Below are 144179 nucleotides of genomic sequence, written 5' to 3'. Positions count from 1 at the left end.
ATTGCCTACAGCCCAATTTTTTTATGTTAGGCCTTCGAAGCCTGTCTGTGTTCCCTCCTTCCACTAGGCCTCCACTGACCAGACCACTGCTGCCCGTGTACCCCTGGAACCAATTTTAAATTGCCTACAGTCCAATTTTTTTATGTTAGGCCTTCGAAGCCTGTCTGCGGTCCCTCCTTCCACAAGGCCTCCACTGACCATTCTACTGCTGCCCGTGTACCCCTGGAACCAATTTTAAATTGCCAACAGCCCTATTTTGTTATGTTAGGCCTTCGAAGCCTGTCTGCGGTCCCTTCTTTCTACTACTACTACACTGACCAGACCATTGCTGCCCGTGTACCCCTGGAACCAATTTTAAATTGCCTACAGCCCAATTTTTTTATGTTAGGCCTTCGAAGACTGTCTGCGGTCCCTCCTTCCACTAGGCCTCCACTGACCAGACCACTGCTGCCCGTGTACCCCTGGAACCAATTATAAAGTGCCTACAGCCTTCCAATTTTATTATGTTAGGCCTTTGAAGCCTGTCTGCGGTCCCTTCTTTCTACTACTCCTACACTGACCAGACCACTGCTGCCCGTGTACCCCTGGAACCTATTTTTTATTGCATAGAGCATCCTTTTTTTAATAGTAGGCGTACAAAGTCTGTCTGCGGTCCACTATTGAAATTGTCCTCCACTGCCCAGAGCAATGCTGCCTGTGTACCCCTGTAACCTTTTTTAAGCTGCAGTGAGCCACATTTTTGGTTTAAGGCCTACTACCTGTGTCTGTCTGCGCCACTCAATTCAGCTGTGTTCCTTTGAAAAAAGCTGAGTGTCAATAGTCTTGTTTTCAGCCTCTAGGAATTTTAAAACTGCATTGGGGCTACAACTTTGGTAGGGACTACTAACGGTGTCTGCCGCCCCAAGGTGTGCCCCAGGTTTCGTCCACATTGCTTTGGTCTTCCGACTCTCGTTTAGTAGTTGTAGAAAACTACACTGCATTAGGCCTACAAAATGGGTATGGGGTGTAGAGAGATGGTGTGTTCCACTCCAAGGTGTTCCCCAGGTCTCCTCGCCATTGCTTCGATCTTAATGCTCTCGTTTAGTAGTTGTTGGAAACTACACTGCATTAGGCCTACAAATTGTGTATGGGGTGTAGAGACGGTGTGTTCCACTCCAAATTGTTCTCCAGGTTGCCTTTCCTGAGCTTCTATCTTCAGGCTCTCGTTTAGTAGTTGTTGGAAACAACACTGCATTAGGCCTACAAAATGGGTATGGGGTGTAGAGAGATGGTGTGTTCCACTCCAAGGTGTTCCCCAGGTTTCCTCGCCATTGCTTCGATCTTAATGCTCTCGTTTAGTAGTTGTTGGAAACTACACTGCATTAGGCCTACAAAATGGGTATGGGGTGTAGAGAGATGGTGTGTTCCACTCCAAGGTGTTCCCCAGGTTTCGTCCACATTGCTTCGGTCTTCCGACTCTCGTTTAGTAGTTGTAGAAAACTACACTGCATTAGGCCTACAAATTGGGTATGGGGTGTAGAGAGATGGTGTGTTCCACTCCAAGGTGTTCCCCAGGTTTCCTCGCCATTGCTTCGATCTTAATGCTCTTGTTTAGTAGTTGTTGGAAACTACACTGCATTAGGCCTACAAAATGGGTATGGGGTGTAGAGAGATGGTGTGTTCCACTCGAAGGTGTTCCCCAGGTTTCCTCGCCATTGCTTCGATCTTAATGCTCTCGTTTAGTAGTTGTTGGAAACTACACTGCATTAGGCCTACAAAATGGGTATGGGGTGTAGAGAGATGGTGTGTTCCACTCGAAGGTGTTCCCCAGGTTTCCTCGCCATTGCTTCGATCTTAATGCTCTCGTTTAGTAGTTGTTGGAAACTACACTGCATTAGGCCTACAAATTGGGTATGGGGTGTAGAGAGATGGTGTGTTCCACTCCAAGGTGTTCCCCAGGTTTCCTCGCCATTGCTTCGATCTTAATGCTCTCGTTTAGTAGTTGTTGGAAACTACACTGCATTAGGCCTACAAATTGGGTATGGGGTGTAGAGACGGTGTGTTCCACTCCAAGGTGTTCTCCAGGTTGCCTTTCCTGAGCTTCTATCTTCAGGCTCTCGTTTAGTAGTTGTTGGAAACTACACTGCATTAGGCCTACAAAATGGGTATGGGGTGTAGAGAGATGGTGTGTTCCACTCCAAGGTGTTCCCCAGGTTTCCTCGCCATTGATTCGATCTTAATGCTCTCGTTTAGTAGTTGTTGGAAAGTACGCTGCATTAGGCCTACAAATTGGGTATGGGGTGTAGAGAGATGGTGTGTTCTACTCCAAGGTGTAACCCAGGTTTCCTCGCCATTGCTTCGATCTTAATGCTCTCGTTTAGTAGTTGTTGGAAACTACACTGCATTAGGCCTACAAATTGGGTATGGGGTGTAGAGAGATGGTGTGTTCCACTCCAAGGTGTTCCCCAGGTTTCCTCGCCATTGCTTCGATCTTAAAGGGAACCTGTCACCTGAATTTGGCGGGACTGGTTTTGGGTCATATGGGCGGAGTTTTCGGGTATTTGATTCACCCTTTCCTTACCCGCTGGCTGCATGCTGGCTGCAATATTGGATTGAAGTTCATTCTCTGTCCTCCATAGTACACGCCTGCACAAGGCAAGATTGCTTTGCGCAGGTGTGTACTATGGAGGACAGAGAATGAACTTCAATCCAATATTGCAGCCAGCATGCAGCCAACGGGTAAGGAAAGGGTGAATCAAACACCCGAAAACTCCGCCCATATGACCCAAAAACAGTCCCGCCAAATTCAGGTGACAGAGTCCCTTTAATGCTCTAGTTTAGTAGTTGTTGGAAACTACGCTGCATTAGGCCTACAAATTGGGTATGGGGTGTAGAGAGATGGTGTGTTCCACTCCAAGGTGTTCCCCAGGTTTCGTCCACATTGCTTCGGTCTTCCGACTTTCGCTTAGTAGTTGTAGAAACCTACACTGCATTAGGCCTACAAATTGGGTATGGGGTGTAGAGAGATGGTGTGTTCCACTCCAAGGTGTTCCCCAGGTTTCGTCCACATTGCTTCGGTCTTCCGACTCTCGCTTAGTAGTTGTAGAAAACTATACTGCATTAGGCCTACAAATTGGGTATGGGGTGTAGAGAGATGGTGTGTTCCACTCCAAGGTGTTCCCCAGGTTTCGTCCACATTGCTTCGGTCTTCCGACTCTCGCTTAGTAGTTGTAGAAAACTACACTGCATTAGGCCTACAAATTGGGTATGGGGTGTAGAGAGATGGTGTGTTCCACTCCAAGGTGTTCCCCAGGTTTCCTCGCCATTGCTTCGATCTTAAAGGGAACCTGTCACCTGAATTTGGCGGGACTGGTTTTGGGTCATATGGGCGGAGTTTTCGGGTGTTTGATTCACCCTTTCCTTACCCACTGGCTGCATGCTGGCTGCAATATTGGATTGAAGTTCATTCTCTGTCCTCCATAGTACACGCCTGCACAAGGCAAGATTGCTTTGCGCAGGTGTGTACTATGGAGGACAGAGAATGAACTTCAATCCAATATTGCAGCCAGCATGCAGCCAGCGGGTAAGGAAAGGGTGAATCAAACACCCGAAAACTCCGCCCATATGACCCAAAACCAGTCCCGCCAAATTCAGGTGACAGAGTCCCTTTAATGCTCTAGTTTAGTAGTTGTTGGAAACTACGCTGCATTAGGCCTACAAATTGGGTATGGGGTGTAGAGAGATGGTGTGTTCCACTCCAAGGTGTTCCCCAGGTTTTGTCCACATTGCTTCGGTCTTCCGACTCTCGCTTAGTAGTTGTAGAAAACTACACTGCATTAGGCCTACAAATTGGGTATGGGGTGTAGAGAGATGGTGTGTTACACTCCAAGGTGTTCCCCAGGTTTCCTCTCCATTGCTTCGATCTTCTGGCTCTTGTTTAGTAGCTGTTGGAAACTACACTGCATTAGGCCTACAAATTGGGTATGGGGTGTATAGACGGTGTGGTCCACTCCAAGGTGTTCTCCAGGTTGCCTTTCCTGAGCTTCTATCTTCAGGCTCTCGTTTAGTAGTTGTTGGAAACTACACTGCATTAGGCCTACAAAATGGGTATGGGGTGTAGAGAGATGGTGTGTTCCACTCCAAGGTGTTCCCCAGGTTTCCTCGCCATTGCTTCAAACTTAATGCTCTCGTTTAGTAGTTGTTGGAAAGTATGCTGCATTAGGCCTACAAATTGGGTATGGGGTGTAGAGAGATGGTGTGTTCCACTCCAAGGTGTTCCCCAGGTTTCCTCGCCATTGCTTCGATCTTAATGCTCTCGTTTAGTAGTTGTTGGAAACTACACTGCATTAGGCCTACAAAATGGGTATGGGGTGTAGAGAGATTGTGTGTTCCACTCCAAGGTGTTCCCCAGGTTTCCTCGCCATTGCTTCGATCTTAATGCTCTCGTTTAGTAGTTGTTGGAAACTACGCTGCATTAGGCCTACAAATTGGGTATGGGGTGTAGAGAGATGGTGTGTTCCACTCCAAGGTGTTCCCCAGGTTTTGTCCACATTGCTTCGGTCTTCCGACTCTCGTTTAGTAGTTGTAGAAAACTACACTGCATTAGGCCTACAAATTGGGTATGGGGTGTAGAGAGATGGTGTGTTACACTCCAAGGTGTTCCCCAGGTTTCCTCTCCATTGCTTCGATCTTCTGGCTCTCGTTTAGTAGTTGTTGGAAACTACACTGCATTAGGCCTACAAATTGGGTATGGGGTGTAGAGAGATGGTGTGTTCCACTCCAAGGTGTTCCAAAGGTTTCCTCGCCATTGCTTCGATCTTAATGCTCTCGTTTAGTAGTTGTTGGAAACTACACTGCATTAGGCCTACAAATTGGGTATGGGGTGTAGAGACGGTGTGTTCCACTCCAAGGTGTTCTCTAGGTTGCCTTTCCTGAGCTTCTATCTTCAGGCTCTCGTTTAGTAGTTGTTGGAAACTACACTGCATTAGGCCTACAAAATGGGTATGGGGTGTAGAGAGATGGTGTGTTCCACTCCAAGGTGTTCCCCAGGTTTCGTCCACATTGCTTCAGTCTTCCGACTCTCATTTAGTAGTTGTAGAAAACTACACTGCATTAGGCCTACAAATTGGGTATGGGGTGTAGAGAGCTGGTGTGTTACACTCCAAGGTGTTCCCCAGGTTTCCTCTCCATTGCTTCGATCTTCTGGCTCTCGTTTAGTAGTTGTTGGAAACTAAACTGCATTAGGCCTACAAATTGGGTATGGGGTGTAGAGAGATGGTGTGTTCCACTCCAAGGTGTTCCCCAGGTTTCCTCGCCATTGCTTCAATCTTAATGCTCTCGTTTAGTAGTTGTTGGAAAGTACGCTGCATTAGGCCTACAAATTGGGTATGGGGTGTAGAGAGATGGTGTGTTCCACTCCAAGGTGTTCCCCAGGTTTCCTCGCCATTGCTTCGATCTTAATGCTCTCGTTTAGTAGTTGTTTGAAACTACACTGCATTAGGCCTACAAATTGGGTATGGGGTGTAAAGACGGTGTGTTCCACTCCAAGATGTTCTCCAGGTTGCCTTTCCTGAGCTTCTATCTTCAGGCTCTCGTTTAGTAGTTGTTGGAAACTACACTGCATTAGGCCTACAAAATGGGTATGGGGTGTAGAGAGATGGTGTGTTCCACTCCAAGGTGTTCCCCAGGTCTCCTCCCCATTGCTTCAATCTTAATGCTCTCGTTTAGTAGTTGTTGGAAAGTACGCTGCATTAGGCCTACAAATTGGGTATGGGGTGTAGAGAGATGGTGTGTTCCACTACAAGGTGTTCCCCAGGTTTCCTCGCCATTGCTTCGATCTTAATGCTCTCGTTTAGTAGTTGTTGGAAACTACACTGCATTAGGCCTACAAAATTGGTATGGGGTGTAGAGAGATGGTGTATTCCACTCCAAGGTGTTCCCCAGGTTTCCTCGCCATTGCTTCGATCTTAATGCTCTCGTTTAGTAGTTGTTGGAAACTACGCTGCATTAGGCCTACAAATTGGGTATGGGGTGTAGAGAGATGGTGTGTTCCACTCCAAGGTGTTCTCCAGGTTTCGTCCACATTGCTTCGGTCTTCCAACTCTCGTTTAGTAGATGTAGAAAACTACACTGCATTAGGCCTACAAATTGGGTATGGGGTGTAGAGAGATGGAGTGTTACACTCCAAGGTGTTCCCCAGGTTTCCTCTCCATTGCTTCGATCTTCTGGCTCTCGTTTAGTAGTTGTTGGAAACTACACTGCATTAGGCCTACAAATTGGGTATGGGGTGTAGAGAGATGGTGTGTTCCACTCCTAGGTGTTCCCCAGGTTTCCTCGCCATTGCTTCGATCTTAATGCTCTCGTTTAGTAGTTGTTGGAAACTACACTGCATTAGGCCTACAAATTGGGTATGGGGTGTAGAGACGGTGTGTTCCACTCCAAGGTGTTCTCCAGGTTGCCTTTCTCGAGCTTCTATCTTCAGGCTCTCCTTTAGTAGTTGTTGGAGAGTATGCTGCATTAGGCCTACAAATTGGGTATGGGGTGTAGAGAGATGGTGTGTTCCACTCCAAGGTGTTCCCCAGGTTTCGTCCACATTGCTTCGGTCTTCCGACTCTCGTTTAGTAGTTGTAGAAAACTACACTGCATTAGGCCTACAAATTGGGTATGGGGTGTAGAGAGATGGTGTGTTACACTCCAAGGTGTTCCCCAGGTTTCCTCTCCATTGCTTCGATCTTCTGGCTCTCGTTTAGTAGTTGTTGGAAACTACACTGCATTAGGCCTACAAATTGGGTATGGGGTGTAGAGAGATGGTGTGTTCCACTCCAAGGTGTTCCCCAGGTTTCCTCGCCATTGCTTCGATCTTAATGCTCTCGTTTAGTAGTTGTTGGAAACTATACTGCATTAGGCCTACAAATTGGGTATGGGGTGTAGAGACGGTGTGTTCCACTCCAAGGTGTTCTCCAGGTTGCCTTTCCTGAGCTTCTATCTTCAGGCTCTCGTTTAGTAGTTGTTGGAAACTACACTGCATTAGGCCTACAAAATGGGTATGGGGTGTAGAGAGATGGTGTGTTCCACTCCAAGGTGTTCCCCAGGTTTCCTCTCCATTGCTTCGATCTTAATGCTCTCGTTTAGTAGTTGTTGGAAACTACACTGCATTAGGCCTACAAATTGGGTATGGGGTGTAGAGATGGTGTGTTCCACTCCAAGGTGTTCTCCAGGTTGCATTTCCTGAGCTTCTATCTTCAGGCTCTTGTTAAATAGTGGTTAAATGGAACAACTGCATTTGGCGTACTAGTTGGTTTGGGGCCTACTAACAGCGTCTGCCGCTCCCTGCTGTTCTCCTGGTTTCATGTCCTGAAATTCCATTTTCAGGCTCTCGTTAAGTAGTTGTTAATGTTAGACTGCATTTGGCCTACTAGTTGGGTTGGGGCCTACTATCGGTGTCTGCCACTCCTTGCTGTTCTCCTCCACTGAACAAAGCTGTGCCGCCTGTTTACTACGGTTGCCAATTTTGAACTGCATTTCAACTACTTACTGATTTGGGCCAACTCTCTGTGTCAGCCTCTCATTCCAGTTGTCCTCCACTGCAATGCCCCCTGGTTAGTCCTGTGTTACCAATTTTGAACTGCATTTAGCCAACTTTTTTCTTTGGGCCTATATCTGTGTTTCCTCCTCATCCTGCCCATTGCCCAGCCAGTGATAGATGAGTCTGCTGGTACATTGACCCATAACGCAAAATTCCCCGTGCACGCTACACAGCAAGATTGTGACCCTGCTGAAAGTCAGGTTCCTCTTCCCGCATACCATACCACCTTACACGGGGACAAAGAGGAAGGTGCAGATGAAAGTGCAGGTTCCTTCATCAGGTGGGGGGAGGAATACTAGTTGGCGACGTCACTGGCACAGGGCCTCTCATAGTACGCAAAAGTGTTGCTGCTGGTGGGAGGCGCCCCCGCCGTGCACACACACTGCTGTACTTTGAGGGGCCCTGTGCCAGTGCCAATGCCAACGAGTGGGCCCCCCCTGCTTGCTCAGGATCACAGCACTTGCAAAGTTGAAATACTTACCTCTCCCTGCTCCACAGATTTACTGGGCCCACTAATTACTTGAACTAGCCCTACCCCCCACAACTTTAGCCAAAAGACCCCCAATTTCAAATGCCTTCCAATTATTATAAGGTAAATTATGATTGACAAGCTTCTGTAACAAGAATGGATGTTTTTGCCATTAAAATGGGCAGTGTAGGTGTTTTCCTGGCCTCCACTCACTATGCTCCCCCATTGACTTGCATTGGGTTTCGTGTTTCGGGCGATACCCGACTTTTCGCGATAATCGGCCGATTCCACTCGACTCGACTTCTAAGATAGTCGGGTTTCGCGAAACACGACTCGACTCTAAAAAGGTCAAGGTCGCTCAACCCTACCTGCAGGACCTTCCATGAGAAGGACCAATGGGAGTCGCTGCAGTACCTGAGCATGTAACCCTAGACCTCCACTGAGAGATCTTGCCCTGGGCATGCTCAGTGTGTGTAAATAAGGACTTAGTCCCAGAGAAGCCTGCTCGCCGCAGATCAGTGCAGGGTACAATAGGAGAGCCAGAAAAGGCAGTAGTAACCCTATGCACAGAATCAGCCTCAGCGAGACGCTGGGAGCGACGTCTCCGCTGAGCAGACCCCACTGCGGCCGATGCAGAATGGGAGATCGCAGCAGACACGGATCGAGATTCCCCCTGTGCAGCAGAGGAAACTCGACTCCTAACATTACCCCCCCCTCCTAGGGCCCCCCCTCCTTGAGCCTCACTACGCTCAAAAGCTGCAATAAGCAGCGGAGCCCGAATGTGCTCCACAGGCTCCCAGGTTCTATCCTCTGGGCCGTGACCCTTCCAGTCCACCAGATAAAATTTCTTGCCACGTACCACCTTGTACTCCACAATAGCATTCACCTCAATCTCATCCGTGGATGAACCCGATGTCCCAGCAGATGACTCAGAAAACCGGGACAAATGAACGGGCTTTAAGAGGGAAACGTGAAAAGTATCGGTGATACCAAGGCGTGGAGGAATAGCCAAACGGTAGACCACAGGGTTGACCTGTTCCAGAACCTTAATTGGGCCAATGTAGCGAGGAGCAAACTTAGTGGACTCAACTCGCAGCCTGATGTTACGGGGGGAAAGCCACACTAAGTCACCAGGAGCAAAGATCGGAGCGGGACGCCGGTGTGTATAAGCCGAAACCCTCATTCTCTCCTTGGAGGCCCGGATGGCATCCTGTGTGCGGTCCCAGATGTCACATGCCTCCACCGCCCAGTCTGCCACCCTAGAATAGGTGGATGACACGGGCATGGGCACAGGGACACGCGGATGCTGGCCGTAATTAAGGAGAAAAGGAGTCTGACCAGTGGAATCGGCTACGGCGTTGTTCAAGGCAAATTCCGCCCAAGGTAGCAAAGATGCCCAGTCATCCTGCCTAGCAGAGACGAAATGTTGCAAATATGTCACCAGAGTCTGGTTGGTTCTCTCCACCAACCCATTCGTCTCGGTATGGTATACAGAGGAGAGGTTCAACTCTATGCTGAGTAAACGGCAGAGCTCTCTCCAAAACCGAGACGCGAACTGGGGACCCCGATCGCTGACAATTTTATCAGGCATACCATGTAAACGGAAAATGTGCTTAATGAACAACACCGCCAAGGCCCGTGCAGAAGGTAACCGTGGAAGCGGCACCAAATGCACCATTTTAGAGAAATGGTCGGTGACAACCTAAATAACGGAGCAGCCACGTGACTTGGGTAAGCCCACCACAAAGTCCATCCCGACCATCTCCCAGGGCCTGTCTGCCACCGGTAGAGGGTAAAGCAACCCAGCAGGCCGTTGCCGAGGAGACCGATTCTGGGCGCAAGAAACGCATGCCTGAATATAGTCCCTGACATCTCGGACCATATGCGGCCACCAGTATGTTCTCGCCAGAAGCTCAGATGTCCTCTTGGTCCCAAAATGCCCACCCACTCTGGAGGAATGAGCCCAAGAGAGAACCTCCGGTCGCAAATTTGCTGGCACGAAAGTCTTGCCCGGGGGCACAGACTCTAGCGAAACCGGAGCTACAGTTCTCAGGCTCTCAGAAGGGACAATAAGCCGAGGCTCCTCCTCCTCCTCCTCAGACGACACTACGGAGTGGGAGAGAGCGTCGGCACGAACGTTCTTCTCCCCGGAGAGAAAATGGAGGGTAAAATGGAACCGGGAGAAGAACAGAGACCATCTAGCCTGGCGAGAATTCAGCCGCTGGGCCGTCTGTATATACACCAAGTTCTTGTGGTCAGTGAAGACTTGGAAGGGAAAGCGATTTCCCTCCAAGAGGTGTCTCCACTCTGAAAAAGCCAACTTCATGGCTAGCAACTCCCTGTCCCCGATGGAATAATTCCTCTCCGCTGGTGTGAAGGTCTTGGAGAAGAAGAAGCAAGGATGCTTCCGACCTTGAGCATCCTTTTGGAAAAGGACTGCTCCAGCACCAACGGATGAGGCATCCACCTCCAAGATAAATGGTTTATCTACATCGGGGCGATGTAGGATGGGAGCGCTAGCGAAGTGTGACTTAATCGAGAGAAAGGCTTTGGAGACCTCCTCTGACCACAACTTGGGATTTGCTCCCTTCTTGGTGAGGGCAACCAAGGGAGCTACCAAAGTTGAGAAGTGTGGAATGAACTGGCGATAATAATTAATGAACCCCATAAAGCGCTGCACCGCTTTAAGAGAATGGGGTTACTGCCAGTCCATTACAGCCTGTAGCTTGGCAGGATCCATAGCCAAACCCTGAGCAGAGATGATATAACCAAGGAAAGGCAAGGACTCCTGCTCAAACACACACTTCTCCAACTTGGCGTAGAGGGAGTTTGCCCGTAAGAGGTCGAAGACTTTGCGAACATCTATCCGATGGGTGTCAATATCTGGAGAGTAGATGAGGATATCATCCAGATAGACTACGACCGAGGTGGTGAGCATATCTCGGAAGATGTCGTTCACAATGTCTTGGAAAACGGCTGGGGCATTACAGTGCCCAAAGGGCATCACCAGATATTCATCGTGCCCATCCCTGGTGTTAAAAGCCGTCTTCCATTCATCCCCCTCACGGATGCGAATCAGGTTGTAAGCACCCCGCAGATCTAACTTTGTAAATACCCTTGCTCCCCGTAGCCTATCAAAAAGCTCAGATATCAGGGGTAATGGGTAGGGTTGAGCGAAACGGGTCGAACATTTTCAAAAGTCGCCGACTTTTGGCTAAGTCGGGGTTTCATGAAACCCGATCCGACCCCTGTGCGGGGTCGGCCATGCGGTACGCGACTTTCGCGCCAAAGTCGCGTTTCAATGATGCGAAAAGCGCCATTTCTCAGCCAATGAAGGTAAACGCAGAGTGTGGGCAGCGTGATGACATAGGTCCTGGTCCCCACCATCTTAGAGAAGGGCATTGCAGTGATTGGCTTGCTGTCTGCGACGTCACAGGGGCTATAAAGAGGCGTTCCCGCCGACCGCCATCTTACTGCTGCTGATCTGAGCTTAGGGAGAGGTTGCTGCCGCTTTGTCAGAAGCAGGGATAGCGTTAGGCAGGGTCCATTAACCACAAAACCGCTTGTGCTGCAGCGATTTGCACTGTCCAACACCACCCTCGGTGTGCAGGGACAGTGGAAGTTTTTTTTTTTTTTTTTTTCCCCTCAGCGCTGTAGCTCATTGGGCTGCCCTAGAAGGCTCCCTGATAGCTGCATTGCTGTGTGTACGCCGCTGTGCAAACCAACTGCTTTTTTCAAAGCACAAATCCTCTTGTTCCTTCCTTTCTGCACAGCTATCTTTTTTGTTTGTCCACACTTTTTATTTCATTTGTGCATCAGTCCACTCCTTATTGCTGCCTGCCATACCTGGCTGAGATTACTGCAGGCAGGGAGATAGTAGCTGCCTGCCATACCTGGCTGAGATTACTGCAGGCAGGGAGATAGTAATTGTAGGACATTCCCTGTTTTTTTTTTTTTTTTTTTTTTTGGTGGGAGATTAAGATTGGCAATTTGGCATTTCTGCTAGAGTGCCATCCCTGTGTGTGCCATCTCTCTCACATAGTGGGCCATAGAAAGCCTTTTCATTTTTCTGTATTTTTTTTTGTGGGGTGTATAAATTCTCCCTGATAAAAATACAGTGGGAGATTAATATTGGCCTTTGGGCTTGTGTGCCAGTCCTGAGTGTGCCATCTCTCTCACAAATAGTGGGCCATAGAAAGCCTATTTATTTTTTTTTTTGGTTTTATAAATTCTCCCTGAAAAAAAGGGAGATTAATATTGGCCTCTGGGCTTGTGTGCCAGTCCTGAGCGTGCCATCTGTGCCAGCCCTGAGCGTGCCATCTCTCTCACAAATAGTGGGCCATAGAAAGCCTATTTAATTTTTTTTTTTGTTTTATAAATTTTCCCTGAAAAAAGGGAGATTAATATTGGCCTCTGGGCTTGTGTGCCAGTTGTGAGCGTGCCATCTGTGCCAGTCCTGAGCGTGCCATCTCTCTCACAAATAGTGGGCCATAGAAAGCCTATTTAAATATTTTTTTGGTTTTATAAATTCTCCCAGAAAAAAAGGGAGATTAATATTGGCCTCTGGGCTTGTGTGCCAGTCCTGAGCGTGCCATCTGTGCCAGCCAGCCCTGAGCGTGCCATCTCTCTCACAAATAGTGGGCCATAGAAAGCCTATTTAATTTTTTTTTTGTTTTATCAATTTTCCCTGAAAAAAGGGAGATTAATATTGGCCTCTGGGCTTGTGTGCCAGTTGTGAGCGTGCCATCTGTGCCAGTCCTGAGCGTGCCATCTCTCTCACAAATAGTGGGCCATAGAAAGCCTATTTAAATATTTTTTTGGTTTTATAAATTCTCCCAGAAAAAAAGGGAGATTAATATTGGCCTCTGGGCTTGTGTGCCAGTCCTGAGCGTGCCATCTGTGCCAGCCAGCCCTGAGCGTGCCATCTCTCTCACAAATAGTGGGCCATAGAAAGCCTATTTAATTTTTTTTTTTGTTTTATCAATTTTCCCTGAAAAAAGGGAGATTAATATTGGCCTCTGGGCTTGTGTGCCAGTTGTGAGCGTGCCATCTGTGCCAGTCCTGAGCGTGCCATCTCTCTCACAAATAGTGGGCCATAGAAAGCCTATTTAAATATTTTTTTGGTTTTATAAATTCTCCCAGAAAAAAAGGGAGATTAATATTGGCCTCTGGGCTTCTGTGCCAGTCCTGAGCGTGCCATCTGTGCCAGTCCTGAGCGTCCCATCTCTCTCACAAATAGTGGGCCATAGAAAGCCTATTTTATTTTTTTTTTGGGTTTTAGAAATTCTCCCTGAAAAAAGGGAGATTAATATTGGCCTCTGGGCTTGTGTGCCAGTTGTGAGCGTGCCATCTGTGCCAGTCCTGAGCGTGCCATCTCTCTCACAAATAGTGGGCCATAGAAAGCCTATTTAAATATTTTTTTGGTTTTATAAATTCTCCCAGAAAAAAAGGGAGATTAATATTGGCCTCTGGGCTTCTGTGCCAGTCCTGAGCGTGCCATCTGTGCCAGTCCTGAGCGTCCCATCTCTCTCACAAATAGTGGGCCATAGAAAGCCTATTTTATTTTTTTTTTGGGTTTCAGAAATTCTCCCTGGAAAAAAAAAGGGAGATTAATATTGCCCTTTGGGCTTGTGTGCCAGTACTAAGCGTTCCATCTCTCTCTCTCTCTCAGTCAGTGGGCCATAGAACGCATATTTTTGGTTTTATTTGTTTTCTAAATTCTCCCTGAAAAAATCATTTTATTTTATTTGGTTTCTAAATTCTTCCTGATAAAATCATATTTTTTTTATTATTTTTATTTCTAAAGTCTCCCTGAAAAAAAAAAAAAAAAAACAACCAAAAAAACAGTGGGAGATTAATATTGGCCTTTCTGCTTGTGTGCCAGTCTTGACTCCTGGGTGTGCCATCTCTCTCTCTCTCTCTCTCTCTCTCTCTCTCTCTCCAATTGTGGTCCATAGAAAGCCTATATTTTTTTTCCTTGATTTGGGTTCTAAAATCTACCAGAGAAAATAACTACATCAATCATTGGTAGAAAAATATTGGCCTCTGGGTTTGTGTGCCACTCCTGACTCCTGTGTGCGTCATCTCTCAGTCAGTGGGCCATAGAACGCCTATTTTTGGTTTTATTTGTTTTCTAAATTCTCCCTGAAAAAATCATTTTATTTTATTTGGTTTCTAAATTCTTCCTGATAAAATCATATTTTTTTTATTATTTTTTTTTCTAAAGTCTCCCTGAAAAAAAAACAAAAAAAAAAAAACAAAAAAAAAACAGTGGGAGATTAATATTGGCCTTTCTGCTTGTGTGCCAGTCTTGACTCCTGGGTGTGCCATCTCTCTCTCTCTCTCTCTCCAATTGTGGTCCATAGAAAGCCTACATTTTTTTTCCTTGATTTGGGTTCCAAAATCTACCAGAGAAAATAACTACATCAATCATTGGTAGAAAAATATTGGCCTCTGGGTTTGTGTGCCACTCCTGACTCCTGTGTGCGTCATCTCTCAGTCAGTGGGCCATAGAACGCCTATTTTTGGTTTTATTTGTTTTCTAAATTCTCCCTGAAAAAATCATTTTATTTTATTTGGTTTCTAAATTCTTCCTGATAAAATCATATTTTTTTTATTATTTTTTTTTCTAAAGTCTCCCTGAAAAAAAAAAAAAAAAAAAAAAAAAAAAAAAAAAACAGTGGGAGATTAATATTGGCCTTTCTGCTTGTGTGCCAGTCTTGACTCCTGGGTGTGCCATCTCTCTCTCTCTCTCTCTCCAATTGTGGTCCATAGAAAGCCTACATTTTTTTTCCTTGATTTGGGTTCCAAAATCTACCAGAGAAAATAACTCCATCAATCATTGGTAGAAAAATATTGGCCTCTGGGCTTGTGTGCCACTCCTGATTCCTGTGTGCGTCATCTCTCACTCAGTGGCCCATAGAAAGCATATAGTTTGTTACATTTGTTTTCTAAATTCTCCCTGCAAAAATCTATTTTTTTTTTTTTGGGGGGTTTCTAAAGTGTTCCTGAAAAAAATAAAAATAAAAAAAAAATAATAGTGTGACATTAATATTAACATTTGTGCTTCAGTGACAGTCCTGCGTGTGGGGCATCTCTCTAATTTGCAGCCACCAAAAAAAGAGTGTGTAACATTGGGCCTGATTTTCGCTGTGGTCTCACCAACCTGTAAAGGGGTAGCTAAATCATACTGAAGTTATAGCTCACCGTGTAAGTTGTGTGACTGCAACAAATAACGTTAGTTTGGTTACGTTTTTAAAACAATGAGGAAGTCTAGTGGAAGAGGTCGTGGCCGGGGGCGTTCATTGTCAGCTGGTAATGAGGGTAGTGGTAGTGGTGGAGCATCAGGTGGTCGTGGGGGAAAAAATATTGCACCTAAGTCTGGAGCTGTGGAGCCAGGTTCGTCGTCCGGCTACACAAGGCCTCGAACGCTCCCTTTTCTGGGATTAGGAAAACCGCTTTTAAAGCCGGAGCAGCAAGAGCAAGTTTTGGCTTATCTTGCTGACTCAGCCTCTAGCTCTTTTGCCTCATCTCGTGAAACTGGTAAAAGTAAAAGCAGCGCGTCGTTAGTGGATGTTCACGGTCAGGGACAAGTCACTTCCTTGTCCTCTTCAGCAAAAACAACAACAGAGAAGAATGCAGCAGGCGACACAACGGGTTACTCCATGGAGCTCTTTACACATACCGTCCCTGGCTTAGAAAGTGAAGCAGTTAACAGTCCATGCCCATTACAAATTGAATCTGACATGGAGTGCACTGACGCACAGCCACAGCCAGACTACTATGCTGGTCCTTTGACTCAGACCACAACATTGCCCTCGCAGGGTGCTGATCAAGAATCAGACCCTGATGAGACTATGTTGCCCCATCACGAACGCTATACCACCGAACGACACGGTGACACAGACGAAGTTGCGCAGGAGGTACAAGAAGAGTTATTAGATGACCCAGTTCTTGACCCCGATTGGCAGCCATTGGGGGAACAGGGTGCAGGCGGCAGCAGTTCTGAAGCAGAGGAGGAGGAGGGGCCGCAGCAGGCATCAACATCGCCACAGGTTCCATCTGCCGGGCCCGTATCTTGCCCAAAACGCGTGGCAAAGCCAAAACCTGGTGGAGGACAGCGTGGCCATCCGGTTAAAGCTCAGTCTGCAATGCCTGAAAAGGTATCCGATGCTAGAAAGAGTGCAGTCTGGCATTTTTTTAAACAACATCCAATTGATCAGCGCAAAGTCATCTGTCAAAAATGTTCTACTTCCTTAAGCAGAGGTCAGAATCTGAAAAGTCTCAATACTAGTTGCATGCATAGACATTTAACCACCATGCATTTGAAAGCTTGGACTAACTACCAAACGTCCCTTAAGGTTGTTGCACCCTCGGCCAATGAAGCTAGTCATCAACGCAACATCCCTTCCGGCAGTGTAGGACCACCATTTAGCGCACCACCTGCTGTATCTGTGCAGGTATCTTTGCCAGGCCAAAGCAGTCAGGGTCAGGGAATCACCAGTTTCGTAGTAGGAAACACTGCATCTAGGGCACCGGCGGCAACAATACCATCTCCCACCGTCTCTCAGTCTGCCATGTCCACCGGCACCCCCGCTAGTTCCACGATCTCCAGCTCTCCAGTCCAGCTCACCCTACATGAGACTATGGTTAGAAAAAGGAAATACTTAGCCTCGCATCCGCGTACACAGGGTTTGAACGCCCACATAGCTAGACTAATCTCGTTAGAGATGATGCCCTACCGGTTAGTTGAAAGCGAAGCTTTCAAAGACCTGATGGACTACGCTGTACCACGCTACGAGCTACCCAGTCGACACTTTTTTTCCAGAAAAGCCATCCCAGCCCTCCACCAGCATGTTAAAGAGCGCATCGTCCATGCACTCAGGCAATCTGTGAGCACAAAGGTGCACCTGACAACAGATGCATGGACCAGTAGGCATGGCCAGGGACGTTACGTGTCCATCACGGCACACTGGGTAAATGTGGTGGATTCAGGGTCCACAGGGGACAGCAAGTTTGGGACAGTTCTGCCTAGCCCACGGTCTAGTAAACAGTTGTCTGTAGCCGTTCGCACCCCCTCCTCCTCCTCCTCCTCGTCCTCCTGCAGAAGCAAGAGCTCGTCCACAGACCGCAGTCGCACAAACACTCCATCCGCACCTGCCACTGTTGCACACCAGGTCTCCCATTATGGGGCAGCTACTGGCATACGTCAGCAGGCTGTATTGGCTATGAAGTGTTTGGGCGACAATAGACACACCGCGGAAGTTCTGTCCGAGTTCTTGCAGCAAGAAACGCAGTCGTGGCTGGGCACTGTAGATCTTGAGGCAGGCAAGGTAGTGAGTGATAACGGAAGGAATTTCATGGCTGCCATCTCCCTTTCCCAACTGAAACACATTCCTTGCCTGGCTCACACCTTAAACCTGGGGGTGCAGTGCTTCCTGAAAAGTTATCCGGGTTTATCCGACCTGCTCCTCAAAGTGCGTGGACTTTGCGCACATATCCGCCGTTCGCCTGTACACTCCAGCCGTATGCAGACCTATCAGCGTTCTTTGAACCTTCCCCAGCATCGCCTAATCATAGACGTTGCAACAAGGTGGAACTCAACACTGCACATGCTTCAGAGACTGTGCGAACAGAGGCGGGCTGTTATGTTTTTGTGGGAGGATACACATACACGGGCAGGCAGTAGGATGGCAGACATGGAGTTGTCAGGTGTGCAGTGGTCGAAGATTCAAGACATGTGTCAAGTCCTTCAGTGTTTTGAGGAATGCACACGGCTGGTTAGTGCAGACAACGCCATAATAAGCATGAGCATCCCCCTAATGCGTCTGCTGATGCAAAGTTTGACGCACATAAAGGATCAGGCGTCTGCACCAGAGGAAGAGGAAAGCCTTGATGACAGTCAGCGATTGTCTGGTCAGGGCAGTGTACATGACGAGGTACCGGGCGAAGAGGAGGTGGAGGATGAGGAGGATGATGGGGATGAGTATATTTTTAATGAGGAAGCTTTCCCGGGGGCACGGGAAATTGGTGGCGTGGCAAGGCCGGGTTCTGGTTTTTTGAGGGACACAAGTGACGTAGATTTGCCTGCAACTGCCCCTCAACCAAGCACAACCGCAGATTTGACAACGGGAACTTTGGCCCACATGGCGGATTATGCCTTGCGTATCCTCAAAAGGGACACACGCATTACAAAAATGATGAACGATGACGATTACTGGTTGGCCTGCCTCCTTGATCCTCGCTATAAAGGCAAATTGCAAAATATTATGCCACATGAGAACTTGGAACTAATATTAGCAACAAAACAATCAACTCTTGTTGACCGTTTGCTTCTGGCATTCCCTGCACACAGCGCCCGTGATCGTTCTCACACGAGCTCCAGGGGCCAGCAGACCAGAGGTGTTAGAGGGGCAGAAATCAGAAGTGGCGTTGGACAGAGGGGTTTTCTGACCAGGTTGTGGAGTGATTTTTCTATGACCGCAGACAGGACAGGTACTGCAGCATCAATTCAAAGTGACAGGAGACAACATTTGTCCAGTATGGTTACAAACTATTTTTCATCCCTTATCGACGTTCTCCCTCAACCGTCATTCCCATTTGATTACTGGGCATCCAAATTAGACACCTGGCCAGAATTGGCAGAATATGCATTGCAGGAGCTTGCTTGCCCGGCAGCTAGTGTCCTATCAGAAAGAGTATTCAGTGCTGCAGGTTCAATACTAACAGAAAAAAGGACTCGTCTGGCTACCCAAAATGTAGATGATCTAACCTTCATTAAAATGAACCACAACTGGATTTCAAAATCTTTTGCCCCACCCTGCCCGGCTGACACCTAGCTTTCCTATGAAAAGGTCTTGCCTGTGGACTATTCTGAATGACTTTTCCAATCTCGTAATTTTCTTCACCTGATTGTCCAGCATACGACATGTTTCCACCTCACGAAATGGCCAAACTCCCCACACGGGGCCGTGCTATCGCCACTTTGCGCTTGGACCCTTGAGAGTGCTGTTTGTCTGAAGAGGTGGGTGTGGCCGCTTTTGGTCGACGGCACTGCCACTGGGTCCCTCATAGTACAATAAAGTGTCTCTGGCGGTGGTGGTGCGCACCCAACGTCAGACACACCGTTGTAATATGAGGGGCCCTGTGCCTGTACCGCCGGCCACAAGACAGTTCCCCCCCCCAGCTCAAACAGTGCTCTACCACTAGCAAAATTATCTCTCACAGCTTCACCAATGTGTAGTCTAGCCGCTGACATCCTTCAATGCCTGGCACTGACAATACCATTGTTTTGACATTTTTGTTATGTTAGGCCTTCGAAGCCTGTCTGCGGTCCCTTCTTTCTACAACTACTACACTGACCAGGCCACTGCTGGCCGTGTTACCCTGGAACCAATTTAAAAGTGCCTACAGTCAGCCCAATTTTGTTATGTTAGGCCTTCGAAGACTGTCTGCCGTCACTCCTTCCACTAGACTTCCACTGACCATACACTGCTGCCCATGTACCCCTGGAACCAATTTAAAGTGCCTACAGCCAGCCCAATTTTGTTATGTTAGGCCTTCGAAGCCTGTCTGCGGTCACTCCTTCCACTAGACTTCCACTGACCAGACCACTGCTGCCCGTGTACCCCTGGAACCAATTTAAAAGTGCCTACAGCCAGCCCAAGTTTGTTATGTTAGGCCTTGGAAGCCTGTCTGCGGTCACTCCTTCCACTAGACTTCCACTGACCAGACCACTGCTGCCCGTGTACCCCTGGAACCAATTTAAAAGTGCCTACAGCCAGCCCAAGTTTGTTATGTTAGGCCTTGGAAGCCTGTCTGCGGTCACTCCTTCCACTAGACTTCCACTGACCAGACCACTGCTGCCCGTGTACCCCTGGAACCAATTTAAAAGTGCCTACAGCCAGCCCAAGTTTGTTATGTTAGGCCTTGGAAGCCTGTCTGCGGTCACTCCTTCCACTAGACTTCCACTGACCAGACCACTGCTGCCCGTGTACCCCTGGAACCAATTTAAAAGTGCCTACAGCCAGCCCAAGTTTGTTATGTTAGGCCTTGGAAGCCTGTCTGCGGTCACTCCTTCCACTAGACTTCCACTGACCAGACCACTGCTGCCCGTGTACCCCTGGAACCAATTTAAAATTGCCTACAGCCAGCCCAATTTTTTTATTTTAGGCCTTCGATGCCTGTCTGCGGTCCATTCTTTCAACTACTACTACACTGACCAGGTCACTGCTGTCCGTGTACCCCTGTAACCAATTTAAAATTGCCTACAGCCATGTGTTATTATTTTAGGCATTCGATGCCTGTCTGCGGTCCATTTTTTCAACTACTACTACACTGACCAGGTCACTGCTGCCCGTGTACCCCTGGAACCAATTTAAAATTGCCTACAGCCATGTGTTATTATTTTAGGCCTTCGATGCCTGTCTGCGGTCACTCCTTCCACTAGGCCTCCACTGACCACACCACTGCTGCCCGTGTACCCCTGGAACCAATTTAAAATTGCCTACAGCCAGCCCAATTTTTTTATTTTAAGCCTTCGATGCCTGTCTGCGGTCCATTCTTTCAACTACTACTACACTGACCAGGTCACTGCTGCCCGTGTACCCCTGGAACCAATTTAAAATTGCCTACAGCCATGTGTTATTATTTTAGGCCTTCGATGCCTGTCTGCGGTCACTCCTTCCACTAGGCCTCCACTGACCACACCACTGCTGTCCGTGTACCCCTGGAACCAATTTAAAATTGCCTACAGCCATGTGTTATTATTTTAGGCCTTCGATGCCTGTCTGCGGTCACTCCTTCCACTAGGCCTCCACTGACCACACCACTGCTGTCCGTGTACCCCTGGAACCAATTTAAAATTGCCTACAGCCATGTGTTATTATTTTAGGCCTTCGATGCCTGTCTGCGGTCACTCCTTCCACTAGGCCTCCACTGACCACACCACTGCTGTCCGTGTACCCCTGGAACCAATTTAAAATTGCCTACAGCCAGCCCAATTTTTTTATTTTAGGCCTTCGATGCCTGTCTGCGGTCCATTCTTTCAACTACTACTACACTGACCAGGTCACTGCTGCCCGTGTACCCCTGGAACCAATTTAAAATTGCCTACAGCCATGTGTTATTATTTTAGGCATTCGATGCCTGTCTGCGGTCCATTTTTTCAACTACTACTACACTGACCAGGTCACTGCTGCCCGTGTACCCCTGGAACCAATTTAAAATTGCCTACAGCCATGTGTTATTATTTTAGGCCTTCGATGCCTGTCTGCGGTCACTCCTTCCACTAGGCCTCCACTGACCACACCACTGCTGTCCGTGTACCCCTGGAACCAATTTAAAATTGCCTACAGCCATGTGTTATTATTTTAGGCCTTCGATGCCTGTCTGCGGTCACTCCTTCCACTAGGCCTCCACTGACCACACCACTGCTGCCCGTGTACCCCTGGAACCAATTTAAAATTGCCTACAGCCAGCCCAATTTTTTTATTTTAGGCCTTCGATGCCTGTCTGCGGTCCATTCTTTCAACTACTACTACACTGACCAGGTCACTGCTGTCCGTGTACCCCTGGAACCAATTTAAAATTGCCTACAGCCATGTGTTATTATTTTAGGCCTTCGATGCCTGTCTGCGGTCACTCCTTCCACTAGGCCTCCACTGACCACACCACTGCTGTCCGTGTACCCCTGGAACCAATTTAAAATTGCCTACAGCCAGCCCAATTTTTTTATTTTAGGCCTTCGATGCCTGTCTGCGGTCCATTCTTTCAACTACTACTACACTGACCAGGTCACTGCTGTCCGTGTACCCCTGGAACCAATTTAAAATTGCCTACAGCCATGTGTTATTATTTTAGGCCTTCGATGCCTGTCTGCGGTCACTCCTTCCACTAGGCCTCCACTGACCACACCACTGCTGTCCGTGTACCCCTGGAACCAATTTAAAATTGCCTACAGCCATGTGTTATTATTTTAGGCCTTCGATGCCTGTCTGCGGTCACTCCTTCCACTAGGCCTCCACTGACCACACCACTGCTGCCCGTGTACCCCTGGAACCAATTTAAAATTGCCTACAGCCAGCCCAATTTTTTTATTTTAGGCCTTCGATGCCTGTCTGCGGTCCATTCTTTCAACTACTACTACACTGACCAGGTCACTGCTGTCCGTGTACCCCTGGAACCAATTTAAAATTGCCTACAGCCATGTGTTATTATTTTAGGCCTTCGATGCCTGTCTGCGGTCACTCCTTCCACTAGGCCTCCACTGACCACACCACTGCTGTCCGTGTACCCCTGGAACCAATTTAAAATTGCCTACAGCCATGTGTTATTATTTTAGGCCTTCGATGCCTGTCTGCGGTCACTCCTTCCACTAGGCCTCCACTGACCACACCACTGCTGTCCGTGTACCCCTGGAACCAATTTAAAATTGCCTACAGCCAGCCCAATTTTTTTATTTTAGGCCTTCGATGCCTGTCTGCGGTCCATTCTTTCAACTACTACTACACTGACCAGGTCACTGCTGTCCGTGTACCCCTGTAACCAATTTAAAATTGCCTACAGCCATGTGTTATTATTTTAGGCATTCGATGCCTGTCTGCGGTCCATTTTTTCAACTACTACTACACTGACCAGGTCACTGCTGCCCGTGTACCCCTGGAACCAATTTAAAATTGCCTACAGCCATGTGTTATTATTTTAGGCCTTCGATGCCTGTCTGCGGTCACTCCTTCCACTAGGCCTCCACTGACCACACCACTGCTGCCCGTGTACCCCTGGAACCAATTTAAAATTGCCTACAGCCAGCCCAATTTTTTTATTTTAGGCCTTCGATGCCTGTCTGCGGTCCATTCTTTCAACTACTACTACACTGACCAGGTCACTGCTGCCCGTGTACCCCTGGAACCAATTTAAAATTGCCTACAGCCATGTGTTATTATTTTAGGCCTTCGATGCCTGTCTGCGGTCACTCCTTCCACTAGGCCTCCACTGACCACACCACTGCTGTCCGTGTACCCCTGGAACCAATTTAAAATTGCCTACAGCCATGTGTTATTATTTTAGGCCTTCGATGCCTGTCTGCGGTCCATTCTTTCAACTACTACTACACTGACCAGGGCACTGCTGGCCGTGTACCCCTGGAACCAACATCAGAAAATATAAAAATAAGTATTTTGCTTATAAAAAAGAAAATACTGGTGAGATATCAAATGCAGACATTTTAACATTAAAAACAAACACACAACTCTAATCTGGTACAGTACTAAAAATGGCCACCAGCTACAATTACTTTCTCCTGCAAGTAGTTAACTGAAAGTTTTTTTAAATTGAAAACACACATATGGCATCCACCGAGTGTTGTCCTGTCGCGTCTTCTTTATATTATTGCCGAGAAGATGCAAAATAATGAAAATAATAAAATCATTAATTACCAAAATAATAGAGAAAGTCAACACCACATTGCAAATAAACATTCATTCCAAATAAAGAAGCAGGGCGCGTCCGAGGGTGAGTATATACCTAATAAGAATATAATCACCCTCGGACGCGCAATGCTTATTTCCAACAGCCTTCCTTCCTAAGAATCAGCCCTTCCGTCGTGTAGAGAGACGTTGTGTTACACTCCAAGGTGTTCCCCAGGTTGCCTTTCCTGAGCTTCGATCTTCCGGCTCTCGTTTAGTAGTTCTTGGAAACTACTCTGCATTAGGCCTTCAAATTGGGTATGGGGTGTAGAGAGATGGTGTGTTCCACTCCAAGGTGTTCCCCAGGTTGCCTTTCCTGAGCTTCGATCTTCCGGCTCTCGTTTAGTAGTTGTTGGAAACTACGCTGCATTAGGCCTTCAAATTGGGTATGGGGTGTAGCGAGAGGGTGTGTTACACTCCAAGGTGTTCCCCAGGTTGCCTTTCCTGAGCTTCGATCTTCCGGCTCTCGTTTAGTAGTTCTTGGAAACTACACTGCATTAGGCCTTCAAATTGGGTATGGGGTGTAGAGAGAGGGTGTGTTACACTCCAAGGTGTTCCCCAGGTTGCCTTTCCTGAGCTTCGATATTCCGGCTCTCGTTTAGTAGTTGTCGGAAACTACGCTGCATTAGGCCTACAAATTGGGTATGGGGCGTAGAGAGAGGGTGTGTTACACTCCAAGGTGTTCCCCAGGTTGCCTTTCCTGAGCTTCGATATTCCGGCTCTCGTTTAGTAGTTGTCGGAAACTACGCTGCATTAGGCCTACAAATTGGGTATGGGGTGTAGAGAGAGGGTGTGTTACACTCCAAGGTGTTCCCCAGGTTGCCTTTCCTGAGCTTCGATCTTCATGCTCTCGTTTAGTAGTTGTCGGAAACTACGCTGCATTAGGCCTACAAATTGGGTATGGGGTGTAGAGAGAGGGTTTGTTACACTCCAAGGTGTTCCCCAGGTTGCCTTTCCTGAGCTTCGATCTTCCGGCTCTCGTTTAGTAGTTGTTGGAAACTACGCTGCATTAGGCCTTCAAATTGGGTATGGGGTGTAGCGAGAGGGTGTGTTACACTCCAAGGTGTTCCCCAGGTTGCCTTTCCTGAGCTTCGATCTTCCGGCTCTCGTTTAGTAGTTCTTGGAAACTACACTGCATTAGGCCTTCAAATTGGGTATGGGGTGTAGAGAGAGGGTGTGTTACACTCTAAGGTGTTCCCCAGGTTTCCTTGCCATTGCTTCGGTCTTCCGACTCTCGTTTAGTAGTTGTAGAAAAGTACACTGCATTAGGCCATACAAAATGGGTATGGGGTGGAGAGAGATGGTGTGTTACACTCCAAGGTGTTCCCCAGGTTGCCTTTCCTGAGCTTCTATCTTCAGGCTCTCATTAAATTGTGGTTAAATGGAACAACTGCATTTGGCGTACTAGTTGGTTTGGGGCCTACTATCGGTGTCTGCCACTCCTTGCTGTTCTCCTCCACTGAACAAAGCTGTGCCGCCTGTTTACTACGGTTGCCAATTTTGAACTGCATTTCGACTACTTACTGATTTGGCCCTACTCTCTGTGTCAGCCTCTCATTCCAGTTGTCCTCCACTGCAATGCCCCCTGGTTATTCCTGTGTTACCAATTTTGAACTGCATTTAGCCCACTTTCTTCTTTGGGCCTATATCTGTGTTTCCACTTCATCGTGCCCATTGCCCAGCCAGTGATAGATGAGTCTGCTGGTACATTGACCCATAACGCAACATTCCCCGTGCACGCTACACAACAACATTGTGACCCTGCTGAAAGTCAGGTTGCTCTTCCCGCATACCATACCACCTTACACGGGGACAAAGAGGAAGGTGCAGATGAAAGTGCAGGTTCCTTCATCAGGTGGGGGGAGGAATACTAGTTGGCGACGTCACTGGCACAGGGCCTCTCATAGTACGCAAAAGTGTTGCTGCCGGTGGGAGGCGCCCCCGCCGTGCAAACACACCGCTGTACTTTGAGGGGCCCTGTGCCAGTGCCAATGCCAACGAGTGGGCCCCCCCTGCTTGCTCAGGTTCACAGCACTTGCAAAGTTGAAATACTTACCTCTCCCTGCTCCACTGCCGTGACGTGGTCCAGATTTCCTGGGCCCACTAATTACTTGAACCAGCCCTACCCCCCACAACTTTAGCCAAATGACCCCCAATTTCAAATGCCTTCCAATTATTATAAGGTAAATTACGCTTGACAAGCTTCATTAAGAAGAATGGATGGTTTTGACATTAAAATGGCCACTCTAGGTGTTTTCCTGGCCCCCACTCACTGCCGACTATGCTGCCCCATTGACTTGCATTGGGTTTCGTGTTTCGGTCGATCCCGACTTTACGTCATAATCGGCCGATTTCACTCGACCCGACTTTGGACATAGTCGGGTTTCGCAAAACCCGGCTCGACTCTAAAAAGGTCAAGGTCGCTCAACTCTAGTAATGGGTACTTGTTCTTAACGGTGATGGCGTTAAGACCCCTGTAGTCTATGCATGGACGTAAGTCTCCAGTCTTCTTCTGTACGAAGAAGAAACCAGCCCCTGCCGGTGACACTGACTTCCTAATGAATCCTCTTGCCAGATTCTCTTGGATGTACTGAGACATTGCCTCAGTCTCCGGGAGAGATAACGGATAGACTCAACCCCGGGGAGGCTCAGCACCAGGCAAGAGGTCAATAGGACAGTCATAGGGGCGGTGAGGAGGAAAGATCTGCGGGTACCTGTGTAGTAGCAACCTGAACGCACTCCCTCTGACATCTACCCTCGCAGGATTTACTCCATCCCAAAATTCTCCCTGAGGACCACTCAATATGAGGAGAATGGTAGCGAAGCCATGGTATCCCCAACAGGACCTCATCAATTCCCTCAGGAATGACTAATAGGGAGATTATCTCCTGATGTGATGGAGACACAGAAAGCGTGAAAGGAATGGTTTGGTGGGTAATCTGTGAGGGTAGTGTCGACCCATTTACCACTTGAACGGTTACTGGCTTGGCGAGCATCACCAAGGGTATTGCGTGACGCTGGGCAAAAGCGGAAGACATAAAGTTACCCTCTGCCCCAGAATCCACGCATAGCTCGACCATAAGAGTGGATGGGCCTATGGTAATTGTCCCTTTGAAGGACAACTTTGAGGCAAACGTCACCGTGTCTAGTGTACCTCCTCCAACTGCCACTTGACGCTAACGTTTCCCCGACCGCTGAGGACCCTTGGAGGCAAGATGTCCTGACTGCCGGCAAACATGACGAACCTTATGTGCACGAGCGGACTGAGACTTGATCCCGCTCGTGTCACCTCTAAGGCCTCATGTGACTCGGACGCCTGGACTGGAGATTCCAAAGGTTTGGCGAAGGTGGGAGCCAGCCGAAACCTCTGCCTACACTGGACTCGCTCCAACCTTCGCTCGTGAAAACGAAGGTCTATGCGAGTGGATACGGCTATGAGCTCCTCCAGTGTGGCGGGAATCTCCCTAGTGGCCAAAGCGTCCTTCACATGGTCAGCCAGCCCCCTCCAAAATACGGGAATGAGGGTTTTATCTGGCCATTCCAACTCAGACGCTAACGTCCGGAAGTGAACAGCAAAATGGCTGACCATGGTTGAACCCTGAGTCAAAGCCAGCAGTTGGAGCGCTGTATCAAGGGTGACCTGAGGTCCTAAAAAGACCTGTTTCAGTGTCCAGAAACAGAGGAACACTCCGCACCACATGATCGTTGCGCTCCCACAGCGGCGTAGCCCACTCCAACGCTCTGTCCGACAAGAGAGAGATTATGAATTTCACCTTTGCCCGCTCAGTAGGGAAACGTGCAGCCAGGAGCTCGAGGTGTATACCACATTGGCTCACGAAACCCCTACAGGACTTACTGTCCCCAAAGTATCTCTCAGGCAAAGGAAGGTGAGATAGGGTCGGAACAGAGGTGGCAGTGGGTAAAGCTGCTGCAGCCACGCTAGCAGCCTGAACAGCTATTGCGGTAACATCCACCGCCGAGGTTGCACGCTCAAGAGACGCCAACCGGCCCTCCAGCAGCTGGATGTACCCCTTCAATCACTGTTTATCCGCCATTACTTAGCCAGATCCTGGCGCTAGTATACTGTTAGGGTTGGCGGAACGCACCAAATATATTATTTATTGAATGGAATTGGTGCGTTCGCAACCCGGGATCCACCGTGCAGGAAAATACCTGCTGCTAAATAATGGCGGCTCTATATGGCGGTATATACCAACTCTGTTAGCTTCACAGAGTAACCGCGAGAGGAAAGCTCTGTGCCCTGTTAGACTTTCACAGAGGCACAGGCCAACTACCCAGATGTGAGCAGTGAGTGGTCATGCATGCATACAAAACTCCTCGCCGGAGATGCCAGCATTCTAGGGGCTTATTTCAGCCGGGTCCCTGAACACACTTAAACACAATCTCCTCGCCGGAGGTGCCAGCATTCTAGGGGCTTATTTCAGCCGAGTCCCTGAACACATTCAAACGCATGACCACATTGGCGCAAAGCATATAACATAAGACGATACTAGCGCATGGCCGTGCGGCCATGCGAGCCTTAAATAGCTGCAGCACATATAGGACCTGTGAAAGAAGGACCAATGGAATTGCTGCAGCACCTGAGCACGTGACCCCAGACCTCCACTGAGAGATCCTGCCCTGGGCATGCTCAGTGTGCAAAGCAGAACTAGTCCTAGTACCTGCAGGACCTTCCATGAGAAGGACCAATGGGAGTCGCTGCAGTACCTGAGCATATGACCCTAGACCTCCACTGAGAGATCTTGCCCTGGGCATGCTCAGTGTGTGTAAATAAGGACTTAGTCCCAGAGAAGCCTGCTCGCCGCAGATCAGTGCAGGGTACAATAGGAGAGCCAGAAAAGGCAGTAGTAACCCTATGCACAGAATCAGCCTCAGCGAGACGCTAGGAGCGACGTCTCCGCTGAGCAGACCCCACTGCGGCCGATGCAGAATGGGAGACCGCAGCAGACACGAATCGAGATTCCCCCTGTGCAGCAGAGGAAACTCGACTCCTAACAGCTGGCGGAAACATTTCCTTGATGATGCATTTTGGATAAATAAAGTAATTTAGTTATCTCCTTGAGTGAAGCTCATCAGCAACTGACCTTAAGTATACAAATTATACACATGGAGTCATGTAAATTGGCTGGACTTACAATTTAGGCCAATTGGAGCTGTAATCCTTTTTTATTTATACAGTACAAGTATATTTGGAAAACCTTTCCTAGTCAGATGTATCAAGATAAAAAGCATTGGGGGAGAAGGTCTGACTCGCCTTAAAAGGGTTGCCTGGCCTTGGGGTACAAGTTTCCAGTTACTCTATGTGACTGTAGACTTGTCAATTTTCACTACACATTGTGACACTGTGGGAATTCTCCAGTTCCGGCACCAGGAGTTGGCAGTCAAGTGACTGGAAGTATGGGATTTACATACTTCTGACCATATTCCAACTAAATGTGTCTTGCCTAACTACGAACACTTGCATTGAGCAAGGTTGTGCAGGTATGGTCGGCACGTGACCAAACGTATGTAAATCATATAGTTGTTGTCACACTTGCACCAGAAAATCCTCACAACACACAGAGTGCACACTGACACCATATTTGCACCTCTTGGCCGGACAACCTCCTAAGCTAACCAGATCAGTATGGTGTCTTATTGGAAATTTTTTACTGAAAAATGCATGCATATTAGATGTCCCATTGTCCATTATGCAGTGCCAAAATAAACCCTGTTGGGGCCCCTATGCAGTCGAAATCCTGGGACCTCTCCAGTAATTTTTTTCCTAATAAGTTTTTAAATTTTGTAATAATTTTCATACTCCAATTATATTTTATTAAACAGACCAAAAATTAAGCTAATACAATTTAATTAGAACCAAGAAAAGGTAATTAACTAACATCCAACCATCGTTGTAAGCTCATACATAGTCATCTGTGGTTCCGAAGCTTCGCCTCATAAATGTTCTGTTATGATTTAGAGTTGGTGAAAACTCACGTCCACTTAGCTGTCCTCCACTCCAACTCCCCATTCTGGCGAATCACACAGTTGCCATGACTGATAACATAGATGCTTCTCCTGTACTATGAGTGAATTCTTGAATGTATCCAACAACAGCAGAAATACCATTTCATTGCCGCACAATGTTGCTCCAGTTGGCCTCCATTGTCAGCTGGGCTGGCATGATGATTGTAAATTTGTTTGAATGTCAAATTAATTTTACTTTTCATCCATTATGTGGAGCCCATAGACCAGTCTCTACTATACCTAGTTGGTAATCCGGCACAGCCAAAGTGCTCAGAATCATGATGTTATTTTTGCTATCCTCATTACTATATTTAATTCTGGCCCACTGAGATATCTACAGTAGTATGTCAATAACTTAAAGGGGTTGACACAAACAAGATGTTCTCTTATATATAGGATAAAGACATAGGATATACATGTCTGGCAATGACTTCTCCCCGGGAGACAACATGGCCAACAGTCCGAAACCGGACATGCCGGATTAATGTTTCCTCCGACTATCAATTGTTCAGGGCTCCTATACACCACTAGAGTGTTGGACCAAAACTTTGATATTGGGGTTCGGCTGACATTAGTCTAAAGTGTATGGGGGGCATGAGGCAAATGTTGTTAACTAACCAACCCTCATGCTGCTTTACCAAAATTATACTCATGCAAATTGCCACTCTTCTTCCCCCTTTCATATCATTTTACTGGGAAAGATAATTCATAGTTACCGGAAAAATAGAATACCCTGGGGCAGAAAGAATTTGGGAATTTTTTTATCCATTTGTAAGAAATAATAGTGGGCCAAATTGTTTTTTGGCCCCTATTATGTGCACATTTTTCTTAACTGGAAGGCAAATAAACAAAGTTGTGAAGATAATGTCAAACTTGGCTTTTTATGAAACATTCTTTGGAATCTGGATAAACATGAGATAACTCTCCGGGTTCCCCAAGGTCAAATTTACAATAGAGAGACAGAAAAAAAAAACAAAGAAAAAACAAGAAGTCTATTGTTTTGCTCATCTGCTTTGTCTTACTTGCCCCTGGGTATCTTTGAAGCATAACTTAATTATCCAAGCATTTTCTAGGGTTTACTTAAACAATTACAGACTTGTCAACTATAAGGACACATTGTCTAGACACAACATCTTGTTTTATGCACAATACCCACTACATTCGGTGGTTATTATACCACCACATACATTTACATTAAGCCATTATATATTTCAGATGTTCTCTTGATTTTCCTCTGTAGTTTTGGTGTTTCCTGTCACCCTACAGCAGATCCAGTAACAGTAAAAATTACTTTGACTACTGAAAGAGGATGAGAATGTAGGAAACGTGGAAAAACTTTTCTAAGCACATATTGCAAAATTGTCATTCAAATCCAAAATAGCAGCCCTCTACAACACCTAAATAATACCATCATAAAGTTACCAAATACGAATATATATTTTCTACAAATTAATGCCATTTAATGCTCAAATATTACTTGAAGGGGTTCTATGAAAATAGAAAAAAAAATAAGTAAAGGAAGTGTCATTACAAATACATTCTTATATACATTTAAATAAGAAAATTTCAATAATTTTGTCTAAGGAGGTAATCTGCATAGAATTAAGATGGCCACCGCCTTGTTTCACTGAAAGAAACATTTTCTAGACTGTCAGGATAGGAGCCTGTGAGCACGTGCAGTAGGGACTTCCGCCCTCCTTCATATGTAGGAAGATGTGCTCCATTAATACTACTGGAGATACTACCGGTGCTAATATTGGAAGAGGTTGCTCACAGTGCTGTCCGTCCTATCTGATCTGATGCTGGAGATACCAGGGGTGCTGTGGTAAGAAGAGGCTGCTCACACTGCTGTCCATCCTGTCTATCTTATCAATGTGATCTAATACTGGTGATACCAGGGGCGATGAGGTAAGATGAGGCTGCTCATACTGCTATCCACCCTTTTTGTCTGATCTAATTCTGGGGATTACAGGGTGCTGAGGTAAGAGGAGGCTGTTCACACTGCTACCCACACTGTCTTTTTGATCTAATATTAAAGATACCTAAAGTGCTAAGGTAAAAAGAGTATTTTCACACTACTGCCTATCCTGTCTATCTGATCTAATACTGGAATACCAGGAAAGCTGAGGTAAGAAGAGGCTGCTCACACTGCTGTTCTTCCTGTCTATCTGATCTAAAACTAGAGCTAATAGGGGTTCTTAGTTAAGAAGAGTCTACTCATACTACTGTCCATCCTGTCTATCTGATCTAAAACTAGAGATACTAGAGGTTCTGAGGTAAGAAGAGGCTGCTCACACTGCTGTCCATTCTGTTTATCTGATCTAATACTGGAATATCAGGAAAGCTGAGGTAAGACGAGGCTGCTCACACTACTGGTCATCCTTTCTATTTGATCTAAAATTAGAGATACTAGGGGTTCTGATGTAAGAAGAGTCTACTCACACTACTGTCCATCCTGTCTATCTGATCTAAAACTAGAGATACTAGAGGTTCTGAGGTAAGAAGAGGCTGCTCGCACTGCTTTCCACTTTGTCCATCCGATCTACAGTCATGGCCAAAAGTTTTGAGAATGACACCAAAATTATATTTTCACATGATCTGCTGGCCTCTGGTTTTTATTAGTGTTTGTCTGATGTTTATATCACATACAGAAATATAATTGCAATCATATTATGAGTACCAATAGGTTATATTGACAGTTAGAATGAGTTAATGCAGCAAGTCAATATTTGCAGTGTTGCCCCTTCTTCTTCAAGACCTCTGTAATTCTCCCTGGCATACTCTCAATCAACTTCTGGACCAAATCCTGACTGATAGCCATCCATTCTTGCATAATCAATGCTTGCATTTTGCCAGAATTTGTTGGTTTTTGTTTGTCCACCCGTCTCTTGATGACTGACCACAAGTTCTCAATGGGATTAAGATCTGTGGAGTTTCAAGGCCATGGACCCAAAATCTCTATGTTTTGTTCCATAAGCCATTTAGTTATCACCTTTGCTTTATGGCAAGGTGCTCCATCATGCTGGAAAAGGCATTGTTGGGTGCCAAACTGCTCTTGGACGGTTGGGAGAAGTTGCTCCTTGAGGACATTCTGGTACCATTCTTTATTCATGGCTGTGTTTTTAGGCAAGACTGTGAGTGAGCCGATTCCCTTGGCTGAGAAGCAACCCCACACATGAATGGTTTCAGGATGCTTTACAGTTGGCATGAGACAAGACTGGTGGTAGCACTCACCTCTTCTTCTCCGAATAAGCTGTTTTCCAGATGTCCCAAAGAATCGAAAAGGGGATTCATCAGAGAAAATGACTTTGCCCCAGTCCTCAGCAGTCCACTCCCTGTACCTTTTGCAGAATATCAGTCGGTCCCTGATGTTTTTTCTGGAGAGAAGTGGCTTCTTTGCTGCCCTCCTTGAAACCAGGCCTTGGTCAAAGAGTCTCCGCCTCACAGTGCGTGCAGAAGCACTCACACCAGCCTGCTGCCATTCCTGAGCAAGCTCGGCACTGCTGGTAGTCCGATCCCGCAGCTGAAACAGTTTTAAGATACGGTCCTGGCGCTTGCTGGTCTTTCTTGGGCGCCCTGGAGCCTTTTTGACAACAATGGAAGGTCTCTCCTTGAAGTTCTTGATGATGCAATAGATTGTTGACTGAGGTGCAATCTTTGTAGCTACGATACTCTTCCCTGTTAGGCCATTTTTGTGCAGTGCAATGATGGCTGCACGTGTTTCTTTAGAGATAACCATGGTTAACTGAAGAGAAACAATGATACCAAGAACCAGCCTCCTTTTAAAGTGTCCAGTGATGTCATTCTTACTTTATCATGACTGATTGATCGCCAGCCCTGTCCTCATCAACACCCACACCTGTGTTAATGGATCAAGCACTAAAACGATGTTAGCTGCTCCTTTTAAGGCAGGACTGCAATGATGTTGAAATGTGTTTTGGGGGTTAAAGTTCATTTTTTGGGCAAATATTGACTTTGCAAGTACAGTAATTGCTGTTAAGCTGATCACTCTTTGACATTCAGGAGTATATGCAAATTGCCATTACAAAAATGAAGCAGTAAACTTTGGAAAAATTACTATTTGTCTCATTCTCAATAGTTTTGGCCATGACTGTAGTACTGGAGATAGCAGGAGTACTGCGGTAAGAAGAGGCTGCTCACACTGCTGTCCATTCTGTCTATCTGATCTATCTGATTTAATACTGAAGATACTAGGGGTGCTGAGGTAAGAAGAGGCCACTCACACCGCTGTCCACCCTTTGTATCTGATATAATACTGGAGATACCAGGAGTGCTGAGGAAAGAAGAGACTGCTCACACTGCTGTCCACCCTATGTATCTGATCTAATACTGGAGATACTAGGGGTGTTGAGGTGAGAAGAAGCTGCTTACACTGCTTTCCAGCCTGTCTTTCTGAATAACACCATAAGTATTTCCAGGTCACAGCAGCGGAGCATCCTACGGCAAATGCTCACAGGTTTCTGTCTTAACATTCTAGGACAGGTTTCTGTCAGTGTAAGAAGGTGATGGCCATTTTAATTTTATATTTATTTCCTCCCTAGACAAGACATTTGTTAATTTCTAATTAAGTATAGCTAAGAATTTATTTATGATTTCCTTTAGTTGCTCATTTTTTTCTATTCCCGGAGAACCCCTTTAGATTTTTTTCAATATTGTTATACAATGTGTAAACAAACATAGTTATTGGTAAGTCCTAGATGGTACAGGTCATAGAAGGGTTACATGATTCATTCGCAGTCTTTGAAAAGCCTGCTAAGAAGTAGACGTCCAAGGAAATTGCCCAATTTGCATCCTAGTTCATTAATCCAGGTCTGTTTTCCAACAAATTTTTATTGGTGTCATTAACAAACTGATTTTACATTGTTTTTGTTTCCAGATGTTTAGTAATGGCGATAAATAAGCTTAAATGTAGTATATTTTATTCACTCTTTTCATATTTTTATTCTGCTTTTGTAGATGTTCTTGTGCATTTCTGTAACAAATAAAAGGGATCAGGCGTAAGGTGTCTCAGACAGCACATAATAGATATCCATGGAGTACCTTGAACTCTAATCTTTATGATAGAAAATTTGACAAAAGTGATTCCTGCTTGTAAAGATCTTTGATTCAAAATGTGTTCTTGGAACTTTGTTTCTTGGAATGTCATGACCGCATTTGTCTTGTAGTTTCTTAAGCCTTAAGTATCCAACTTTTATAAAAAGTAAAATCTTTAGTTCACATCAGCTCACATATTGGTTTAAGGTTTAAAGCAGTATTCCTATCCAAAAAGGTGATGCGGTATTGCTAAGATATGTTGTCATTGCATGGTTAAAGAGGTTTGACCAGAGGCCTACATTGAAATCATAGGGCCCCATAGCATTAGTTCTAATTGGGCACCCACACAAAAAATTATACATATTTGGCGGAGTCACAACTTTGCAACCATTACAAATTGTCTCTTCAGAGAGGAAGAGGACTAGAACTCTAGTGCCACCTATTGGAAGTAGCAATCCTAACAGTCAATGTCGACCCTGTAACGAGCCTTGTCACATGACTTAGGATAATAGCGCAACTAGAATCTCAATTTTCAGACACTGTGTTTCGGGGTACTGCCCCTCGTCAGTGCAAAGTGGAGATCTGGTTTGGCTGATTGAGAGGCATCTGACCGGGATCCAAGAAGTATAGTTTCTCCTTGCGGAGAGTGACATGATAAGCATGTCGAGATGAGGAGACTTAAAGCCGCAATGCTCCTCTGGGACATATGCAAATTGTCTCTTCAGAGAGGAAGAGGACTAGAACTCTAGTGCCACCTATTGGAAGTAGCAATCCTAACAGTCAATGTCGACCCTGTAACGAGCCTTGTCACATGACTTAGGATAATAGCCAAACCAGAATCTCAATTTGCAGACACTGTGTTTCAGGGTCAGTGCAAAGTGGAGATCTGGTTTGGCTGATTGAGAGGCGTCTGACCGGGATCCAAGAAGTATTGTTTCTCCTTGCGGAGAGTGACATGATAAGCACATTAAAGAGTCGACATTGACTGTTAGGATTGCTACTTCAAATTGTCACACAATTTCAGCTGAACATGTAAATGCCCCATATGTGGCTGTACAGTACTGCTTAGTCATAGTGCGAGGGACAAAGCACGATTTGCCTCCTGGAGCACCCATTTTCCTTGAATAGCTTGCATACTCCATATATATAAGGTGCCTATGTGTCAGAAAAGCAGAATGCCACTCAAGTGACCCTTTTTGGAAAATTACACTCCTTTGGAAATGTATCTACAGGTGTAGTGATGATTTTGTCTCAATGTTTTTTTTCCAGAAATGAGCAGCAGTGAAGCTGCACATTTGCTATTGTAATGACCAGTACATTGTAATGCCCAGTACCTTGTAGTGCCCGGTACATTATGCCCAGCTTGTTCTTCTGGGGATATGCACCGGTAAATTAAACGGGCTACCATCACTACAGAAATGCCACAGTTTTGGATGCTAAATGTGGTTTAAGCACATTGTGGGGTCAGAAGGGAGGGGCAATAAGATTTGGGAGTGGAAAATTTGATAGATTTCTTTTCGAGGGTGAGGAGTCATAGCACTTTTCCAGAGCCCTTGTTCTACTAGTATTGTGGAAGCCCGCTGCATTTTCATGGAAAGATAGCAGACTTGAGTGGTGACTTGCTTTTTTTGTTGATTGTATTGAGGCTTTTATTTAGAACATGATACATCTTACATAATATTTTGAATCACATTAATCCTGCTCTCTATTATGAGCATTAACATTGGGGTTTCCATCTAAATCTTGCAGTGATGTGATTGAAATGAATGCTCCGATGGATCCAATCACTATAATGAAGCAGAAGAGTTACTCTGAACTCCATCTCATCTCTGTTCAGCAGCATCCTTCTTTTCAGATATGCGTAAAACTTTGGCCCAACCACGCTTTTATGCACACTTTAAAAGACGGACACTACCGGATCATAGGCCAGATGGTGACCACAGTGTCTCCATCTGCCTCATTATAGTGAATCTTCACTTGGGGGTCCATCTGAACCTCGTATTTCAGAGATTTACATGTAAACCTTGGTGTAAGCGCTCAATGTAGAGCGCAGGATAAATGTGAGCTGAGCCTTACTGCGATCTTTGTTTAGGAGGCAGAATAACAAATCATCGTCAGGTCAAGAATTGTTTCAATAATTTTTTTACACCATTCCTTGTGTGGTATGAGTGATTAGACAGCTTTATTCTTCTGGATGATGCGATTGTAGAGATACCAGATTTACAGTGGGTTTGGAAAGTATTCAGACCCCTTTAAATTTTTCACTCTTTGTTTCATTGCAGCCATATGGTAAATTCAAAAAAGTACATTTTTTCTCATTAATGTACACTCTGCACCCCTTCTTGACTGAAAAAAAAACAGAAATGTAGTAATTGTTGCAAACTTAAAAAAGAAAAACTGAAATATCACACGGTCATAAGTATTCAGACCCTTTGCTCAGTATTGAGGAGAAGCACCCTTTTGAGCTAGTACAGTCATGAGTCTTCTTGGGAATGATGCAACAAGTTTTTCACACCTGGATTTGGGGATCCTCTGCCATTCTTCCTTGCAGATCCTCTCCAGTTCCGTCAGGTTGGATGATGAACGTTGGTGGACAGCCATTTTCACATCTCTCCAGAGATGCTCAATTGGATTTAGGTCAGGGCTCTGGCTGGGCCAGTCAAGAATGGTCACAAAGTTGTTCTAAAGCCACTCCTTTGTTATTTTAGCTGTGTGCTTAGGGTCATTGTCTTGTTGGAAGGTGAACCTTCGGCCAAGTCTGAGGTCCAGAGCACTATGGAAGAGGTTTTCATCCAGGATATCTCTGTACTTGGACGCATTCATGTTTCCTTCAATAACAACTAGTCATCCTGTCCCTGCAGCTGAAAAACACCCCCATAGCATGATGCTGCCACCAACATGTTTCACTGTTGTGATTGTATTGGACAGGTGATGAGCAGTGCCTGGTTTCCTCCACACATACCACTTAGAATTATCACCAAAAATGTCTATCTTTGTCTCATCGGACCAGGGAATTTTATTTTTCATAGTCTGGGAGTCCTTCATGTGTTTTTGATCAAACTCTATGCAGGCTTTCATATGTCTTGCACTGAGGAGAGGCTTCTGTCGGGCCACTCTGCCATAAAGGCCCAACTGGTGGAGTGACTTTGTGGAACTTTCTCCCATCTCCCTACTGCATCTCTGGAGCTCAGCCACAGCGATCTTGGGGTTCTTCTTTACCTCTGTCACCAAGGCTCTTCTCCCATGATTGCTCAGTTTGGCTGGACGGCCAGGTCTAGGAAGACTTCTCGTGGTCCCAAACTTCTTCCATTTAAGGATTTTGGAGGCCACTGTACTCTTAGGAACCTTGAGTACTGCAAAAATTCTGTTGTAATCTTGGCCAGATCTGTGCCTTGCAACAATTCTGTCTCAGAGCTCCTTAGCCAGTTCCTTTGATCTCATGATTCTCATTTGGTCTGACATGCACTGTGAGCTGTGAGGTCTTATATAGACAGGTGTGTGCCTTTCCAAATCAAGTCCTATCAGTTTAGTTAAACACAGCTGGACTCCAATAAGGAAGTAGAACCATCTCAAGGAGGATCACAAGGAAATGGACATCATGTGACTTAAATATGAGTGTCTGAGCAAAGGGTCTGAATACTTATGACCATGTGATATTTCAGTCTTTCTTTTTTTATTAAATTTGAAAAAAAATTATATTTCTTTTTTTTTTTAAGTCAAGATATGGCGCAGAGTGTACATTAATGTGAATTTTTTATTTTTTATTTAAGTTACCAAATGGCTGCAATGCAACAAAGAGTGAAAAATTTAAAGGGGTCTGAATACTTTACCTACTCACTGTAGATTTCTGATGGTCATGTATAGTTACCTTTTTTTCTAGCTACATTCAAATCTTGTTAATTTTTTTTGTTTAATTTACATTTTTTTAATTTCAAATTCAAACTTGTAATACTATTATAATCTACCGCAAAATTTGAAGATGCAAAGTCTAAAGAATGAGGAATGTAGATAGATAAAGAACTGCCTGGGGCAGGAGTCATAGATTATCTTCTATCTCTTGTTGTTTGTTTAGATGACAGATGTTATATAGAATTACAAAATTGTAAATGACGAGAACGTATTAGACGAAGACCTTACCAAAATGGAAGATGAACATTTAAATGGTATTTGACATTTATTGATGATAAATGTAATTTTGTGGTAACAACATTATTTCGTATACATTGGATATCATTTGAGAAAATAGAGGTGGATAAAAACTTGGAAATGATAATGCTGCAGCTAGAGAGGACCATGCAGAATTTGTTTCAATATTAATAAAAATATACTGAATATCTGAATTTAAACAAGGTGAACATTTAAAATCATATTATTAAGTGCTCTATAGAAGGGTGGTCTTCTAGAGATGATGGGCATCAGGGGCATTGCTAGGATTTAAAAAATCAGGGGTCCAAATCCCAAGTGATATGTCTCCCTTTATGTTTCGCTATACACTACAGTATATACATACATCAATATTATTATTATTATCACAATTTTACACCTTTATATTCACTGATTTGCACCAACTTTTGCTAATTAAAAAACAGCAATAAAGACTTGCACCAAACAGTATCGTGTCCTGAAAACGACATAGATGTATAATGTTGCACATAATTGCATAGTGATGTATATCACGGATTGGTCATCTTTGGTTCAGTAGTATTGCCCCTCTCTGTGCCTCCATTTAGTAATAGCTTCCCCCATTTGTTCCTACATATAGTAATAGTGCATTCTTTCTGCCTCCATATAATTAAAATGCGCTCATTGCACCACTGTTTAAAAAAAAGTCACCCTTTTCCCTTCTCCTGTTGTGCTTCCACATAGTAATAATTAACTCCATTGATCCTCGATGTAATAGTAGTGCCCTCTTTGTACCTCCATTAAATTATAATGGCTTTTTTATGCCTTTATATAATAACATTGCTCCCCTGTATATCAACATAATAATAACATTCCCTCTGGCTCCATATAATAATAATAATGACCTCTGGGCCTCCATATAATAATAATGATCTCTGTGCCTCCATTTAATAATAATGACCTCTATGCCTCCATATAATATTAATGGCCTCTGTGTCTCCATTTAATAATAATGACCTATGTGCCTCCATATAATAATAATGACCACTGTTCCTCCATTTAATAATAATGACCTCTGTTCCTCCATTTAGTAACAATGACCTCTGTGCCTCCATACAATAATAATGACCTCTGTGCCTCCATTTAATAATAATGACCTATTGTTAGGACTGGCGGAACACACCAAATAATAATAGAGAATATGAAGTGCGTTCTCAGTCTGGGGTCCACTGTGCAGAGATGACACCTGGTGCTGAGTAATAGCGGATGGACGCTTGCTCACACGTGGGTTTAGACCTCACCCAGTGTAAATGGAAGCGAACTCTGTTGCTTCACAGAGTCACCAATATACGCTGCGCCCTGTTAGCAGTCACAGAATACAGCTGAAAAACACTAGTGGGATCCCTATGAATCACCCCCACTAAACTGGTGATTGGACTCGCTCTGACCCTCGGTGGCTTTTGAGCCCGCGCCTGAGGACGCCCTGAGTCAGATGCTGAGTCCAAGCGGGAATTGCCACCCTACACTGACCGGTAGTCAGGAAAGTGCACTGATAGTGCATGGCGCTGCACTGGTGGGCACTGCTAAGAGACGCTGTAACGTGTGCTGAGTGTGCAGATTAGCACTGTCAGGCACTAGGTAGCTTCCACCATTCGCGAGCAGTCATCAACACAAGGAATGGGAATGATTAAGGAGCTTTCATCCATCAACAGACATTCATCTACACACACACGTTAGTAAGTATACACGAGCGCATGGCCGAGCGGCCAAGCAAAGCTTTTATAGCAGTAGGACACCGGGTCCTTTCAGATAGTCCAATAGAGCTGAACATGTGACCCCTGACCTCCAATGGGAGGTCATCCCGTGGGCATGCTCAGTATGAGAAAAGCTGCACTTAGTCCCAGAAAGGCCTGCTCGCTGCTGATCAGTACTGGCTACAAAGGTAGAGCCTGGAAAGGCAGCAGTAACCAGTAGCACAGTATCACCTTGAGCCAGACGCTGGGACCGATGTCTCCACTGAGCAGGTTCCACTGAGGATGGAGAAGAATGGGAGACCGCAGTGGACAAGGTTCGAGACTCCACCTGTGCAACAGCGGGAACTCGACACCTAATATTACCCCCCTCCTAGGGCACCCCTCCCTGGCCCTCGCTATGCTCAAAGGCTGCAATGAGCAGTGGAGCCCGAATGTGCTCCACAGGCTCCCAGGTTCTGTCCTCTGGGCCGTGACCCTTCCAGTCCACCAGATAGAACTGTTTGCCACGTGCCACCTTGCACCCCAAGATAGCGTTCTCCTCATAATCGTCCGTGGATGAACCCGATGTCCCGACAGATGACTCAGAAAACTGGGACATGTGAACGGGCTTTAAGAGGGACACATGAAAGGTCTCGGTGATCCCTAGGCGTGGAGGATGAGAAAGACGATAGACGACAGGGTTAACCTGTCCAAGAACCTTGAAAAGCCCTAAGTAGCGATGCGCAAACTTAGTGGACTCAACTCGCAGCCTGATATTGCGGGTTGAGAGCCACACTAAGTTGCCAGGAGCAAAGGTCAGAGCAAGGCACCGATGTGCATTGGCAGAGACCCTCATTCTCTCTTTGGAAGCCCGGATAGCATCCTGTGTATGGTCCCAGATGATCTGTGCTTCCACTGCCCAGTCTTCCACCCTAGAAGTGGCAGAAGAAACAGGCATGGGCACAGGATCCCGCGCATGCTGGCCGTAATTAAGGAGGAATGGGGTCTGCTCAGTGGAGTCAGCTACGGCGTTGTTCAAGGCAAACTCTGCCCAAGGTAGCAGGGATGCCCAGTCATCCTGCCTGGCTGAGACAAAATGTCGTAGATATGTGACCAGGGTCTGGTTGGCCCTCTCTACCAAAACATTTGTCTCGGGATGGTACACTGAAGAGAGATTCAGCTCAAAACTAAGTAGGCAACAAAGCTCTCTCCAGAACCGAGACGCAAACTGGGGACCCCGGTCACTGACAATCTTGTCAGGCATACCGTGTAAATGGAAGACATGTTTGACAAACAACGTCACCAAGGCTCAAGCAGAAGGTAACCATGGAAGAGGCACCAAATGCACCATTTTAGATAAATGGTCGGTAACTACCCTAATAACGGTGCAGCCACGGGACTTGGGTAAGTCTACCACAAAGTCCATCCCGGCCATCTCCCAGGGCCTATCAGCCACCCGTAGGGGGTAGAGTAACCCAACAGGCCATTGTTGAGGAGACGTATTCTTGGCTCAGGAGACGCATGCCTGAATGAAGTCTCTAACGTGAGGGGCCATATGCGGCCACAAGTACGTCCTCGCCAGAAGCTCAGATGTGCTTTTGATTCCAAATTGTCCACCCACCCTGAACGAGTGAGCCCAAGAGAGAACCAAATTGGATGGCACAAAAGTTTTGCCCGGGGTCACAGACTCTAGCGACACTGGAGCCACAGTTCTCAGACTCTCAGAGGGAACAATTAGCCAAGGATCCTTCTCCTCCTACCCTGAGGACACCACGGAGCAGGAGAGAGCATCAGCACAAATCTTCTCCCCAGATAGGAAATGAAGGGTGAAGTGGAACCGGGAGAAGAACAGGGTCCATCTGGCCTGGCGAGAATTCAGCCGCTGGGCTGTCTGCAAGTATACCAAATTCTTGTGGTCAGTGTAGACTTGGAAGGGAAAGCGGGCCTCTTCCAGGAGGTGTCTCCATTCTAAAAAAGCCAACTTCATTGCTAGCAACTCCCTGTGCCCGATGGAATAATTCCTCTCCACTGGAGTGAAGGTCTTGGAGAAAAAGAAGCAAGGATGCTTCCGACCTTGAGCATCCTTTTGGAAGAGGACCGCTCTAGCTCTGACAGATGAGGCATCCACCTCAATAATAAAAGGCTTATCTACATCGGGACGATGTAGAATAGGAGCGCTAGCAAAGTGGGACTTAACAGGTAAGAAGGCTTTGGAGACATCATCTGACCACAATTTGGGATTTGCACCCTTTTTGGTGAGGGCTACCAAAGGAGCTACCAAAGTTGAGAAGTGGGGAATGAACTGGCGATAATAATTAATAAAGCCCATGAAGCGTTTTACCGCTTTGAGATAATGAGGTTCCTGCCAGTCCATCACTGCTTGTAGCTTGGCAGAATCTATAGCTAATCCCTGGGCTGAGATGATATAGCCCAGGAAAAGCAAGGACTCCTGCTCAAACACACACTTCTCCAACGTGGCATAGAGGGAGTTTGCCCGTAGGAGGTCAAAGACTCTGCAAACATCTCTCCGGTGGGAATCAATATCTGGAGAGAAGATGAGAATATTATCCAGATAGACAACCACTGAGGTGGAGAGCATATCCCGGAAGATATTGTTCACAAAGTCTTGGAAGACTGCTGGGGCATTACAGAGCCCGAAGGGCATCACCAGATATTCATAGTGCTCATCTGTGGTATTAAAAGCCGTCTTCCACTGGTCCCCCTCATGGATGCGAATCAGGTTGTAAGCACCCTGCAGATCTAGCTTAGTAAATACCCTTGCTCCCTGGAGCCTATCGAATAGCTCAGATATCAGGGTAATAGGGTACTTGTTCTTAATGGTAATGGTGTTAAGACCCCAGTAGTCTATGCATGGATGTAATTCTCCGCTCTTCTTCTGCACAAAGAAGAACCCCGACCCCAGAGGTGTCACTGATTTCCTAATGAATCCTCTTGCCAGATTCTCTTGGATGTACTGTGACATTGCCTCCATCTCCGGGAGAGACAGGGGATAGACACGTCCCTGAGGAGGCTCTGCCCCTGGCAAGAGGTAAATAGGACAGTCATAGGGGCGGTGAGATGGAAGAGTCTCTGCAGCTTTCTTGGAGAAAACATCCGCATAAGATCAGTAGTGTTTCAGTAGAGGGCTAAGATCTGCGCGTATCTCCGTAGTGGCAACCTGAACGCACTCCTTCTGACATCTACCTTCACAAGATTTACTCCATCCCTGAATTCTCCCAGAGGACCACTCAATATGTGGGGAGTGGTAACGCAGCCAAGGAATCCCGAGAAGAATCTCGTCTATTCCCTCAGGAATGATGAGAAGGGAAATGATCTCCTGATTGGATGGAGACATGGATAGTGTAATGGGAATAGTCTGATGTGTAATCTGTGAAGGTAGTGCTGACCCCTTCACCACTCTTATGGTCACTGGTTTAGCTAGCATAACCAGGGGTATTGCGTGCCATTGGGCGAAGGAAGAAGACATGAAATTTCCCTCCGCCCCGGAATCCACACAAAGCTCAACCGTAAAAGTGGAAGGGCCAAAAGTAGTTGTCCCCTTGAAGGACAATTTGGAGGAAAACGCCAAGTATCTAGTGAACCTCCTCCTAAAGTTGCTAGACGCGGTCGTTTCCCTGCCGCTGTGGACAATTCTTGGAATAATGTTCTGACTGCTGGCAGACATTACAGACCATGGGTGTTCGAGCAGCCCGAGACTTAGGATCTGCTTGAGAAACATTCATGGCCTTATAGTGCTCGGACGCCTGGACAGGTGACTCCAGAGGTTTGGCGAAGGTAGGCGCTAACTGAAACCTCTGTCTACACTGGGCTCGCTCCAACCTTTGCTCGTTAAAATGGAGGTCTATGCGAGTGGATAAAGCTATTAACTCCTCCAGTGTAGCGGGAATCTTCCAAGTGGCCAAGGCGTCCTTTACATGGTCAGCCAGTCCTCTCCAAAACATTGGAATCAGGACTTTATCCGGCCACTCCAGCTCAGATGCTATTGTCCGAAAGTGGACGGCAAAATGGCTGACCAAGGACGAACCCTGTATCAATGCCAACAGTTGAAGCACCGAATCATGGGTGACGCGAGGTCCCATAAAGACCTGTTTCAGATTGTCCAGGAACCTTGGAGCACTCTGCACCACATGATCGTCGTGCTCCCACAGCGGTGTTGCCCACTAAAACGCCCTGCCCGACAGAAGGGATTTAATAAATCCTGCTCTAGCCCCTTCCGTGGGAAAACGTGCAGCCACGAGCTCAAGATGTATAGCACACTGGCTCACAAATCCTCGACACAGCTTACTGTCTCCAGCAAACTTGCCTGGAAACGGGAGACGAGATAATGTCGGAGCAGGGGTGGCAGTGGACAAACTGGCTGCAGGCACGCTAGCAGCCTGAACATCGACTGCGGTAACATCTACAGCTGAGGTTGTGTGCTCAAGAACCACCAACCTACCCTCCAACTGCTGGATGTACCATTGTAATCGCTGTTTGTCCACCAATACTAGCCAGACGCTGGCGCTAGTGTAATGTTAGGACTGGCGGAACGCACCAAATAATGATAATAGATAATATGAGGTGCGTTCGCAGTCTTGGGTCCACCGTGCAGAGATGACACCTGCTGCTGAGTAATGGTGGATGGACGCTTGCTCACACATGGGTTTAAACCTCACCCAGTGTGAATGGAAGCGAACTCTGTTGCATCACAGAGTCGCCAATATACGCTGCGCCCTGTTAGCAGTCACAGGGTGCAGCTGAAAGACACTCGTGGGATCCCTATGAATCACCCCCACTAAACTGGTGATTGGACTCGCTCTGACCCTCGGTGGCTTTTGAGCCCGCGCCTGAGGATGCCCTGAGTCAGATGCTGAGTCCAAGCTGGAATTCCCACTCTACACTGACCGGTAGTCAGGAAAGTCCACTGATAGTGCACGGCGCCGCACTGCCAGGCACTGCGAAAAGACACTGTAACGTATGCTGAGTGTGCAGGTTAGCACTCTCGGGCGCTAGGTAGCTTCCACCATTCGCGAGCAGTCATCAACACAAGGAATGGGAAAGATTAAGGAGCTTTCATCCATCGACAGACATTCATCTACACACACATTAGTAAGTATACACTAGCGCATGGCTGAGCGGCCATTCCAGATGGTCAAATAGGAGCCGTAACAGGACCTGAACATGTGACCCCCGACTTCCAATGGGAGGTCATCATGTGGGAATTCTCAGTATGAGAAAAGCTGCACTTAGTCCCAGAAAGGCCTGCTCGTTGCAGATCAGTACTGGCTACAAAGGTAGAGCCTGGAAAGGCAACAGTAACCAGTCACACAGTATCAGCTTGAGCCAGACACTGGGACAGAGGTCTCCGCTGAGCAGGTTCCACTGCGGCTGGAAAAGAATGGGAGACTGCAGTGGACATGGTTCGAGATTCTCCCTGTGCAGCAGCGGGAACTCGACATCTATGTGCCTCCATTTAATAAAAATGATCTCTGTGCCTCCATTTAATAATAATAATGACCTCTATTCCTCCATTTAATAATAATGACCTCTGTGCCTCTATATAATAATAATGACCTATGTGCATCCATTTAATAATAATGATCTCTGTGCCTCCATTTAATAATGACTTCTGTGCCTCCATTTAATAATAATGACCTCTGTGCCTCCATATGATAATAATGACCTCTGTGCTGCTATGTAATAATAGTGGTCCACTTTTTATCCATCATTTAGTAATAGTTCACACATTTGTGCCTGGATAAAATAATAGTGCCTTTCTTTGTGTCTCCCTACAAAAATAGTGTTCACTGCACATCTTTACAATATTTGTGCCCCCTTTGGCCTCCATATAATATTAATGCCTTATTTATGCCATCATATAGTACTATGGCCCCACTTTATGCTTTTATAAATAATAGTGCCTCCTTTGCATTTATATAATAATTGTGTCCAGCCCTGACTGTATATAAAACAATACCCCCCTGTTCCTCAATGTAATAATAACGACCTTTGTGCCTCCTTATAATCGTGCCCCTTATGTCTGTACATAATAATAATGCCCCTTGTACCTCCATATAATATTAGTGTCACTTTGGTGAAGGTCCAGGGCTGGCGAGTGTCATACATTATTTCATTTTTAGGCTCTTCACTTAGTTCTGTTTGCTATGCTCTGGTGTCTAAATGGCAATTGGAAAGAAAAAGAGGAAAGGTGCTCCAAGTGCATAATCCTCTATATAAGACACAGCAAATGATTGTATATGCTCACCTGCCTGGGTTGTGACCTAGCACAACTCCGTATTTACAATAATGAAGGGCTGCTGTTCCGACCATTGACCCACACTCCGGTGGGAAAACATGTATTCAAGCCAAATAGGAAAAAGAGAAGCGATTCCCGCCACTTTGTCGTAGAATAAATAAACATAGATACAATATCAAAAATGGGGTTTTGAGACATAATTTTTCTACACTTTTTAGTTAGAACACAAGAAAGACAGCACAAGACTAAGGCTTACTATGTTAGAACAAATTGCAAGCTTTCAAAATTACTCAGGTCTTCATCAGGCATAGACTAAAGGTACCGTCACACTCAGCAACTTTCCAACGATCACGACCAGCGATACGACCTGGCCGTGATCGTTGGAAAGTCCTTGTGTGGTCACTGGAGAGCTGTCACACAGACAGCTCTCCAGCGACCAACAATGCCGAAGTCCCCAGGTAACCAGGGTTAACATGGGGTCACTAAGTGCAGGGCTGCTCTTAGTAACTTGATGTTTACCCTGGTTACCATTGTAAATGTAAAAAAAAAAAAAAACACTACATACTTACATTCCGGTGCCTGTCACGTCCCCGGCATCCGCTTCCCTGCACTCCTCCTGCATCCTGAGTAAGCGCCGGCCGCAAAGCAGAGCGGTGACGTCACCGCCGTGCTCTGCTTTACGGCCGGCCGGCGCTGACACAGGATGCAGGAGGAGTGCAGGGAAGCGGACGCCGGGGACGTGACAGGCACCGGAATGTGAGTATGTGTTTGTTTTTTTTTACATTTACAATGGTAACCAGGGTAAACATCGAGTTACTAAGCGCGGCCCTGCGCTTAGTAACCCGATATTTACCCTGGTTACAAGTGAAGACATTGCTGGATCGGCGTCACACACGCCGATTCAGTGATGTCAGCGGGTCATCCAGTGACAAAATAAGGTGCTGGCCTTCTAGCTCCGACCAGCGATGTCACAGCAGGATCCAGATCGCTGCTGCGTGTCAAACACAACGATATCGCTATCTATCTATCGTCACGGATAGCTATCGTTGTAATGTTGTTCAGTGTGAAGGTTCCTTAATACAACATCTGAAGAATCACATATTTATACACAACACAGCACAGAACTGTCATTATGGGAGAATGCATCCCATACAGTTGCATCCACTGTATCAGAAGCCAACTGACCATGCAACATACCTTAAATGGGACAGTTTCCATCCAAAACACATAAAAAACTCTGTTGTCTACAGCCAAGCCATCAGATACAATCGTATATGTTCCAACCCCATGGATAGAGATGAACACCTTGGCTGCCTCAGAAAGACCTTTTTGAATCAGGGCTACCATCCAAGAACAATTGAAAACCAGATTATATGAGCCACCAGAATATCAAGGAATCACCTGTTATGTTACAAAGCTAAAGAAGAAAATAACCGGGTGCCTCCAGTAGTCACCTACAATCCAAATCTAGAGGTGCTAAGGGGAGCTGCACAGAAATTACAACCTTTACTACAAAATGATGCCCCATTACAATCCATTTTTCCAGAGCCCCACTACTGTTTTTTAGGCAGTCCCCAAATCTAAGAAGCATCATTGTCAGAAGCTCCCTGTCCTCTCCAACAGCTGCAGGTAACTTTCCCTGCAATCAGAAAAAATGTAAAACCTGTCCATTTATAATGACCACGGAGAAGATAAAGATCCCCAATTCACATCAGGACTACAAGATCCCAGGAACTTTCAGCTGCGTCACTTCTAATGTGGTGTACTTAACCCCTTAACGACCGCCGATATGCCTTTTAATGGCGGCCGCTAAAGGTGCTTAAACCACAGCGCCGTTAATTAACGGCGCTGAGGAAAAAGTAAATAGCGCCCCGCAGAGTCGGATTTTCTCCAGGGTCTCGGCTGCCGGGGGTAGCCGAGACCTCAGAGAACATGATTCGGGAGGGGGGTTTACCGACCCCGCATTTGCGATCGCCGATAATTAACCGTTTACCGGCGATCGCAAAAAAAAAAACCGCAATTTCTTTTTAATTTCTCTGTCCTCTGATGTGATCGCACATCAGAGGACAGAGAAATGGGGTCCCAGGTAGCCCCCCAATACTTACCTGTCTCCCCCGGTGCTCCTCGTGGCTCCTGATGGGCGCCGCCATCTTCAAAATGGCGGGCGCATGCGCAGTGCGCCCTCCGGCCGGCACCGGGAGAATCTTTGGGGTCTCGGCTGCCGGGGGTAGCCGAGACCCCAAAGAACATGATCGGGGTCGGTTTTACCGACCCCTGTTTTGCGATCGCCGGTAATTAACTGTTTACCGGCGACCGCAAAAAGAAATAAAAAAAGCAAAGTGTAATTCTCTGTCCTCTGATGTGATTGCACATCAGAGGACAGAGAAATAGGGGGATTTGGGGACCCTATTATACTTACCGGTGTCCCTGGGTCCTCCTGCTGCTCCTCCTGGCTGCCGGCGTCTTCTTGGCAAAAGAAAATGGCGGATGCATGCGCAGTGTGCCCGCCATCTGTCGCCATCTGTCGGCCGGCAGGAGAAGAGCAGTTGGGGCTAAAATTAGGGTTAGGGTTAGGGCTAGGGTTAGGGTTAGGGCTAGGGTTAGGGATAGGGCTAGGGTTAGGGTTAGGGCTATGTTTAGGGTTAGGGTTAGGGCTAGGGTTAGGGTTAGGGTTAGGGTTAGGGTTAGGGCTAGGGTTAGTGTTATGGTTAGGGCTAGGTCTAGGGTTAGGGTTAGGGCCAGGGTTAGGGTTAGGGCTAGGGTTAGGGTTAGGTCTAGGGTTAGGGCTAAATTTAGGGTTAGGGTTGGGGCTAAATTTAGGGTTAGGGTTGGGGCTAAATTTAGGGTTAGGTTTGGGGCTAAATTTAGAGTTAGGCTTCTTTCACACTTACGTCGGTACGGGGCCGTCGCAATGCGTTGGCCCGACATACCAACGCACGTTGTGAAAATTGTGCACAACGTGGGCAGCGGATGTAGTTTTTCAACGCATCCGCTGCCTAATCTATGTCCTGGGGAAGAGGGGGCGGAATTATGGCCACGCATGCACGGTCAGAAATGGCGGACGCGATGTACAAAAAAAGTTACATTGAACGTTTTTTGTGCCGATGGTCCACCAAAACACAACTGATCTAGTGCACGACGGACGCGACGTGTGGCCATCCGTCACGATCCGTCGGCAATACAAGTCTATGGGCAAAAAACGCATCCTGCGGGCACATTTGCAGGATCCGTTTTTTGTCCAAAACGACGGATTGCGACGGATGCCAAACGACGCAAGTGTGAAAGTAGCCTTAGGGCTAGGGTTAGGGTTGGGGCTAAAGTTAGGGCTAGGGTTGGGGCTAAAGTTAGGGTTAGAGTTGGGATTATGGTTAGGGTTTGGATTGGGGTTGGTATAAGGGTTAGGGTTGGCATTAGGGTTACGCTTGGGATTAGGGATAGGTTTGGGATTAGGGTTAAGGTTAGGGTTGTGATTAGGGGTGTATTGGGATTAGGGTTAGGTTTGAGGTTAGGGTTGAGATTAGGATTAGAGGTGTGTTGGATTTAGGGTTTTGATTAGGGTTATGGGTAGGGTTGACATTAGGGTTGTTTTGGGGTAAGGTGTTATGAACAGGTGATTCAGAACCACAATAGACCTAGTGGTTAAGAGCACACAAGTGAACCGTTTAGTTACTAAATAGGACGAGCTCTGAGACGTGGGAACTCTGCTGACCGCAATCCCTGATCCTATAATACCACACTAAAGGTAGCCGTGGAGCGCTCCTGACCAGAACCTAGGCGCCTCGTCACAGCCTGAGAAACTAGCTAGCCCTGAAGATAGAAAAATAAGCCTACCTTGCCTCAGAGAAATTCCCCAAAGGAAAAGGCAGCCCCCCACATATAATGACTGTGAGTAAGATGAAAATACAAACACAGAGATTAAATAGATTTAGCAAAGTGAGGCCTGACTTACTGAATAGACCAAGGATAGGAAAGATAGCTTTGCGGTCAACATAAAAACCTACAAATAACCACACAGAGGGGACAAAAAGACCCTCCGCACCGACTAACGGTACGGAGGTGCTCCCCAATATAACAAGCTGGACAGAAAATATAGGAGACAATAGTAACATAAGCAAAACTTAGCTCATGCAAGGCAGACAGGCCACAGGAACGATCCAGGAGATAGCAAGGCCAATACTGAAACATTGACTGAAGGCCAGGAACAAAGAACTAGGTGGAGTTAAGTAGAGCAGCACCTAACGATTTAACCTCGGCACCTGAGGAAGGAAACTCAGAAGCCGCAGCCCCACTCACATCCACCAGAGGAAGCTCATAGACAGAACCAGCCGAAGTACCACTCATGACCACAGGAGGGAGCTTGACCACAGAATTCACAACAGTACTTCCCCCCTTGAGGAGGGGTCACCGAACCCTCACCAGAGCCCCCAGGCCGACCAGGATGAGCCAAATGAAAGGCACGAACCAGATCGGCAGCATGAACATCAAAGGCAAAGACCCAGGAATTATCTTCCTGACCATAACCCTTCCACTTAACCAGGTACTGGAGTTTCCGTCTCGACATACGAGAATCCAAAATCTTCTCCACTATATACTCCAACTCCCCCTCAACCAAAACCGGGGCAGGAGGATCAACGGATGGAACCACAGGTGCCACGTATCTCCGCAACAATGACCTATGGAACACGTTATGGATGGAAAAAGAAGCTGGAAGGGTCAAACGAAAAGGCACAGGATTAAGAACCTCAGAAATCCTATACGGACCAATGAAACGAGGCTTAAACTTAGGAGAAGAAACTTTCATAGGGATATAACGAGATGACAACCAAACCAAATCCCCAACACGAAGTCGGGGACCCACACAGCGCCTGCGGTTAGCGAAACGCTGAGCCTTCTCCTGAGAAAATGTCAAATTGTCCACCACATGAGTCCAAATCTGCTGCAACCTATCCACCACAGTATCCACGCCAGGACAGTCAGAAGACTCAACCTGCCCTGCAGAGAAACGAGGATGGAAGCCGGAATTGCAGAAAAACGGCGAAACCAAAGTAGCAAAAAGGACACCCAATCATCCTGATCGGCAGAAACAAAACATCTCAGATATGTTTACAAGGTCTGATTGGTTCGTTCAGTCTGGCCATTTGTCTGAGGATGGAAAGCCGAGGAAAAAGACAAATCAATGCCCATCCTAGCACAAAAGGCTCGCCAAAACCTCGACACAAGCTGGGAACCTCTGTCAGAAACGATGTTCTCTGGAATACCATGTAAACGAACCACATGCTGGAAGAACAATGGCACCAAATCAGAGGAGGAGGGCAATTTAGACAAGGGTACCAAATGGACCATCTTAGAAAAGCGATCACAAACAACCCAAATGACCGACATTTTTTGAGAGACGGGGAGATCCGAAATAAAATCCATAGAGATATGTGTCCAGGGCCTCTTCGGGACTGGCAAGGGCAAAAGCAACCCACTGGCACGAGAACAGCAGGGCTTAGCCCGAGCACAAATCCCACAGGACTGCACAAATGAACGCACATCCCGCGACAGAGACGGCCACCAAAAGGATCTAGCCACCAAATCTCTGGTACCAAAGATTCCAGGATGACCAGCCAACACCGAACAATGAACCTCAGAGATAACTCTACTCGTCCATTTATCAGGGACAAACAGTTTCTCCGCTGGGCAACGGTCAGGTCTATTAGCCTGAAATTTTTGTAGCACCCGCCGCAAATCAGGGGAGATGGCAGACAAAATTACCCCCTCCTTGAGAACACTCGCCGGCTCAGACAAACCTGGAGAGTCGGGCACAAAACTCCTAGACAGGGCATCCGCCTTCACATTTTTAGAGCCCGGAAGGTACGAAACCACAAAGTCAAAACGGGAGAAAAACAGTGACCAACGAGCCTGTCTAGGATTCAACCGCTTGGCTGACTCGAGATAAGTCAAGTTCTTGTGATCAGTCAAGACCACCACGCAATGCTTAGCTCCCTCAAGCCAATGACGCCACTCCTCGAATGCCCACTTCATGGCCAGCAACTCACGATTGCCAACATCATAATTACGCTCAGCAGGCAAAAACTTCCTGGAAAAGAAGGCGCATGGCTTCATCACCGAGCCATCAGAACTTCTTTGCGACAAAACAGCCCCTGCTCCAATCTCAGAAGCATCAACCTCGACCTGGAACGGGAGCGAAACATCTGGTTGGCACAAAACAGGGGCAGAGGAAAAACGACGCTTCAACTCTTGAAAAGCTTCCACAGCAGCCGAAGCCCAATTGACCACATCAGCACCCTTCTTGGTTAAATCAGTCAACGGTTTAGCAATACATGAAAAATTATTGATGAAGCGACGATAAAAATTAGCAAAGCCCAGGAACTTTTGCAGACTCTTCAGAGATGTCGGCTGAGTCCAATCATGAATGGCTCGAACTTTAACAGGGTCCATCTCAATAGTAGAAGGGGAAAAAATGAAACCCAAAAATGAAACCTTCTGAACACCAAAGACACTTAGACACCTTCACAAACAAAGAATTAGCACGCAGGATCTGGAACACCATTCTAACCTGCTTCACGTGAGACTCCCAATCATCCGAGAAGACCAAAATATCATCAAAGTATACAATCAGGAATTTATCCAGATACTCTCGGAAGATGTCATGCATAAAGGACTGAAACACTGATGGAGCATTAGAAAGCCCGAATGGCATAACCAGGTACTCAAAATGGCCCTCGGGCGTATTAAATGCTGTTTTCCATTCATCGCCCCTTTTAATACGCACAAGATTATACGCACCACGAAGACCTATCTTGGTGAACCAACTAGCCCCCTTAATCCGAGCGAACAAATCAGACAGCAAGGGCAAGGGGTACTGAAATTTGACCGTGATTTTATTTAGAAGGCGGTAATCAATACAAGGTCTCAGCGAACCATCCTTCTTGGCCACAAAAAAGAACCCTGCTCCCAATAGTGATGACGACGGGCGAATATGACCCTTCTCCAAGGATTCCTTTACGTACCTCCACATAGCGGCGTGCTCAGGTACAGACAAATTAAACAGTCGACCTTTAGGAAACTTACTACCAGGAATCAAATCGATAGCACAATCACAATCCCTATGCGGAGGTAGGGCACTGGACTTGGGCTCATCAAATACATCCTGGTAATCTGACAAGAACTCTGGGACCTCAGAAGGGGTGGATGATGAAATAGACAGAAATGGAACATCACCATGTACCCCCTGACAACCCCAGCTGGACACAGACATTGATTTCCAATCCAATACTGGATTATGGACTTGTAGCCATGGCAACCCCAACACGACCACATCATGCAGATTATGCAACACCAGAAAGCGAATATCCTCCTGATGCGCAGGAGCCATGCACATGGTCAGCTGGGTCCGATACTGAGGCTTATTCTTGGCCAAAGGCGTAGCATCAATTCCTCTCAATGGAATAGGATGCTGCAAGGGCTCCAAGAAAAACCCACAGCGCCTAGCATACTCCAAGTCCATCAAATTCAGGGCAGCGCCTGAATCCACAAATGCCATGACGGAATAGGATGACAAAGAGCAGATCAGAGTAACTGACAAAAGAAATTTCGACTGTACAGTACCAATGGTGGCAGACCAAGCGGACCGCTTAGTGCGCTTAGGACAATCGGAGATAGCATGAGTGGAATCACCACAGTAGAAACACAGCCCATTCTGACGTCTGTGTTCTTGCCGTTCAGCTCTGGTCAAAGTCCTATCGCACTGCATAGACTCAGGTACATGCTCAGATAATACCGCCAAATGGTGCACAGTTTTACGCTCACGCAAGCGTCGACCGATCTGAATAGCCAAAGACATAGAGTCATTCAAACCAGCAGGCATAGGAAATCCCACCATGACATCCTTAAGGGCTTCAGAGAGACCCCTTCTGAAAATTGCTGCCAGCGCGCATTCATTCCACTGAGTGAGCACAGACCACCACCTAAACTTCTGACAATATATCTCTACCTCATCCTGACCCTGACACAGAGCCAGCAAATTTTTCTCTGCCTGATCCACTGAATTAGGTTCCTCATACAGCAATCCGAGCGCCAGAAAAAACGCATCAATATTACATAATGCCGGATCTCCTGGCGCAAGAGAAAATGCCCAATCTTGAGGGTCACCGCGTAATAAAGAAATAATGATCTTTACTTGTTGAACTGGGTCACCAGAGGAGCGGGGTTTCAAAGCCAGAAATAATTTACAATTATTTTTGAAATTCAGAAATTTAGCTCTATCTCCAGAAAATAACTCAGGAATAGGAATTTTAGGTTCTAACATAGGATTCTGAACCACTAAATCTTGAATGTTCTGTACACTTATAGCGAGATTATCCATCAAAGAGGACAGAGCTTGAATGTCCATCACAACACCTGTGTTCTGAATCACCCAAATGTCTAGGGGAAAAGAGAGACAAAACACAGTGCAAAGAAAAAAAAATGGTCTCAGAACTTCCCTTTTCCCTCTATTGAGAAGCATTAGTACTTTGGGCCTTCAGTACTGTTATGAACAGGTGATTCAGAACCACAATAGACCTAGTGGTTAAGAGCACACAAGTGAACCGCTTAGTTACTAAATAGGACGAGCTCTGAGACGTGGGAACTCTGCTGACCGCAATCCCTGATCCTATAATACCACACTAAAGGTAGCCGTGGAGCGCTCCTGACCAGAACCTAGGCGCCTCGTCACAGCCTGAGAAACTAGCTAGCCCTGAAGATAGAAAAATAAGCCTACCTTGCCTCAGAGAAATTCCCCAAAGGAAAAGGCAGCCCCCCACATATAATGACTGTGAGTAAGATGAAAATACAAACACAGAGATGAAATAGATTTAGCAAAGTGAGGCCCGACTTACGGTACGGAGGTGCTCCCTTTTTTTTTATCTTTATTTTTTTTTTTTTTTTTTTTTTTTTATATAGCGCTAACATATTCCGCAGCGCTTTACAGTTTTGCACACATTATCATCACTGTCCCCGATGGGGCTCACAATCTAAATATCCTATCAGTATGTCTTTGGAATGTGGGAGGAAACCGGAGAACCCGGAGGAAACCCACGCAAACACGGAGAGAACATACAAACTCTTTGCAGATGTTGTCCTGGGTGGGATTAGAACCCAGGACCCCAGCGCTGCAAGGCTGCTGTGCTAACCACTGCGCCACCGTGCTGCTCCCTCTGTGTCTCAGAGCTTCCAGCAAGCAAGAAAAACCAATATAACAAGCTGGACAGAAAATATAGGAAACAATAGTAACATAAGCAAAACTTAGCTCATGCAAGGCAGACAGGCCACAGGAACGATCCAGGAGATAGCAAGGCCAATACTGAAACATTGACTGAAGGCCAGGAACAAAGAACTAGGTGGAGTTAAGTAGAGCAGCACCTAACGACTTAACCTCGTCACCTGAGGAAGGAAACTCAGAAGCCGCAGCCCCACTCACATCCACCAGAGGAAGCTCATAGACAGAACCAGCCGAAGTACCACTCATGACCACAGGAGGGAGCTTGACCACAGAATTCACAACAGTAAGGGTTGTGATTATCGTTAGGGTTAGTGATTAGGATTATGGATCGGGTTGGGATTAGGGTTAGGGGTGTGTTGGGGTTAGGGTTGGAGCTAGAATTGGGGGGTTTCCACTGTTTAGGTACATCAGGGGGTCTCCAAACACGACAGCCAATTTTGCGCTCAAAAAGTCAAATGGTGCTCCCTCCCTTCTGAGCTCTGCCGTGCGCCCAAACAGTGGGTTACCCCCACATATGGGGCATCAGCGTACTCAGGATAAATTGGAGAACAACTTTTGGGGTCCAATTTCTCCTGTTACCCTTGTGAAAATAAAAACTTGGGGGCTACAGAATCTTTTTTGTGGAAAAAAAAATATTTTTTTATTTTCACGACTCTGCATTCTAAACTTCTGTGAAGCACTTGGGCATTCAATGTTCTCACCACACATCTAGATAAGTTCCTTGGGGGGTCTAGTTTCCAAAATGGGGTCACTTGTGGGGGGTTACTTACTGTTTAGGTACATCAGGGGCTCTGCATTCGCAACATAATGCCCACAGACCATTCTATCAAAGTCTGCATTCCAAAATGGCGCTCCTTCCCTTCCGAGCTCTGCCGTGCGTCCAAACAGTGGTTTACCCCACATATGGCACATCAGTGTACTCGGGATAAATTGGACAGCAATTATTACGGTCCAATTTCTCCTGTTACCCTTGTGAAAATAAAAACTTGGTGGCTACAATATCTTTTTTGTGGAAAAAAAAATATTTTTTATTTTCACGACTCTGCATTCTAAACTTCTGTGAAGCACTTGGGCATTCAAAGTTCTCACCACACATCTAGATAAGTTCCTTGGGGGTCTAGTTTCCAAAATGGGGTCACTTGTGGAGGGTTTCTACTGTTTAGGTACATCAGGGGCTCTGCAAACGCAACATAACGCCCGCAGACCATTCCATCAAAGTCTGCATTCCAAAACGGCGCTCCTTCCTTCCGAGCTCTGCCATGCGCCCAAACAGTGGTTTACCTCCACATATCGGGTACCAGCATACTCAGGACAAATTGGACAACAACTTTTGGGGTCCGATTTCTCTTGTTACCCCTGTGAGAATAAAAACTTGGGGGCTAAAAAATCTTTTTTGTGGAAAAAAAATATTTTTTATTTTCACGACTCTGTATTCTAAACTTCTGTGAAGCACTTGGGCATTCAAAGTTCTCACCACATATCTAGATAAGTTCCATGGGGGGTCTAGTTTCCAAAATGGGGTCACTTGTGGGGGGTTTCCACTGTTTAGGCACATCAGGGGCTCTCCAAACGCGACATGGCGTCCGATCTCAATTCCAGACAATTCTACATTGAAAAAGTAAAACGGCGCTCCTTCTCTTCCAAGCTCTGCGGTGCACCCAAACAGTGGTTTACCCCCACATATTGGGTATCGACGTACTCAGGAGAAATTGCACTACAACTTTTGTGGTCTAATTTCTCCTGTTACCCTTGTGAAAATAAAAATTTTGGGGCAAAAAATCATTTTTGTAGAAAAAATTTGATTTTTTATTTTCACGGCTCAACGTTATAAACTTCTGTGAAGCACATTGGGGTTCAAAGTGCTCACCACACATCTAGATAAGTTCCTTAAGGGGTCTAGTTTCCAAAATGGTGTCACTTGTTGGGTTTTTTCACTGTTTAGGCACATCAGGGGCTCTCCAAACGCGACATGGCGTCCGATCTCAATTCCAGACAATTCTACATTGAAAAAGGAAAACGGCGCTCCTTCACTTCCAAGCTCTGCGGTGCGCCCAAACAGTGGTTTACCCTCACATATGGGGTATCGACGTATTCAGGAGAAATCGCACAACAACTTTTGTGGTCTAATTTCTCCTGTTACCCTTGTGAAAATAAAAATTTGGGGGCAAAAAGATCATTTTTGTGTAAACAAATGCGATTTTTTATTTTCACGACTCTACGTTATAAACTTCTGTGAAGCTCTTGGGGGTTCAAAGTGTTCACCACACATCTAGATACACTAGAAAAGCTAGACACTTCCTTAAGGGGTCTAGTTTACAAAATGGTGTCACTTGTGGGGGGTTTCCACTGTTTAGGCACATCAGGGGCTCTCTAAACGTGACATGGCGTCCGATCTCAATTCCAGCCAATTCTGCATTGAAAAAGTCAAATGGCGCTCCTTCACTTCCAAGTTCTGCGGTGCGCCCAAACAGTGGTTTACCCCCACATATGGGGTATTGGCGTATTCAGGAGAAATTGCATAACAAAATTTATGGTTACATTTCTGTTTTTACACTTGTGAAAATAAAAAAAATGGTTCTGAATTAAAATGTTTGCAAAAAAAAGTTAAATGTTCATTTTTTCCTTCCACATTTTTTCAGTTCCTGTGAAGCACGTAAAGGGTTAATAAACTTCTTGAATGTGGTTTTGAGAATCTTGAGGGGTGTAGTTTTTAGAATGGTGTCACACTTCATTATTTTCTATCATATAGACCCCTCAAAATAACTTCAAATGTGATGTGGTCCCTAAAAAAAAAATGATGTTGTAAAAATGAGAAATTGCTGGTCAAATTTTAACCCTTATAACTCCCTAACAAAAAAAAATGTTGTTTCCAAAATTGTGCTGATGTAAAGTAGACATGTGGGAAATGTTATTTATTAACTATTTTTCATGACATATCTCTCTGATTTAAGGGCATAAAAATACAAAGTTTGAAAATTGCAAAATTTTTAAAATTTTCGCCATATTTCCGTTTTTTTCATAAATAATCGCAAGTAATATCAAATAAATGTTACCACTAACATGAAGTACAATATGTCATGAAAAAACAGTCTCAGAATCAGCGGGATCCGTTGAAGCGTTCCGGAGTTATAACCTCATAAAGTGACAGTGGTCAGAATTGCAAAAATTGGCTCGGTCATTAAGTACCAAATTGGCTCTGTCACTAAGGGGTTAATTATTTGTACTAAATGTCCAACTGGGGGTCTGTATGTTGGGGAGACAGGGCAAAAACTGAGGATAAGGATGAATTCTTACCGCCATACAATAAGAGAAAAAAGAATGGATCTACCTGTGGCCAAACATTTTTGTATCCCTGATCACAGCACCATGGACCTGAAATTACTTGTATTGAAAGGTAACTTCAAATTTCAGAGAGACAGGAGAATCAGGGAGCATAAACTTATGACAACCTTTGACACACTTAGTGCAGGAATGAATGTGTTGCATGGATTTATGTTTTTTTACATCAGTTAAGGAATTTGCTCTTCAGACATTGTGGGGGCATCACAACACAGAACAAGACCCCAATCAGAGGACAATTAAACATTCACACTCCTTATCTACGAACTGTTCAAATATTTATGGGCACAACTGTTTATCACTCTCCCATAATGACAGCTCTGTGCTGTGTAGTGTATTTATATGTGATTCTTCAAATGTTATATTAGTCATTGCCTGATGAAGAGCCCTGAGTAGTCTCAAAAGCTTGCAATTTGTTACCATCTTTTCAGTTAGCCATTAAAAGTTATCAACCACTGAGGACTCTCAATTCCAAATATTTTTCTTTCTACTGGCTAATATGGTAAAAATATATACAGTGCCTTGCGAAAGTATTCGTCCCCCTGGAAGTTTTCAACCTTTTCACACATATCATGCTCCAAACATAAAGATAACAAATGCAAATTTTTGGTGAAGAATCAATTTTTGGTGAAGAATCAAAAACAAGTGGAACACAATTGTGAACTTGAATGAAATTTATTGGTTATTTTAAATTGTTGTGGAAATTCAAAAACTGAAAAGTGGGGCGTGCAATAATATTCGGCCCCTTTACTTTCAGTGCCGCAAACTCACTCCAGAAGTTCATTGTGGATCTCTGAATGATCCAATGTTGTCCTAGATGTCTAATAATGATAAATATAATCCACATGTGTGTAATCAAGTCTCCATATAAATGCACCTGCTCTGTGATAGTTTCAAGGTTCTGTCTGAAGCACAGAGAGCATCATGAAGGGACACAACAGGCAGGTCCGTGATACTGTTGTGGAGAAGTTTAAAGCCAGATTTGGATACAAAATGATTTCCAAAACTTTATCATCCCAAGGAGCACTGTGCAAGTGATCATATTGAAATGGAAGGAGTATCATACCACTGCAGATCTACCAAGACCCGGTCGTCCCTCTAAACTTTCATCTCAAACAAGGAAAAGACTGATCAAAGATACAGCCAAGACGCCCATGATCACTCTGGATGAACTGCAGAGATCTACAGATGAGGTGGGACAGTCTGTCCATAGGACAATAATCAGTCGTACACTGCATAAATCTGGCCTTTATGGAAGAGTGGCAAGAAGAAAGCCATTTCTCAAAGATATCCATAAAAAGTGTTGTTTAAAGTTTGCAACAAGCCACCTGAGAGACACACCAAACATGTGGAAGAAGGTGCTCTGGTCAGAATAAACCAAAATCGAACTTTTTAGCAACTATGCCAAACGATATGTTTGGCGTAAAGGCAACACAGCTCATTACCCTGAACACACCATGCCCAATGTCAAACATGGTGGTGGCAGCATCATGGTTTGGGCCTGATTTTCTTCAGCAGGGACAGGGAAGATGGTTAAAATTGATGGGAAGATGGATGGAGCCAAATACAGAGCCATTCTTGAAGAAAACCTGTTGGAGTCTACAAAAGACCTGAGACTGGGACGTAGATTTGTCTTCCAACAAGACAATGATACCAAACATAGAGCAAAATCTACAATGGAATGGTTCAGAAATAAACGCATCCAGGTGTTAAAATGGCCAAGTTAAAGTCCAGACGTCAATCCAATCAAGAATCTGGGGAAAGAGCTGAAAACTGCTGTTCACAAACGATCTCCATCAAACCTCACTGAGCTCGAGCTGTTTGCCAAGGAAGAATGGGCAAGAATTTCATTCTCTCGATGTACAAAACTGATAGAGACATACCCCAAGCGACTTGCAGCTGTAATCGCAGCAGAAGGTGGCGCAACAAAGTATTAAGTTAAAGGGGCCGAATAATATTGTACGCCCCACTTTTCAGTTTTTGAGTTTCCACAAAAATTTAAAATAACCAATAAATTTCATTCAACTTCACAATTGTGTTCCACTTTTTGATTCTTCACAAAAAAATTACATTTGTTATCTTTATGTTTGAGGCATGATATGTGGGAAAAGGTTGAAAAGTTCCAGGGGGCCGAATACTTTTGCAAGGCATTGTATATTGTAAGATTGCTCTTACTGAGTGTATTGGGGGACACTCACTTGGCACAAGATTCAGGCACACGGGCACGGTTTTGCACACAAATCAGTCCATATGGTTTATTATATACATCATAAACCGCATCGTAAGCCAAGTTGCATTTCACTTTCTTACATGTAGTCCATTCTCTAACACAGCAAGATATGGTTAACTCATTATCTTCACATTAACAGGTTACAGCAACTAATCACGCTGGTCCTCCTCTGACCAGTTGCCGTGGGTTACCACACAGTTCATATCACAACACAAGCACCAACAGTCTATGGTACCTTACGGGAGCTCCTGCTCCACCTGCTGACACCTTGTCAGTCCTCTGGGAAAGCTGCCTCACGGGAATCACCAACTTGCCTGTGCGGCATATCTTAGTCAGTCCAGACCCACCGAAGGACGGTAGCTTCCCCAACAGTTTCACTGTGCGCTTTTCAGGGATTCGGTCCTACTCCCAGGACCTCCCAACACACCAGCACATGGCCTGTCCAGGTGCTATTCAGGACTCCGTCCAACACCCCAAGGCATGTCACCTGTCCGGGTGCTATTCAGGATGGTAGTCCAACACCCCAGGCCACCAGGCCTGAAGCCCCACCGTGTGCTCCTTAGGAAGCCTCCTCCCAGGTCTTCCAACACAGGCTTCAAACAGGAAACTCACAGCCCCCTGTGACCCACACCCTGGTCACATTATATACCTCTAACCACTCCCCTTGGTGGGAGTGTGGATGTGTGGCTAGTTTGTCCCACCCATCTCACATAACTAGCCTAGTAAGTCTCCCTTACAACTACACAAACAGTTGTGGGACTACAGGTCCCAAAACAACAACATTACATCAGACTTACCACGCAGACTTCCTCTGCAACACATATCGGCCATTCACAATTCTGCCAGTCACTTTTTCACCACCATTATCACTACAAATATGCCTCCATGCATATCCCGAGGAGCACACACAGCGTCCCCTAGCTGCCACAGGGGTCACTGCATCACAATATTTTTCCTGTATATTAGAACACACACTTGATCACATTACTAATATATATCAGAAACTAATAAATCGAGAGTCCTACTGGATTTTTCAAGTTATCCACACTGGCACCTGAAGGGTTTTATGAAACCATTGAAAACCCAAGATAGGGTCTCGAGTTCTTAAAAGTACTTAAAAGATAACCTGTTAAATGTCTCCATCAATCTCTGACACCGACATTTAACAAGTGGGGGAGTGCATCATTCCACATAATTATAGGTTGAAGACCACTATGCATGTCGTGACAATTCTCCTGTAAAAACCAGCCCAGAATGTATTTTTTAAAAATGTTTAATTAATTTTTGTGTGTATTTCTTAAATATAAGGAATATTAGGAATGAGTCAGTGAGTCAAGTACTGGTACTAAAATTGATTATGTCTACTTTAAGATAATATGGACATGTGATGTCTTTGGGAGATCAGTCTCTCCTGGGTTTAATGTAATCTAAGCCAAACCATAAAAAAAGAGTTTCTAACTTTTTTTTTCATTATATCTGGTTATTTTCCTCTAAAATATGCTTTTACTATAATATGGAATTTTAGCTGTGAAAGAGTTTACCATGTGAATAAGAAGTGTTTGAATGGTCGAATATCTTAACACCACCGGAGTTAACTTTTACACACTTGATTTCCTCTGGTTTTTGTCAGCACTTCCTATTTTATAATTTGATTTTTTATGTTTGTGATTATAACAGTATATATAGTCCAGGCAATGGATATATAGCTCCTATGAGGTGATTAAATGTTGTAGATCCCCTTCACTGACTCCTTTAATTTGCACTTTCTTTCTTCTTGAAAGATGTGCATAACATTTTGAATGGGTGCGATAAATCACATATGTCTAAACATATAATTAGCTGTCATGGAATTCCCAAAGGTCCCTTGTTCATGACATTGACAAAGTGACACCTCTTTCTAAGGAAAGGTGATATAAGTAATAAACCACTACATGAAGGATCCAGATGCAGAGTCTTAGTCTCGGAATTAAGTGCAGATGTGGCAATATTAGATTTTTTTTGTCTGCTATACTCAAGTTTAAAATGTTAAATTGTGCAGCAGAAAAACAAGTCAGGAAGATGGAGACCCTAAAAAGTAAGATATTAGCATAAATGTTACATTTATTGAATCGGGATACTGAATATTATTGGTTCATGCATGAGCAGTATAAGTTAGTGCCAACAATGAAATAAGATCCCATCAAGTGAGATCAGAAAAGCCTTTCTTTATCTTACAGGAAAAGATCAAATTCTGTCCTTGGGATATATTACCAAGGTCCATTACCCTTGTAAGAATTTTATTTTCACACCCACCTGGTTTTGTTCCTAAGGAAGAAAATACAACTGGTTTACAACAAGTGTTATAACTTTGATATTGTTTTATTCCTTCTATTACTAGCATCGATGTTGCTGTGCTGCAAATCTAAATAGGCATTTCTTACAATACACCTATACAATATTTGTAACACCTAGATAAAATCCCCGGAGGCTTTAAACCCTTACCTTACAAAGTCAATTTTTATTTTTGAGCTATTTTGTCCTCTCCTTTTTCCAAAAGCCATAACATTTTTATTTTTCCCATCTACTGTCACAGGGCTACCGCAACAGAGAGGTTCCAGAGAACCGCAGCGCTCTGGGCCTCGTTCACACACAGTGAACAGAAGCTCTTCACCTGTATTCTGACCTGGCTGCTTTGTGCCAGCAGTGCAGGAGTTATCCTTATTGCTGAGAGCTAGGTCTCTCTCAGCTGAAGTGGATTTTGTAATCTGATCCTCTATATAGACCCAGTCCTGACTTCAGCTATTGTCAGTGATCAGTTCTACTGCCTGGCTTGGAGGTTGAAGGAGCGTAGTGGTGGTGTTGGAGGTTTATTTACAGAGATTGGTGTCTGCTGTTTTGCTTGCATGTTTAACCTGTTTTCCTTCCTAAGTTTATTCCTTCTCTTCCCTTCTCTGGTTTCCTCTGTGGTTATGTGAGCATTTGGTGAGTTTGAGACTTTTAGTTACCTTGTCTGTATACCCTGTTATTTGTTGTATTATTACACTGGTGCAGTCCACCTCCTTTGGGGGGAGAGGGGGCAACTGATAGGGCTTGCACAGGAGACAGGGATACGCTGGTGGCTCGGGCCTCCTAACCATCATAGGTACCCCCGAGATAACGGAAAGCCAGGGCCCCATTAAAGTGGCAGGGACAGGTGCGGGTCCCAGTACGCCATCCTGCCCCTTTATCGCCGCATACGGCGTGACATCTACATATAGTAAATGTATAATGGCTTTTATTTTAAGCGGCAAGAGTGATAGTTTTTAATTAATTAATTAATTAATTAATTTTACCATTCAATGGACTGAAAAACAGAAAAGAAGATTCCAAGTGTAGAGAAGTTGGGAAATAAATGCAATTTTGCCATGGTTTGCTTGAGGTTTGTTTTTTCCACATACATCTTTTGGGAAAACTAACTCTGAATCATGATCCTTCAGGTCAGTACGACAATTCCAAACTTGTACAGAAATTGTTTTAAGTTAAGTGGAGAGAAAACATTTTTTTTAGCCTTTTTCCAAAAAATATAACATTTTTGTTTTTCCATCATTTGAGATGGGTGAGGGCTTGATTTGGGTATGGTAAGCTAATGGTTTTATTGATACCATAATGATACCACTGTCAGAGATTGACAGTGGTGTTTAAATGGTTAACAGCCATGAACTGAGATCATCTTTAGCCTTGGCTGTTTGAGACAGATGTTTTTTTCTTGTGAATAGAGCTCCGCTCCTCAGTCATCTCCACGTGCACCCCTGAAATAACGTATATGATACATGGTTTTAAGAGGTTTCACCTTCATGAGAACGAAACCTTGTACCATCCAGGTTCTTCATAGCATATCCCATGTCTTTCTTGTGAATAAACTCTACAATCCCCATTCCATGGTCCACCAGATGACGTGCTCCCTACATCCATGTTTTGAACTTTTTTCATTAAGGAAGAGTGTTTTATCTGCCTACCAAGTGCCACCCACTCATCTCCTTACTTGAATCCCTATTCCATCTTTGTGTAAATCAGCATAGCAAACATCTCCAGCTTCTCTCATATGATCTTTCAGATCCTGCCAACAACTCGATGGAGGAAGCCCTGAGATGAGGACTCTTTATTTAGTTTGCCAAGATGGGGTTCTGTCCCTCTTACAGGGACCCCCATATCCACCACCTGATCTCTGTTTTGACCTGGGAAGCGCTACACTTTATTGATGAGAACCAAACTCATATCCATTGAATCCAAACACGGCGTCCTCTGCATCCCGTCGATCTTGAAAGCTGATGAAGGCAAAGGCTCCCCTGTGATTCTTCAGCTTTCCAGGTGAAATTAGTGCACTTAAGCTGGCACAATAAGTTCATCGGAATTGGTGGTCCATGCTGAAAAAATATCTGCATCCCTTAGACAGTGGTTTCTGCTCTACATCCATTGGTCCTGTAGTCTTTAAAACAAGGCCAGCTCCTCAAAATGGACATGTTGGCACTGTGATACTAATTAAATCAATACCTGCAGTGAAAAAAAATAAATTTTGGATTTGTATAATCAGGGTTTGAAGTTTTCTTGTAATCAGAGCTCTGTACAGCAGGACAGGACTGTGGGTAGGGTCTTCTGCTCAGCCCCAGCCCCTCCACTGCTCCGGTTATCTTTTTCATCCTTTAAACTATGCACTGGTGGCATCTTAGCCATGAGTGGCACTTGTGTACATCAACCTCATGGTAGTTTCAGAAAATGGTGCCGTTGGCGGCACTTGTGCAGATTGAACTCCCGGCGGTCTTCGGTAAAATGGTGGCTGTCATTGAGCTGAGATCTAAATCTAGGCATGCCCCGGTACTGGCACCATTTTCCTGGAGACTGCCAGGAGATCAACGTGCGCAAGTGCTGCTCACGGGTAGAATGGCGCCAGCATGAAGTTTATGCCAGGAGGACGATAAAGACAAGAGAAGCAGCCTAGAGGCCGGGGCAGAGCCAAAAATTCTACCCATAGTCCTGCCCACAGGCCCGCCAAAAGGCCCACCCTGATGCATGAAGCTATGATTATAAGAAAACAATAAAACCATGATTACACAGAATCCACAGAATGGATTTTTTCACCACAGGTGTCGTTTTAATCAGTATCACATCCCCAATGTGAGTATTTTACTTAACAAAAGCCTGCTGACAGGTTCTCTTTAAATATTTCCTAGTTTATTTTGCTAAGACAAAAGAAAAAGACTGTCTGAAGTAAGGTGGCACCAACAATGTAAGAAGAGCCTGTTGTGAATGTCACTAAAATAATATTGCTTGATTTACACTGATACATGGGGTAAGTTATACTTGCTTAAGGTCATCTATCATCTAACAAAGCTTTTTACGGTACCTATAATATTCCCTGCTAACGGGGAGATATTGGGTTCAGCTCAACCCACTAGATGGACTGAATCAACAGAACATTCCCTTCCTTTTATGAAACGTGTTCCTATGAATCTTCTTGGTGCCTCTTACTGGCCAAGAAAGTTCAAGCAAGGGATGCTATTACCACCTTGATCCGTTATTCATATTATTATATGGTGTCCTACTGATCCATGAATGCTCATTGACTTTATTGACTGTTTCTAAATATGTTTATTTTTTCAGATAACTTTCAGCTTTATTTTGCCTGAAGCTTTATTACCAAGATAAAAAAAAGGTAGAAATCATCTAAAAAAAAATAAAATCTATCTCAAACATGAAAAGCAACTTATTAGAATATATAAAAACATTTTTGATGTGCAAATAAAAAAAATCACAATGTTTCAATATCTAACCTTTCTGCTGAGATGTGATTGATTGAAAATACAGACCCGAAAACCTGAAGGTGAACTTCTGAAAGATTCAGATAATGTGGCTCCTCCAGATTTCATTGAGGTATATTTTCTTATGCTGGATTTGTAGCTACAACGTCTGCATATCCAATATATGGAAGGATAATACAGAAGCAGAAAGGAAACCAATAGGACCTCAGTAAAATATATTAATCACCGCCTTATGTGGTACTTTATAGATATGTTTTATAGAAGAAAACTCAGGATTTTCTCACTTTCACTCTTAGCAATTTGATCAGAATACAGATTTCTTGAGTTACAGAATTTGAATTTTTGACTCTTTTAAAAGTCTAATCACATTATGTTATGGGCTAAAACTTTGTTATATTCTCACAGAAGCCTGTGAACATTTAATTGGTTGGAATAAACGCACAGCAAACTGCAGCAAAAATATTCATTAATATGTTTTCCACTTTATATGAGATGAAGGGGGTGCAGAGGTTGAGATCGTGACCGGGCGTGTGCGAGAAGGTTGCCCGCCAACACCAGGGTCTATTTCAGCTGGCTGTGCCTCCGAGGACCCGCTGGCTCCCTGCACTGCAAAACTCCCCGTCGGTCAATCACATGGCGGTGCTTGCCAGCGATGTCAAGCAAAATCAGCTGCCGGATCCTCGGCGGCTATAGAAGAGGAAGTAGCGCATCGTGGAGCAGAGGAGGGTGAGAAGAATCTTTTAATTTGTTGGCGGAGAACAGGGATTATTGAAAAGAGCTGCGTATGGAGGACTTTATACCAGGAAGGGGCCCAGGATGAGGGACATTATACCAGGAAGGAGTTCAGGCTGGAAGACATTACACCAAAAAGGAGACCAGGATGGGGGACATTTTATTAGTGTAGTCGCCCAGGATGGGACTCAGTATTTTGTTAAGGAGCCAGGATGGTTGACATTATACCAAGGTGAGGACCAGGATGGGAAATCATTATATCAGGAAGGGGCTCAGGGTGGGACTCAGTATTTTGTTAAGGAGCCAGGATGGTTGACATTATACCAAGGTGAGGACCAGGATGGGAAATCATTATATCAGGAAGGGGCTCAGGGTGGGACTCAGTATTTTGTTAAGGAGCCAGGATGGTTGACATTATACCAAGATGAGGACCAGGATGGGAAATCATTATATCAGGAAGGAGCTCAGGATGGGGGACATTATACCAGAAATAGACCCAGGATTTGGGAAATTATTATAGAAAAAGGCAAGGATGGGAGACATTATTATAGGAAGGGGTCAGGATGGGAAGCATTATACAAAGAAGGTGCCCTGGTTGGGGGACATTATACCAGGAAAGGGCTCAGGATGAGGCATTTTATACCCGGAAGGGACCCAGGATGTGGAACATTATACCAGTAAGGAGTTCAGGATGGGGGCATTATACTGGGAAGGGAATTGTGTTTGATATATTATTACTGAAAGGTTCAGGATGGTTAACACCATTTTATGGGGGGAGGGGTGGATACATATGTCTTTATAGTATCTAGAATGCTACAAGGGCCCATACATCTAATCGACATGCAGGTGGGTGCCCAGGTCCAAATTTTACCCTGGTGCGCATTAGACTCTAGTTACGACCCAATCCACTTACACCAAAGATATTAAAAGAAATCAGTCAGCAAATGTGTGTTGCCCGATCTAAAAGCAGCATGATGTAGGGGTAGAAATCTTATTCCAGCGATGTGTCACTTACTGGGCTGCTTGCTGCAGTTTTGATAATATCCCCATTTTCCCCCCTGCAGATCTAGCAATTCTCTGAATGCTGAGCTCTATAACCCCATCCACACCACTGATTTTCTGTTTTCTGTGTACACTGTGCATAGACAAAAAGCTGCTAATCAGAGGTGTGGGAGGGGTTATACAAAGCTCATAAATATGGTGGACTATTTGGCAGCAGGTTTACTAGACCTCTAGTGATAATCAGTAATTTTATCAAAGCTACAGCAAGCAGCCAAGTAATGGACACATCGCTGGAACCATAGTCGCTGTATCGATGTTATGCTGCTCTCAGACTAAGTGGCAGAAACTGGTGATAGATTATTTTAAAAGGGTTTACAAGTTAACATTTACTAATATACTTTTCTTGCTATATCAATCCAAGTGTCTCAATTTCATGGCTGATCTGGCTGAACGTCATACATGGAAATCAAGCTTCCCTTGCTCTCTGTGACTAATGATGAGATGAATGGGGGCTGATGGCTTGGTTCACTGCACTAGAAATGCCAGAACCCTTTTTCATAGGATGCAAATGCAGAGACAGAGAAGGGGACTGGCTTAGGTACTGTTTCCTTCATGCATGTCTCTGGTCACATGCCCTTTTTATGTCGACAGGGCTCAATTAAAAAGTATAAATATTTAAATAAAAGTACAATAAAAGTACTTTTTATAAATTTGTTTTTTAAATACATTTACACAAGTTTTGATCTTGCTCGACGACAGCTCCTTTAATGCAACAGTCTTTTTTTTAAAAAAAATCTGTGACTCACCTGAAAGATAAATACAGTGCGTTCCTTTGAGAAATAAAGGCTCAATCACATGGTCATTAACAGCAATGTACAGTATGATGAAACTTTAATGATATAACAGCCATTACTGGCGGAAACTCTGAAACCAATCATATTATAATTTGCACCAGGCTCGTGGAGCGCCCGCCAGGACTGCAGGGCCTTCGGTACCACGTCGGCACAGTTCTTAAAGGGGAAGTCACAGCAGCAGTGACCCGGTCCGTGGCCCTGGGCTTCCAACTAAAGGGGATAAAGTGTAGTGACAAATAAAGTCTAATGTAGTAATGTTTGTGACGCCACGTGTGGTACTCGGGCCAGGGAAGGGTGATGCTGCTTAAAGGCATCCACTGGGGCCGAAGGTAATGCAGCTTAGATGGTTTCGCTCCCCACAGGTGGAGCGGAGGTCCCAGGGCTACAAGGACAGTCTATGAGGGGGTTGTATATGTTGGGGTGTGGGAAATAAATGGAGGACGCAGGATTTGCAGTCTCTTTACCTTTTACTGGTGAAATTGCAGTCCAGAGCACAGGTTGCAGGTAATCTTGAAATCCAGGCAGCCTGGAAGCGTTTCGGAATCCCCATAGCCAGGTGGGGTTGGAAGCCTTCCTTTCTGCACTGAATTCTGGGTTCTTAAAGCATTTGCTTTCCTCAAGTCCCTCTCTCACTTTGTCCCTTAGGAGGAACACTACCCGCATGGCAGGCAACTCGAGCCTTCTTACAGGTGTCCCTTTCTTGTGGTGTCTCCGGGCACTAATCTGCTGCTGTGCCTTCGGGTGTCAGTTGAGGCTAGAAGACCTGCAATCTCCTGTCCCCCTGTTTCTGCTGTGGGCATACAGTTCCCACACAACCTCGGACCCCGGTGTCCGGCTTCTTGCGCTCAATCCTTGGAGTGAGCTCAATCGCAGCTCTGCTCCCAGTTTCCCTCTCCTCACATGCTTCCTCTCCCTTCACTGTCTCATATAGACTGACTTCTAACTCCTCCTCCAGACCAGAACTTATAGGGAAGCTACCCTGAAACCCGGTCTAGAGCTCCCCCTTCTGGCCTGGAGTCAGGAAAGTGTTGTATGCTGGTGTTACCTGCTAAGGGGATTCCTTCTCGCTTCCAGGCATGGCATCACCCTCCCCGGGAGGTAGGCAATACCACTGTTACAATCGGATTCCTGGGGTGTCACACTCGCAACTGCAAAACCTTAATTTTGTATTTCTTAAATTCATTAGCAAATTTTGCACCATGAAAAAGACACTTTAATTTGTTATTATGAGCAGAAAACGTTTTCTTTGAAATTCAGAACGACCAAGATCCAAGAAGGCTCAAATAACTGCAACTGTAAAGGAGTCTTGTGAGGTTGGAGAAAAAAATAGTGAACAGAAAAAATATATATATCTGTAGTTGTGCTGATGGAGGTAGAAAATTGGGGCTGAGTTCTCCCAAAGATGAAAACTGATCTCTGAGGTTCCCAGCATGGCACCTCTTGTGATCATCTTATTGACAGGAGCTTTGTAATAACATTGGATTGTCCAAAGTCTAAAACTCTTTTATTAAATTAGTCAAGCCCCAAAGCCATATATGTTAGATCTTAGCTCAGGAAGCCAGAAATCCAGGACAGACCATAGCTAAAAAGATATTTAGATTTAATTTTAGGCTTTAGTCTACATGGCATGTATTTTTTTATCCAAGATTTTGGAAATATGAAGCTTCTGTTCTGTTACCATTAACAATACTTACTTCGTGGTTTACTTTAAAAGGCCACATGAACACAGAGAATATGAGCGCATCTTTCCAAGAAATCGCTTAGCTTCTTCGAAGTGGGCATATATAATTAAGTACTGAAAGTATATGGTGACTTTCAGCCAGACTGTTAGAATTATTGCTGTGGCTGGTAAACATCAGTACATTACTCTAACCCTCTATGGTTCACACACTTCATGAACATTGAACAGGTGTAGGAAAATAAGACTTGATTATCACCAAAGCATTGACCTTCATCAGATGCATAGATTGGGCTAGACAATGTATTACGAGTAGAGTTGAGCGAGTATGTTCGGAACCAGTCATCCAATCTGAATTTACCATATTCGAGCCATATCGGTATGTTATTCGTGCTGAATTTATGTTTGATGATCGGTTCCAAACATATTTGTTCATTTCTTCTCCCATTGACTTCAATGACGTTCGGCTGTGTTCGGCAAATATTGCAAAAACAATATTTGCCGCCAATCATAATCGCAATCAAATTTTGAAAAATTCACTGAACCCTAATTATGAGCAGAAAGTATGTCCTGTGAATTGTGGACCACCACAGCGCATGGTGGCAATGATCCACAATTCACAGAATGCTCTTTCTTCTCATAATCCATTGTTTAGCCCAAGCTATGCATCTGATGAAAGTCTATGGTTTGACCGAAATGTAGCACATTTACCATGGATTGCACCTATAAATAAAACAGCTTTACTTATTTTCCCACAAGAACCAAGTTGTTCATTACTATTCCAACAAAGGCTAGGACCCAACTTATGCATCAGCAAAGCAGGAGAACCTTGTTCTACTAGACAATGATCACAATCAAAGCTGAAAATTATGTCTCAACAGACCGGGATGGCAGTGAACATGGTTCTGACAGAACACAAGAGCTAATATTTATTGTAATTTTCCTATTCCCTTAAAAAAAGGTTTACCTGAGAGAACGTTTTAGTTTGGGGAGGTTAAGTAGGACTCAGTTTGGATTCTTATCACTATCGCAGTATAAAGTGGCATAAAGTATTTGAAAATAGGACATCTCCTTTATCAAATATGAAATATCTTACAAAGTTAAGGTTTGCAACCAGGGAAAGATTTGAACTCAGACTCTCAGCTCTGTAAAGCAACAAATGTAGGAACTGGAGTGTGTAAAGAGCTGCTAAACTCAGTGATTGACAGGAACACCGTAAACTAGACTGAAGCCAAACCACTGTGGCCGGGGAAGCGTCGGAGAGCCAGTATCGGACCGGGATGGTGTAGGAAAAAGGAGGAATGGAGAAGTGAGGAGTTAAGTAGTACTTATTTTTTTTTATAACTATTATGCTTACATTTTCTAAAAGAGCACATCCCTTTAGATAAGTTTAAATTGGCTCATAATGGTCGGGTTTGCTGCCAGGTGCCCTTGTCCGATAGCACTTGCAATTCCACCGCCAAGAAGGTGAGATGATGTGAAACAGGATGGTTCATCCCTGACAATGGAGCCTGTTGTGTGACACCCAAGAAAGGATGGAACAATCAATTGAATGTAGATTTTTTTGTGCTGAGGAGCCACTGAATAAGACTACAAAGGAGACCATCATAGTCAAGATCCACCAGTTTTCTAGAGAATGCACAAAAGATGTGAACCAGAAATAAGGAGCTAAAATAGCTAATGAAAATGAAGTAACAATGTAGACGTTATACATTTTTAGCTCTCAACCCAATTTGACTAAAAGTGAAGTCTCAATTTAAGTATGTAACAAAAAAGAAAAGCATTATTGCAAAAATACGCACTCCATCAAAGAATACAAACAAAATAAATAAGATAAATAGACTGATTTTATTAACAGATCAAAAAAACACACTACAAAACGATAAAAACACAATTAAAAACAAGTAGACAACATCACAACAACACAGGTGATAAAGACCATACCTAGATGTAATAAGGCGACTAAACACAGACCAATTGGCTCATGGGGTATATGCGCTAGTAATGCCTAGAAAAAATCTAAAAATCGTGCCATATAGGTCCCTAAAGAACCATTTAAAAAAATAGTGAAAATAAGGCACAAAGATTTAATCTATAACAATAAAAATAGGCAAGATATGAGCCAAAGAAAGGGCTGAGAAGCCACCAATATACAATAATATCACTAGATATTTAAAGCATAAATAGGAGGAAACCCCCCATAATAATACAACCTGGTGGTACGATGTCCCCACGCGTATCGCCTGGCAGACCAGGCTTCGTCAGGGAAGGTGCCAGTTGAGCTGTCTATCAGCCTTAAATACTATTAACAGATTAACCTAATCCAGTTCCTGTGTGGGCCGGCGGCATGAGGTAGGAGGACCATAAACAACTGGGAAACAAGTTGCAGGAGAGGTAAGGATAGCGCGCCAACACCCAACATCAGCAGGCGTGCAATTAGCAGGTAAACATAAGCACATAGGAAACAAGCTGCAGAAATGACTCACATAGAGCGCCACAGCGCATAACGTCAGCAAGCGTCCAAGAGATGGTAACCAAGGCGCAAAAGCGCCTGCGCCGATGACTAGCGAGCCGGAGAGAGCCGCGCGTGCGCAAAGAGCCCCAAAGGGATAACAGAGGAAAAATAACCAAGGCGCATGGCGCCTGCGCCGATGAGTAGCGACCCAGAATGGACCGCACATGCGCAAAGACCACAAAGGAATAGCAGATATGGCAAAATGCCATATACTAGAATAGGGACGTAAGGACTAATGCGTCCTTAGATAAAATAAAGAAAAAAAAAATGGGAAAAAAATAAATAAAAATAAAATAAAAAAAAATAAAAAAAAAAAAATAAAATTTATTTTTTTTTATTTTATTTATTTTTTTTTTTTTTTCCCATTTTTTTTTTTTTTAATCTTTTTGCAGCCCACATATATATATTGTTTCGCAGCCCATATGCCTTTTTTTTTCCCCTCCTCTTTGTGAGGGTGGGTTTTATTATGAGCCCCCTTTTTGTATACTGGCACTTATATATACATCGTTGCCACGGACGCATTAGTCCTTACGTCCCTATTCTAGTATATGGCATATTGCCATATCTGCTATTCCTTTGTGGTCTTTGCGCATGTGCGGTCTATTCTGGGTCGCTACTCATCGGCGCAGGCGCCATGCGCCTTGGTTATTTTTCCTCTGTTATCCCTTTGGGGCTCTTTGCGCACGCGCGGCTCTCTCCGGCTCGCTAGTCATCGGCGCAGGCGCTTTTGCGCCTTGGTTACCATCTCTTGGACGCTTGCTGACGTTATGCGCTGTGGCGCTCTATGTGAGTCATTTCTGCAGCTTGTTTCCTATGTGCTTATGTTTACCTGCTAATTGCACGCCTGCTGATGTTGGGTGTTGGCGCTCTATCCTTACCTCTCCTGCAACTTGTTTCCCAGTTGCTTATGGTCCTCCTACCTCATGCCGCCGGCCCACACAGGAACTGGATTAGGTTAATCTGTTAATAGTATTTAAGGCTGATAGACAGCTCAACTGGCACCTTCCCTGACGAAGCCTGGTCTGCCAGGCGATACGCGTGGGGACATCGTACCACCAGGTTGTATTATTATGGGGGGTTTCCTCCTATTTATGCTTTAAATATCTAGTGATATTATTGTATATTGGTGGCTTCTCAGCCCTTTCTTTGGCTCATATCTTGCCTATTTTTATTGTTATAGATTAAATCTTTGTGCCTTATTTTCACTATTTTTTTAAATGGTTCTTTAGGGACCTATATGGCACGATTTTTTGATTTTTTCTAGGCATTACTAGCGCATATACCCCATGAGCCAATTGGTCTGTGTTTAGTCGCCTTATTACATCTAGGTATGGTCTTTATCACCTGTGTTGTTGTGATGTTGTCTACTTGTTTTTAATTGTGTTTTTATCATTTTGTAGTGTGTTTTTTTGATCTGTTAATAAAATCAGTCTATTTATCTTATTTATTTTGTTTGTATTCTTTGATGGAGTGCGTATTTTTGCAGTAATGCTTTTCTTTTTTGTTACATAGTTCATGTTTATTGCTGCTTCCGCACCCTCATAGTTTTGTATCTATTGGCATTTGTTATTAGCAGTGCGCTCGACTCTTTTGCTTATTGACATCTCAATTTAAGTATCCTCATTGTTTCCGGTAGCTTTTCAGAATCAGCTGACTTGCATACTTGAGAAATATCATTATTTTTTATCATTGCATGAGTTGAGTTCTATGCTGATCTTTTCAGTTTTCTCCTCTGAATGCTCCATCTCTAATTTTTAAGTTTTTTTTAATTAAATAGAGACTAATGTCTATGAAGTCTTAAATGCGGAACTCACAAGAAGAAGAAAAGATCCTTCTCTCCAAGCTCCCTGTAGCAGAACCTTCAGAACTAACAACCTGACATAATAAAGCAGTTTTGATATTTGGGGGAAAGAACACGTATAAGAAAGAAGCAGCGCCCTCCATATTTAACATCATTGAGGAGATCAAGTTCTGGACAAAATAGTTGGAGACTAGAATCTCTGTTGTCTCCTACAAACAGTAGAGATCAGTGAATAAAGTCAGGTGGAACTGAGTTCTACTCCAAGTTGCTTTCATGCTGGCGCCTTTTTTCTAAATCGTAAAGGATCATCAAAAAGTAAAAAAATCATAAGAAAAAGATAATTTTCTTAAATGTACTGCTCATCTTTCTTGATCCTTCCGGTCCTCGCTGCATCTTCAGATCACCTCAATTTGCACTGAATCTGCTAAGGTCCTCATCAATTCCGGAAGTTCCAGCCCAGAGTGCGGCGCCGGGTGGCATTCTGGGCAGGTACGTGAATGGTTACGGCATTGTGACATCAACTGGGCCACATCAAATCTGGAAGAGTGAGATGCTCAAGGATTTCAGCATGAAAGGTAGAGATCGAAAGATGCGGAGAGGCCAGAGAGGTGAGCAGTGAGGTGGGTATAAGCGCAATGTGAGGGGCCCGGAAGCACGTAAAAGGTCACTCTATCGTACATCAACTGGACCACATCAAAGGCAGAAGCGTGAGATTCATGAAGATAAGCGAGGGGGTGAGTATAACAAATTTTACACTTTTTACATGTTACCTTTATTATTCTAATGGAGTCTGGAGAGACCCAGAACCACAATCAGAGATAGTAAAAAAGTAATTCGCAAATCAAATTTACCTGTAACAAAACTAGCAAATAGGCAAATTCAGATTTTTCCTGATCTGCTCATTTAAATAAAACAACAGATTTAGAGAAGATCCTACACCCCTATCTCTCTGTAGCACAATCTCAGATGCAGCAGCATAGAAAACTTTATGAAGTGAACAATGTTTCAGATTAAGAACTTATTAGAAAGCAGCAGCATTGACATACTTTACCATCAGTGAGAACACCAAATTCTCGACACCTAAGTTCCCTCCTTTGCCCACTTTTTGGTGTTGATTTGATAAATCCTGTCTCATTTTGGTCAGTTTTGCCAGACTGTCTGGGCGAATCAGGAAAGTTGTCAAGTATGCACAGTCTCTGTGTGTCTCTCTCTGCTTCCGTCTTTTAGTTTTTTAGCAAAGTTTCTTATTTTCACTTGCGTCACTGATAAAAATAACCATTTGAAAAGATGGTGGTTCTTTAGAGGAAATCTGTCACTGAGTATTTATTCTGTAACCTAAGAGCAGTATCGTGTAGAAACAGAGACCATGATTCAGGCGACGTGTCACTTACAGGGCTGTCTGCTCCAGTACATCTCTGCTGCAGATCTACTAGTCTTCTAAATGCTTAGCTCTGCATAACCCCGCCCACACCATTGATTGGCAGCATTACGTGTACATTGGCAGAAAGCAGCCAATCAGTGTTGAGGGTGGGGTTACACAGAGCAGGTAGACTACATGGCCCCAGAAAATTAGTCTAGTGATAATATCCTTCTGATGAAACATTGATTTTAGTAAAATTAAGACAAACAATCCAAGAAGTGACACATCACTGGAATCAGGATCTCTGTGCTTACATTATTATGCTCTCAGATTAGATAGAAAAAAAAACTGATGGAAAATTCCCTTAAGGGAAAAACAAATTTATTAAAACTATTTGTGACTTTATAACCACTCGTAATTAATTCTATGTCATATTGTAAAAAATGACTGTGTAAATCATTGTGTCCAATGTGGCACAAGTTATGAATCCTTCTTTTTTTTTATTATTGGACATTTCTCTATAATTTACGGAACACATAATGGCCGTAATATTCATTACAATGATAACACAACTACAGCCGTCTAGCTTCGAATTTACAAGGAAAAAAATAATGGTCGGTCCCCAACAATCAATAACGTTGCAGGTTCCAAGAAAGTCAAGAAGTTGCAGAGGAAAAAGAAAAAAAAACATCTTAATCCCAGGACTGGTATTTTCTTACAATCAGTAATTGTGAAGAGTAAGCACGTTCATGGTTCAGGAATGTTCCTCAGACCACAGGACTGACCTCAGAGTGCGAGTCCAAGATGGGAAACAAGCTGCAGACGTTCAATAGAAGGCATACATCATAACCTGGCAGAGACAGACACCCACACAGCGAGAGGAGAATTTGTGGCTCAGCTCCTGGGGGATAGACTGCAGTCACTTCTATTATGAGTAATAGGGAAACGCTGGTTACTGCGTAAGAAGCTGGAGTTCCTGGAGCTCTATATCTGTCATTATAAGATTGTTTTCTATCACTTCAGAAAGGTCTTAATTTATATATGCAGGAGAAGTCGATAGGATATAGGAAGGGACATAAAAAGGCAAACTACAAAGACTCCGATAGGGCCATCAAGGTGCTCTCTACCTAGAAATGGAAATACATGAGAAATTCGACTTTTGAGTTAGACTTAAGGCTACGCTTCCACGATGAGTATTTGTGGAGTTTTCGATGTTCTAGATTTTCTTCACCTATTAGCGAAATTAGATTACTTGAGCTTTTTCATTACGTTTTTGAGCGCATTTTTATTGCTTTTTTGATGGTCCGTCATTTAAGCAATGCTGCTTTGGATTTGATACTTCCTTTATTTGACTCTACCAAAACTTTCTTTGCGCAGTCATGTTGAGACTGCACAGGTTCTTGTCACGTTCCTGTAATGGAAATGCACTGAAATCGCATATGTGCTTTTAACTTGCGGATGTTCCGCATCTAATGCAATTCTATGGGGAAAATCTGAACATAAAGCTCAGCATACCGGCAAGAGAAATTAGCATGTTTTAGAATTCGAACAGAGTAAAAGAAAAAAAGCAAAGTGGGCAGGAGAATTCTATGAAGAATTCTACGAATACCAATGTTATGATTATGCAACAACTCACATGGAAAAATAGGTAAAATACTAGAAACTGCCACTATCTCTGCCGGTTCCTGTACACACTACAGGTTCTGACCCCACAGTCCCTAGCGGTTCCCTACGTGGGCTGGAATAGCCCTAACAATGGACTAAAAGATGACAGCTCAGACCTATGCTGCCTGAAAGGTCATCGAGTGCTTCATGTTCCTCCTCAGGAACCAAAGGGCAGAGCAGAGTGCCAATTACCTACAAAAGGGAAGGAGTGCTGAGATAGAAAGAGATCCCAGAGTGAGTTTAAACAAACCACAAAATACAAAATTAGAAGCTAGAGAGTATGCTGCCTGCATCCTAAACAAGAAACAGAAGATAAGTGCATGGTGAAAAGCATAATCAGTAGAGAGATAAACCCTAGCTAGTCTTTCACTTACTGACATAAAAAACAGCAGTATATATGAGTATATCACCATCAGGAAACACCTACAGGGGGAAGTATATAAAGCCGCACCTAAAAGGTGATAGGACAGAAAAATGAGTAAATGAAAACACCTGCTATACTAAAAAGACTAAAGCAAGGATGACAGACAAAAAGCACCCGGAAAAAAAGTATAACTACAGTGGAGGATAGAGAAGCTGACCACAAAGCACAAGCTCAAGGGTTCGAACTCAGACACATGACACCCTTCTACATTAATGCAACTATAACATGCTATGATTTTTTTTTTTCAGTGAAAATACGCAGAAGAAAAATTTTAACAAAAGCTCATGGTGGGAACATAAAAGGAACCTGCCATATAAAGTAATGCTGTTAACCTGCAGATATGGGGTTAATCAGCAAATTAATAGCATTCTGACACTGTGTGGCAAGGGTACTGAGAGTCCCAGTGCCAGGAGGAAATAATCTTTATTCCCTTTGGCAGCGTTTGGGTGTTATCTGTCCCAGGAAATAAAGAATCAGGCATGTAAGACTATGTTAACACATTCAGTGTTTGGTCAATATTTTACATCAGTATTTGTAAGGCAAAATCAGGAGTGGGGATACTAATTGTGTGAACATGGCATTAGGATCCAACACTATAAAGTTATATTGTTATTGCATTATGTGCCTTTTTAGAAATGTTGGTGTTTGTACAATATATGTATGAATATGTGAATGTCTGCATGTATTGGTTCTTTTCACATGTGCATTGTTAATTTATTTATTTTATTCATTTATATGGAGCTATCATATTTCGCCGAGCTCCACCAACATTATTATCACTGTTCCCATTGGGGCTCATAATCTAAATTCCCTATCAGTTTGTCTTTGGTGTGTGGGGGGAATCCCATGGAGAACATATCAACTCTTTATAGATGTTGTTATTGTGGGATTTTAACTCAAGACCCCAGGACTACATGGCTAAAATGCTAACTGCAGAGCCACTTTTAAATTGAAAGCCACAATGCATTGCCAGATCAGTAGAGGAACCGATACCACAAGTGTCCAAATCCCAGAATCTTCATTTTTGACATTTGAAAAATTGTGCTTTAGATCCATTGACAATGAGGTTGGTTGGGTTTTGGCGAGGAGCATTGATTTAAAACAAGGGGCTCCCTAGATCACCAATTTTCAGATGTCAAAAGTGAAACTGAAAAGTTCCATTATAAGTCAATACGCTAAGAAGCATTGGCTGGAAACTAAGGTCTATGCAAATTTTTCAAATGTCAAAAATGAAAGAATTTGTGATGAAACCCAACGGTCCCAATTATAAGTCAATAGGCTGAGAAGTTTTGACTGGGAACAAAGGTCTACGCAAATTTTTCAAATGACAAAAATGAAAGAATTTGTGATGAGACCCAACGGTCCCAATTATAAGTCAATAGGCTGAAAAATTTGCGTAGACCTTTGTTTCCAGTCAAAACTTCTCAAACGTCAAAAATGAAAGAATTTGTGATGAAACCGAACAGTCCCAATTATAAGTCAATAGGCTGAGAAGATATGACTGGAAACAAAGGTCTACGTAAATTTTTCAAAATGACAAAAATGAAAAAATTTGTACTGAAACCCAACGGTCCCAATTATAAGTCAATAGGCTGAGAAGATTTGACTGGAATCAAAGGTCTACGTTAATTTTTCAAATGACAAAAATGAAAGAATTTGTGATGAAACCCTGCAGTCCCAATTATAAGTCAATAGACTGAGAAGTTTTGACTGGAAACAAAGGTCTACGCAAATTGTTTAATTGACAAGAATGAAGGAATTTGTGATGGCGCCCCAGAATGTGTGTGAACAGCACCATATGTGTATCTATATTGATATGTGTACATGATTGCGTTTTTTTTTTTAAATCTGGCGGAAAACAACTTTTGCTTTGAGATCCAATGTATCAGAGGTAAAAAAAAGGTAAAATAACATGAAGCTAGAAAAGCAGAGTATAATGAGACTAGATATGCGTCCTGTCCTGACATCACATTTCTATGTAAAATACATTAATGCTAAGTTGGCGGCATATCAGAATGTAATTACAAAAGACGTTTTAGAGCAATCAGAGAAAATGTTACATTTCACTGTGCCGGAGGCAACGCTATAGAAGTGATGGTTGTTTGTGTCATATGTAAATAACTCGGTTACAGGAGAACAATGAGGTATTTGAATGGCTCTACAAGAACGGATCTGTATGAAATTAATTTGTAATACATTTCATGGCGCTCTGCAAGACAAAGGCTGGATCCTGTAAGGGATATTTATGAGCTGTACCTCCCATATGGATAATATAGTTTCCAGAGAGGAATATACACATCTTGTCTGCCTTGTAACTCCACTCTAATACTTTCAATGATTTACATTTTTACGGGAGTTTACAATGGCTGCATGATTTATGTCCTCACACCAGAACATGAAAGAAATGTTGTTCATTCACACGTGGCTTAATTTAGACTTCAGTTATTTCCTATAACACCATGGATGATACATACAGTGAAGGAAATAAGTATTTGATCCCTTGCTGATTTTGTAAGTTTGCCCACTGACTAAGACAGGAACAGTCTATAATTTTAAGGGTAGGTTAATTTTAAAATTGAGAGATAAAATATCAAAAAATAAAATCCAGAAAATCACATTGTATAAATTATATAAATATATTTGCATTTTGCAGTGAGAAATAAGTATTTGATCCCTCTGGCAAACAAGACTTCATACTTGGTGGCAAAACCCTTGTTGGCAAGCACAGCAGTCAGACGTTTTTTTGCAGTTGATGATGAGGTTTGCGCACATGTTAGGAGGAATTTTGCTCCACTCCTCTTTGCAGGTCATATCTAAATCATTAAGATTTTGAGGCTATCGCCTGGCAACACAGAGCTTCAACTCCCTCCATAAGTTTTCTATGGGATTAAGGTCTGGAAACTGACCAGGCCACTCGATGACCTTAATGTGCTTCTTTTTGAGCCACTTGTTTGTTGCCTTGGATGTATATTTTGGGTCATTGTCTTGCTAGAAGACCCAGCCACTACCCATTTTTATTGTCCTATTGGAGGCAAGGAGGTTGTCACTCAAGATTTTATGGTACCTGGCTCCATCCATTCTCCCATTGATGTGGTGAAGCAGTCCTGTGCCATTAGCAGTGAAACACCCCCAAAACATAATATTTCCACCTCCATGCTTGACAGTGGGGACGATGTTCTTTGGGTCACATGCAGCATTTCTCTTTCTCCAAACACGGCAAGTTGAGCTAATGCCAAAGGGTTGATTAAGAGCGTCTAACTGGTCTGGAGGAGCCAGAACTGGTTGGTAGGGGTTCAAATACTTATTTCTCACTGCAAAATGCAAACAAATTTATATAATTTGTACAGTGATTTTCTGGATTTTATTTTTGATATTCTATGTCTCAATGTTAAAATTAACCCACCCTTAAAATTATAGACTGTTCATGTCTTTGTCAGTGGGCAAACTTACAAAATCAGCAAGGGATCAAATAATTACTTCCTTCATTGTATAAGAAATCTTTACTGCAGGGATGTTGCTGGGTGTAAAAGATCAAGCACGAAAGTCCAAACAGTAACCATCTAAAAATACTATATCAGGACAAAATATTAGCACTATACAGTTATTAAATAATACCACAATACTAAACAGAACCAGCTATACTAAAACCAATATTACCTCCCACCAGTATGGGTGTATTACCATCATGACAATACTGTGATTAGAGGTGTCAACAATTGTCCCAACCCTCATAGGCTTAAAAGAGTAAAATTACAAATATAATGGCATGGAAAGGAGAATATGGATAGGCAGGGATTTTGGAATACTGGCCAAAATGTGCCGTGCTAACTCTAACTCTAACTCTAACGTCTGTGCCTGGTGCCCCCACATGGTTCCTCTCCTCCCTCCATGTGGGGATGCCAGCATACTCACTGCCTCAGTCTCAGCAGTGTCCTCATGATCCTATTCCTATCGTGTGCATGCTACACAGTGTGCGCTTGCGCTTCCCTGACCTTAAAAGTGTAGCATTCACACTGCTGGAAGGCATTTAGTTAAAATGAACACCTGCAAAATGTCTTCCAGCCAATAGCTGGGAGGCATCTTGCATAAAAGACACCCTCTGCAATACAGAGGTGAATGAGCTACCCCTATTGTTTAGTCTTAAGGTACTGTCACACTAGACGATATCGCTAGCGATCCGTGACGTTGCAGCGTCCTCGCTAGCGATATCGTCCAGTGTGACAGGCAGCAGCGATCAGGCCCCTGCTGGGAGATCGCTGGTCGGGGAAGAAAGTCCAGAACTTTATTTCGTCGCTGGACTCCCCGTAGACATCGCTGGATCGGCGTGTGTGACACCGATTCAGCGATGTCTTTGCTGGTAACCAGGGTAAACATCGGGTAACTAAGCGCAGGGCCGCGCTTAGTAACCCGATGTTTACCCTGGTTACCATCCTGAAAGTAAAAAAACAAACACTACTTACTTACCTACAGCCGTCTGTCCTCCAGCGCTGTGCTCTGCTCTCCTCCTGCTCTGGCTGTGAGCGTCGATCAGCCGGAAGCCAGCTCCGAGGACAGACAGCAGAAGGTAAGTATGTAGCGTTTGTTTTTTTACTTTTTAGGATGGTAACCAGGGTAAACATCGGGTTACTAAGCGCGGCCCTGCGCTTAGTTACCCGATGTTTACCCTGGTTACCGGGGACCTCGGGATCGTTGGTCGCTGGAGAGCGGTCTGTGTGACAGCTCTCCAGCGACCAAACAGCGACGCTGCAGCGATCCGGATCGTTGTCGGTATCGCTGCAGCGTCGCTATGTGTGACGGTACCTTTAATGTTGTTGGTATTTGTAATGGCATGTTGCCAAGTCCCTGGTCCTTAGTCTATTAAAGTTATTCCCATATCCTGTGTTACCATTAGTCATGCATAGTTTTCTGTGACAACTTTGGCAGTATCCTAATCCTGAAACCACGTCTACTGTGCCTATTCCCAAGTCCCTGATCCCTGTGCATCCAGTCCTGAGTCCATAGACCCTGGTCTTAGTGCAGGAAGCTATAGTACCTTTTCCTGTTATCTAATGTGTGAGAACAAGAACCTATATTCAAGGTCCAAGCTCCATATCCTGCAAGTCAGTGACACCGGTCACATCTCCCTGTTACATAGTTACATAGTTATTAAGGTTGAAGGAAGACTATATGTCCATCTAGTTCAACCCATAGCCTAACCTAACATGCCCTAACATGTTGATCCAGAGGAAGGCAAAAAAAAACCATGTGGCAAAGAGTAAGCTCCACATTGGGGAAAAAAATTCCTTCCCGACTCCACATATGGCAATCAGACTAGTTCCCTGGATCAACGCCCTATCAAGGAATCTAGTGTATATACCCTGTAACATTATACTTTTCCAGAAAGGTATCCAGTCCCCTCTTAAATTTAAGTAATGAATCACTCATTACAACATCATACGGCAGAGAGTTCCATAGTCTCACTGCTCTTACAGTAAAGAATCCGCGTCTGTCATTATGCTTAAACCTTTTTTCCTCCAAACGCAGAGGATGCCTGTTATGTTTGCTAATGACAGGTGTTATGAAGGCAATCCAGAAACACAGTGTGCTTAGCGATCAGAGCGCACACAGTGATCTGACAAATACCCAAAAATACAAGAACGAGCTCTGAGACGTGGAAACTCTGTAGACTGCACACCTGATCCTATCCTAAACACAACTAAAAGCGGCTGTGGATTGCGCCTAACAACTACCTAGGCAACTCGGCACAGCCTAAGAAACTAGCTAGCCTGAAGATAGAAAAATAGGCCTGACTTGCCCCAGAGAAATTCCCCAAAGGAAAAGGCAGCCCCCCACATATAATGACTGTGAGTAAGATGAAAAGACAAAACGTAGGGATGAAATAGATTCAGCAAAGTGGGGCCCGATATTCTAGGACAGAGCGAGGACAGTAAAGCGAACTTTGCAGTCTACCAAAAACACTAAAGCAAAACCACGCAAAGGGGCAAAAAAAACCCACCGTGCCGAACTAACGGCACGGCGGTACACCCTTTGCGTCTCAGAGCTTCCAGCAAAACAAAAGACAAGCTGGACAGAAAAAAAAAGCAACAAAAAAGCAAAAAGCACTTAGCTATACAGAGCAGCAGGTCTGTTGTGAATTCTGTGGCTGAATTCACTCCTGTGGTCACAAGTGGTACTGCAGCTTCTGAGCTTCCTCCCTCAGGTGTTCTGGTGAGCTCGTTAACTGCTTCATTACTTAACTCCACCTGATGCTGCTATCCTTGCTCCTTGTCAATGTTTCAGTGTTGGATCTGAGCTTCTCCTGATTGTTCCTGTGTCCTGCTGCTCTGTATAGCTAAGTGCCTTTTGTTTTTTTGTTGCTTTTTTTCTGTCCAGCTTGTCTTTTGTTTTGCTGGAAGCTCTGAGACGCAAAGGGTGTACCGCCGTGCCGTTAGTTCGGCACGGTGGTTTTTTTTTGCCCCCTTTGCGTGGTTTTGCTTTAGGGTTTTTTGTAGACTGCAAAGTTCGCTTTACTGTCCTCGCTCTGTCCTAGAATATCGGGCCCCACTTTGCTGAATCTATTTCATCCCTACGTTTTGTCTTTTCATCTTACTCACAGTCATTATATGTGGGGGGCTGCCTTTTCCTTTGGGGAATTTCTCTGGGGCAAGTCAGGCCTATTTTTCTATCTTGAGGCTAGCTAGTTTCTTAGGCTGTGCCGAGTTGCCTAGGTAGTTGTTAGGCGCAATCCACAGCCACTTTTAGTTGTGTTTAGGATAGGATCAGGTGTGCAGTCTACAGAGTTTCCACGTCTCAGAGCTCGTTCTTGTATTTTTGGGTATTTGTCAGATCACTGTGTGCGCTCTGATCGCTAAGCACACTGTGTTTCTGGATTGCCTTCATAACACCTGTCATTAGCAAACATAACAGTACAAGGAGCCAAACTAATGATTCTCAATAGAGGGAAAGAAAAAGTTCTGACATCATTTTTTTTTTTTTCTGCTCTGTGTTCACTTTTTTTTTTCCCCTAGACATTTGGGTGATTCTGGACACAGGTGTGGACATGGATATTCAGGGTCTGTGCTCTTCAATGGATAATCTCGCTATAAATGTACAAAAAATTCAAGATACTATTGATCAGAAATCTATGTTAGAACCAAGAATTCCTATTCCTGATTTGTTTTTTGGAGATAGAACTAAGTTTCTAAGTTTCAAAAATAATTGTAAGCTATTTCTGGCCTTGAAACCTCATTCTTCTGGTAATCCTATTCAACAGGTTTTGATTATTATTTCTTTTTTGCGCGGCGACCCTCAAGACTGGGCATTTTCTCTTGCGCCAGGAGACCCTGCATTGAGTAGTGTCGATGCGTTTTTCCTGGCGCTCGGATTGCTGTACGATGAGCCTAATTCAGTGGATCAGGCTGAGAAAAATTTGCTGGCTTTGTGCCAGGGTCAGGATGATATAGAAGTATATTGTCAGAAATTTAGGAAATGGTCAGTACTCACTCAGTGGAATGAATCTGCGCTGGCAGCTTTGTTCAGAAAGGGTCTCTCTGAGGCTCTTAAGGATGTCATGGTGGGATTTCCTATGCCTGCTGGTTTGAATGAGTCTTTGTCTTTGGCCATTCAGATCGGTCGACGCTTGCGCGAGCGTAAATCTGTGCACCATTTGGCGGTACTGCCTGAGGTTAAACCTGAGCCTATGCAGTGCGATAGGACTATGACTAGAGTTGAACGGCAGGAATACAGACGTCTGAATGGTCTGTGTTTCTACTGTGGTGATTCCACTCATGCTATTTCTGATTGTCCTAAGCGCACTAAGCGGTCCGCTAGGTCTGCCGTCATTGGTACTGTACAGTCCAAATTCCTTCTGTCCATTACCTTGATATGCTCTTTGTCGTCGTTTTCTGTCATGGCGTTTGTGGATTCGGGCGCTGCCCTGAATCTGATGGATTTGGATTATGCTAAACGTTGTGGGTTTTTCTTGGAGCCTTTGCGGTGTCCTATTCCATTGAGAGGAATTGATGCTACACCTTTGGCCAAGAATAAACCTCAATATTGGGCCCAGCTGACCATGTGCATGGCTCCTGCACATCAGGAAGTTATTCGCTTTCTGGTGTTGCATAATCTGCATGATGTGGTCGTGTTGGGGTTGCCATGGCTACAAACCCATAATCCAGTATTGGATTGGAATTCCATGTCGGTATCCAGCTGGGGTTGTCAGGGGGTACATGGTGATGTTCCATTTTTGTCGATTTCGTCATCCACCCCTTCTGAGGTCCCAGAGTTCTTGTCTGATTATCAGGATGTATTTGAAGAGCCCAAGTCCGATGCTCTACCTCCGCATAGGGATTGTGATTGTGCTATCAATTTGATTCCTGGTAGTAAATTCCCTAAAGGTCGATTATTTAATTTATCCGTGCCCGAACACGCCGCTATGCGCAGTTATGTGAAGGAATCCCTGGAGAAGGGACATATTCGCCCATCGTCATCACCACTGGGAGCAGGGTTCTTCTTTGTAGCCAAGAAGGATGGTTCGCTGAGACCGTGTATTGATTACCGCCTTCTTAATAAGATCACTGTTAAATTTCAGTATCCCTTGCTATTGCTATCTGACTTGTTTGCTCGGATTAAGGGGGCTAGTTGGTTCACTAAGATAGATCTTCGTGGTGCGTATAATCTGGTGAGAATCAGGCAAGGAGATGAATGGAAAACTGCATTCAATACGCCCGAGGGTCATTTTGAGTATCTAGTGATGCCGTTCGGACTTGCCAATGCTCCATCTGTGTTTCAGTCTTTTATGCATGACATCTTCCGTGAGTATCTGGATAAATTCCTGATTGTTTACTTGGATGACATTTTGATCTTCTCAGATGATTGGGAGTCTCATGTGAAGCAGGTCAGAATGGTTTTTCAGGTCCTGCGTGCTAACTCTTTGTTTGTGAAGGGATCAAAGTGTCTCTTCGGTGTGCAGAAAGTTTCATTTTTAGGGTTCATCTTTACCCCTTCTACTATCGAGATGGATCCAGTTAAGGTCCAAGCCATCCAGGATTGGATTCAGCCGACATCTCTGAAAAGTCTGCAAAAGTTCCTGGGCTTTGCTAATTTTTATCGTCGCTTCATCTGTAATTTTTCTAGCATTGCCAAACCATTGACCGATTTGACCAAGAAGGGTGCTGATTTGGTTAATTGGTCTTCTGCTGCTGTGGAAGCTTTTCAGGAGTTGAAGCGTCGTTTTTGTTCTGCCCCTGTGTTGTGTCAGCCAGATGTTTCTCTTCCGTTCCAGGTCGAGGTTGATGCTTCTGAGATTGGAGCAGGGGCGGTTTTGTCACAGAGAGGTTCTGATTGCTCAGTGATGAAACCATGTGCTTTCTTTTCCAGGAAGTTTTCGCCCGCTGAGCGTAATTATGATGTGGGCAATCGAGAGTTGCTGGCCATGAAGTGGGCATTCGAGGAGTGGCGTCATTGGCTTGAAGGAGCTAAGCATCGCGTGGTGGTATTGACTGATCATAAGAACTTGACTTATCTCGAGTCTGCCAAGCGCTTGAATCCTAGACAGGCCCGTTGGTCGTTATTTTTTGCCCGCTTCGATTTTGTGATTTCGTACCTTCCGGGCTCTAAAAATGTGAAGGCGGATGCTCTGTCTAGGAGTTTTGTGCCCGACTCTCCGGGTTTATCTGAGCCAGCGGGTATCCTCAAGGAAGGAGTCATTGTGTCTGCCATCTCCCCTGATTTGCGGCGGGTGCTGCAAAAATTTCAGGCGAATAAACCTGATCGTTGTCCAGCAGAGAAACTGTTCGTCCCTGATAGGTGGACTAATAAACTTATCTCTGAACTTCATTGTTCGGTGTTGGCTGGTCATCCTGGAATCTTTGGTACCAGAGAGTTAGTGGCTAGATCCTTCTGGTGGCCATCTCTGTCACGGGATGTACGTACTTTTGTGCAGTCCTGTGGGATTTGTGCTAGGGCTAAGCCCTGCTGTTCTCGTGCCAGTGGGTTGCTTTTGCCCTTGCCGGTCCCAAAGAGGCCTTGGACACATATTTCGATGGATTTCATTTCTGACCTTCCCGTTTCTCAAAAGATGTCAGTCATTTGGGTGGTCTGTGATCGCTTTTCTAAAATGGTCCATCTGGTGCCCTTGGCTAAATTGCCTTCCTCCTCTGATTTGGTACCTTTGTTCTTTCAGCATGTGGTTCGGTTGCATGGCATTCCTGAGAATATTGTTTCTGACAGAGGTTCCCAGTTTGTTTCAAGGTTTTGGCGAGCCTTTTGTGGTAGGATGGGCATTGACCTATCCTTTTCCTCGGCTTTCCATCCTCAGACTAATGGCCAGACCGAACGAACCAATCAGACCCTGGAAACATATCTGAGATGTTTTGTTTCTGCAGACCAGGATGATTGGGTGTCCTTTTTGCCGTTGGCTGAGTTCGCCCTTAATAATCGGGCCAGCTCGGCTACCTTGGTTTCTCCATTCCATTTAACCAGATACTGGAGTTTCCGTCTAGAAACGCGAGAATCCAAAATCTTCTCCACAATATACTCCAATTCCCCCTCCACCAAAACCGGGGCAGGAGGCTCAACAGATGGAACCATAGGTGCCACGTATCTCCGCAACAACGACCTATGGAATACATTATGTATGGAAAAGGAGTCTGGGAGGGTCAAACGAAAAGACACAGGATTGAGAACCTCAGAAATCCTATACGGACCAATAAAACGAGGTTTAAATTTAGGAGAGGAAACCTTCATAGGAATATGACGAGAAGATAACCAAACCAGATCCCCAACACGAAGTCGGGGACCCACACGGCGTCTGCGATTAGCGAAAAGTTGAGCTTTCTCCTGGGACAAGATCAAATTGTCCACTACCTGAGTCCAGATCTGCTGCAACCTATCCACCACAGAATCCACACCAGGACAGTCCGAAGACTCAACCTGTCCTGAAGAGAAACGAGGATGGAACCCAGAATTGCAAAAAAATGGAGAAACCAAGGTAGCCGAGCTGGCCCGATTATTAAGGGCGAACTCAGCCAACGGCAAAAAGGACACCCAATCATCCTGGTCTGCAGAAACAAAACATCTCAGATATGTTTCCAGGGTCTGATTGGTTCGTTCGGTCTGGCCATTAGTCTGAGGATGGAAAGCCGAGGAAAAGGATAGGTCAATGCCCATCCTACCACAAAAGGCTCGCCAAAACCTTGAAACAAACTGGGAACCTCTGTCAGAAACAATATTCTCAGGAATGCCATGCAACCGAACCACATGCTGAAAGAACAAAGGTACCAAATCAGAGGAGGAAGGCAATTTAGCCAAGGGCACCAGATGGACCATTTTAGAAAAGCGATCACAGACCACCCAAATGACTGACATCTTTTGAGAAACGGGAAGGTCAGAAATGAAATCCATCGAAATATGTGTCCAAGGCCTCTTTGGGACCGGCAAGGGCAAAAGCAACCCACTGGCACGAGAACAGCAGGGCTTAACCCTAGCATAAATCCCACAGGACTGCACAAAAGTACGTACATCCCGTGACAGAGATGGCCACCAGAAGGATCTAGCCACTAACTCTCTGGTACCAAAGATTCCAGGATGACCAGCCAACACCGAACAATGAAGTTCAGAGATAAGTTTATTAGTCCACCTATCAGGGACGAACAGTTTCTCTGCTGGACAACGATCAGGTTTATTCGCCTGAAATTTTTGCAGCACCCGCCGCAAATCAGGGGAGATGGCAGACACAAAGACTCCTTCCTTGAGGATACCCGCTGGCTCAGATAAACCCGGAGAGTCGGGCACAAAACTCCTAGACAGAGCATCCGCCTTCACATTTTTAGAGCCCGGAAGGTACGAAATCACAAAGTCGAAGCGGGCAAAAAATAACGACCAACGGGCCTGTCTAGGATTCAAGCGCTTGGCAGACTCGAGATAAGTCAAGTTCTTATGATCAGTCAATACCACCACGCGATGCTTAGCTCCTTCAAGCCAATGACGCCACTCCTCGAATGCCCACTTCATGGCCAGCAACTCTCGATTGCCCACATCATAATTACGCTCAGCGGGCGAAAACTTCCTGGAAAAGAAAGCACATGGTTTCATCACTGAGCAATCAGAACCTCTCTGTGACAAAACCGCCCCTGCTCCAATCTCAGAAGCATCAACCTCGACCTGGAACGGAAGAGAAACATCTGGCTGACACAACACAGGGGCAGAACAAAAACGACGCTTCAACTCCTGAAAAGCTTCCACAGCAGCAGAAGACCAATTAACCAAATCAGCACCCTTCTTGGTCAAATCGGTCAATGGTTTGGCAATGCTAGAAAAATTACAGATGAAGCGACGATAAAAATTAGCAAAGCCCAGGAACTTTTGCAGACTTTTCAGAGATGTCGGCTGAATCCAATCCTGGATGGCTTGGACCTTAACTGGATCCATCTCGATAGTAGAAGGGGTAAAGATGAACCCCAAAAATGAAACTTTCTGCACACCGAAGAGACACTTTGATCCCTTCACAAACAAAGAGTTAGCACGCAGGACCTGAAAAACCATTCTGACCTGCTTCACATGAGACTCCCAATCATCTGAGAAGATCAAAATGTCATCCAAGTAAACAATCAGGAATTTATCCAGATACTCACGGAAGATGTCATGCATAAAAGACTGAAACACAGATGGAGCATTGGCAAGTCCGAACGGCATCACTAGATACTCAAAATGACCCTCGGGCGTATTGAATGCAGTTTTCCATTCATCTCCTTGCCTGATTCTCACCAGATTATACGCACCACGAAGATCTATCTTAGTGAACCAACTAGCCCCCTTAATCCGAGCAAACAAGTCAGATAACAATGGCAAGGGATACTGAAATTTAACAGTGATCTTATTAAGAAGGCAGTAATCAATACACGGTCTCAGCGAACCATCCTTCTTGGCTACAAAGAAGAACCCTGCTCCCAGTGGTGATGACGATGGGCGAATATGTCCCTTCTCCAGGGATTCCTTCACATAACTGCGCATAGCGGCGTGTTCGGGCACGGATAAATTAAATAATTGACCTTTAGGGAATTTACTACCAGGAATCAAATTGATAGCACAATCACAATCCCTATGCGGAGGTAGAGCATCGGACTTGGGCTCTTCAAATACATCCTGATAATCAGACAAGAACTCTGGGACCTCAGAAGGGGTGGATGACGAAATCGACAAAAATGGAACATCACCATGTACCCCCTGACAACCCCAGCTGGATACCGACATGGAATTCCAATCCAATACTGGATTATGGGTTTGTAGCCATGGCAACCCCAACACGACCACATCATGCAGATTATGCAACACCAGAAAGCGAATAACTTCCTGATGTGCAGGAGCCATGCACATGGTCAGCTGGGCCCAGTATTGAGGTTTATTCTTGGCCAAAGGTGTAGCATCAATTCCTCTCAATGGAATAGGACACCGCAAAGGCTCCAAGAAAAACCCACAACGTTTAGCATAATCCAAATCCATCAGATTCAGGGCAGCGCCCGAATCCACAAACGCCATGACAGAAAACGACGACAAAGAGCATATCAAGGTAATGGACAGAAGGAATTTGGACTGTACAGTACCAATGACGGCAGACCTAGCGGACCGCTTAGTGCGCTTAGGACAATCAGAAATAGCATGAGTGGAATCACCACAGTAGAAACACAGACCATTCAGACGTCTGTATTCCTGCCGTTCAACTCTAGTCATAGTCCTATCGCACTGCATAGGCTCAGGTTTAACCTCAGGCAGTACCGCCAAATGGTGCACAGATTTACGCTCGCGCAAGCGTCGACCGATCTGAATGGCCAAAGACAAAGACTCATTCAAACCAGCAGGCATAGGAAATCCCACCATGACATCCTTAAGAGCCTCAGAGAGACCCTTTCTGAACAAAGCTGCCAGCGCAGATTCATTCCACTGAGTGAGTACTGACCATTTCCTAAATTTCTGACAATATACTTCTATATCATCCTGACCCTGGCACAAAGCCAGCAAATTTTTCTCAGCCTGATCCACTGAATTAGGCTCATCGTACAGCAATCCGAGCGCCAGGAAAAACGCATCGACACTACTCAATGCAGGGTCTCCTGGCGCAAGAGAAAATGCCCAGTCTTGAGGGTCGCCGCGCAAAAAAGAAATAATAATCAAAACCTGTTGAATAGGATTACCAGAAGAATGAGGTTTCAAGGCCAGTAATAGCTTACAATTATTTTTGAAACTTAGAAACTTAGTTTTATCTCCAAAAAACAAATCAGGAATAGGAATTCTTGGTTCTAACATAGATTTCTGATCAATAGTATCTTGAATTTTTTGTACATTTATAACGAGATTATCCATTGAAGAGCACAGACTCTGAATATCCATGTCCACACCTGTGTCCAGAATCACCCAAATGTCTAGGGGAAAAAAAAAAGTGAACACAGAACAGAGAAGAAAAAAAAAAAAAAAAAAAAATGATGTCAGAACTTTTTCTTTCCCTCTATTGAGAATCATTAGTTTGGCTCCTTGTACTGTTATGTTTGCTAATGACAGGTGTTATGAAGGCAATCCAGAAACACAGTGTGCTTAGCGATCAGAGCGCACACAGTGATCTGACAAATACCCAAAAATACAAGAACGAGCTCTGAGACGTGGAAACTCTGTAGACTGCACACCTGATCCTATCCTAAACACAACTAAAAGCGGCTGTGGATTGCGCCTAACAACTACCTAGGCAACTCGGCACAGCCTAAGAAACTAGCTAGCCTGAAGATAGAAAAATAGGCCTGACTTGCCCCAGAGAAATTCCCCAAAGGAAAAGGCAGCCCCCCACATATAATGACTGTGAGTAAGATGAAAAGACAAAACGTAGGGATGAAATAGATTCAGCAAAGTGGGGCCCGATATTCTAGGACAGAGCGAGGACAGTAAAGCGAACTTTGCAGTCTATCAAAAACCCTAAAGCAAAACCACGCAAAGGGGCAAAAAAAAACCACCGTGCCGAACTAAGGGCACGGCGGTACACCCTTTGCGTCTCAGAGCTTCCAGCAAAACAAAAGACAAGCTGGACAGAAAAAAAAAGCAACAAAAAAGCACTTAGCTATACAGAGCAGCAAGTCACAGGAACAATCAGGAGAAGCTCAGATCCAACACTGAAACATTGACAAGGAGCAAGGATAGCAGCATCAGGCGGAGTTAAGTAATGAAGCAGTTAACGAGCTCACCAGAACACCTGAGGGAGGAAGCTCAGAAGCTGCAGTACCACTTGTAACCACAGGAGTGAATTCAGCCACAGAATTCACAACAGATGCCCCCTTGTCCCTGTTTCAGGTCTATGATTAAAAAGATCATCAGAAAGGTCTTTGTACTGTCCCCTCATATATTTATACATTAAAATAAGATCACCCCTTAGTCTTCGTTTTTCCAAACTAAATAGCCCCAAGTGTAATAACCTATCTTGGTATTGCAGATCCCCCAGTCCTCTAATAACCTTGGTTGCTCTTCTCTGCACCCGCTCTAGTTAAGCTATGTCTTTCTTAAACACCAGAGACCAGAACTGTGCACAGTATTCTAAGTGTGGTCGAACTAGTGACTTGTATAGAGGTAAAATTATATTCTCCTCATGAGCATCTATGCCTCTTTTAATGCATCCCATTATTTTATTTGCCTTTGTAGCAGCTGCCTGACACTGGCCCCTGAATATGAGTTTGTCATCCACCCATACACCCAGGTCTTTTTCATTGACGGTTTTGCCCAGAGTTTTAGAATTAAGCACATAATTATACATCTTATTACTTCTACCCAAGTGCATGACCTTACATTTATCCCCATTAAAGCTCATTTGCCATTTATCAGCCCAAGCTTCTAGTTTACATAAATCATCCTGTAATATAAAATTGTGTCAGATAGCCTGACACTTGGGTTCGGCAGCTGTAGTATTGGTGACTGTTTATAAACGGTAACTGGCTGCTACTTGCAGCCCAGCCTGTCTCCACCATCAGGAGCTCCAGTGAACACCAAGTAGATGCTTTCCTAGGCAGGTTCGACCCATTGGCACAGTGGGTTCATGAACAACATGCGTCACCTGGGAGCATGGTAGTTTGCTCAGGCCATACATCCTGTTGATCCCAAGATTCACCAGGCCTGGGAGCCGTACCAAGAGCTCTCCAGTCAGTGAGATCAGTAAGAAAAATGTTAAATTTGAGGACTGTGAATACCTGGACTTTAACCATGGCAACTTCTTCCTCTACAGCTCATTTTGCCGCACCTATGGCCAAGTCTAATCTGCCTGTGACTTATGCTACAGGAATTATTCTTTGCTTATTGGCTCCACCACGATTCAGCTGAGATCCTAAGCAGTGTTATTTATTCCGGTACCAGTGCACCCTGCACTCTGAACGATTGGCGGATCAGTTCCTAAATGATTGAGTTAAAGTGGGATTCTTGATGTTCCGCCCTGCTTATAATGTTTTCCTGCCTTAGTGTAACACCCAGGTAACCGATTACTACAGTGATGTTTCCATCTCTTAGGGGAGGGTAAGGATTCTCTTTACCAGGTAAGGCACTCACATTCAGCACATTCTGAATCCAGGCCAGAAGGGGGAGCACAGGACCTGGATTCAGGGGAGCTTCCCTCAGATATATGTATCCTGGCCTGGAGGAGGAGTTAGTCAGTTGGTCCAGGGAGACAAAAGAAACAAGTATTCTATTGGAAGGAGAGGAGAGAGAAGGAAGTCTGGAACAGAGGACAGACAGCGGAGCTGGAAGCCAGGATTGAGCTGCAGCTCCAGGAGAGAGGAAGAACCAGAGGGGTTGAAAGTGGTGGCGCCGCTGAGGAAAGGAGCACAGTGGAGGAGAAAGGGGCTTAGAGGGGGAACTGTGACCGGGCACCCTCAGAGCCGGAGCACAGGAACCGGGCACCAGGAGCCCAAGGTCGTGTTGTACTCCAGGTCACACGGCAGAACCGGAGGACGTAGGATAGGATGTTATTTGCCCACACCAAGCCTGAAGATGAAGTAGCTCCTGAAGAGCCAGGGTCATGATAGAGACCCTATAAAACGGCTCAAGCTGCCCACCATACAGATAACTGTCCAAGGACATGAGAGGACTTTACACTGAAGCCACAGGCAGCAAGGACCTTGCACACTAGCGTGTGTGGGAAGGCTTACGGACCTCACCTGGGAGAGGGATCTACTTTTGCCTCCAAGCCGGCTGGACCTTATCATCACCTTTTCCTGGTACCCTGGACTGTGGACTGCTACTGCCAGTAAACCAGGTAAAGACTTAACAACTTTGTGTCCTCCACTTATTTGCTGGCATACACCATCCTTACCAATACACCTAGGGAGCCCTGGGGACCCCGCTTCACCTGTGGGAAGTATCACCATCTTGCTGCAACAACATCACCCCAGAGGACCCCTTTAAGCAGTGTCGGTCCTACTGACCAAGAACCACAGGTGGCGTCACAAACTTACACAAACGTTACAAAACCATACAGTTGTACTTGCTTTCTGTTACATTTCGCTGTTATATAAAAATAAAAAAAAATTATTTTTTTTATTGATTCAATTACTGATCTATAGAGTATTACTGTATGTGACTTTTGTTACATTTGGGTGTTATATAAAGCTGAAAAAAAATTGAAAACATGTTTATGGATTCAGAGATTTATCCATACACTGTAATGCAGTTCATGATACTTTTCAATTTTGATTTACTTAAATTACTATTATTTTTATTTTTTCAACTCGTTTCAAACTTTTGCCTTTATATAAAACTCATTATACAGGAAAGAATGTTTCTTAACGTTTTTTTCATGCAAACCCCACATTCTTGTTGATTTTGAATGTTTTTTGTCAGTCCTTAAAGTTGAGTAAAAGTGTGACACCATTGTTCTTTGCAGTGATCTGAGAGTTAGAGATGCTTCCAGGGGTCTTCCCATCCTGTTCTCCTTCCATTCAGCACTTTTTCCTACCATTTCAACATTTCCACTACCCCCAGACATCTTTGTCGAGTCTGTCGGAAAATGCTTGGATTTCTCTTTGACTTTACTGTATGCTAGTATACTCATTACTCGAAACAAGCATTCAAGCATTAGGAAATGCTCAGCTCAATAACAAGCATCCAATCATTTTAGTACTCGCTTATCTCTTATAATGTTGCATCTGCCTCATCAAAGAAGCAAAATATATTGGATAATACTTGCAACCAGGTATGACACCAAGAATTTCAAGGCCTCATATTGGCAACATTTTTGGGCCCCCTTGAGACTTCACCCAAAGCTCCACCCTATATTTTCCTCTACCCCTCAAACCTTACACAGTCCCACTGCCCACTTTTGGCAAAAATTCCACCTCTGCACCAAGTCGTCACCAATCACACATTAACAGTTCCCATCAAACACCAAATCACATAAAAAGCCATTAGGTTTTGTTTTGGACAAAAAAAATTTTAAGCTGGCCACCGTGACAAGGTAAACATTTCTTAAAATATCCAATACTCTTTTTAGGTATATTTTTATTTATTTTTCTTTAAGGGAATGTGTCAAATAAATGTTTTAAAATGACCATTAATACCACATACAAGGCACAAATACAGTCTCATCATGGCCAGACCACATATTACCACCACAAAGTGACCAAATAATACCATGTACAAGGAAGAAATACCACCACATCAAAATCAGATGACATATTACAACCACATAGTGATGGAATAATATCACATACAAGGGACAAATACTGACACACATGACCAAACTACATATTACCATCACATCATGAACAAATAATACTACATACAAGGAACAAATACCACCACACTGTGACCAGAGTACATATTACCACCACATAGTGACCGAATACTACAATACTGATCATTTATTAAAAAAAAATACTAATATTACCATAAGTGCCATTATACACAGGAGCTCTGTACATAGTATACAGATAGTATACAGTGTATAGTGTCAATGTACAGGCAATACAGTGATCACCAGTGACATTATATACAGGACCTTTATATATAGTGTCAGTGTACAAGTAATACAGGTATCATCAGTAACATTATACACAGGAGCTTTGTGTATAGTGTCAGTGTATAGTGTCAGTGTACCAGTGACATCTCTAGTTTAAGTCCTTCATCTTCGTTATTCTTCTTCATCCAGCACAGACTGCCATCACTTCCCTCAGCCAGGGCTCATTTCTTCACAAAATAACACATAGTTACCTAGAGCCCTGCTCTATAGTTATAATACAGTTATCTAGAGCACTGCTTCTAGAGCACATATCACAATTTGTACACTGCTTGACTGAATACAGGCATGCGCCCACCATTAATATATACTTACTTATTGTGCAACCCACCATTCCAAATATAAATTGTACTCCACCACTGCGCCCCCACAAACGATATCTAGTCACTTTCCCCAGCCAATCAATAAATGAATTAACACCTGTACGTTTTCACCTAATTAATTATTCAGTCACACTCCTGCATCCTCAACGCCCCCATTCTGTACCTCCCGCTCCCCGACTCATTTTATTTACATGCCCCCTCCGACCTAAATCATTAAGTCATGTCCCTTTTCTCTATCACACCCACCTTCAATTTATCAACATTTTCTCTCCCCACTCAATTCATCATTTACTTTCCCCACCCCCAATTCATCATCATGTGTTGTCTCCCACCCCAATATATCTTCATTTACTGTCCCCCACTTTCAAGTAAACATTTACTGTCTCACATCCCACAACTTCAATTCATAATTTTCTGTCCCCGTCCTCCACCCTCGATTCATCTTTTGCTGTCCCCGCCCTCAATTCATCATTTGCTTTCCTTTTCCCCACCTTCAATTCATCATTTGCTATCCCCATCCTCAACCTTCAATTCATCATTTTCTGTCCCCTTCCACCACCTTCAGTTCATCATTTGCTCTCTCCACACCCACCTCAATATGTAATTTGCTGTCCCCGTCCCCAAATCAATATATCATTTGCTGTCCCCATCCTCAATTCATCATTATTTCTGCTCCTTTACCTCAGTACATCATCATTCACAGTCCTCCATCCCGTACCCTGAATTCATCATCATTTGCTTCCACACAAGTCTATTTCAGTCCTTTTAGAAAAAACAAACAAACAGAGTTTTCCTACTACTCTGATGATACCATGCAGGTCTCTGCTTCTGGTGTCTTGACTAGTGGCATGCATACATGCCGGTGCATACACAAAAACATCATTGCATACATGTCATCACCACTGTGTCACAGAAGAGGTGGAGGGAGCCCTGGAGCTGCATGGAGTTCCAAGAAGGATCCCTGTGCCGAAATGTGCACCACCGTTGGCGCTAGTTACTTAATTATACCCTGGAGCCAAGAAAGCAGTAGCACAAGAGGAGGGCCAGACTGGGTCCACGCCCCATTCTCACCTGATTGTTTGAGACAATCCAAGTAGGAAAGTTCCAGAACTTTCAACTGAACAGATTAACCCTTGAACTTCAAGCAAGTAAAAATTTGCACTGTCTAATAAGATGGTGAAGTATTTCTAACCAGTTCAGGAGTCCATGATGTGTACAAGTGCGAACTAGGAGCAGCCACCTCCCTATACAACAAAACAAATAAAGTTGCACTCTGTAGCGCTAAAGCATGTAAATCTGAAATATATGAAGTATGAATAATAATTGCAGCAGGTTCCTACCTACCCATAAATTCAGGCTTTAGCCTAAGAGAGGTATTCACACTAGACATGTAAGTTCCCCACAAATTGGAGACCACCTTGTCGTTGGTTGCTGGGCATGCATGAACTGGCTTATTATGTGCTTAGTGTCTCCATTTTTTATTACTACCTAGAGCAGTATTGCAATTCATATTTCATATATTACATATTTACACGCTTTACCACTACAGAGTGCAACTTTATTTGTATGATGCAACAGAGGCATGGAGGTTCCAGCAGTGGGCAGGGAGTGAATCCCGAGTGACAACTATTTCGGGAGTTTTCATGGCTGTGTGTTACACCATGATTATATAATGATAATAAATGAGAAAATTGGCTAAATAACATCGAAAGCTAAATAATATTGCTAGCGAAGTGACAGAAGACAACTCAAGAATTTTATTTTAGGATTTATGATATTACAGCACATTAGTACATTGTAGAGTCATAGACACATTTAGCAAATCGAGGATGGCAGCACCTGGTAGTTTTCATGTCGGTACCAATACAGAATGAACCGGCCCTCCATGTGCTTACACTGAAACACATGCGGCTTGAGATGATGGTGTGCGTGTTGTTTTTGTATTCTTTCATACAAATGTGCTATGTTGTTTCACGCTGGTTATTATCCTGCTGTTACATTTTGCCATTGGTGTAAGCCGCTCGCAGCAATTTTCCTTGTCAAAAGTGGACAGATTGCTCCAATATGCGCAGATAGCTAATCAGAAACAATCTGCTACATATTGTAGTATGACAGCAGGATTGAGAAATGAATATACAAAAATCAAAATATAGATTTCTATATTTTTAAATTAAAAAAAAAATCTTGATAAATTGAAAAAAAAAAACAAATTCAAAGCAGACAATATTTTTATGTTAACTGTTTCATTATACATCCAAGGCTGCCATTCATTTAATTCCAATGGGAGCAATAAAAATGTTTTCTTTATATTCCATTATCAAGAATTGCTGTTGTATGCCATCGATTAAAGCATAAAAAGTATTACAGGATAAACCTGATGCCACTACAAAACTAAAACCTTTGACGAGACACTTAAGGGACTGTCATCCACATCAAGGACGTTAACGGAATTTTAGGGGGAATGAGCGCCTTTATCAAGGCAATCGAAGAGGTAACTTGTCTAAAAAAAATAACACAGAAAGTATGTGGATTAGTTTGCTGAAATTCATGAAAGTTAAGGGTTTGAACGAATAATGGGGCGTTTCAAATCACCTATAAACCTGCTATTCCCCTTTTTATATTTGATAATATAATGCTCTAGATTTGTGCATTAACAATTCTTTCATAACAGGTATACTACTCTTCCATAATATGCTGTGTTCATCTTTGTAAAAAAAAAAATCTATTTTTTAGCCTTTTCTTAGGGTGGAATATCAAATAATAAGCCATCTTCCATTTTAGTGTACGTTGTCCTTTTTCATGCCCCTCTTTTTGAAAAGAATGATGTGCAACCATTTTTTACTCATATACAGTATATATATATATATATATATATATATATATACATTACAGACCAAGAGTTTGGACACACCTTCTCATGTAAATATTTTTCTGTATTTTCATGAATATGAAAATTGTAAATTCACACTGGAGGCATCAAAACTATGAATTAACACATGTGGAATTATATACTTAACAAAAAAATGTGAAACAACTGAAATTATGTCTTATATTCTAGGTTCTTCACAGTAGCCACCTTTTGCTTTGATGACTGCTTTGCACTCTCTTGGCATTCTCTTGATGAGCTTCAAGAGGTAGTCTCTGGGAATGATCTGCCAACAATCTTGAAGGAGTTCCCAGAGATGCTTAGCACTTGTTGGCCCTTTTGCCTTCACTCTGCGGTTCTGTTCACCCCAAACCATCTCGATTGGGTTCTGGTCTGGTGACTGTGGAGGCCAGGTCATCTGATGTAGTACCCCATCACTCTCCTTCTTGGTCAAATAACCCTTACACAGCCTGGAGGTGTGTTTAGGGTCATTGTCCAGATGCAATAGCATGCCACTGCAAGATGCTGTGGTAGCCATGCTGGTTCAGTATGCCTTCAATTTTGAATATATCCCCAACAGTGTCACCAGCAAAGCACCCCCACACCATCACACCTCCTCCTTCATGCTTCACGGTGGGAACCAGGCATGTAGAGTCCATCCGTTCACCTTTTCTGCGTCGCACAAAGACACGGTGGTTGGAACCAAAGATCTCAAATTTGGACTCATCGGACCAAAGCACAGATTTCCACTGGTCTAATCCCTTCATTGTGTTCTTTATCCCAAACAAGTCTCTTCTGCTTGTTGCCTGTCCTTAGTAGTGGTTTCCTAGCAGCTATTTTACCATGAAGGCCTGCTGCACAAAGTCTCCTCTTAACAGTTGTTGTAGAGATGTGTCTGCTGCTAGAATTCTGTGTGGCATTGACCTGGTCTCTAATCTGAGCTGCTGATAACCTGCGATTTCTGAGGCTGGTGACTCGGATAAACTTATCCTCAGAAGCAGAGGTGACTCTTGGTCTTCCTTTCCTGGGGCGGTCCTCAAAGAGCCAGTTTCTTTGTAGCGCTTAATGGTTTTTGCCACTGCACTTGGGGACACTTTCAAAGTTTTCCCAATTTTTCGGACTAACTGACCTTCATTTCTTAAAGTAATGATGGCCACTTGTTTTTCTTTACTTAGCTGCTTTTTTCTTGCCATAATACAAATTCTAATAGTCTATTAAGTAGGACTATCAGCTGTGTAACCAACAGACTTCTGCACAACACAACTGATGGTCCCAACCCCATTTATAAGGCAAGAAATCCCACTTATTGAATCTGACAGGGCACACCTGTGAAGTGAAAACCATTCCCGGTGACTACCTCTTGAAGCTCATCAAGAGAATGCCAAGAGTGTGCAAAGCAGTCATCAAAGCAAAAGGTGGCTACTTTGAAAAACCTAGAATATAAGACATATTTTTAGTTGTTTCACACTTTTTTGTTAAGTATATAATTCCACATGTGTTAATTCATAGTTCTGATGCCTTCAGTGTGAATGTACAATTTTCATAGTCATGAAAATACAGAAAAATCTTTAAATGAGAAGGTGTGTCCAAACTTTTGGTCTGTACTGTAGATTGACAGGCATACATCCACACACACATTAACAGGTTTACACTACCGCATGGCCGAGTGGCCATGCGAACCGTTTATAGTAGTAGCGCTTTGGGTCCTTCCTGATGGTCCAATAGAAGTTGCAACAGGACCTGAGCATGTGACCCCCGACCTCCAATGGGAGGTCGTCCCATGGACATGCTCAGTATGGGAAAAGCAGGACTTAATCCCTGAAACACCTGCTCGCTGCTGATCTGGCTACAAAGGCAGAGCCTGGAAAGGCAGCAATAATCAAGCGCACAGTATCAGTTTGAGCTAGACGCTGGGATCGACGTCTCTGCTGAGCAGGCTCCACTGCGGCTGGAGGAGAATGGGAGACCGCAGCAGACAGAGCTCAAGATTCCAGATATATAATAGGTTTATATTTGCGCTAAGAGACCGATTATAGCAAAAGTTCATATTAAAATATATTTAAGTAGGATATACCAATTATTAATTTATATATACCACCACAATAGATATTAAATTACCTGTACATAAAAAGATAGCGCAGGGATGATGTTCCCAATTAGAGAAGGTCCTAGCGATCTGCATGTAAAGTGCTTGATTAGTGCGATGTGACTTCTTTCACCGCAGGATTTTACAGAGCAAGATAGATTCCTTGATGGTGGGGGCGCCGTCCCGGCCGGTCACAGCTGCCCCTGTAAGTTAGTAAGACAATATCGTGTGCAGGCAGTATCGAAACCGACATATAACCAACAAGGTGCAGGAAACTTGTGTGACGTCACGATCACGTGATGCTGCATGTGACTGGCTATGGAGCGCCCAAAGGACCACAATCCAATGCGTTTCGGAATACGCTGATTCCTTCATCAGGGATGGTCCCATGGGCGTTATGGGTGCTTATATATCGTGGAAATCCTAAATTATATATTAAAAGCAAATAATTCAATCTCACTATTTAAACCATTAGGTATTAAAGTGTTCATTTGAAAGATCCAACTGCTTTCTTCCCGAGACATCTGGTGGATAAAATTTCCTCTCCTCCAGCTTTTTTTAACACATTTAATTCCGGTAACTTTAATGCCTTTAAGTGAGCCACCATAACGCTTTAAGAAGCGTTGTGAAAGAGGATGGCCCATGAATTTATTATTAATGTTACGTAGATGTTCCCCAATTCTTACACTCATTGGGCGAATAGTGCACCCAATATACAGTTTACCACAAGGGCAAGTTATGCCATAAATCACCCCCTGGGTGGTGCAAGTAATGAAATCTTTAATCTTGGCTTCTGTTGACTGGTGCATAATATTAAATTGTTTTTAGTAGGGTTGAGCGAAACGGGTCGAACATTTTCAAAAGTCGCCGACTTTTGGCGAAGTCGAGTTTCATGAAACCCGATCCGACCCCTGTGCGTGGTCGGCCATGCGGTATGCGACTTTCGCGCCAAAGTCGCGTTTCAATGACGCGAAAAGCGCCATTTCTCAGCCAATGAAGGTAAACGCAGAGTGTGGGCAGCGTGATGACATAGGTCCTGGTCCCCACCATCTTAGAGAAGGGCATTGCAGTGATTGGCTTGCTGTCTGCGGCGTCACAGGGGCTATAAAGGGGAGTTCCCGCCGACCGCCATGTTACTGCTGCTGATCTGAGCTTAGGGAGAGGTTGCTGCCGCTTCGTCAGAAGCAGGGATAGCGTTAGGCAGGGTCCATTAACCACAAAACCGCTTGTGCTGTAGCGATTTCCACTGCCCAACACCACCTTCGGTGTGCAGGGACAGTGGAAGCTCCTTTTTTTTTTTTTTTCCTCAGCGCTGTAGCTCATTGGGCTGCCCTAGAAGGCTCCCTGATAGCTGCATTGCTGTGTGTACGCCGCTGTGCAAACCAACTGCTTTTTTCAAAGCACAAATCCTCTTGTTCCTTCCTTTCTGCACAGCTATCTTGTTTGTTTGTCCACACTTTTTATTTAATTTGTGCATCAGTCCACTCCTTATTGCTGCCTGCCATACCTGGCTGAGATTACTGCAGGGAGATAGTAATTGAAGGACAGTTCCTTTTTTTTTTTTTTTTTTTTTTTTTGTGGGAGATTAAGATTGACATTTCTGCTAGAGTGCCATCTCTGTCTGTGTCATCTCTCACTCAGTGGGCCATAGAAAGCCTATTTTTTTTTTTTGCTTGATTTGGGTTCCAAAATCTACCAGAAAAAATCACAACATCAATCAGTGGGAGAAAAATATTGGCCTCAGGGCTTGTGTGCCACTCCTTACTCCTGTGTGTGCCATCTCTCACTCAGTGGGCCATAGAAAGCCTATTAATTTTTTTGCTTGATTTGGGTTCTAAATTCTACCTGAAAAAATCAATAAATCAATCAGTGGGAGATTAATATTGGCCTTTGGGCTTGTGTGCCAGTCCTAAGCGTGCCATCTCTCTCTCTCTCAGATAGTGGGCCATAGAAAGCCTATTTTTTAATTATTTTATTGGGTTTATAAATTTTCCCTGGAAAAAAAAAAAAAGTGGGAGATTAATATTGGCCTCTGGGCTTGTGTGCCAGTCCTGAGCGTGCCATCTCTCTCACAAATAGTGGGCCATAGAAAGCCTATTTATTTTTTTGGTCGATTTGGGTTCATAATTCTACCTGAAAAAATCAATCAATCAATCAGTGGGAGATTAATATTGGCCTTTGGGCTTGTGTGCCAGTCCTAAGCGTGCCATCTCTCTCTCTCAGATAGTGGGCCATAGAAAGCCTATTTATTATTATTTTTTTTATTGGGTTTATAAATTTTCCCTGGAAAAAAAAAAATGGGAGATTAATATTGGCCTCTGGGCTTGTGTGCCAGTCCTGAGCGTGCCATCTCTCTCACAAATAGTGGGCCATAGAAAGCCTATTAATTTTTTTGCTTGATTTGGGTTCCAAAATCTACCAAAAAAAATCACTAAATCAATCAGTGGGAGATTAATATTGGCCTCTGGGCTTGTGTGCCACTCCTGACTCCTGTGAGCGTCATCTGTCACTCAGTGGGCCCTAGAAAGCCTATTTTTTGTTTTATTTGTTTTCTAAATTCTCCCTGAAAAAATCATTTTATTTTCTTTGGTTTCTAAATTATTCCTGAAAAAAATCATTTTTTTTGTATTTTTTTTTCTCTAAAGTCTCCCTGAAAAAAAAAAAAAAAAAAAAAATCTGTGGGAGATTCATATTGCCCCTTCTGCTTGTGTGCCAGTCTTGACTCCTGGGTGTGCCATCTCTCTCTCTCTCCCCAATTGTGGGCCATAGAAAGCCTATTAATTTTTTTGCTTGATTTGTGTTCCAAAATCTACCAAAAATAATCACTAAATCAATCAGTGGGAGATTAATATTGGCCTCTGGGCTTGTCTGCCACTCCTGACTCCTGTGTGCGTCATCTGTCACTCAGTGGGCCCTAGAAAGCCTATTTTTTGTTTTATTTGTTTTCTAAATTCTCCCTGAAAAAATCATTTTATTTTCTTTGGTTTCTAAATTATTCCTGAAAAAAATCATTTTTTTTGTATTTTTTTTCTCTAAAGTCTCCCTGAAAAAAAAAAAAAAAAAAAAAATCTGTGGGAGATTCATATTGCCCCTTCTGCTTGTGTGCCAGTCTTGACTCCTGGGTGTGCCATCTCTCTCTCCCCAATTGTGGGCCATAGAAAGCCTATAAATTTTTTTGCTTGATTTGGGTTCCAAAATCTACCAAAAAAAATAACTAAATCAATCAGTGGGAGATTAATATTGGCCTCTGGGCTTGTGTGCCACTCCTGACTCCTGTGTGCGTCCTCTCTCACTCAGTGGGCCCTACAAAGCCTTTTTTTTTTCCTAAATTCTCCCTGAAACAATCATTTCATTTTATTTGTTTTATAAATTCTTCTGTAAAAAATAATTTTTTTTTAATTTTTTTTTTTCTGAAGTCTCCCTTTTAAAAAAAACAAACACAAATCAGTGGGAGATAAATATTTACATTTGCGCTTCAGTGACAGTCCTGCGTGTGTGCCATCTCATTTGTTGCCAACAACAACAGAGTGTGTAACATTGTGGCTGATTTTCGTTGTGGTCTCACCCACCTGTAAAGGGGTAGCTAAATCATACTGAAGTTATAGCTCACCGTGTAAGTTGTGTGACAGCAACAAATACCGTTCCCCTGGAACCAATTTTAAATTGCCTACAGCCAGCCCATTTTATTATGTTAGGCCTTGGAAGCCTGTCTGCGGTCCCTCCTTCCACTAGGCCTCCACTGACCTGTCTACTGCTGCCCGTGTTCCCCTGGAACCAATTTTAAACTGCCTACAGGCAGCCCAATTTATTATGTTAGGGCTTCGAAGCCTGTCTGCGGTCCCTCCTTCCACTAGGCCTACACTGACCTGTCTACTGCTGCCCGTGTACCCCTTGAACCAACATCATAAAATAAAAAAAAAAGTATTTTGCTTATAAAAAAGAAAATACTGGTGAGATATCAAATGCAGACATTTTAACATTAAAAACAAACACACAACTAAAATCTGGTACAGTACTAAAAATGGCCACCAGCTACAATTACTTTATCCTGCAAGTATTTACCTGAAAGGTTTTTTAAATTGAAAACACAGATATGGCATCCACCGAGTGTTGTCCTGTCGCGTCTTCTTTATATTATTGCCGAGAAGATGCAAAACAATGAAAATAATAAAATCATTAATTACCAAAATAATAGAGAAAGTCAACACCACATTGCAAATAAACATTCATTCCAAATAAAGAAGCAGGGCGCGTCCGAGGGTGAGTATATACCTAATAAGAATATAATCACCCTCGGACGCGCAATGCTTATTTCCAACAGCCTTCCTTCCTAAGAATCAGCCCTTCCGTGGTGTAGAGAGACGTTGTGTTACACTCCAAGGTGTTCCCCAGGTTGCCTTTCCTGAGCTTCGATCTTCCGGCTCTCGTTTAGTAGTTCTTGGAAACTACACTGCATTAGGCCTTCAAATTGGGTATGGGGTGTAGAGAGAGGGTGTGTTACACTCCAAGGTGTTCCCCAGGTTGCCTTTCCTGAGCTTCGATCTTCATGCTCTCGTTTAGTAGTTGTCGGAAACTACGCTGCATTAGGCCTACAAATTGGGTATGGGGTGTAGAGAGAGGGTTTGTTACACTCCAAGGTGTTCCCCAGGTTGCCTTTCCTGAGCTTCGATCTTCCGGCTCTCGTTTAGTAGTTGTTGGAAACTACGCTGCATTAGGCCTTCAAATTGGGTATGGGGTGTAGAGAGAGGGTGTGTTACACTCCAAGGTGTTCCCCAGGTTGCCTTTCCTGAGCTTCGATCTTCCGGCTCTCGTTTAGTAGTTCTTGGAAACTACACTGCATTAGGCCTTCAAATTGGGTATGGGGTGTAGAGAGAGGGTGTGTTACACTCCAAGGTGTTCCCCAGGTTGCCTTTCCTGAGCTTCGATCTTCCGGCTCTCGTTTAGTAGTTCTTGGAAACTACACTGCATTAGGCCTACAAATTGGGTATGGGGTGGAGAGAGATGGTGTGTTACACTCCAAGGTGTTCCCCAGGTTTCCTTGCCATTGCTTCGGTCTTCCGACTCTCGTTTAGTAGTTGTAGAAAAGTACACTGCATTAGGCCTACAAAATGGGTATGGGGTGGAGAGAGATGGTGTGTTACACTCCAAGGTGTTCCCCAGGTTGCCTTTCCTGAGCTTCTATCTTCAGGCTCTCATTAAATTGTGGTTAAATGGAACAACTGCATTTGGCGTACTAGTTGGTTTGGGGCCTACTATCGGTGTCTGCCACTCCTTGCTGTTCTCCTGGTTTCCTGTCCTGAAATTCCATTTTCAGGCTCTCGTTAAGTAGTTGTTAATGTTAGACTGCATTTGGCCTACTAGTTGGGTTGGGGCCTACTATCGGTGTCTGCCACTCCTTGCTGTTCTCCTCCACTGAACAAAGCTGTGCCGCCTGTTTACTACGGTTGCCAATTTTGAACTGCATTTCGACTACTTACTGATTTGGCCCTACTCTCTGTGTCAGCCTCTCATTCCAGTTGTCCTCCACTGCAATGCCCCCTGGTTATTCCTGTGTTACCAATTTTGAACTGCATTTAGCCCACTTTATTCTTTGGGCCTATATCTGTGTTTCCACTTCATCGTGCCCATTGCCCAGCCAGTGATAGATGAGAGTGCTGGTACATTGACCCATAACGCAACATTCCCCGTGCATGCTACACAACAACATTGTGACCCTGCTGAAAGTCACGTTGCTCTTCCCGCATACCATACCACCTTACACGGGGACAAAGAGGAAGGTGCAGATGAAAGTGCAGGTTCCTTCATCAGGTGGGGGGAGGAATACTAGTTGGCGACGTCACTGGCACAGGGCCTCTCATAGTACGCAAAAGTGTTGCTGCAGGTGGGAGGTGCCCCCGCCGTGCAAACACACCGCTGTACTTTGAGGGGCCCTGTGCCAGTGCCAATGCCAACAAGTGGGCCCCCCCTGCTTGCTCAGGATCACAGCACTTGCAAAGTTGAAATACTTACCTCTCCCTGCTCCACTGCCGTGACGTGGTCCAGATTTCCTGGGCCCACTAATTACTTGAACCAGCCCTACCCCACACAACTTTAGCCAAATGACCCCCAATTTCAAATGCCTTCCAATTATTATAAGGTAAATTACGCTTGACAAGCTTCATTAAGAAGAATGGATGGTTTTGACATTAAAATGGGCACTCTAGGTGTTTTCCTGGCCCCCACTCACTGCCGACTATGCTGCCCCATTGACTTGCATTGGGTTTCGTGTTTCGGTCGATCCCGACTTTTCGCCATAATCGGCCGATTTCACTCGACCCGACTTTTGAGATAGTCGGGTTTCGCGAAACCCGGCTCGACTCTAAAAAGGTCAAGGTCGCTCAACTCTAGTTTTTAGTGCTTAATTTTTTGCATGGTAGGCACTTTGCCACATGGAAAAAAACCAGAGGGTGGTTGTGGTAAGTGAAGAGCTCTTGTGTTGAGTGGTTTAATTATCATGGGGGCTATCATGTTACCCAAATTATTTGCTTTCCTGTAAACAAATCTAGGACGTTCTGCTAACGTTCTGCTGCTGCCTGTGCAGCGGCAGGAACTCGACACCTAACACCTAACATCATGTATTCCTTTATACCCATCACTTACATCTAACTTATCTAGTCTGTGGAATCCAGCACTATCGATACACAGAGGTATTATTTCAGCTTCTCATATTTGTATATTTCTTCTGAGTGTTGAGATTTTAATACACAATTATTTAACCATTTGATGTATAACAACTAGTGTTGAGCGATACCATCTGATATTCAGAAGTATCATTATCGGATTGGATCGGCCGATATCCAAAAAATATCGGATATCGCCGATATTGATACCAATGCAAGTCAATAGGACACAAATATCGGAATGTAAATAAGCCCTTTCTGTCCTTCTACATCCTGTTCTGGAGGGGGGAAGAGTGTGGGCGGTGCGTTGGCAGACACTGTGCGTGTCTGTGTGTGCAGGCGGGGTGTGTGCGGACCTGCCGGGGATCTGTATGGGCCTCTTGGGGCTCTGTGCGTGCCTGCCGGGGCTCTGTGCGGGCTGCCGGGGGTCTGTGCGTGCCTGCCGGGGCTCTGTGCGGGCTACTGGGGCTCTGTGCCTACCCACCGGGGCTCTGTGCGGGCTGCCGGGGGTCTGTGCACGTCTACCGGGGCTCTGTGCGGGCTGCCAAGGGTCTGTGCGTGCCTGCCGGGGCTATGTGTGTTTTATTAACCCTTTATTACTATTGGATTAATAATGGATAGGCGAGTTATTGACGCCTCTCCGTTATTAACCCGGCTTAATGTCACCTTACAATAGCAAGGTGACATTAACCCCTTATTACCCCATATCCCGCCACTACACGGGAGTGGGAAGTGAGGGGCTAAGTGCCGGAATTGACGCATCTTACAGATGCGCCATTTCTGGGGCAGCTGCGGACTGGTATTTGTAGCCTGGGGGGCCAATATCCATGGCCCCTCTCTAGGCTATGAATATCAGCCCGCAGCTGTCTGCGCAGCCTTTCTGGCTATAAAATATAGGGGGACTCCACGTAATTTTTTGGGGGGTCCCCCTGTTTCAATAGCCAGTAAAGGCTACGCAGACAGCTGCGGGCTGATATTCATAGCAGGCTACAAATAATGGCCCCCGGCCGTCGGCTTTTCCCCTCTGGCACAGAAAATTGCGCGGGAGCCCATGCCTTTTTTTTTTAAATTAAACGCTCATTAAGGCCTCTTTCACACTTGCGTCGGTACAGGTCCATCGATATGTGTCGGGCCGACGTGAAATTTTTTGCATGACATGGGCAGCGGATGCAGTTTTTCAATGCATCTGCTGCCCATTCTGAAGCCCGTGGAGGAGAGGGCGGAGTTTCGGCCACGCATGCGCAGTAGAAAATGGTGGACGCGACGGACAAGAAAAGTTCACTTGAATGTTTTTTCATGCTAACGGTCTGCCAAAACACGACGGATCCGTTGCACAATGGACGCGACGTGTGGCCATCCGTCGTGATCCGTCACTAATACAAGTCTATGTGTAAGAAACTCTTCCTGCGAGCACATTTGCAGGATACGTTTTTTTCCCAAAATGATGGATTGCGATGGATAGCTAAAAATGCAAGTGTGAAAGTAGCCTTAGAAACATCGGCCTTTCTATTACATATCTATGGATATATCTATCTATAGATATATTTATAGATAGATATATCTATAGATACATAGATGTATCTATCCATATATCTGGCTGCTTTCACACATCAGTTTTTTGTCGTCAGGCACAATCCGACGAGTTTTGAAAAAAACGGATCTGGTGGAAAAAAACAGATCTGGAGGAAAAGAAGGGACCAGAAGGAAAACAACAGATACGGCGGAAAAGAACGGATCCGGCAGGAAAAAACGGATCCAGCGGAAAAGAACGGATCCGGCAGAAAACGGATCCGGCGTAAAAAAAACTGATACGGCATAAAAAAAAAACTGATCTGGCAAAAAAAATGGATCCGGCGGAAAAGAATGGATCCGGTGGAAAAAAAACGGGTCCGGCGGAACAGAACGAATCCGTCAGAAAAACGGATCCAACGTAAAAGCTGATCTGGCGGAAAAAAATGGATCTTGTGGAAAAGAATGGATCTGTCGGGAAAAACGGATCCGGTGGAAAAAATGGATCCAGTGGAAAAAAACAGATCCGGCGGAAAAGAACGGAACCAGCAGAAAAATGGATCAGGCGTAAAAAAAGCTGATCCGGTGGAAAAAAACGGATTCGGCAGAAAAGAACAAATCCTGCAGAAAAAAACGGATCCGGCAGAAAAACGGATCCAGCGGAAAAGAACGGATCCAGCGGAAAAGAACAGATCCGGCGGAAAAAAACAGATCCTGTGGAAAAGAACAGATCCGGCGGAAAAGAACGGATCCTACAAATGTGCTCGCAGGATATGTTTTTTACCCATAGACTTGTATTAGCGACGGATCGCGACGGATAGCCACACGTCGCGTCCGTCGTTCGACGGATTTGTCGTGTTTTGGCGGAACGTCAGCACAAAAAATTGTTAAAGTTAACTTTTTTTGTCCGTCGCATCCACCATTTTCTACCGAGCACTCCGCCCCATCCTCTCCGGACTTCAGAATGGGCAGTGGATGCGTTGAAAAACTACATCCGCTGCCCACGTCGTGCACAAATTTCACAACGTGCGTCGGTACATCGGCATGTGTGACAGAGGCCTTAATGAGTGTTTAATTTTAAAAAAAAAACGGCGTGGGCTCCCACAAAATTTTCTGCACCAGAGGGGGAAAAGCCGACGGCCGGGGGCCAATATTTGAAGCCTGCTATGAATATCAGCCCGCAGCTGTCTGCGTAGCCTTTACTGGCTATTAAAATAGGGGGACCCCCCAAAAAATGACGTGGGGTCCCCCTATATTTTATAGCCAGAAAGGCTACGCAGACAGCTGCGGGCTGATATTCATAGCCTAAAGAGGGGCCATGGATATTGGCCCCCCAGGCTACAAATAACAGTCAGCAGCTGCCCCAGAAATGTCGCATCTGTAAGATGCACCAATTCCGGCACTTAGCCCCTCTCTTCCCACTCCCGTGTAGTGGCGGGATATGGGGTAATAATTGGTTAATGTCACCTTGCTATTGTAAGGTGACATTAAGTCGGGTTAATAACGGAGAGGCGTCAATAAGACGCCTATCCATTATTAATCCAATAATAATAAAGGGTTAATAAAACACACACACATTAGGAAAAAAGTATTTTCATATTCTTCATTTAACCATACTTACCATACTGCAGCACCGACAAAAAACGTTAAATAATAAACCGTATTCTACCTGTCCACTGAAATCCAATTAATAACGAGTGTCCCACGACGATCTCCCCTATAGAACAGGGACATCGGGTGATGTCACTGCTCTATAGGACCCTCAGTGACACACTGACAGGAGACAATGGCTCCTGCAGTGCATCACTGAGGTTACTATAGTTCAAAGTCTCACTTTATGGCAATTGCTGCGTGGGAAAATTTCTCACACAGCGATGCCAAAAGTGAGGCTAGGGACTATTTTTTTTTACAGCGGCGGAGGAATACAGTGCGGAAGGATACCTTCCTCCCGTCATTGTGTTCCTGGAGCCCCTGGAGAGCGGTCGCATCAGCTGATGCTGCCGTTTTCCACAGGAGATCATCGTGGGACACTCGTGGATTTCTGCTTGTTATTTTAATCTATTTTACAGATGACACTGGCTTCAGGGAGCAAAGTGACAAGTGATGGTGAGTATGTAATCTATGTACTGAATGTCTATATATATGTATTGCATTTAATGTATGAATGTATTGTATGTAGTATGTATGTAGTATGTAGTATGTATGTAGTATGTATGTATGTAGTATGTAGGGTGTATGTACGTATGTAGTATGTATTTAGTATGTATGTAGTATGTATGTATGTTGTATGTATGTAGTATGTGTATATGTAGTATGTATGTAGTATGTAGTATGTAGTATGTAGTATGCATATAGTATGTATGTAGTTTTTTTTTTTTTTTTTTTTTACATTCAACACATTAGCCGGATAATGGGACTACTACTGTCCCATCATTGGCTAATGTGTCAATCACTGTCACTTGTAGTCTCATCGGACGAAGCCCGCACACAAGCACAGACCCCTGGCAGCTGGCACAGAGCCCCTGCTGCCCGCACAGAGCCCCGGCAGACACGCACAGAGCCCCGGCAGCCCGCTCAGTGCCCCGGCAGCCCGCACAGAGCCCCGGCAGCCCGCACAGAGCCCTAGCAGGCACGCACAGACTCCCGGCAGCCCCCACAGAGCTCTGGCAGGCCCGCACAAAGCCCCGGCAGCCCACACAGAGCCCCGGCAGGCCCGCACAGAGCCCCGGCAGCCCACACAGAGCCCAGTCAGGCTCGCACAGAGCCCTGGCAGCCAGCACAGAGCCCAGGCAGCTCGCACAGAGCCCCGGCAGCCCACACAGAGCCCCAGCAGGCACACACAGAGCCCAGGCAGCCCGCACAGAGCCCCGGTAGGCATGCACAGACCCTCGGCAGCCCGTACAGAGCCCCAGCAGGCATGCACAGACCCCCGGCAGCCCGCACAGAGCCCCGGCAGCCCGCACAGAGCCCTGGCAGGCCCGTACAGAACCCCGGCAGGCCCGCACAGACCCCCAGCAGCCCACACAGAGCCCCGGCAGGCACGCACAGACCCCCGGCAGCCTGCACAGAGCCCCGAGAAGCCCGTACAGATCCCCGGCAGGCCCGCACAGAGCCCCGGCAGGGCCGCACAGAGCCCCGGCAGGGCCGCACAGAGCCCCGGCAGGCATGCACAGACCCCCCACGGTCACGCACAGACCCCGCCCGCACACACACACACGCAGTCTCTGCCCACGCACCACCCACACTCCATTATAGTGCATCATTGCACTATGGGAACTTCCGATTCCGGTATCCGATATCGCAAAAGTATCAGAACTCAGTATTGGAATTCCGATACAGTGAGTATCGGCCGATACCCGATATTTCCAGTATCGGAATGCTCAACACTAATGACCACTAGTCATATACCCTTCATTATCCTCACTATCTGTATTTTTAGATTTGTTGGGCATTGAAAATAATGCTTCCTGCTTTCAGAGCTGGTCGTCTTGTGCCCCAGATTTTTGCAATCTAAGAGGAAAAAGTAAGGATGGATACATTTATATTTCATTTCTTTCTGTAAGTTTGATAAAGTAGGATGATACTTTAATTTATTGCCATTTAATTAGAAATATAAACGCTAATAGTTGAAACTCCTAATAAATCACAGACAGAATGTTCCAGGCCAGTTGATAATGTTTCCAATAAACACTTTGTGTAATCTCAACGCTATTTTAAAACTGTTTTAATCTGGTGTGTTTTCATGTCATAAAGTCTACTATCAGTGATGTCACCAAGTTACTGTATCAACATCAAAGTAATAACAAACATAATGTAAACCAAAAAGCTTAGATCGGAGTCTTCATGTTTTGCGAAAATTCCCGGAATATGAATAGTGGAACAGCTGCCTTCTAAGAGTCAGATGTTGACTTGTCATGTCTCCACCATAAACCACACATCCTGCTTTCTTTCACTATCCTGGTTTAACACTCCGCCTCATCTCCTCAACGTATTCCTTATGGAATTTTGGTGATGATTAATGATTGATGTGTTAATGGCTAAATCATCCTCTGCAACTGGTGAGTGTTATTTCCAGAATTCACATGGAAATGTGGTTAAAGCAAACTATCAGTGATAATGTTCTTCACATCTCCTTATTACATGGATTCTAGTACAATGAAGTCATGGTGTTGGACATTTATCAAGCCTGATACAGAAATTGGACTTGTACATTTGAATTAATGCCATGTTACGGGAACATCACGAGAACATGGAGAAGACGTTAAAGGACACATCCTCATGTACATCCAGGGATTACACTTGTCACATGTCTGGATGGCTTCTTTTTCGCAATCCAAAGCAGATAATGGTTAGAAACTGACAATATTGTAATAATAAAAATGAAATACCGTAATTGTTCTTTTTATCTATTTAAGGATTGAAACATTTTACTTCTGTACCAGCAGATGTTCTAAACTGGTTCTTGCCAAAGTTTGCAGTACTTGACATCTGCCTGCCGTCCCAGACCAGTCCGAAGACGGTTCTAATCTGCAGCTCACATTACAATAAAAATAAAGTGGCTGGCGTAACAAAAACTTTTGTATATTAAACTTGAATGACATTGATATTCACATTTACTGTGAATCCTTTGAATTGAAAATTAAATGCAGAGGTGTAACCAGGCAAGATAAATCCCTTATGCTTAGGGTTCCCTTCCGCAGTGGTCTCATAAAAAGCCAGTTAATTATGGAAGCTATTTGAATCAACGAACAATTTATTCATAACTAATTTATTCATAAGAATGCCAAGCGTGACTGAATAAGTGAAAGTATATAAATAAAACTAGTGAATAATGACACACCATTTATAATCATATAGTCTATTCATTTATAAATTCTTCGGTAAAATAGCATTTGTAGTATGGAGCGGAGACAGAGATTAATGTGAAAGTTTTAGGCCACCCAGAATATGAAACTCTGCAGTCTGTACATTCTATTCTCATTCATTTCATGCAAATTAAGTGGCAGATTGAGATATTATCCTCATGATAATAACTTACATTTTGTACAGGTATTTTCTGCTTCCAGGAGTGGTGGACTACATTGAAAAAAGATGGCCTTATGGCAAAAATCAAAATGGTGCCACATTTTGCCACTCTGGACTTCTAGGGAATCTTTCAAGAGCTGGACTTTTTGGGGAACTAAACAGAATATTGTACAGCAAAGGAGGAACTTGTACAGCAAAGGAGGAGGAAAGTAATCCAGCTCACCCTCTGTGACGGGTATGCGACAGAGCAGAAAGAGACACCAGGCCGATAAACAATCAGCAAGGTTTATTGTAACAGGGAACTGGGACAACACAAATTAAAGTAATTCTGCAGCGTCCACAATGAGTCCACAAGGAGTCCACAATGATTCCACAGAAAGGGAGTGGATCCAGGGGTGCTACCCGGCAATCTGATGGGAAATAGCAATAGTCCTTGAGTGAATTCAATAGATCCAGCAGATGAGGGGCACAACACAGTCCCACGTGGCAGCTTCCAACAATATACATGGTCACAGGGATCTCAACTCAGCCTAAGATCCCAGCCCTTCGAAAGTGGATCAGCCAATTGAATCAGCTAACACATGAGTCTATTGTTCTGTGTCCTGGGATCCACCCTTCCATGGGGGAGGGCTCCCTCAACTGGTTGTTGACTCAAGTCTGATTACATGGCAGTCCACGGACACAGGCCAGGGGAGGGACACGCCGTTACAACCCCTTCCCCCCTCAATTTGTGTATGGACTAGTGACCTCTACAGGTCGCTTGTCAAGTACACGTAGTCATAGCTGACCTGACTCATGGCTCCTCCTGCCTGGACAATCCGTCTGCATTTTGGTGTTGGCTGCCTCTTCTATATTGTATGATGCAGTTATAGGCTTAAAGGCGGGCACCAGTTTACGTACTCTTTGACTTAAACTCTGCTTCCTACACCCACAAATCGACATTGTAGCTCTCCCACATCATTTCCTAAGACAATATCTGCAGGCAGGCCCCTCATCACCCCAACCACGCATTGCTTGACCCCAAAGCCAAAGTCCAGTTCTACACTTACTTTTAGGATATTCTTCCAGCTAATTCAATGGTAATCCCAGGTCCATGCTGAATTGCCTCTGACCGAACCACTTTGGGATCATACATAGTTACATACATAGTTCTTAAGGTTGATGGAAGACTATAAGTCCATCTTGTTCAACCCATAGCCTAACCTAACATGCCCTAACATGTTGATCCAGAGGAAGGCAAAAAAAACCCATGTGGCAAAGAGTAAGCTCCACATTGGGAAAAAAAAATTCCTTCCCGACTCCACATACAGCAATCAGACTAGTTCCCTGGATCAACGCCCTATCAAGGAATCTAGTGTATATGGTTGTGAATTCTGTGGCAGAGCTCCCTCCTGTGGTCACAAGTGGTACTTCGGCTGATTCTCTCTGGGAGCTTCCGTTTGTGGAGGAAAGTGGTACTGCGGCTTCTGAGTTTCCTCCCTCAGGTGATCTGGTGAGGTCGTTAGGTGCTTCTCTACTTAACTCCACCTAATGCTTTGATCCTTGCTTCCTGTCAATGTTCCAGTGTTGGACTTGTTTTTCCCTGGATCATTCCTGTGGCCTGCTGCTCTGCATAGCTAAGTTCTTCTTTGCTATTTTTTTGCTATTTTTTCTGTCCAGCTTGTCTAATTGTTTTGCTGGAAGCTCTGGGATGCAAAGGGTGTACCTCCGTGCCGTTAGTTCGGTACGGAGGGTCTTTTTGCCCCCTTTGCGTGGTTTTCTTTAGGGTTTTGTGTAGACCGCAAAGTTATCTTTCCTATCCTCGCTCTGTTAAGAAAGTCGGGCCTCACTTTGCTGAATCTATTTCATCCCTACGTTTGTCTTTTCATCTTAACTCACAGTCATTATATGTGGGGGGCTGCCTTTTCCTTTGGGGTATTTCTCTGAGGCAAGGTAGGCTTATTTTCTATCTTCAGGCTAGTTAGTTTCTCAGGCTGTGCCGAGTTGCATAGGCAGAGTTAGGCGCAATCCACGGCTGCCTCTAATGTTGTTTGGAGAGGATTAGGGATTGCGGTCTGCAGAGTTCCCACGTCTCAGAGCTCGTTCTATTATTTTGGGTTATTGTCAGATCACTGTATGTGCTCTGACCGCTATGTCCATTGTGATACTGAATTGCCTATCACAACAGTATATACCCTGTAACATTATACTTTTCCAGAAAGGTATCCAGTCCCCTCTTAAATTTAAGTAATGAATCACTCATTACAACATCATACGGCAGAGAGTTCCATAGTCTCACTGCTCTTACAGTAAAGAATCCGCATCTGTTATTATACTTAAACCTTTTTTCCCCCAAACGCAGAGGATGCCCCCTTGTCCCTGTTTCAGGTCTATGATTAAAAAGATCATCAGAAAGGTCTTTGTACTGTCCCCTCATATATTTATACATTAAAAATAAGATCACCCCTTAGTCTTCGTTTTTCCAAACTAAATAGCTCCAAGTGTAATAACCTATCTTGGTATTGCAAACCCCCCAGTCCTCTAATAACCTTGGTCGCTCTTCTCTGCACCCGCTCTAGTTCAGCTATGTCTTTCTTATACACCGGAGACCAGAACTGTGCACAGTATTCTAAGTGTGGTCGAACTAGTGACTTGTATAGAGGTAAAATTATATTCTCCTCATGAGCATCTATGCCTCTTTTAATGCATCCCATTATTTTATTTGCCTTTGTAGCAGCTGCCTGACACTGGCCACTGAATATGAGTTTGTCATCCACTCATACACCCAGGTCTTTTTCATTGACGGTTTTGCCCAGAGTTTTAGAATTAAGAACATAATTATACATCTTATTACTTCTACCCAAGTGCATGACCTTACATTTATCCCCATTAAAGCTCATTTGCCATTTATCAGCCCAAGCTTCTAGTTTACATAAATCATCCTGTAATATAAAATTGTCCTCCTCTGTATTGATTACCCTGCAGAGTTTAGTGTCATCTGCAAATATTGAAATTCTACTCTGAATGCCCCCTACGAGGTCATTAATAAATATGTTAAAAAGAAGAGGGCCCAATACTGACCCCTGTGGTACCCCACTGCTAACCGCTACCCAGTCCGAGTGTGGTCCATTAATAACCACCCTTTGTTTCCTATCCCTGAGCCAGCTCTCAACCCACTTGCACATATTTTTCCCTATCCCTATTATTTTCATTTTATGTATCAACCTTTTGTGTGGCACCATATCAAAAGCTTTTGAAAAGTCCATATACACTACGTCCACTGGGTTCCCTTGGTCCAGTCCGGAACTTACCTCTTCATAGAAACTGATCAGATTAGTCTGACATGAACGGTCCCTAGTAAACCTGTGCTGATACTGGGTCATGAGGTTATTCCTCTTCAGATACTCCAGTATAGCATCCCTTAGAATGCCCTCCAGGATTTTACCCACAGTAGAGGTTAAGCTTACTGGCCTATAATTTCCGAGTTCAGTTTTTGTCCCCTTTTTGAATATTGGCACCACATTTGCTATACGCCAGTCCTGTGGTACAGACCCTGTTATTATGGAGTCTTTAAAGATTAAAAATAATGGTCTATCAATGACTGTACTTAATTCCTGCAGTACTCGAGGGTGTATCCCATCTGGGCCCGGAGATTTGTCAATTTTAGTGATGTTTAGACGCCGCCGCACTTCCTGCTGGGTTAAGCAGGTGACATTTAATATGGAATTTTTATCACTAGTCATTTTGTCTGCCCAGGGATTTTCTTGTGTAAATACTGATGAAAAAAAGTCATTTAGCATATTGGCTTTTTCCTCATCCTCATCCACCATTTCACCCAGACTCAGCTATCTTGAGAAATGCCCCAGAGTCACAAACGCCAATAACTCTCTTACCGTCCAGCATGACCTCCTGTACGTGGTTTCTTTGAGGATTAAAGGAACTCGTAGCTGTGGCCCACACCCCATAAACCCCTAATGGTCGAACATGGGTTTCTGAGCTATTAGGCAAATCAATTTGTAGGGGTGGCACCTCCTCCTCCATTGTATTTGGCTGTAAATAATTGATAGGCCGACTTGATGCAGGGTCATTCCTCAAGTGACCCTGAGGGCAGGTGTCTTGCAGATGCCCAGCCTGCTCACATCGGTAACATCTGTGCTGTATCGCACTCCTTCCCATGGCAGTCCAGGGACACAGGCCGGGGGAGGGACACGCTGTTACACCCTCATCAGAAGTCATTGTACAATAGCTTGCAGAACAAGAGACATCTTTGCCTGGATGCAGTAACATCAATGCTGAAATTGGATATTCCTTCTTCATGATGTCATAGCATAGCTAAGACATCTAAGTGTCTCAAGTACTTTGCACCCTTGGTCATGATTTAGCTGAGCTACGCACCACGCTTTAGCCATTGTTACACATCTGTCCCTGTTCTGAGATCTTCTCCATCTGCCCCAGTCCGTTGAACTTTCTTGTGTTCCATGTTGGGCTTTCTAGGTGGCCTGATGTGCTTCTATATGATGAACTGCCTGGGCCTATTTAAGGGCTTCTAAGATGCATACCCGGGCCTTAGTATTGAATCTCAGACTACACGTGCAGTTTGACTGTGCACAGCAACCTGGCTGTGTGCTGCAGGGATTCTACTGTAGGCCAGTGGTTTCTACTGCCCTTACCTACTTGTCCTATAGTAACTCTAAAGTTCTGTTGGCTACCTATCTCGGGTTTCCTGGACTTCTCTGTGTGCACCAGTGGTTTTAAGGATGTCTTCCTGACTTTGTGCATATTCCTTCCTATTTGTTACCTACGTATAGTAACATAGTTGTATCTGCCAACTGTCTGCTGTTTCATGCATTGCACCATCTCTCTGCAGTTCATTGACATCCTCAGCCTGCCTGCAATTTCCTGACATCCTCATCCTGCCTACAGTTTCCTGCACTCCACTTGCTTGCCTACGATTTCCTGGAGATCTCTAGCCTGCTTATTTGTGGTTTCCTGATGTACTCTGCCAGCCTGCAGTTTCCTACACTTCATCAGCTTGCCTGCTGTTTCCTGATGCCCTGTGCCTGCTGCAGTTTCCTGCACTCCACTGCTCTGCTACTTATTTTACCTTTTAACTACTATCTTGGACCTTATATTTACCCACAAATAAAGAAGCTTTGTTTGCGAAGCCGGAGAATTCACTCTGATTTCATGCTTGTACAGTCCCAAAGCCTTGTCTGACCAGTTAAATAATTGCACACAAATGAGTCTGGAAGTGCATTGGGAGTGGTCTAATGCACTTGCTGCCTTAGCTACCCTGCCCCACTGCACCTAAAGGATCATTTGCATAAACTTTCTAACCATTTTTTCCCCAAAATGGATGATTGCTTTGGGGCCATACTGGAACAGAATACAGAATTTTTTTTTTTTCACACAGACCATTCTATTCAATATAGTTACAATAAATGTTATAACAATTTCACCTTTATGTAGGACTCCAAAGGACGCTAGGGAAATTCGATCAGCTGTGTATTTTCTACGTGTCTATTTTCAACTTCTTCAACAGGAGAACAGCAATATGACTGTAAAATATCTTAAAAACAGGATTTAAATATTTAACTATTACAAAAAAGGCGTCAAAGGGACTGGAGAATGCCCCTGAATGGAACACATGGTCGATCGAAGGTGGATAATCAATAAAGTTGCCAGAAAAAAAAAAAAAAAACATTCAAGTTTAAAATAAAACATTTTTGTTAAAAATAAAACAAATAATTAAGGGCCAACACTTAGCTATTTATACAGATTATTTTAAGCTGATGTCTTCTTATCAGATCTATGGGCTGTAAACATGGATCACTTAAACTCAGAATGATTTTTAATGGTTTTCCAATGTATCCATAAAAAATATTGTCTGTCCGTGATATTTTGATAAGTTCTCTAGGAAAAATTTAAAGTCAATTTGTCATCTCTGACAAAAGTGTCAATCAAATCCTGTAGTGCTCATTACTGCGCATTAAGTTTTCTTGTTGATCTTAGTAATTAGAGCTTAATATCCCTCACCAATGTCACTATCCACCTGGGAAACAAGCCCCTTGGGTGGAAGAGAGATGCGTAACAAAGAAATTGTTTATAAAAATATAATCGGATCCGCATGTCACCATCTGCTCTTCGAAGAGCCTCTTGAATCATGGTTTATTAAACATTTAGATGATGTTCATTGATGGCAGTTAGGTTTTTTTTTTTACAAGACATCATAGTAATACTTAGATGGAAAAATAAACAAGCCAAACCCTTAGAATGAATAATTAATTACTACAATCATAAAGAAACAACTGCATTTTATGTAATTGCTTTTGAAGTTTCGGTGAATAAGTGTAGGTGACCTTGTGCACTTGTGGATGACCAATTTTATTGTGTTTTCCTTGGACAAAGGTAAGATGGGTGGTCTTCGATCAAAAGGAAGCATGGTCATTTATGACCTGCAAGTTAAAGGTACCTTCACACATAACGATATCGTTAACGATATCGTTGCTTTTTGTGACGTAGCAACGATATCGTTAAGGAAATCGTTCTGTGTGACAGCGACCAACGATCAGGCCCCTGCTGGGAGATCGTTGGTCGCTGAGGAAAGTCCAGAACTTTATTTTGTCGCTGGACTCCCTGCAGACATCGCTGGATCGGCGTGTGTGACACCGATGCAGCGATGTCTTCACTGGTAACCAGGGAAAACATCGGGTTACTAAGCGCAGGGCCGCGCTTAGTAACCCGATGTTTACCCTGGTTACCAGCGTAAAAGTAAAAAAAACAAACACTACATACTTACCTACCGCTGTCTGTCCCCGGCGCTCAGCATCTCTGCACTCCTCCTGCACTGGCTGTGAGCGTCGGTCAGCCGGAAAGCACAGTGGTGACATCACCGCTCTGCTTTCCGGCCGCTGTGCTCACAGCCAGTACAGGAGGAGTGCAGAGTAGCAGAGCGCCGGGGACAGACAGTGGTAGGTAAGTATGTAGTGTTTGTTTTTTTTACTTTTACGCTGGTAACCAGGGTAAACATCGGGTTACTAAGTGCGGCCCTGCACTTAGTAACCCGATGTTTACCCTGGTTACCCGGGGACCTCGGGATCGTTGGTCGCTGGAGAGCTGTCTGTGTGACAGCTCTCCAGCGACCAAACAGCGACGCTGCAGCGATCGACATTGTTGTCGGTATCGTTGCAGCGTCGCTGAGTGTGAAGTTACCTTAACTCCACATTTCGATAGTATTCAAGACAGATTTTAAGCATGAAAAAAGATCTACTTTAACATATTTTCCCTATTGGGTTTGTTGTGATCACATTATTGATGGATGATCCTTAGGATTGTCCATTGATATCAAATCAATGGGGAGGGGATCTACCATTCAGCAACCCCGCTGACCAGCTGCCATGGCCTCATCATGCTCTGTGAATGAAGAGATTACATGAATATAGCAGTGATACAGTAGAATTGAAAAGAATGTGTGTATACATTAGAGGGATTGCTAGCACCAAAAAATGGGTCTTCGGTCACAAACTTCTTGCCCGGCGACCGTCGCTTTGAACTGAGTCAACATGGTACCAATACAGTTCAAACCCGTGGTAGAGCATGGGGTCACGCACTCCTTGCCTGTTACCCCCCTTTTATTAGGCTGCAAGATGCTGTAGCTCTGTTGCTTATACAATGGTAGTATCCTGGTGCAGACGGTGGCATCACTGCAGTGTGTAGAATAATTATACTGTGTTGGGGAACTATGGGGGGCATCAATGTTTGCTGGAAGTATTATAAAACTGTGCATGTGGGGTATTTGGGGGACATGTTTTTGAGCATTGTACTCTATGGGGGCCATGAAAGGGATATTGTACAAAACTCAGTCCAATAGTTGATGAATATGCTCCATAACCAAACTTGTGCTAAGCTCAGCAGGTCCTCCCATCAGGTCCAAAAACAATGCTGAAAATTCAGAGAAACCAAAACACCAAAAACGCAAGTTATTGATAAAAAACTTGATATTTATTTCATACTAGCAAAATACCAACGGCCTCACTCGCGGAAAATGAAACTTAAATTTTTTATTTAAATCTTAAATTTGATTTTTTTTTGTTAGTTAGGCGTTTAACAGTTATCTTTACAAATTTGTTGTAACCTTGCGGTGAACAACAACTACTTTTTGGACAAATTTTTATTAAATATTAAACTTTACACTCAGTTCACAAACACATAAAAGATAAGAGGGGGAAAGCCTAGAGCAAAACTTCAACTACCTTCCCCCAGTGTAATCTATCAGTGGTTAACCGACAAAGGAGTATGATTGGTTTACAGATACACATTGTAACTTTTAGGCAAACAATGTTTTTCGCTTAACCTTTAGGTGCATATAAATATTTTTGTGGTTACCCAACCTAGAGCAAGCAATGTAGAGTTCACCTTGTGATGAACAGGGGCTCTCCAAATTTATGCCGACTACTTTAAGTGATTGACCTTGTGCTTTGTTTACAGACATAGCAAATACAAGTTAGATTGGAAACTGCAGACTCTTAAAATGGAAGGGCATGTCGCTTGGTAGCAAGATACGTGGATTGTAAACATTTTCCCATAAGAATAGTGGCTTCAATAACATTGGGAATGAGGCTCTCAGTACACAGTCTTGTGTCATTATACAATTTTTGGTGGGTCAAGGTTCCTAAACAATAATACTGGTAGTCCTATTTTTAAAGTGAGCCTATTCAATGTCATTCCAGAAGACTCCAAAGAATTCAGGAACTCCAATGAGTACATTATGGCTTGTCCAATGTACACTATCTGAATCAGTGGACATGTATGTTGTCGATGGACCGGGCACCCCTTCCCTGTATTGTAGATTTATGGAGCTGACACTATCATTTCTAGGCGCTAGGATTGCACTTTCACAAAGCTACTGATAGTTGGTAAAACTGTTATAAATACCAGGGATAACTTAGTCAATAACCTCCAATACTAAGAACATGATTTTTCAAAAGATTCTGGGAAGGAAATTAGGCCAGTAGTGGAATCTGTAGGAAACCGGTTGTTTCTGAGGCATAGTGTTAGGAGTCGAGTTTCTTCTGCTGCACAGGGGGAATCTCGATCCGTGTCTGCTGCGGTCTCCCATTCGGTATCGGCCGCAGTGGGCTCTGCTCAGCGGAGACGTCGCTCCCAGCGTCTCGCTAGGGCTGATTCGGTGCATAGGGTCACTACTGCCTTATCTTGCTTTCCTATGGTACCCTGCACTGATCTGCGGCGAGCGAGCCTCTCTGGGACTAAGTCCTTGTTTACTCACACTGAGCATGCCCAGGGCAGGGTCTCCCATTGGAGGTCGAGGGCCACATGTTCAGTCACATGCTCAGGTGCTGCAGTACATTCCATTGGTCCTTCTGGAAGGTCCTGAAAGGGCAAAACATGCTCAGGTACTGCAGCACTTTCCATTGGTCCTTCTGGAAGGTCCTGAAAGGGCAAAAACTTCAGTAGCAGCTTCCTGTGCTGCAACTATATAAACTGCGCATGACCGCACGGCCATGCGCTAGTATCGTCTTTTGCTATATGCTTTGCGCCAATATGGTCATGTGTTTGTATGTGTTCAGGGACCTGGCTGAAATAAGCCCCTAGAATGCTGGCACCTCCGGCGAGGAGATTGTGTATAAATGTGTTCAGGGACCCGGCTGAAATAAGCCCCTAGAATGCTGGCTCCTCCGGCGAGGAGATTGAGTATGCATGCATGACCACTCACTGCTCACATCTGGGTAGTTGGCCTGTGCCTCTGTGAAAGTCTAACAGGGCACAGAGCTCACCTCTCGCGGTTACTCTGTGAAGCTAACAGAGTTAGTATATACCGCCATATAGAGCCGCCATTATTTAGCAGCAGGTACTTTCCTGCACGGTGGATCCCGGGTTGCGAACGCACCAATTCCTTTTAATAAACAATATATTTGGTGCGTTCCGCCAACCCTAACAGTATACTAGCGCCAGGATCTGGCTAAGTAATGGCGGATGAACAGCGATTGCAGGGGTACATCCAGCTGCTGGAGGGCCGGTTGGCGTCTCTTGAGCGTGCAACCTCGGCGGTGGATGTTACCGCAATAGCTGTTCAGGCTGCTAGCGTGGCTGCAGCAGCTTTACCCACTGCCACCTCTGTTCCGACCCTATCTCACCTTCCTTTGCCTGAGAGATACTTTGGGGACAGTAAGTCCTGTAGGGGTTTCGTGAGCCAATGTGGTATACACCTCGAGCTTCTGGCTGCACGTTTCCCTACTGAGCGGGCAAAGGTGGGATTCATAATCTCTCTCCTGTCGGACAGAGCGTTGGAGTGGGCTACGCCGCTGTGGGAGCGCAACGATCATGTGGTGCGGAGTGTTCCTAGGCTTCTGGACACTCTGAAACAGGTCTTTTTAGGACCTCAAGTCACCCATGATACAGCGCTCCAACTGCTGGCTTTGACTCAGGGTTCAACCATGGTCAGCCATTTTGCTGTTCACTTCCGGACATTAGCGTCTGAGTTGGAATGGCCAGATAAAACCCTCATTCCCGTATTTTGGAGGGGGCTGGCTGACCATGTGAAGGACGCTTTGGCCACTAGGGAGATTCCCGCCACACTGGAGGAGCTCATAGCCGTATCTACTCGTATTGACCTCCGTTTTAACGAGCGGAGGTTGGAGCGAGCCCAGTGTAGGCAGAGGTTTCGGCTGGCTCCCACCTTCGCCAAACCTTTGGAATCTCCAGTCCAGGCATCCGAGTCACATGAGGCCTTAGAGGTGACACGAGCGGGATCCAAGTCTCAGTCTGCCCGTGCACATAAGGTCCGTCATGTTTGCCAGCAGTCAGGACACCTTGCCTCCAAGGGTTCTCAGCGGTCGGGGAAACGTCAGCGTACAGTGGCAGTTGGAGGAGGTACACTAGACACGGCGACGTTAGCCTCAAAGTTGTCCTTCAAGGGGACAATTACCATAGGCCCATCCACTCTTATGGTCGAGCTATGCGTGGATTCTGGAGCAGAGGGTAACTTTATGTCTTCCGCTTTTGCCCAGCGTCACGCAATGCCCTTGGTGATGCTCACCAAGCCGGTAACCGTTCGAGTGGTAAATGGGTCAACACTACCTTCACAGATTACCCACCAAACCATTCCTTTCACGCTAACTGTGTCTCCATCACATCAGGAGATAATCTCCCTATTAGTCATTCCTGAGGGAATTGATGAGGTCCTGTTGGGGATACCATGGCTTCGCTACCATTCTCCTCATATTGAGTGGTCCTCTGGGAGAATTTTGGGTTGGAGTAAATCTTGCGAGGGTAGATGTCTGAGGGAGTGCGTTCAGGTTGCTACTACACAGGTACCCGCAGATCTTTCCTCTCTCCCCAAGCACTATTGGCCCTATGCAGACGTGTTCTCCAAAAGAGCTGCGGAGACCCTTCCGCCTCACCGCCCCTATGACTGTCCTATTGACCTCTTGCCTGGTGCTGAGCCTCCCCGGGGTCGAGTCTATCCGTTATCTCTACCGGAGACGGAGGCAATGTCCCAGTACATCCAGGAGAATCTGGCAAGAGGATTCATTAGGAAGTCAGTGTCACCGGCAGGGGCAGGGTTCTTCTTCGTACAGAAGAAGACTGGAGACTTACGTCCATGCATAGACTACAGGGGTCTTAACGCCATCACCGTTAAGAACAAGTACCCACTACCCCTGATATCTGAGCTGTTTGATAGGCTACGGGGAGCGAGGGTATTTAAAAAGTTAGATCTGCGGGGTGCTTACAACCTGATTCGCATCCGTGAGGGGGATGAATAGAAGACGGCTTTTAACACCAGGGATGGGCACTATGAATATCTGGTGATGCCCTTCGGGCTCTGTAATGCCCCAGCTGTTTTCCAAGACTTTGTGAACGACATCTTCCGGGATATTCTCACCACCTCGGTCGTAGTCTATCTGGATGATATTCTCATCTTCTCTCCAGATATTGACTCCCATCGGAGAGATGTTCGCAAAGTCTTCGACCTCTTACGGGCAAACTCCCTCTACGCCAAGTTGGAGAAGTGTGTGTTTGAGCAGGAGTCCTTGCCTTTCCTTGGTTATATCATCTCTGCCCAGGGTTTGGCTATGGATTCTGCCAAGCTACAGGCTGTAATGGACTGGCAAGAACCCCATTCTCTTAAAGCGGTGCAGCGCTTTATGGGGTTCATTAATTACTATCGCCAGTTCATTCCACACTTCTCAACTTTGGTAGCTCCCTTGGTTGCCCTCACCAAGAAGGGAGCAAATCCCAAGTTGTGGTCAGAGGAGGTCTCCAAAGCCTTTCTCTCGATCAAGTCACACTTCGCTAGCGCTCCCATCCTACATCACCCCGATGTTGATAAGCCATTTATCTTGGAGGTGGATGCCTCATCCGTTGGTGCTGGAGCAGTCCTTTTCCAAAAGGATGCTCAAGGTCGGAAGCATCCTTGCTTCTTCTTCTCCAAGACCTTCACACCAGCGGAGAGGAATTATTCCATCGGGGACAGGGAGTTGCTGGCCATGAAGTTGGCTTTTTCGGAGTGGAGACATCTCTTGGAGGGAGCTCGCTTTCCCTTCCAAGTCTTCACTGACCACAAGAACTTGGTGTATCTGCAAACGGCCCAGCGGCTGAATTCTCGCCAGGCTAGATGGTCCCTGTTCTTCTCCCGGTTCCATTTTACTCTCCATTTCCTCTCCGGGGAGAAGAACGTTCGTGCTGACGCTCTCTCCCGCTCCGTGGTGTCATCGGAGGAGGAGGAGGAGCCTCGGCTTATTGTCCCTTCTGAGAGCCTGAGAACTGTAGCTCCGGTTTCACTAGAGTCTGTGCCCCCGGGCAAGACGTTCGTACCAGCTAACTTGCGACCGGAGGTTCTCTCTTGGGCTCACTCCTCCAGAGTGGGTGGGCATTTTGGGACCAAGAGGACATCTGAGCTTCTGGCGAGAACATACTGGTGGCCGCATATGGCCCGAGATGTCAAGGACTATATTCAGGCGTGCGTTTCTTGCGCCCAGAATCGGTCTCCTCGGCAACGGCCTGCTGGGTTGCTTTACCCTCTACCGGTGGCAGACAGGCCCTGGGAGATGGTCGGGATGGACTTTGTGGTGGGTCTACCCAAGTCGCGTGGCTGCTCCATTATTTGGGTTGTCACCGACCACTTCTCCAAGATGGTGCATTTGGTGCCGCTTCCTTGGTTACCCTCAGCACGGGCCTTGGCGGTGTTGTTCATTAAACACGTTTTCCGTTTGCATTGTATGCCTGATAAGATTGTCAGCGATCGGGGTCCTCAGTTCGCATCTCGGTTTTGGAGAGAGCTCTGCCGTTTACTCAGCATAGAGTTAAACCTCTCCTCTGCATACCATCCCGAGACGAATGGGTTGGTGGAGAGAACCAACCAGACTCTGGTGACATATTGGCGACATTTCGTCTCTGCTAGGCAGGATGACTGGGCATCTTTGCTACCTTGGGCGGAATTTGCCCTGAACAACGCCGTAGCCGATTCCACTGGTCAAACTCCTTTTCTCCTTAATTACGGCCAGCATCCGCGTGTCCCTGTGCCCATGCCCGTGTCATCCACCGATTCTAGGGTGGCAGACTGGGCGGTGGAGGCACGTGACATCTGGGACCGCCCGCCATCCGGGCCTCCAAGGAGAGAATGAGGGTTTCGGCTGATACACACCGGCGCTCCGCTCCGGTCTTTGCTCCTGGCGACTTAGTGTGGCTCTCCGCCCGTAACATCAGGCTGCGAGTTGAGTCCACTAAGTTTGCTCCTCACTACATTGGCCCGTTTAAGGTTCTGGAACAGGTGAACCCTGTGGTCTACCGTTTGGCTATTCCTCCACGCCTTGGTATCACCGATACTTTCCACATTTCCCTCTTAAAGCCCGTTCATTTGTCCCGGTTTTCCGAGTCATCTGCTGGGACATCAGGTTCATCCACGGATGAGTTTGAGGTGAATGCTATTGTGGGGTGCAAGGTGGTACGTGGCAAGAAATTTTATCTGGTGGACTGGAAGGGTCACGGCCCAGAGGATAGAACCTGGGAGCCTGTGGAGCACATTCGGGCTCCGCTGCTTATTGCAGCTTTTGAGCGTAGTGAGGCTCAAGGAGGGGGGGCCCTAGGAGGGGGGGTAATGTTAGAGTCGAGTTTCCTCTGCTGCACAGGGGGAATCTCGATCCGTGTCTGCTGCGGTCTCCCATTCAGTATCGGCCGCAGTGGGCTCTGCTCAGCGGAGACGTCGCTCCCAGTGTCTCGCAGGGGCTGATTCGGTGCATAGGGTCACTACTGCCTTATCTGGCTTTCCTATGGTACCCTGCACTGATCTGCGGCGAGCGAGCCTCTCTGGGACTAAGTCCTTGTTTACTCACACTGAGCATGCCCAGGGCAGGGTCTCCCATTGGAGGTCGAGGGCCACATGTTCAGTCACATGCTCAGGTGCTGCAGTACATTCCATTGGTCCTTCTGGAAGGTCCTGAAAGGGCAAAACATGCTCAGGTACTGCAGCACTTTCCATTGGTCCTTCTGGAAGGTCCTGAAAGGGCAAAAACTTCAGTAGCAGCTTCCTGTGCTGCAACTATATAAACTGCGCATGACCGCACGGCCATGCGCTAGTATCGTCTTTTGCTATATGCTTTGCGCCAATATGGTCATGTGTTTGTATGTGTTCAGGGCCCCGGCTGAAATAAGCCCCTAGAATGCTGGCACCTCCCGCGAGGAGATTGTGTATAAATGTGTTCAGGGACCCGGCTGAAATAAGCCCCTAGAATGCTGGCTCCTCCGGCGAGGAGATTGTGTATAAATGTGTTCAGGGACCCGGCTGAAATAAGCCTCTAGAATGCTAGCTCCTCCGGCGAGGAGATTGAGTATGCATGCATGACCACTCACTGCTCACATCTGGGTAGTTGGCCTGTGCCTCTGTGAAAGTCTAACAGGGCACAGAGCTCACCTCTCGCGGTTACTCTGTGAAGCTAACAGAGTTAGTATATACCGCCATATAGTGCCGCCATTATTTAGCAGCAGGTACTTTCCTGCACGGTGGATCCCGGGTTGCGAACGCACCAATTCCTTTTAATAAACAATATATTTGGTGCGTTCCGCCAACCCTAACACATAGTAGGTGGCGTGTAAATTTTTATCCCAGGAGTATTTCCTATCAAGTGAACCCGTAAAATAGTAGTCAGAGTTGGCTTTTGAATATATGTCCATAGATAAGAAGATTTTAAACAGACATTCAACTTATCTGCTGGTTTTGCTCCCTGAGAAGCAGTTAACGTTTTAACAGAAGTCACCTGTTAAAAGTACAAAAATTCCCCATTAAGCGATTGGATACCTTCAGATGTTTCAAGGGATTGAGGAATTTGACCCTTTTCTTGTGTGCCATGGTGCATTCCTCCTATATAATGAATTTGCAGGACTGTAACACCTTAGCTTTCCCTGAGCCCTAAGTGATTTTACAGACAGGAGTTTCCAAGAGGCTAGATTCAAGGGCAATCCTAGTGCTGAATGAGCTGTGCTCCAACAGGTGGCGCTATAGAGTTAAAGTCCTCTTTTTCTCAGAAGAGGCAATTTGCATATTATATTTCCCAGCGGAGCATTGCACGGCGAATAAGCCTCCTTACCTTGACAAGCCAGAGATGGTATGTCACTCTCCATAAGGAGAAACGATACCCCTTAGGCCCCAGTCCAGTGCCTCTCACCTAGCCAAATCAGTTCTCATGCTTCGCACTGACGAGGGCCAACAGCCCGAAACACCGTGTCTGCGAATTGAGATATTAATTTGGCTTTTATCGTAAGTCATATTGCACGACTCGTTAAAGGGTTGATTGTGACTTGTAGGATCGCTACTTCCAACAAGTGGCGCTATAGAGTTTAAGTCCTCTTTTTCTCAGAAGAGGCAATCCCACACGATGCAACAGCCAGAGCAATCCTATTGTTTGACTGAATTTATGAAGGCAGCAAATTAATTAAGGTTTTAACCCCTTTACCCCCAAGGGTGGTTTGCACGTTATGGACCTGGCCAATTTTTACAATTCTGACCACTGTCCTTTTATGAGGTTATAACTCTGGAACGCTTCAACGGATCCCGGTGATTCTGACACTGTTTTCTTGAGACATATTGTACTTCATGATAGTGGTAAACTTTCTTTGATATTACCTGCGTTTATTTGTGAAAAAAACAGAAATTTTGCAAACATTTTGAAAATTTCGCAATTTTCCAACTTTGAATTTTTATGCAATTAACCCCTTCCCGACCCATGACGCCACGTAGGCGTCATGAAAGTCGGTGCCATTCCGACCCATGACGCCTATGCGGCGTCATGGAAAGATCGCGTCCCTGCAGATCGGGTGAAAGGGTTAACTCCCATTTCACCCGATCTGCAGGGACAGGGGGAGTGGTAGTTTAGCCCAGGGGGGGTGGCTTCACCCCCTCGTGGCTACGATCGCTCTGATTGGCTGTTGAAAGTGAAACTGCCAATCAGAGCGATTTGTAATATTTCACCCATTATAACGGGTGAAATATTACAATCCAGCCATGGCCGATGCTGCAATATCATCGGCCATGGCTGGAAATACTAGTGTGCCCCCACCCCACCCCTCCGATCGCCCCCGCAGCCCCCCGATCTGGCCGGTACACTGCTCCGGCTCCCCTCCGCCCTGTGCTCCGCTCCCCCCGTGCTCGTGTCCGTTCCCCCCGTGCTCCAATCAGCCCCCCGTGCTCCAATCACCCCCCCTGCACTCCGATCCACCCCCCCCGTGCTCCGTTCCACCCCCCCGTGCTCCATTCCAGCCCCCCCGTGCTCCGTTCCACGCCCCCCGCGCTCCGTTCCACCCCTCCCGCGCTCCGATTCCCCCCCCCCCGTGCTCCGATCCCCCCCCCGTGGTCCCCCCCACCCTATCATACTTACCGATCCAGCCGTGGTCCCGTCCGTCTTCTCCCGGGCGCCGCCATCTTCCAAAATGGCGGGCGCATGCGCAGTGCGCCCGCCGAATCTGCCGGCCGGCAGATTCGTTCCAAAGTGCATTTTGATCACTGAGATATAATCTATCTCAGTGATCAAAATAAAAAAAATAATAAATGACCCCCCCCCTTTGTCACCCCCATAGGTAGGGACAATAAAAAAATAAAGAAATTTTTTTTTTCCACTAATGTTAGAATAGGGTTAGGGTTAGGGGTAGGGTTAGGGGTAGGGGTAGGGTTAGGGGTAGGGTTAGGGGTAGGGTTAGGGGTAGGGCTAGGGGTAGGGTTAGGGGTAGGGTTAGGGTTAGGGGTAGGGGTAGGGTTAGGGGTAGGGTTAGGGCTAGGGCTAGGGTTAGGGCTAGGGTTAGGGTTTCGGTATGTGCACACGTATTCTGGTCCTCTGCGGATTATTCCGCTGCGGATTTGATAAATCCGCAGTGCTAAACCGCTGCGGATTTATGGCGGATTTACCGCGTTTTTTTCTGCGCATTTCACTGCGGTTTTACAATTGCGATTTTCTATTGGAGCAGTTGTAAAACCGCTGCGGAATCCGCACAAAGAAGTGACATGCTGCGGAATGTAAACCGCTGCGTTTCCGTGCAGTTTTTCCGCAGCATGTGTACAGCGATTTTTGTTTCCCATAGGTTTACATTGAACTGTAAACTCATGGGAAACTGCTGCGGATCCGCAGCGTTTTCCGCAGCGTGTGCACATACCTTTAGAATTAGGCTATGTGCACACGGTGCGGATTTGGCTGCGGATCCGCAGCAGAGTTCTATCAGGTTTACAGTACCATGTAAACATATGGAAACCAAATCCGCTGTGCCCATGGTGCGGAAAATACCGCGCGGGAACGCTGCGTTGTATTTTCCGCAGCATGTCAATTCTTTGTGCGGATTCCGCAGCGTTTTACACCTGTTCCTCAATAGGAATCCGCAGGTGAAATCCGCACAAAAAACACTGGAAATCCGCGGAAAATCCGCAGGTAAAACACAGTGCCTTTTACCCGCAGATTTTTCAAAAATGGTGCGGAAATATCTCACACGAATCCGCAACGTGGGCACATAGCCTTAGGGTTAGGGTTGGAATTAGGGTTGTGGTTAGGGTTAGGGGTGTGTTGGGGTTAGTGTTGTGGTTAGGGGTGTGTTGGGGTTAGGGTTGTGATTAGGATTATGGCTACAGTTGGTATTAGGGTTAGGGGTGTGGGGGGGTTAGTGTTGGAGGTAGAATTGAGGGGTTACCACTGTTTAGGCACATCAGGGGTCTCCAAACGCAACATGGCGCCACCATTGATTCCAGCCAATCTCGTATTCAAAAAGTCAAATGGTGCTCCCTCACTTCCGAGCCCTGACGTGTGCCCAAACAGTGGTTTACCCCCACATATGGGGTACCAGCATACTCAGGACAAACTGCGCAACAATTACTGGGGTCCAATTTCTCCTGTTACCCTTGTGAATCTAAAAAAATGCTTGCTAAAACATAATTTTTGAGGAAAGAAAAATGATTTTTTATTTTCACGGCTCTGCGTTGTAAACGTCTGTGAAGCACTTGGGGGTTCAAAGTGCTCACCACATATCTAGATAAGTTCCTTGGGGGGTCTAGTTTCTAAAATGGGGTCACTTGTGGGGGGTTTCTACTGTTTAGGCACACCAGGGGCTCTGCAAACGCAACATGACACCCGCAGACCATTCCATCAAAGTCTGCATTTCAAAAGTCACTACTTCCCTTCTGAGCCCCGACGTGTGCCCAAACAGTGGTTTACCCCCACATATGGGGTATCAGCGTACTCAGGAGAAACTGGACAACAACTTTTGGGGTCCAATTTCTCCTGTAACCCTTGGGAAAATAAAAAATTCTGGGCTAAATAATTATTTTTGAGGAAAGAAAACGTATTTATTATTTTCACGGCTCTGCATTATAAACTTCTATGAAGCACTTGGGGGTTCAAAGTGCTCACCACACATCTAGATAAGTTCCTTTCAGGGTCTAGTTTCCAAAATGGGGTCACTTGTGGGGGGTTTCTACTGTTTAGGCACATCAGGGGCTCTGCAAACGCAACGTGACGCCCGCAGAGCATTCCATCAAAGTCTGCATTTCAAAACGTCACTACTTCAATTCCAAGCCCCGGCATGTGCCCAAACAGTAGTTTACCCCCACATATGGGGTATCACCGTACTCAGGAGAAACTGGACAACAAATATTGGGGTCAAATTTCTCCTGTTACCCTTGGGAAAATTAAAAAATTCTGGGCTAAATAATTATTTTTGATGAAAGAAAACGTATTTATTATTTTCACGGTTCTGCATTATAAACTTCTATGAAGCACTTGGGGGTTCAAAGTGCTCACCACACATCTAGATAAGTTCCTTTGGGGGTCTACTTTCCAAAATGGGGTCACTTGTGGGGGGTTTCTACTGTTAAGCCACATCAGGGGCTCTGCAAACGCAACGTGACGCCCACAGAGCATTCCATCAAAGTCTGCATTTCAAAACGTCACTACTTCACTTCCGAGCCCCGGCATGTGCCCAAACAGTGATTTACCCCCACATATGGGGTATCAGCGTACTCAGGAGAAACTGGACAACAACTTTTGGGGTCAAATTTCTCCTGTTACCCTTGGGAAAATAAAAAATTGCAGGCTAAAAGATCATTTTTGAGAAAATAATTTTTATTTTTATTTTCATGGCTCTGCGTTATAAACTTCTGTGAAGCACTTGGGGGTTCAAAGTCCTCACCACACATCTAGATTAGTTCCTTTGGGGGTCTAGTTTCTAAAATGGTGTCATTTCTGGGGGATCTCCAATGTTTAGGCACACAGGGGCTCTCCAAACGTGACATGGTGTCCGCTAATGATTGGAGCTAATTTTCCATTTAAAAAGCCAAATGGCGTGCCATCCCTTCCGAGCCCTGCCGTGCGCCCAAACAGTAGTTTACCCCCACATATGGGGTATCAGCGTACTCAGGACAAACTGGACAACAATATTTGGGGTCCAATTTCTCCTATTATCCTTGGCAAAATAGGAAATTCCAGGCTAAAAAATCATTTTTGAGGAAAGAAAAATTATTTTTTATTTTCATGGCTCTGCGTTATAAACTTCTGTGAAGCACCTGGAGGTTTAAAGTGCTCAATATGCATCTAGATAAGTTCCTTGGGGGTCTAGTTTCCAAAATGGGGTCACTTGTGCGGGAGCTCCAATGTTTAGGCACACAGGGGCTCTCCAAACGCGACATGGTGTCCGCTAACAATTGGAGCTAATTTTCCATTCAAAAAGTCAAATGGCGCGCCTTCTCTTCCGAGCCCTGCCGAGTGCCCAAACAGTGGTTTACCCCCACATATGAGGTATCGGCGTACTCGGGAGAAATTGCCCAACAAATTTTATGATCCATTTTATCCTACTGCCCATGTGAAAATGAAAAAATTGAGGCGAAAAGAATTTTTTTGTGAAAAAAAATTACTTTTTCATTTTTACAGATCAATTTGTGAAGCACCTGAGGGTTTAAAGTGCTCACTAGGCATCTAAATTAGTTCCTTGGGGGGTCTAGTTTCCAAAATGGGGTCACTTGTGGGGGAGCGCCAATGTTTAGGCACACAGGAGCTATCCAAACGCGACATGGTGTCCGCTAACGATGGAAATAATTTTTCATTCAAAAAGTCAAATGGCGCTCCTTCCCTTCCGAGCCTTACCATGTGCCCAAACAGTGGTTTACCTCCACATGTGAGGTATTGGTGTACTCAGGAGAAATTGCCCAACACATTTTAGGATCCATTTTATCCTGTTGCCCATGTGAAAATGAAAAAATTGAGGCTAAAAGAATTTTTTTGTGAAAAAAAAGTACTTTTTCATTTTTACGGATCAATTTGTGAAGCACCTGGGGGTTCAAAGTGCTCACTATGCATCTAGATAAGTTCCTTGGGTGTCTAGTTTCCAAAATGGGGTCACTTGTGGGGGAGCTCCAATTTTTAGGCACACGGGGGCTCTCCAAACGTGACATGGTGTCCGCTAATGAGTGGAGCCAATTTTTGATTCAAAAAGTCAAATGGCGCTCCTTCCCTTCCAAGCCCTGCCGTGCGCCAAAACAGTGGTTTACCCCCACATATGAGGTATCAGCGTACTCAGGACAAATTGGACAACAACTTTCGTGGTTCAGTTTCTCCTTTTACCATTGGGAAAATAAAAAAATTGTTGCTAAAAGATAATTTTTGTGACTAAAAAGTTAAATGTTCATTTTTTCCTTCCATGTTGCTTCTGCTGCTGTGAAGCACCTGAAGGGTTAATAAACTTCTTGAATGTGGTTTTGAGTACCTTGAGGGGTGCAGTTTTTAGAATGGTGTCACTTTTGGGTATTTTCAGCCATATAGACCCCTCAAACTGACTTCAAATGTGAGGTGGTCCCTAAAAAAAATGGTTTTGTAAATTTCGTTGTAAAAATGACAAATCGCTGGTCGAATTTTAACCCTTATAACTTCCTAACAAAAAAAAATTTTGTTTCCAAAATTGTGCTGATGTAAAGTAAACATGTGGGAAATGTTATTTATTAACTATTTTGTGTCACATATCTCTCTGGTTTAACAGAATAAAAATTCAAAATGTGAAAATTGCGAAATTTTCAAAATTTTCGCCAAATTTCCGTGTTTATCACAAATAAATGCAGAATTTATTGACCTAAATTTACCACTAACATGAAGCCCAATATGTCACGAAAAAACAATCTCAGAACCGTTAGGATCCGTTGAAGCGTTCCTGAGTTATTACCTCATAAAGGGACACTGGTCAGAATTGCAAAAAACGGCAAGGTCTTTAAGGTCAAAATAGGCTGGGTCTTGAAGGGGTTAAATCACAGAGATATGTCACACAAAATACTTAATAAGTAACATTTCCCACATGTCTACTTTAGATCAGCACAATTTTGGAAGCAAAAATTTTTTTTGTTAGGGAGTTATAAGGGTTAAAAGTTGACCAGCAATTTCTCATTTTTACAACACCATTTTTTATTAGGGACCACATCTCATTTGAAGTCATTTTGAGGGGTCTATATGATAGAAAATACCCAAGTGTGACACCATTCTAAAAACTGCACCCCTCAAGGTGCTCAAAACACATTCAAGAAGTTTATTAACCCTTCAGGTGTTTCACAGGAATTTTTGGAATGTTTAAATAAAAATGAACATTTAACTTTTCTTCACAAAAAATTTACTTCAGCTCCAATTTGATTTATTTTACCAAGGGTAACAGGAGAAAATGGACCGCAAACGTTGTTGTACAATTTGTCCTTAGTACGCCGATACCCGACATGTGGGAGTAAACCACTGTTTTGTGGGAGAGCTCAGAAGGAAAGGAGCGCCGTTAGACTTTTCAATGCAAAATTGACAGGAATTGAGATGGGACACCATGTTGGGTTTGGAGAGCCACTGATGTGCCTAAACATTGAAACCCCCCACAAGTGACACCATTTTGGAAAGTTGACCCCCTAAGGAACTTATCTAGATGTGTGGTGAGCACTTTGACCCACCAAGGGCTTCACAGAAGTTTATAATGCAGAGCAGTAAAAATAAAACAAACATTTTTTCCCACAAAAATTATTTTTTTAGCCCCCAGTTTTGTATTTTCCCGAGGGTAACAGGAGAAATTGGACCCAAAAAGTTGTTGTCCAATTTGTCCTGAGTGCGCTGATACTCCATATGTGGGGGGGGACCCATCGTTTGGGCACATGGGAGGGCTCGGAAGGGAAGGAGCGCCATTTGGAATGCAGACTTAGATGGAATGGTTTGCAGGCGTCACATTGCATTTGCAGAGCCCCTAATGTACCTAAACAGTAGAAACCCCCCACAAGTGACACCATTTTGGAAAGTAGACCCCCTAAGGAACTCATCTAGATATGATGTGAGAGCTTTGAACCCCCAAGTGTTTCACTACAGTTTATAACGCAGAGCCGCGCAAATAAAAAATATTTTTTTCCACAAAAATTATTTTTTAGCCCCCAGTTTTGTATTTTTCCAAGGGTAACAGGAGAAATTGGACCATAAATATTGTTGTCCAATTTTTCCTGAGTACATTGATACCCGATATGTGGGGGGGAACCACCGTTTGAGCGCATGGCAGAGCTCGGAAGGGAAGGAGCATCATTTGGAATGCAGACTTAGATGGATTGGTCTGCAGGCGTCACATTGCGTTTGCAGAGCCCCATATGTACCTAAACATTAGAAACCCCCCACAAGTGACCCCATATTGGAAACTAGACCCCCCAAGGAACTTATCTAGATGTGTTGTGAGAACTTTGAACACCCAAGTGTTTCACTACAGTTTATATCGCAGAGCCGTGAAAATAAAAAATCCTTTTTTTTCCCGCAAAAATTATTTATTAACCCCCAGTTTTGTATTTTCCCAAGGGTAACAGGAGAAACTGGACCCCAAAAGTTGTTGTCCAATTTGTTCGGAGTACGCTGATACCCCATATGTTGGGGTAAACCCCTGTTTGGGCACACGGGAGAGCTCGGAAGGGAAGGAGCACTGTTTTACTTTTTCAACGCAGAATTGGCTGGAATTGAGATCGGATGCCATGCCCCTGATGTGCCTAAACAGTGGAAACCCCCCAATTATAACTGAAACCCTAATCCAAACACACCCCTAACCCTAATCCCAACGGTAACCCTAACCACACCTCTAACCCAGACACACCCCTAACCCTAATCCCAACCCTATTCCCAACCGTAAATGTAATCCAAACCCTAACCCTAACCCTAGCCCCAACCCTAACCCTAACCCTAACCCTAGCCCTAATGGGAGAATGGAAATAAATACATTTTTTAAATTTTTAATTTTTCCCAAACTAAGGGGGTGATGAAGGGTGGGTTGATTTACTTTTATAGCGGGTTTTTTAGCGGATTTTTATGATTGGCAGCCGTCACACACTGAAAGACGCTTTTTATTGCAAAAAATATTTTATGCGTTACCACATTTTGAAAGCTATAATTTTTCCATATTTTGGTCCACAGAGTCATGTGAGGTCTTGTTTTTTGCGGGACGAGTTGACGTTTTTATTGGTAACATTTTTGGGCACGTGACATTTTTTGATCGCTTTTTATTCCGATTTTTGTGAGGCAGAATGACCAAAAACCAGCTATTCATGAATTTCTTTTGGGGGAGGCGTTTATACCGTTCCACGTTTGGTAAAATGGATAAAGAAGTTTTATTCTTCGGGTCAGTATGATTACAGCAATACCTCATTTATATCATTTTTTTATGTTTTGGCGCTTTTATACGATAAAAACTATTTTATAGAAAAAAGAATTATTTTTGCATCGCTTTATTCTGAGGACTATAACTTTTTTATTTTTTTGCTGATGATGCTGTATGGTGACTCGTTTTTTGCGGGACAAGATGACGCTTTCAGCAGTATCATGTTTATTTATATCTGTTTTTTTGATCGCGTGTTATTCCACTTTTTGTTCGGCGGTATGATAATAAAGCGTTGTTTTTTGACTCGTTTTTTTTTTTTTCTTACGGTGTTTACTGAAGGGGTTAACTAGTGATATAGTTTTATAGGTGGGGTCGTTACGGACGCGGCGATACTAAATATGTATACTTTTATTGTTTTGTTTTTTTTATTTAGATAAAGAAATTAATTTATGGGAATAATATTTTTTTTTTTTTCATTATTTAGGATTTTTTTTTTTTTGTTTTTTTTTACACGTGTGGAAATTTTTTTTTTAACTTTTTTACTTTGTCCCAGGGGGGGACATCACAGAAGGATGATCTGACAGTTTGCATAGCACTCTGTCAGATCACCGATCTGACTTGCAGCACTGCAGGCTTCACAGTGCCTGCTCTGAGCAGGCTCTGTGAAGCCACCTCCTTCCCTGCAGGACCCGGATGCCGTGGCCATCTTGGATCCGGGCCTGCAAGGAGAAGGAGGAGGTAAGAGACCCTCGCAGCAACGCGATCACATCGCGTTGCTGCGGGGGGCTCAGGGAAGCATGCAGGGAGCCCTCTCCCTGCGCGATGCTTCCCTATACCGCCGGCACATCGCGATCATGTTTGATCGCAGTGTGTCGGGGGTTCATGTGCTGGGGGCGATCCGCGACCACTCCTGGCACATAGTGCCGGATGTCAGCTGCGATAGGCAGCTGACACCCGGCCGCGATCGGCCGCGCTCCCCCCGTGAGCGCGGCCGATCTCGCTGGATGTACTATTCCATCCTTGGGAAGTAGGGCCCACCCCACATGGACGGAATAGTACGTCCAATGACAGAAAGGGGTTAACTGTACCTCCTGGTGCATCCAACAAAAACAGTCTACCATTTCGTCTTGAAATCTGAGCCATTTTTGCCAAACACGCCGATCTTTGGTCATCAACCAAAAGAGGCTTATTTAATGTGACAAATTCTTTTTTTTCTCACAAAATACCTGTGTCCATAACATCAAAGACTGGTCGAACTGGTGCTGGTACATCTACTTCAATTATTAATAGTGATGAGCGAACGTGCTCGCCACTGCTCGTTTCTCGCCCGAATATCACTATGCTCGGTGTACTCGGCGAGCACTGAGCATTTCCAGGATTATTCCGTGGTAACTGGTGTCTCCACCCAGCGTTTTCGGCAGACTTTAGAGACCCAATCACACTGCAGGGATTGTCTGCCAGGCCATGAAACGCCGCAGCCATCTTTGTTGTGGTCGTGCAGTGATAGCCTTGGCCGCACAGCATCATCCCGAGTATAAGAGACCTGGCGCTGCCCTGCTCGCCGCATTCTGATCTGGATTCAGCGACAGTAGGGAGAGCTGCTGCCGAGATGGGGTCAGAATCGCGGTTTTAGAGTTAGTGTAGGTCTGCAACTCTTAAATCCACAACTCCTGAGAAACCAAAAGTCCTTTTTAGGGCTAATTCGTGGGTCCCGATATTGCAGCGCTAGGTAGGCAGGGCACAGCATATCCTCATCAGTGCAAGGCCTGCAGGCACTGTATGTGCGTCCATTTCTCCCACTGCATCCCTCCCAAAGCTCCATAACTGCCTGCTGCTGCAGCTTCTTTACTATATACCTAGTTGCATTTTTTTCCCAAAAAATTCACCCCCCCCCTAAAAAAAACATACAGTGTGTTCTGTCAGACTGAGGCCTATTTAAAAATGATGGTTTGTCAGGCATCTGTAGCATAGCACCTTGTGCCACTTTTTTTTGTTGGTGTTTTAAATTCACCAAAAAAGGCCTCGTATATCTGCGTGCTCCAAGTTTTTTCATTTGAGGCCATTTTGCCACTGTTTTTGCTGTCTGTTACTCAAAGTATATGCAGCACTATTTGGCATTTCTAAAACAAAACAGGCCACATATTTGCCAGTGTGGTATTTCTGTGACAGCCATCATATATCTGCGTGCTCCAAGTTTGATCATTATAGGCCGGAGGGCAACTTTTTTTGCTGTCTATTACTGAAATTATATACAACACTATTTAGCATAAAAAATACAAAATGGCCACATATTTACCAGTGTTGTATTTCCGTGACAGCCCTCATATATCTGCGTGCTCCAAGTTTGGTCATTGTAGGCCGGAGGACCTCTTTATTTGCTGTCTGTTACTGAAATTATATAGAGCACTATTTAGCAAAACAAAAATAAAAGGTCAGATATTTGCCAATGTGGTATTTCCGTGACAGCCCCAAGTTTGGTCATTGTAGGCTGGTGTACCCCTTTTTTTGCTGTATGTTACTCTACTTATATTCCGCACTATTTTGCATAAATTAACTTCACAAAAAAGCCCCCAAAAATTGAATACAGTCTGTTATGTCAGGCTGAGGCCTGCCTGGTGTTTGGGCTTGAAAAATCGTAGATTTGCAAGCATACTGATCAGATATTATTTCGCTACTAATAAATATATTTGTGTTGAGCATTTGAAATAGTGCAGTATTCCATTTAAAATGGACAAGGCAAGGGGCATGGGATGGAGAAATGGACGTGATGATGATGGTGCATGCAGAGTACGAGGCCGTGGCCAAGTTGAAAGTGGACCACAACAAAGGACCACATCTTCTCGCACGACCTTCCTGTCCCAGTTTCTAGGGGACCACAGCACAGCACTATTGAAGCCAGAGCAGTGTAAAATGGTTGTTGGTTGGATAGCGGATAATGCTTCCACTCACTTAGCCACCACCACCATGTCTTTGACATGGTCAAGTCTGAGTAGCTGTGAGTGTGGCCCAGATATTCCTCACCCTTATCCTTCTTCCTCCCACCATGCCGAGTGCCCTGAGAAAACTGATCCCACACTTGGACACTCTGAAGAGCTGTTCAGTTTTCCATTTCAAAATTCAGAACTCTCGGCCAGTCAACTTGAAGTGGTGACAGCTGAGATCGCATGTAGAAATGCCCAAAGCTTTGACCAGCCACGATCACATGAAGGTGATGGTGGGAAAGTGTCAGAAAAGGTGGACGATGATGAGACACAATTGCCGGAAAGAC

The sequence above is a fragment of the Ranitomeya imitator genome, chromosome 2 (assembly GCF_032444005.1).
Source record: "Ranitomeya imitator isolate aRanImi1 chromosome 2, aRanImi1.pri, whole genome shotgun sequence".
NCBI classification, from domain to species: Eukaryota; Metazoa; Chordata; class Amphibia; order Anura; family Dendrobatidae; genus Ranitomeya; species Ranitomeya imitator.
This window is presented reverse-complemented; position numbering follows the sequence as displayed.